Raw genomic sequence first — 118,278 nt, 5'->3', positions numbered from 1 at the left:
GGGAGAGAGAGGGAGAGAGGGAGGGAGGGAGGGAGGGAGGGAGAGAGAGGGAGAGAGAGAGAGAGAGAGAGAGAGGAGGAGAGAGAGAGAGGAGGAGAGAGAGAGAGGGAGAGAGAGAGAGGGAGAGAGAGAGGGAGAGAGAGAGGGAGGGAGAGAGAGAGGGAGAGAGAGAGGGAGAGAGAGAGAGAGGGAGAGAGAGAGGGAGAGAGAGAGAGGAGGAGAGAGAGAGGAGGAGAGAGAGAGAGGGAGAGAGAGAGAGGAGGAGAGAGAGAGAGAGGGAGAGAGAGAGGGAGGGCCCCTTTACACCTCCGCCCCCTCCCTGTTTTTTTCACTGCGTACCCACTCCCCCCCCATTTCTCTCTCTCCCTCACTCCCTCACACACCTCTCACTCTCTCTCTCTCTCTCTCTCTCTCTCTCTCCCCCTCTCTCACTCCCTCCTGTTTAGGGCCCCTCTGTCCTTCCCAGTACGGGAGCATTCAGTCTTTTCAACCGGGCCATAATGGAGCGAGGTCCGGAACAAGGCTGCGCTCCAAACACCAGAAGTTGGCCACAGCGCTACAAAGGCACTGTCATGTGTGTCCGTGGGAGAAGAGGGCACTGCCATGTTTCAACAGCAGTGAGGTGTGTGTGTGTGTGTGTGTGTGTGTGTGTGTGTGTAGAGAGAGAGGGAGAGAGAAAGAGAAGAATAAAGGAAGAAAGTCAAATAGTGAATATGATTGAGAAAAGGCAAAACAAATATTGTATTCATGTCTACACTGAACAGTGCCGTTTCCTACCACGGGATGTGTGTGTGTGTGTGTGTGTGTGTGTGTGCCTACCCCAAGGGCCCAAGCGTGGTACTCTACATTCATGCAGAGACATGGTAAATATTTACATTTTGGAGCCGGCTGCCTGAACCATAGCTGTCCAGACTTGAACCGCGAAGGTGACGCCACGTTCACCTCTGGTGCCGAACTCTGGAGCCAGGAGCGGAAGAAAGGCGTGGGCAGGGCTGGAAGGCAGAGGCCACGCCCCATTCCCCCCCCCCACCCCCACATGCAACTTGTGCTGAAATGCTGGCGATTCTAGAACAACGTAGTTCCGGAACATAATGGGCAGCTATTTCTGGAAGGGCCTACATTGTTACATCATAAATAGTACTGGGTCATGTGACATCCCCCCCCCCCCCCCCCCCCCCCCCGAGGCACTCAGAGGGCACGGGAGCCCGGGTTAGCAGGGTTAGCAGGGACACTGTGGACAGGCAGGCCTGCACTTAGTGTCTGAAGCTACCACTCTCAGATCCGTGTTTAAATCTTGGGCCGGCACAGAGAGCCTAAAAGACCCGGTCACTGCAGTCCGTAGGAACCTTTTTGGTTTGTGCTACAACAGAGACTGCCGATCAGCAAAAATAGTAAACAACGCTGTTTCCGAATCTGGAGTCACCCGAATAAAAATATGCGCAAGCATCGGGTTAGGTCCAGTACTCTGGGCAGACGAGTCGGTTCTGTTGGGCCGGTTATGGCTGTGGCATCCGGGAACCTTTGACTTAACCTAGCAGCTCAGTCTCAGCACGCTGCATGACACCAGACAGCACGAGCATCCCGGGAGGGCCCTTCAAACGAGTGTGGCACCGGGCCCACACACATCACTTTAAACCCGTGTGAAATACATTCAGTCCCGCTGTGAAAGTCCAAGATGAGAGCCAAAAAACACGTGTTTCTGGGAATGTTTTTGCTTTTACGTGATCAAGTACATCAGAGTTCATGAGAAAATAAAACGCTTCGCACATCACAAGTTCACGTGCTGCGAACAGCAAGTGTTTGGGAGTTGAACCCAAACCGGCAGGCATGCAGTCGGTACAGCAGAGCTCGGCGTGACGTTCCCGTCTCACGCCAACACGTGAGCAGCAAACTTTAAAGCGTTATGCGCGCGCATTCCGTTAAACTGGCTCGAGACAACGTTAACCAAACAAAGACCTGCAAAAACACCACCGTAACGTTTCATGGCGATCAACCACAAGCGTCCCGCCCTACCAGAACGTGCTTTTGTACCCACGTGAGCGGCCTCAACCATAATCAATTCATCACACCACGTGAGTTTACAGTGTCTCACAGGTGTGCAGCGTGTCACAGGTGTGCAGTGTCTCACAGGTGTGCAGTGTGTTACAGGTGTGTACCATATCACAGGTGTGCAACACAAGTGTTTTAATCGTCCTGATGCACGTGACGTTTCCTTACCTGAATAGAAGCGCAGGAGGGACCCGAGCTCCGTGTTCATGCCCTCCTCCTGCACGCGCCAAGGGTCCTTAAATCCCAGTTTAAAGAGAAAGTCGTTCTGGATCTGAAGCGGCCTCTCGTCCCGGCCCAGCCGCCGGGCCGCCTCGCCGTGCAGCTGCACGTAGAGCGCCGGTACCGAGTCGTCATCAGGTGGAGAACACGGTTCCGGAGGGCCCGGCAGACCGTCGGGTCGTGCGTCTGCGCCGGTCAAACCGGCTTTTGATAAGGCACTGGCGCTTTTACTCGGCGACACCGAGACCGGGCTCACGGGCTCGAGCACGGTACCGGTCCCGTTCTCGTCCGTGAACCGGCCAGTGGTGATGAGACCGTTACCGGTGATGTCGGTGGTGAAACCGCTCAGGTCCTGTGGGAGCGGGTCGACAGCGGTGCCGGACGAAGGACAGTCCAGGTCCAGCTCGTCGGAGGAACTACCGTACGTGTCTTGGCCGTCGGTGGCGCTGTCAAACGCCGGACTCAGGACGGACGCGTCGGTACCGAGGATCATGTCGTCGCTCAGCGAGTCCCGGTGCTCGCTCAACCGGGCCCCGGAGCTCACGTCGTCGAACGCGCCGCTTTCCACGTCCGAGCCCGAGGTCCGGCCACAGCTGTCCGCTCCCGTGAACCGTTTTACCGGGTCCTCGAGGTTCGGCGTGGCGAGATTCGTGTTTGAATTGAGGTCCGACAGCGAGTTGTCCAACACACCGACCACCGGGTCCGACGAGAACAGATCCACGTCGAAGTCCCGGTGGCGTCCGTCGTGATCTTTCTGGAGAAGTAAAAGTCTTAACGGGTCACCGGGTCCGTCCGCCGGGTCACCGTGCCCGGGACACCCGCCGCTGACTGCGCATGCGTGCTCGGCCCGTTCGAACCGCGCTCGGTTGAGGGTGAATTCCCCGCTGCAGTTTCCGTTCACGTCCGTGGCCGGGTACACCTTCCCGACCATGCGGACCACCGAGCCCGGTTTCCCGCCCGGCTGGCCCAGCCGCCGCGCCACGTCCCCCGCCGTGGTGTCCAGCGTGCACAGCACCGGCCTGGGCGACGGGGGCGCGCGCCGGTCGTGCACGTGCACGGATCCCCGGTGCAGGTCCGCGCGGATCCACTGCCGGTCGGACGGCTGGAGCTGGACGGGCTGCCGGTGTCGCAGCAGCGTCTTGCGGTCCAGGCTGCGCGTGTGCGGGGCCGGGGCGGCCGGGTTCGTGCTCGCACACCCGGCGGGCGCGGTGGCGGTGGCGGAGCCCGCGGACGCGGACAGGTTCCGTTTGAGGCGCCGACGCTTCAGGAGGAGCGAGTTGGAGCCGCCGGTTAAACTTCGGCCGCTTTTGGCGCTTTTGGCGGCGGTTCTGTGCGCGAGGTTGGACTCGGCGGCCGCCTGAGACTGCGGTGCCGCTTTAAGGGCGTCTACGCGGGGAGCTGTCAGCTGCCTTCCGCTCTCGGGCTTCGACTCACCGCCTCCTCCTCCACCACCACCATCACCATCTCCTCCACCACCATCTCCTCCACCTCCTCCATCAGCTCCTCTCCCCAGGGCGACACACAGCCCGCCGGGCTTCTTAAACTTGCCCACGCCGCTGGTCTCCAGGTTGCACTTCCACGCACCGGACGAGCCGCCGTCCGCCAGCCTGACGGCCGACACCACCGACCGCGCGCTCTCCATCCTGCGTGCAGAACCCCGCGAGCCTCTGCTGCCGCTGCTACTGCTGCTGCGCGCGCGTTCTACTCCGCGTCACGGGCGGCGGGCGTCGGCGCGCGCCCTCTCCGCGTGCGGCGCGCTCGCTCCGCCGGACATCCACTTACGTTCGTCCTTCCCCCTCCGGTAAACGTCTCGTCGTGTTCCCTGCTGCTGTCGCGGGAGACTTGGGGGGGACTCGGTGTTCGGTAGGGCGGAGACGCGCGCGTGTGTCCCGTTAAACGGCGGCGACGCCAGGGTCCAAAATGAACGTCGCCCGACCTCTTACGCAAATGCGCGGCTACATATTCATGAGATGACACCAAAATGGCGCCGCACGCCTGTGCGGGCATGCCGGGAAATGTAGTTCTTCCGGGCAAGACTCTGAGGAGTGGGGCACGATTGGGACTACACTTCCCAGGAAGCATTGCGCGACGATGGCGACTGCTTGTGAAACGTCGCAACCATCCATTTCATCAAACGAGAGAGAAATGTTTGTTTAAGTTGTTTTTGAAGATCTCGGCGGTGTCACGAGAACAACTACATGTAGCTGATACATTTATCACGAACTTACATTTATCACGCAAAGAACGACTAGTCGGAGCGAATAGGTTGTGAACTTTGTGAGTTTGATTTCTGTTTGTAAAAGTATAATCTTAATCTGAAGTTTGAAACATATCAGGGAATTGTTTCGGTCCTACGGACTAAGATTTCATTCGCCATCTTGAAGACTTGAAGTTATGGCGTCTGCCAAACACACGGGCGGTGATATATCGCCATCTAGTGGCGCATTTACCGACGAACAACCAAACTCTGGTGTGTGTATGTTTATTTGTATTTTTCATCTATGTGGTGAATAAAAAGGCTTCTGCGTTCAGTCATATTCTTACTTTTTAACGGAACAAAAAATGTTTGCATTGCCTATATTTTAAATATAATTAGCTACCAGTAGTTCTAGTGAACACAGTGAAGAAACTGTATAAAATCTGTATAGAAAAAAATCTTATTGAAATGTCAATATATATAAAACTAACAATATTGGTCTTCATTGCTGGTTATAATAATTTAGTTCACAATCAGAGCCGTTCACAACCGGAGACTCCAATCTTATAATGCCTAAAAGAAAAATGAATGTTGGTTTTCTAATCAAAATCCTTATTAAGTAAAGTTGGTGGTCACGTGGCCTACATTTACACGGAGAGAAGAAACAGACTTTCACGTTAAAAACACTCCAGTGTTTCTGAACATACTAACCGTGACTACTTTTTTTTCCAATAATCAAACTATTTATCCCTGCTGTAGAATTACAATTCTATATAATAATGTGTTTTTAAATGTACAAGGTCAACATGTGAATACAAGGATATAGGCTGCCAGGATTTTGGGAAATGAACTGTTTCTGTGCGCTTTTAGTTTGAGTTTGCTATCAGACTTATTGTTATCTAATTACCATACAGGTTTATTTTCTTTTTTGCTCATAGTGTCAGAACAAGTAGTTTTATAAACGAATTTACTTAAAACGTCGACAGAAGATCAAATACACTCAAAGCTACTGCTTGTAAGATGGTGTGCATTGTGAACATATCTGAATACTTTAAGTCTGCATAGACTGAAGACTTGAAAAGTGGGAGTTGGATGTTTAACTTAAATGTGCAGAATAAGCGAATATGCCACTTTAACACCACCTCAACCTCTTCCTCTTTCACATCCAATCCTTAAACACACATACTCGAGCATACACACATACGAAAGCCTTTGAAAAGCGTTTGGGCTGTTTTTTTCCTGATTATGCTGGTAAAAGATTCCAGTCGTTGGAGAATTGAATCCGATGCCAAAACAGTGACACCTGGTGGTGGTCTGAAAGTATAGCATCCACAGGTTCAAAACTGCGCAGCATTGCAATCTACAGGCCTACATTACACCAAATTAGCCGTAATGTTTAAAATAGTTGTTTTCCCCTTTTATGGGAAAATGTAATAGAATAAAAGGTTTCAAATAATACTGGGAGCTATCAGGTTGACGTTCTTAAATTTTAGAACAGTTTTTCACCCTTGTGGCTACTGTCTATATTTCACATTTCTAGTAAAACGATGTCTGGTCATTTTACACTCTCACAGCTAGCTTAGGTTATAGGACAGACGCATTGCCACACATCAAAAAGGTCCCAACCCCATCCAGTGCGTGAGTTTGAAGCTACACATGCCTCAGTATCAAACGTTCCATGACCACACACACACACACACACACACACACACACACACACACGTATGAAGAAGAGAGGGTTAAGTCAGGTGATATGGCGGCCTGGGTTGAGGGCTGCTTATGGAACATCATGGCCATGACAGGAACACGCCCCTCAGGCTCAGTCCTGTCAGCACCTGCCAGTCCTGGAGCTCTGATCTCACCACCTTCCTGTCAGTGTCTACAACTATAACACGGCTAACTAAAGGCTGAACATCTCAAATACCACCTGAAGAATTCAAGATCCCTCAAGCCATATTTATAACTGGACACTGAATGTCCCGACGAGCAGACCCCAGGGAATGAAATTGGGGTTAGGGTTCTCTTCCACACAGGAGTTCCCCAGGGTCATGTGCTCAGCCCCCTCCTCTTCTCCCTGTTTTCACACAGCCATGTAGCACCCATCAATCATCATCTTCATGTAGTCAGCAGTGCTCCTCATGTGCACCCCTCTGTGATGTTCTCACGTGGTTCCTCCACACACCAACACAGTGGTGAGGTCTGTGGTGTTCTCACGTGGTTCCTCCACACACCAACACAGTGGTGAGGTCTGTGATGTTCTCACCTTGTTCCTCCACACCAACACAGTGGTGAGGTCTGCCTGCCAGCTCCTTTTCTTTCTACGAAGGCCCAGGAACTTCCGTCTGCCTCATGACATCCTCAACACCTTCTACAGATGCACACCAGAGAGCATCTCCACACCACCACCGACCATAAGGTTCTCCAGAGAGGGGTGGGGTGTGTCCCATGGGGCCATCCAGTACATGGGCTGCTCACCCCCACGCACACCTGGTCACATCACCATTTTGAACACTCCCACGGTCACTAATTCACAGTACCACAATTCTCTCAGATAATCCTTAAATAACAGGACATTCTTCCTTAGGACTCTCCTATAGACGTTATATTGTGTCTATTCTTACTAGAATAGTCTATTCCATTTGCATATTTTGTATATCGTGTTAACGTGCATAACACAGGGTGCACTACCCTGCTAATGCAGGTGGATTACCTGGGCCTCACCACACTTCGCAATGCACAAATGTCCTTTATGTTGATGTTTATACATAAAATGATTAAATCAACCTTGTAAAATGATCTATTTCACAGTGGAGGAGATGCTGTCACTCTGAAGAGAAGTGTGTCACAGTCTCATCTCACTCAGGAAAGAAGGATCGACACACAAGTTTGGTCATGGCGTTTAATGAAGATAAAGCAATCTTTAGGACACTGGAAGTTCAATCCACTCCCAGCAAAGAAGAGTTCTCACACACGCACTCATGCACACACACGCACATACACACATTCCTTCCTGTGTTCTCTATACATGTATATGGAGGAGAGAAAAAACAAAAAAAAAAAAAAAACACTTTATTGCTGAATTCACATTCCTGAATCCACCGAATCCAACCGCACGACAGTTTCAGCTCCATACGTGAAACTTCTAAACCTCTTGCCTGTTAGCCAAGTGCTATTTCTATGAAGAGTTCACAAAGCTTTTGAGAAAAGACATTTAGTTCCTGGTCATGTTCGCACTCTTTTTGCTCGTCCAAGCAAAACAATTCAGTGATATAATGCAGGAAACAGAACAAAAGGGACTCTTCCGCCTCAACCTTCGGTTTACCCATCTCCAACGAGGAGTCATGGGAACGGGATCGCTCCCTTCCGAGTTGCCTAGATACAGCTTCACCAGCACTCGTCACCATGGACTCGTGGAATTTTGGCCAAGCGAGGCGGTTGCCATGGTGAAAGAGCTGGTCCCAAGAGTTCTCATGGCCGTGAGGGTCACAGGCCCGCTGGACAATCGCTCCTGTTTGCAACCGTCATTCACAGGAAACGGCAAGCAGTCAGCGTTCATCACACGTGTTTGAGCTTCACTAGCATACAAAAACCTGAAATGTACTAAAAAACATTCATTTACCATGTTTCTAACCCTCGAATAGATTGTGTTTCTCATCAGCAATCAAAGCATACGGATATGGCATTCATAAATTAATGGAAAAAGTGGAAAACTCTTAAGTTGGTGAGTTATGCATGCTAATTAGATGCTAAGGAGCGGAGCACAATTGGTGGGTGACCCTTCATTAAGAGTCAAAATGCCTACAACTCTCTTCCAGGGCATTACAGAGAACACCAGCGTTTCGGACACAAGTGATAGGTCATCGGCGGAGTGTGCCATCTGCAGTAACAGGATGTGGAAACATCACTAGTTGGTTGGGCGTGACAAAGGGAAGTGGACACAGAAGCCGCACTCCCATTGGTTCTTTCAAGAACAGGCATTCCGGACCATTCTGGACAAGACCAATCGATCACAGATGGTCAGAGCTCACTGCTGTTGTGGTGCTGAGGTTCGTACCGGCGGTACTGGAACACCAGAGCGTCCCGCGTGTGGGGGCAGAGTCTCGGCTAAACCTGGTGGCAGGACACGTTCTCGCCCTGTGACGAGACACTGCAGTTCTCACTTTCATGGACATTTCCAGATATCAGATAAAACCTCCCACTGGCCAGTGTGCCAATGGAAAATTATAATAATCAAAGAGAAAAATACAAAGCATCATAAAGACCTTCAAAATTTTGTCCGTATTATAGATTACAGCAAATTTAAAAAAAATATAGATTATTGTAGCCACAAAGGCAATAAGGAGTAAAAATATGACTAATATCCTCATTATGACATTTTACAACAGGCATTAAGAATATTGCTCAGTGTGACTAGGTTTAGAAACCAAAACTAGGGTGGTGGTGGTGTGAGTAGATTCAGGGTCCAGCGTACCAGAGTGGCTCCAAAATCTCTTAATCAGCGGAGTACAAACAGACGTACACTCCAGGATTAGAGCATTATACATCAACAAAACCCATGTATATAAAAAGCAACAGTAATAAATAATTCAGATTTTTAAAAATCCCTGGGTTTCGAGCACAGCCCCAGAAAGAGATTTGGCTCGAGCTAGATGATTTCAGATAGCCAATGAGGCTGAAGGTGACCTTACAAAAATAAACCAATACAAGAAAACAAATTGAAAGAAAGAAAAATTAGCAGCCTTAGAAAAAAAGATAAAGTGTAATTTAAACATTCTTAAAAAAGAAAGGAAACAAAAGAACAGACATAAACGGCAAAAGCGAAGCTGTCTGCACACACGGCCCACCCAAAGCTTTACTCCTGCAAGGCCTTCCTCATTTAAATAAACATCTTCCATGCCTCATTTGAATAATGCAAATGCACAATTAAAATATCCTATTTAAATAATCCGGTATAAACAGAATGTACATTTGGGAAGAACACAAACAAATGTCTGCACTCCACAATTCACAGTTTGCTGCAGAGGTCCATATCAGTCTGTACAGTTTGGATGTACTAGAGAGCGTTTCTAAGACGGCCAAAGGGTGCCAGCAGAGGGCGCTAGTGGGGTGAATTTCTAAATGAATATTGCACAAGGACCCTGTCTGGCTGTGCCATGTCAGCCTATGGTGCGAGTGCCACCTACTGGCCGTGGGAGGGAAAACACAGAGTGACTTTTGGGGCCGAGCCCTCACAAGAGATGGTGAGACGCTCTTCTTCAAATGGCATGTGTGATGTCCAGTGTAGCATTATAACAGGTTAAAGACCTTCTGTGCGAGCCTGGGGAGAGACGCCTCACCAGCAAAATCACCTCAGTCAACCTCACCAACCCTCACCACCAAAGACCTCACAATCACTTCACCACGCACCATCCCCTCAGCACCAAAGACGTGTAGCACTACAAAGAATAAGATGGACTCCCAGACCCAAAACAAACAAACAAACAAACAAACAAACTTTATTAACTCCAGGTGGTGCTCTTGCTACTATGATAACCTGCATTGGTGATGAGGTGGGGGTCAGTTCCAGAGTACTGGAGAGTGTGAGAAAGATACCCCTCCCCCGACTTCCCTACTACCCTCCCTCTTGTGGACACAGCGTCACCCACGGGCCAGTGTCTGTGGTGTGGAGAGGGGGCGTGGCCTGAGCCCACTGGCCAGTGTCTGTGGTGTAGAGAGGGGGCGTGGCCTGAGCCCACTGGCCAGTGTCTGTGGTGTAGAGAGGGGGCGTGGCCTGAGCCCACTGGCCAGTGTCTGTGGTGTAGAGAGGGGGCGTGGCCTGAGCCCACTGGCCAGTGTCTGTGGTGTGGAGAGGGGGCGTGGCCTGAGCCCACTGGCCAGTGTCTGTGGTGTGGAGAGGGGGCGTGGCCTGAGCCCACTGGCCAGTGTCTGTGGTGTGGAGAGGGGGCGTGGCCTGAGCTCAATGCACAGCGGCCGTCTACGGTCTGTGGAACCTGCACACAAACAAACAAACAAACAAACAAACACCACAGTGAGACGTCGCAGCCCAGCGAGCTCTGGCCACACAAAATGAACGCCATCGCCAGGTGCTCCTCTGTACCTGGTTAAATGACGACTGGATTCATGCACCTCCATCTCGTTGCTCTTGAAATCGTTGAGCTCCTTCCGTATGGCAGCCTGCAAGGGCCAAACCCCCCACCCCACCACACACACACACACACACACACACACACACACACACACACACACGGCTATGAGAAATCAATGCAAACGGTCCTGTTAACACAAGCAATTACATGTTTTTATCAAGTATGAAGGACTAAAGTCAGGAGTTACACACGCCTTTAGTATCACACACACGACCGTTACGTTTACATTTACGGTCTTTAGCAGAAACTCTTATTCAGAGCGAGTATGAGGCAGAAGTGTTAATATTCTATGACTAATATTCCAAACAAACAAAAGTGCAGAGAATAAACATTCATTTCGGTCCAAAAACAATCTAAAATGGATAGAAAGAGCATTCTGGGTAGGGAGGGGGCGGGAACACGTCGTATATCCCAGAGTTTGTCCTCTGACTACAGACGTGGACTCCATCTTTTGTGCGACCACGAAGTCATTACTGTAGCGACCACAGGTCATCGCCATAGTGACACGGCCTGAGGAGGCTGGACGGTTAATCCACAAACTGTGTGCCACACTGAGAGCCAAGATGAACTAGCAGGAGCGGATGGATGGACGGAGGGATGGATGGACGGAGGGATGGATAGATGGATGGATACAGAGGAGAGAGGAAGGGAGAGGGAGATTGAAAGGCTTGATCTGGGAGCTGAAGCTCAGATGTGCAGGTCTTCTGCAGGATCAGTGAGGATGTGGTCTTGGTTAGAGGGGAGGGCAGGTGGGGGGGGGGCAGGTGAAGGGGTTTGATTGACAGGTCAGACGTTCATGGTCAGGAGAGGAGGCGGTGTTTGCTCTCTCATCATGCCAGTGTAAACAAGCCAAGACTGAAAGTTCCCACAGGGCAGCAATCCTTCCCAGCATGCTCTGCCAAGAGCCGTACGCAAACAACGACCCCAAACACTCCGGTGGACACGAGGCATGAGACACGGGTTCAACCCCCCTCCCTCTGTGCTAGGGTCATCACATATACGCAAATATGTTCTACAGGTCTATAGTACATATTCATGAAGTTCTCAACCAATGAAAATCCTGATCTCAACAGCCTCTGGTGAAGAGCCTCTTGCTGTAGCCCTGGTGGGTCTGCTGAACTAGCCGTGGTGTGAATGATAAAAGATTTTCCCATGAACTCACATTCTCGTTTAATGTTATTCCACAGAATCACGTTCCCTTTATATGGAATGTTTTCCCAAATAAATACATTCCCTTTAAATATATAATGCATTCCTGATTTGGTATCAGTTACAACCAAGTTTTGCAATTACTACTGGTTGGCAAATGCAGGGTTCTTGCAGGTTTCAGTGAGTTAAATTTAAGACTTTTTTAAGACCTTTTAAGACCATTCTCAGTGAAATTTAAGACCAACACAACATATTACCACAAACAATCCAATGATCCCAGAAACTCTTAAAACATTTTATTTTGATTAATTTAGTTACAGGATTACATTAATTCAATATTTAAACAGATAATCAAAATAATAACATTCTCAACCCAAGCAACCTTACCAACACAACACTAGCATATCTACATACAACCTCACCCTACATATCTCTGACTTCTTCCTTTTCAGTACCAATCTCAGGGCATTTGACTTGGAAAGGAGCTGAGCCATCTTGGATCCAGCCTTGCCCTCAGCTTCTTCTGCAAGAGAATTTGCCACTCTAGCAAGACAAGTGGACACGTCTTCCAAGCTTTTCTTCCTTTTCTTAAGGTCCTCTAAAGACTGCTCAGTCAGCTCTCTTTTCTGGCTCTGGGATTCCTTTTCTTTCCTGATTCATTCCTGATCCAGAAAGAGTCAGTATTTTGACCGTGCTGCACCCACAGATGCTAAGAGTTCCTTGGTGAGGGGAACCTGTGACCCCTCCATGCATTGTGACAGTCACATATGAGTCTGTGTGTGCCAGTTGTGTCCTCTTGCATGTTTTCTGCCTCCACCTCCTTGTTGGAAAATAAGAAATAAAAAGAGAGACGTACACCATCAAATTAAATAATCATACACACATTATACATTTAACAACATGTAGACTCAGCCTATCTTCAAGTATGTCTAAGGCATGGTTTGACCAAAATCCTCACACCCTGCAGCTGATAAAATTTATTAAATGTTACATTTTGGTTAAATTACTGAAATAAATGAAATTATAAAATTAACTAATTAAATAAAGGCTCAGAATTTTCGTTCCCCAGGCCATCCGTATCTTAAAACACACAAAACTTTTTTAACCCCCTACCTTCTTTTCTATTTATTATCCCGATGAAACCAACTTACTTTGTCTAGCCATGCTGAATATGAATTTGAATGTTAACATTGAAAACGTTGGGACACACTACCTGTTTTTACCCTATGTATATATGCCCACTAAAAGGCAATACATCAGTACAATGTAAATAAAACCATGTGCAATCCATGAAACAGAGCATGGGACAGTGGAACATGTTTCAAAACATGACATAACCCATCTACAGGGCATAGTTGTTTTTTTTTACATTTTACATGATTTAACACAGTAAATATATTTTTATTTCCTCTAGCTGGGATTTAGCATGCATTGAAACATTTCTCTAACTCAATGCCATGGACAGTACATGGTTCTGAGATGTTTTTGTATTGTAGCCTAATTGTATAAAATGGTTAACACATTGAAAAGAAGACTGTGGAGCATAAGTAAGGATCACTTACTTTGATAAGTTTTGGTAGATCCTGCGCTGTTTCATGGCCCATGAAATGAGAGCCCATGTACCTCGATTGCACATATCCATTGCTCCAGAACCGAACATGAAGATCCAGCTGTTTGGATTTTGTGGTTGAATTAAAGCTTTCATCGAACATTAACACATACGGCCCGGTAAGAGCGTATCAACTCTCTCTTGATGAAGTCTGCCAAGCCAAATCTAGCTATATATGCGATTTGTTTAGTCCACACGAAAACTTTTTCGCGATATTCGAACCAGGGAACATTGCCGTCACTCTATCCTAATGTAGCCCGAATACCATTAGCCGAAGCACTAGTGATACTGCGGTGGAGTCCGGCGGGACCCGGCACTGACGATAGCGAAGACGGCGGGGATGAGGCACAAAATTGCGTGAAGGCTTTTCGTGACAAGGGCCGTTTCCTGCCTGCGGTTATTATGGGTTTTGTAGTTTAATTAATTAACACGTACCAACACCTGTAGCCCCGCACAAACACAGACAACACAGAACTGACTTCCGGACGTTTCGATTAAACTACACTTTTCTAAAATTAACTAAGGTAAAATTTTAAGACCTGACTAAATTAAATTTAAGACCTTGGATGAAAATCTGGCTGTTTTTTAAGTCTTTTAAGGCCTTAAATTTAAAGTTTTGAATTTCAGACATTTTAAGACTTTTTAAGACCCCGCGGGAACCCTGAAATGTCAGCCGGTTTTTGGCTTCTGGGCTGGATTAAATGTGGCAGCATAAAATGTGGCAGTGAAAACAGAGTTGAGGATTACATCTCGCCCCCCTGGCCCCTCCCCTCCCCGGCTGGCCCCTCCCCTCCCGGCTGGCCCCTCCCCTCCCCGGCTGGCCCCGCCCAGACTTGCCTTGTCTGCAGCGGTGAGGCGTGTCCAGGGCTTGTCGGCCCGCCGGTCGTAGTCCTGTGCGTCCGCCACCTCCACGTAGTCACTGAAGCGGATCAGGATCTTGGCCTCCCTCAGCTGCTCCACCGTGGGCCTCTGGCTGAGCTACGCACACAGGGACAGGGCGTGGTTACACCACCTCCACCTCCACCCACGGGCTTCTGACAGCGCACAAAGCGACTCGAGAGAAGAGGAAAAAAAAACCTACCAGTTATGCTACCAATCAGAGTACCGGGGATGAGTCATCATAATCACACGCTACTCTCTGATCGAACCTCCTCCCGTCCACCATTACTACCGGGTCACCTGTAGCACACCGCTGGGGTTTATGGGTAGTGTAATAACGAGGTGTATCCCCACTCCTCCTCCTCCATACATAATCAGTGTCTGACCACAGCATGGCCACTGAACACACACTGTTAGCTTGATAGTGGTTGTGGAGCTGAAACAGCACTGTTATGGCAGTGGGTGTGGCCTTGGTGCAGCAGTGGGTGTGGCCTTGGTGCAGCAGTGGGTGTGGTGCTAATGCTGGTGTTTTAGGCACAGCAGCGGTACTGGAGATTTTATAGATGACAGTCTAAACGTTTCCTGCCAGCAGTGATGCTGTGGTCATAATCTGTATACTAGTAAATACATGTACCAGTTCTGTACCAGTTCATCTAACAGTTCCTGACGGAGTTATTTCCTGTGCCTTGACCCTCCAGTGCAGTTCCTGACTGAGTTATTTCCTGTGCTTCACGCAGACGCCATTATACAGCGTTTAAATCATCACTGCTGGCCTTTCAGTGTGACGTTTTCCTTTAACCAAGAGGCCAAAAGGCAGACTGCGGTAGCAGCCAACAATCAAAGAATCCACATGGTACCGCACACGTCGTCTCCTGTTCTCCTGCGTTAAAGAACAGGACATTATCAGCTTTCAAATCTCTTTCAAAAAGCCCTTTGTGACAAGAAGCAGTAGCAGATCCCACATCTCGCTGCACTGAGATGAATCATTTAACACCACCAGTCCACACAGGACCCTCCGTGGTAAAGGACTCGTCAAAGCCGTAGCACAACTGGTTAGTGACAGAGACTGGTAACCATCCTGAGCGGATGTCCACACCTGTACAGACGGGTTCTCCAGTAGCTGCGCAGATATAAAACGGGACACGTTTCAGCGAGTGTGAGGCAGAACTGGTCGTACCTTACGGGTCAGTCTGCGTCTGATCTAAGAGAGAGAGCGAGGCAGAACCGGTCGTACCTTACGCGTCAGTCTGCGTCTGATCCAAGAGAGAGAGCGCGAGGCAGAACTGGTCGTACCTTACGGGTCAGTCTGCGTCTGATCTAAGAGAGAGCGTGCGAGGCAGAACTGGTCGTACCTTATGCGTTAGTCTGCGTCTGATCTAAGAGAGAGCGCGAGGCAGAACTGGTCGTACCTTACGCGTTAGTCTGCGTCTGATCTAAGAGAGAGAGCGCGAGGCAGAACTGGTCGTACCTTACGTGTTAGTCTGCGTCTGATCTAATAGAGAGAGCGTGAGACAGAACTGGTCGTACCTTACGGGTCAGTCTGCGTCTGATCTAAGAGAGAGAGCGCGAGGAAGAACTGGTCATACCTTACGTGTCAGTCTGCGTCTGATCTAATAGAGAGAGAGAGAGAGCGTGAGACAGAACTGGTCGTACCTTACGGGTCAGTCTGCGTCTGATCTAAGAGAGAGAGCGCGAGGCAGAACTGGTCGTACCTTATGCGTCAGTCTGCGTCTGATCTAAGAGAGAGAGCGAGGCAGAACCGGTCGTACCTTATGCGTTAGTCTGCGTCTGATCTAAGAGAGAGCGCGAGGCAGAACTGGTCGTACCTTATGCGTTAGTCTGCGTCTGATCTAAGAGAGAGCGCGAGGCAGAACTGGTCGTACCTTATGCGTCAGTCTGCGTCTGATCTAAGAGAGAGAGCGAGGCAGAACCGGTCGTACCTTATGCGTTAGTCTGCGTCTGATCTAAGAGAGAGCGCGAGGCAGAACTGGTCGTACCTTATGCGTTAGTCTGCGTCTGATCTAAGAGAGAGCGCGAGGCAGAACTGGTCGTACCTTATGCGTTAGTCTGCGTCTGATCTAAGAGAGAGAGCGCGAGGCAGAACTGGTCATACCTTACGCGTTAGTCTGCGTCTGATCTAAGAGAGAGAGAGAGAGAGCGTGAGACAGAACTGGTCGTACCTTATGGGTCAGTCTGCGTCTGATCTAAGAGAGAGAGCGCGAGGCAGAACCGGTCGTACCTTACGCGTCAGTCTGCGTCTGATCTAAGAGAGAGCGCGAGGCAGAACTGGTCGTACCTTACGCGTCAGTCTGCGTCTGAACTGGTCATACCTTACGGGTCAGTCTGCATCTGATCTAATAGAGAGAGAGAGAGAGCGTGAGACAGAACTGGTCGTACCTTACGTGTTAGTCTGCGTCTGATCTAAGAGAGAGCGCGAGGCAGAACTGGTCATACCTTACGCGTCAGTCTGCATCTGATCTAAGAGAGAGAGTGCGAGGCACAACTGGTCGTACCTTATGCGTTAGTCTGCGTCTGATCTAAGAGAGAGAGCGAGGCAGAACTGATCGTACCTTACGCGTCAGTCTGCGTCTGATCTCCCTCTTCTCCTCCAGCTCCTCCTGCTCATTCCGCGCTGTAAGAGATCAAGAGGTCAGAGGTTAATAGGTTTTCACCCCACATGAACACCGATTTCTGAAACGTGTACCTTAGGTGTAACATATAGAATGTGAAGTTCAAAAGGAATAATAATAATAATAAAACAACACAGACAGGAAGGCAGATATCTCTTTAGTTCCACCGCATCACACAATCCTTCTCCACATCATAACCAAGTTATCATAAGTTATCATCATAACAAACGATTATGTTGGCGTTCACGGTTCTACTTAAGAGAACCTGCCAGATCTGTGCCGGAATAAAAACATTTGAACGGGCTCATTTCCGTGTGTGTGTGTGTGTGTGTGTGTGTGTGTGTGTGTGCGCGCGCGCGCGCTTCCTTCAAAAGAATTCCAGCAGCTCAAAAACACAGAGAGCTGTTTGGACCACATCGCCCTGAGATGCTGCCTCTCTGCACACGAAAAAGGCTGGTGTTGAAGAAAAGCAGCACTATTACATATGACTAAAGGCTCGAGTTTGTCTAAAAATGTCTCTCTTTGTTTTTGGAGGCCAGGGAATCTAGACCACTACATAACCTACATGGAAACTAAACTGTCTAACATGCAATTCAGGGACACAGTTGACTGAAATGACAGAAATATCACAGCAAAACCTTAAACCTTCGACACCCCGGCAACTGTGGGTCTCTAGCCAGTTGTCTAGCCTTCATGGTCCCTGGGTAACTGCAGACATTTTGGTGATTGGCTGCTTGTGACCTGAAGCCTCAGAAATTCTCAATTCTCTCGTCCACAGAGGAGAAACTCTTTGTTCCTCTTAGAACCGACACTACGTCATTACATGCATAGATCATGCAAGAAATTACTTTGTATTTGTTTTTAAAGTTCATTTTGTCCCAAATAAATGTGTCCCTTATACTCACCTACAAGAGAAAAGTAAAAGTCATCCAAAATATTTGGAGAATACAGGGCCACCTTGAGAAAAGGAACTCACGTTTCAGAATGTTCCTCTGCTCCAGCTCTTCTGCTGTCGGCCTTTGGTTCAGTCTCCTGCACGCACGCACGCGCACGCACACGCACACACACACACACACACACACACACACACACACACACACACACACACGGTTATTCAGTAAACAGTCCACTGCTGCACAGCTAGTCTTCATATGAAATTCCTGAGAAGGTCTGTGGAATGAGGAGTTTGGCCAATGATGATCCGATCTGGATGAACCGTGCAAAGAGAGAAAAGAGCCAGGAACACAAGGGTCCAAATAGCAGCAGTTCTGCAGTGTGAAGCATGCTGTATTATGGGCTGAAGCATGCTGTATTATGGGCTGAAGCATGCTGTGTTAAGGGCTGAAGCATGCTGTATTATGGGCTGAAGCATGCTCTATTATGGGCTGAAGCATGCTCTATTATGGGCTGAAGCATGCTCTATTATGGGCTGAAGCATGCTCTATTATGGGCTGAAGCATGCTCTATTATGGGCTGAAGCATGCTCTATTATGGGCTGAAGCATGCTCTATTATGGGCTGAAGCATGCTCTGTTAAGGGCTGAAGCATGCTGTATTATGGGCTGAAGCATGCTCTGTTAAGGGCTGAAGCATGCTGTATTATGGGCTGAAGCATGCTGTATTATGGGCTGAAGCATGCTGTATTATGGGCTGAAGCATGCTGTATTATGGGCTGAAGCATGCTCTATTATGGGCTGAAGCATGCTCTATTATGGGCTGAAGCATGCTCTATTATGGGCTGAAGCATGCTCTATTATGGGCTGAAGCATGCTCTATTATGGGCTGAAGCATGCTCTATTATGGGCTGAAGCATGCTCTATTATGGGCTGAAGCATGCTCTATTATGGGCTGAAGCATGCTCTATTATGGGCTGAAACTGCAAGGATAGCAGTTATTCTCCCTCAGGCACATCTCAGACCAACACAGGGAACTGGTTGAGCGTTCGTGCTGGTGTAGGCCGTGATCGTGCGCACAACATTCCCGTGGTCCTAGCTTCACTCTTACACAGAGTATCGGATCTCAAAAAAGTGACTGATGCAAGACCTACCGCACACGCACGCACCCACACTCGCGTGCACACGTACGCACCCACACTCGCGTGCACACGTACGCACCCACACTCGCGTGCACACGTACGCACCCACACTCGCGTGCACACGTACGCACCCACACTCGCGTGCACACGTACGCACCCACACTCACGTGCACACGCACACACACTCACGTGCACACACCCAGCACGTGCATCACCAGCTCTGCTGTTGTGTTGGGACAGTTACACCCCAAGCCTCACACAGTGGGTTATTAACGCAGAGACACAGGCCCGTGTGCTCAGCCGTGGAGGGATTGGCTGCTCTGTTCTCAGAAAGTTCCGGAAGGCCGACAGCTGTCCCTATAGCAGGATGGGTGCCAGACCAACAGAAATCCCCCCTCTCCACTCCCCTCATCCTGACTGCTCTGTGTCTCACACCCTGATTGAGCCCTTGCACTGAAACATCCTTCATGTTCAACCCAGTTTGATCACTGTGATGAGCTTTAGTTCTGGGCTTTAGTTCTGGGCTTTAGCTCTAACTCAGTAGTTATTGTGCGTTACTGCAAGCCTCCATTAAAACTGTGTGAATTCCATTTTCAGCATTGTATAAAGTTTATGAAATCAAAAACAAAACTAACATTTCTCTCTCTATTTTTACAAACTGCAGCCTGATCTTGTCTGGCCGCTGGTCTGGCCTAGCCGCTGGTCTGGCCTAGCCGCTGGTCTGGCCTAGCCACAGCCGAGTCCACTACTCAATACCTTCAGCTCCCGGAAGCCTTTCAACAGGGAAACTGCACTAGAATGACTGAGTCTCCTTCAGCTGGCAACAGCCAAGCTGCACTGCTACCATGATGAGTCACCGAATATGAAAGGGAGAGTGTGTGTGTGTGTGTGTGTGTGTGTGTGTGTGTGTGTGTGTGTGAGAGAGAGAGAGAGAGAGGCAGAGAGTGTGTGTTTGAAGGTGGGAGAGAGTGTGTGAGACAGAGAGAGTGTGCCACTGCACCTCTAACTCAAAGACCCCTGCAAAGGATCTACATGCTTGCTACAGACATGGGGAGGAATCAGTGATGCACCACTCTATGCACACACACACACACACACACACACACACACACACACACACACACACGAGAGAGACTGACAAACCATGTTAGAGAGCATGGAATAGAGACAGAGAGAGTGCTGTGGAGTAAACAGACATTTACATTTATATAGAGACAGTCAGGGAGAAGGAGTGAAGGTTGTAGAGACAGACAGACGAGAGACAGATGGACGAGAGAGACAGACGGACGAGAGACAGACGGACGAGAGAGACAGACAGACGAGAGACAGACGGACGAGAGACAGACGGACGAGAGACAGACGGACGAGAGACAGACGGACGGACGCCATGCAGTGCTGCAGGTCCAGGGCCATCGGCGCTGACGGAGCTCCAGCTCTCGTTCACTGGGCTGCTGACTCACAGCTCAGAGATGGAGGCGGAAGTCACGCCCACAAACTAAACAGGTTCACGCCCACTACAGGCTGATCAGAACCTCACCCGTCTTTGTGGATTTGGGTGACTGAGCGGGTATGATACACGTGTGTGTGTGTGTGTGTGTGTGTGTGTGTGTACAGGTAACCGTACCGCGTGAGCTTGGTGCCGATCTGCTGTCTGGACTCGTGTCTCTCCTCGTCCGTCTGCATGGGCAGAATGTTCTTATCCTCCAGCTCCCTCTTAGACGGCCTGTTGCTCAGCTTCAGAGCCAAGGAGTCTTTCCTCAACACCTTCAGGGCTAAAGTACCTGCACACACACCACACTGAGTGAGCACCCATAATGCAGCTTGCACAGCACCACCCACAGGCAGGGTGATGAACTGCAACAGAAGAGCCAGCACACTCAGACCCAGCCATGCCTGAGAGAAGAGAACACACAGAACTTCTGCCTAACGTAATTATTAAAACATTCCACATGCTCAGTGTCTACTATAGCATTAAAGACCTGGGCATTGTGGGAAGGCCCTGGGGGTGTGGACCGTCAAACGTGGCTCACCTACACACTACCAGCTGATGAGCTTTTGCAGCCAGTGTGTGTCAGGAGCTGCTACTGACCACGGTTCATTACTTAATGCCCTCACTGGCTAAACCTAAAGCCATTAGAATGAATCCAGAGCCAGTTCTCTGTACCTCCTCCTCCTTCTTCTGGATCTTCTGCGTGGAGGTTCTGAGCACGGCTCATACAACCTCCCGCCCGGCCGGCTAGCGCGTCTCCAGCTGACGCAGACCGACGCGGCCGCTCCGTGTGTAGTGGGTGTTATTCCTACAGAGCGCACACACTAACTTGTGAAAAGAGAGTCGTCATCCTCTTCATCATCCTCATCCTCCTCCTCCAGCTCGTCTTTGTACATGCTGGGCAGATCCTCGTAGTCCGACTCACTGGGCAGGTTCTCCTTGTCGTCCTCGCAGTCAATCACCACTGTAGGAACCGTCCTGCCCTCCAGAAGACTACACTGCCCAGAATGCAGTGCAGAACTGCCATGAAAAGTAAGAGTGTTCATGAGTCAGAAAAGAAAGGTCACTCCTGATTGTCTGTTACACAGTTCCAACATTCTCTGTTCTAGTAACAGACAACAGTCCTTGGTTATGTGACATTCTACATATAGCACTGTTACTGTAACAGTACTGTAACACTCAGAAAGGCCCATTACTAATGCACGATCACATACTTTGAGTAAGTATATATTATTGACAAACACATCCAAACCTTCTCCACATACTAAGCACGCTTGGCGGATGACTGGAGTTACATCTGCAAGTTTGAGTGGACCCATAATGCAAAACAAAAATCATTCTAAAACGGGTAAACGGTCACTGCTAGAATAACCGGTACAAGTTAAAGTACACTAAACATCGTGACAATGTAAAAACCCAACACTAGCACAGGTGAACAGACAACCACAGCCTCGAAACTGACCAGGAACGCATGGACCCAAGGTAGCAGAGAGGATGTAGCGGATGACTGGTCATGTGATACGAGGGCATTTCACCACACCATGTTCACGCTTTGAAAATACTGGGTTTGAAGATCCTCAACAACTTCAGAGCTCAAGAGACCAAATCACAAACTTCCATTTCCAAAATATCCATCAAGAATGAGGTCTGTAAACATGGTCTCTACTGCTCAGGCTGAAGCGGATCTCTGGTGTGTTGCGTAACCGGCGTGAGCTGTGGACCGGCTAGCTTCAGAGGACACTGGCAGTGTTTGGGCTGTGGTACAACGCCAGCGTGTACCCAGCGGGACGAGAGAGCGCGCGAGCGAGAGACACACACACACACACACAGTGCCCAAATTCCATCTTTATGGCGGGTTAAGTAGGCCACAGAGTGCATGGTGGGTTCGCTAGCTGGGTCAGGCCTTAGAATGGCAAATGAGACCAGCGTGTAACTGCCGTGGCCTGCTCTCGTTCCAAAATCTAAAAAGAACAAAGCTAGCTGTTATCCGTCTCCTCCCATCGCTGTGAGACCTCATTCTGACATTACTAGCCATATCATTTTAGACATACAGTAGCTTATGCTAGTCTCTAGTAGTTCTAATGAAACACACACACACACAAACATGCACACGGACAAGGTTCCTATTAAAACCCTTTGTGAAAGCTGCAATTCCTGCATTAGCGCCCTTCATCAGATCAAGTGAGAACATTGTCTTTCAAACCCTGGTGCACACATCAGAAGGAGAGACCGTCTGACCAAGGCCGTCTCGATCCACTGCCAAACAAACTAATGGAAATGGTACTGATGTAAAAACCGGACAGCACTGGAGTATTGTTTTGAATGTTCAGTTGGTATTATCATAGTTTTTGCAACAAAATGTACATAATAAAAGCCGTCCAATCAGAATGTGGCCGCATCTATACAACATCTGCTTACATATTTTGGTTTGATGGTAAATCTGAAGCAAATAAGGACCCAAAAGCGTTTTTGTTATGCTTTGGTTCAAACCAAAGGTGCGGAATTACAAATGCAAAGAACACCTTTAATACATCAAGCAAAAGACCAATCCTTTGAGCTTTTGTGAAATGTAAAAATATACTGGATATAAAAAATTATTCACACACATGTAGTGAAATATCGTGGGGGTAAACACACATTAAAAACGTAGAACAACCTCTCTGAATACTGTGGGTTTACACATCAAGGTATGTGTTAAAATGAGGTAAATACAACCTTCAATCAGCAACAACAGAACAACAGATTCCACTGTATTTATTGAACAGAAAAGAAGCCAACACACAGAAGCCCTTTGTGAAAAGCAAAGAACCTTGTAGAACTTTCTTTAGCAGTGAGAACGTGAAGATCAGTTGTTTATAAGAGTCTCTCACATTTCTCTGGAGGGGTTCTGGCCCACTTTTCTTTACAACGTTGTTTCTGTTCATTGAGGTTTGCAGGCGTTTGATTATGCACGGCTGTCTTAAGGCCCCACGCCAATGTTTCAGTTGAACTTGAGGTCTGGACATTGACTAATTCATTGCAACACTTTGCTTTGTGTTGGGGGTTTATTGGCCATCCTGTTGTAGATTCACTGGAGTGTTGGGATTACGGTCCTGTTGTAGATTCACTGGTGTGTTGGGATTACGGTCCTGTTGTAGATTCACTGGAGTGTTGGGATTACGGTCCTGTTGTAGATTCACTGGAGTGTTGGGATTACGGTCCTGTTGTAGATTGACTGGTGTGTTGGGATTACGGTCCTGTTGTAGATTGACTGGAGTGTTGGGATTACGGTCCTGTTGTAGATTCACTGGAGTGTTGGGATTACGGTCCTGTTGTAGATTGACTGGTGTGTTGGGATTACGGTCCTGTCATGTTACAATTTCAGCAAAGCTTCAGCTGTCTGATAGATGTCCTAACCATAAACCTTCTCAGACTAATGGGCAGCAAGAACTGCTTCTGTGAGACTGATGTTGGTCTTTCCTTCTTGGTATGAAGTGGCCAAAAATGTCTGTTCTTACAGAGGGGGATCACCCTGGCCGTCCTTACAGAGGGGGATCACCCTGGCCGTCCTTACAGAGGGGGATCACCCTGGCCGTCCTTACAGAGGGGGATCACCCTGGCCGTCCTTACAGAGGGGGATCACCCTGGCCGTCCTTACAGAGGGGGATCACCCTGGCCGTCCCTACAGAGGGGGATCACCCTGGCCGTCCCTACAGAGGGGGATCACCCTGGCCGTCCCTACAGAGGGGGATCACCCTGGCCGTCCTTACAGAGGGGGATCACCCTGGCCGTCCTTACAGAGGGGGATCACCCTGGCCGTCCTTACAGAGGGGGATCACCCTGGCCGTCCTTACAGAGGGGGATCACCCTGGCCGTCCTTACAGAGGGGGATCACCCTGGCCGTCCTTACAGAGGGGGATCACCCTGGCCGTCCTTACAGAGGGGGATCACCCTGGCCGTCCTTACAGAGGGGGATCACCCTGGCCGTCCTTACAGAGGGGGATCACCCTGGCCGTCCTTACAGAGGGGGATCACCCTGGCCGTCCTTACAGAGGGGGATCACCCTGGCCGTCCTTACAGAGGGGGATCACCCTGGCCGTCCTTACAGAGGGGGATCACCCTGGCCGTCCTTACAGAGGGGGATCACCCTGGCCGTCCTTACAGAGGGGGATCACCCTGGCCGTCCTTACAGAGGGGGATCACCCTGGCCGTCCTTACAGAGGGGGGATCACCCTGGCCGTCCTTACAGAGGGGGATCACCCTGGCCGATGATCCCTTGATCAGGGGCATTTGATTAACAGCACCGGACTGCTATTTACCCTCTTAATCCCCATAGAAACAGTCAGGCTGTACTTAAACATTCACACACTGCTGCTGCACTCGGGCCTAGTTTGTTAAATAAATAATGACACAGTGTTATCGGTCATGTGTTGTGCTTTGTCTGAGGTGGGATTTACCTCATTTTAAGACCTGCTAACAACAGATTGATCATGTACCAATGCATAAAATAACAGAATACAAAAACTGTGACATCTTGCATGTCACTATAATTTTACCCAGAATACCTCTTTAGTCATCACTCTAGAATCAACGTGTGTTTACGCCTGCAAAATACAGACAAAATGACTATATTATATATTATATTATACGTTCAGTGGTGGTTCTGGACCATTTGAACTGGTGGGGCACCCACAGACTCCACCAATGCACCACCAACATTAAGTCAGTGTTCTGGATCATTCATATTATTCAGATAGCTTATTCGTTTATGCAGATTAGCCTACATGACTGTTAGAATAAAGGCAGATGCAACAGAGGAATGTTCACATCAAGCTCGATGCATTGTGTTTTATACACTTGTATTGCTTCATAAATGTGTGGGAGACTTTCACAGCTTAATGTCATAAATTCGACAAAAACAGACGAGCAGCTAGCCGGCTAGTTCGCAGCTCTTCCTGGGTTTGAAGAACCCAGTCAGGATCCCGACAGGATCCCCACAGGATCCCGACCGGATCCCGACAGATCTCGTCCTCCCTTCAGCTTCTGTACTGATATAGTACTGAGTCCAGATGGAGAGAAGGTGGAACTACACATCGTGGATTAATAAATGGGCCCAGAGACTAATGAAGGGGACATTTCACTAGTCCATCACCTGCCTGGCTGTGTGAGTCTATGGCTTGGGGCCAGATCACACCAGCCTCTCCCAGAAAATGTGCATTTTTCTGATTAACAATAGGTGGTGCTATTGTCCTCATGTACACCTCAAATCTCCAAAAAAATCTGCTACTTAAGATAAACAGACAATGTGGAGAGCAAAATGGATTATGGATTACACCTGATGTCTATTAGTTAAAAGACTAATAAAGACTATCACTAATATTACTACTACTATAACTCAGTACTATTGAGAGACAAGCTAATTTTTCCAGGGTTAGGAAGGCGGAGTTAGGAAGGCCCTCCCACTCACCTCTCCAGTCTCTGCATGTTCAGCGCTAGCGTCTTGTTCAGCTCCTCAATAATGCGACTGGGAACGCCACCGTACTGAAGCTGGTGGGGGTGGCCGTGGTGACCACCGCCATGGTGCATCATGGGAGTGCACTTCTGGGGGTAGACGGCCAGGGGGCTGGGCGAGGAGACGGGTGGCTCCAGCCCTCCGGAGGGGACGCAGATCATCACCTTCTTCGGAGGAAGAGGAGGAGAGGGCTTCCCCTGCAAGCATTGCAGCTTGAGGGCCTGACACGGCTCTGGGGGGGGGGGACACGGCCGGGGGGGGGGGGGATGAGAAATGAGAGCAGAGGTAGCGACTGGATGAATGTAATGACCACAGTGAAGAGTGAAGAGACTGAATAAAGCTTTGATTTGCACTCATTGATAGTCTACTAAATCTTGGGTGATTTTCTTCACAATCTGGCAACCCAGTCACTGAGGTAGCCATTTTGAAGTCACACTGCCCTCTCAGAAGAACGTCTTATGAAATGACTATTCATCACAGCCCGAGGTTAGGCACATACATAAACGCTTTCCCTCATCAATAACAAATCAGAACAAAGTGCATTTCAAAATTGTATCAGTACTTATTAATTTACAAATGATTGGGGTAGTGAGTTAGTGCAGGAAAAAACTACTTGTCAATTTTTTTTTGCCCCCCCCCTCCCTTTCCCAGCATGCATTGCTCAAACTCGATTTGGGTCTCGTGATGTACAGTACCAGACAAAAGCATCAGAAGTTCATGTGTTAACAAAACAAACCCTACTTGTCTTTGTAAATGCTCGAACGTCCTAGTTTTACACCTATTTTTATTGTCCTATTTTTACTTGTTTTTTTTATATAGGTGGTCTGCTCCCCATCTGTGTTTAATCCACACTGAAGTCATGCTGTGGAGCACAACGCACTTCTAAAATGGGCTCCCTAGGAGACTGATGGACCTCCGGATCCACAGCGTTCTCCTAACTGGACCAAGTGTCTCCAACAGCAGAAAATAGCAGGAAGCCATGATGTCACCCACAGAAAGCCATGTCATCAGAGCACTGAAGTCATTCACAGCAGTGCGGATATAAAACCCAGAACTCAAATTGACTTGGGAGATTTCTGACCGAAAAACAATCTACAACAAAAGCAGTGAAGGACAGACGAAAGGGGAATTTCACGGTTTAAATCAGGCAGATGATGAACAGCCTGTGTGGACGTAGCAGAGCTGTGTCCAGGAGCGGGGCTCCAAGCTCACCTGTGATGTGATTGGTCTGGCGGGAGAAGGGTTTGGGGGGGAGGGCGGGCGGTTGCTTGTGGAAGAGCGGGGGTTTGGCAGGGTTCTCCTGCATGTCAACTGGGAAGTTAACCGATTTCTTCACAGGCAGGACCAAAGACGACTTCATGGAGGGGTCCTGAGAACAGACCCCACCCTCCATGGAGGCCCGGAATTCAATCGTGGCTGCAGAGAACAAAATATACAGTGTGGGTAATTAAGTTCACATAATACAGACCATACCTTCAGAAGTTTTTTTCCTCAGTCATTGCACTTTACATATATTTATATAATTGATACAGGTTTCCAAAAAGCACAGGAAACTTTGAGAAGCTGCATGAAAACTCTGAGGATAAGAACGCTGGCCTCCAATAAACATGAAGATGTTTGATGAAGAACTAGCTCCTCCATCACTGCCTCCAATGTGAAAAATGCTTGTACATCAGTTCTGAGGAAAATATTGCACAAAGTACATCCCCTTGTGAATCCCCTGTTCTACAGCAACCAGTCAAGCAATGTCTTAGCACAGGCTATTGGGTATGGACCAACACCACAGGCTACAAAATGTAGAAAAAGTAAATGGATGACTGATTAATGTCTGATCAGACATATGAACTAAAAGCCCGTCTAAAAAAGCTTGGTTACGGATACGGCAGGCAGCAGAACTCAGCGCAGCGGGACACGTACGGGCGGGACACGTGCTAGCTCATGCTAGCATAAGTTAGCATACGTTTAGATCCTGAATGTTTAGAAATCTGATATATTGGTCCGTCTCCAGCCGATCTGTCTTAATTATGAGATTCACCATTAATGGTGTAGGATGTCCAAGAAGACCTGCAGGAAGGGGAGGGGCCAAAGTCCAGACGTGTAAAGGAGCGACGCGGTCTGGGCCTTGGACGCAGGCACCGAGCCCACACCCTTTCCACGATCCTTCCCAGCCTGCCAGAAACGCTCTCCTGCGGTCTCTCATGTCCACGATCGATCTCACCAAGCAAACCTCACACGATCACCTCCTCCAGAAAGCTCATCAGCTTTAACTACATCAAGGACATTTGGTTTACTGCTGATACCTTGTTGGCATTAAATGTTAAATGGTCAGCAGATGTGGCACAGGCCATAGTTCTGACTCGTCCCATAGTTCTGGGACTACGAACTAGGCTGGAGTTGCAGCTTTTAACCATCCGTTTGTGGAGGACGGAGCCTCCGTGCTGGCGGTGGCTAGGGAAGGGTGGTCAGCAGCGTGGGACGCGCTCGCTCACCGACTCCATGGGCGTCCGTGAGGCCCTGCAGGAGGAGATCTGACCTGCCGACCTCGAACACGCCCAGTTTGGCCACAGGAGGCAGGCCGTTCTCCAACCTCCCGTCCTGCTCGGCTACGGGCAGCCTGGGGTCTGTGGGAAACAAACAGCGTGAGGCATTACAAACGTGTGTGTGTGTGTGTTCCTGAAAACCAGTGGACATCTGTATGGGCACAGCAGTTTTGCAGACAGTGTCAGACGACATTGTGAATTATGCTAATTAACGAGCTCATCATTGGCTAGTGCAGTATTTGGTTAGAGCAGCATTTGGCCATTGCAGTACTTTTCCCTGCGTAACTGGAGGTAAACACACCAGTTTTATGCACATAAACACCTGTGATGTAGGACTGGAGAAGGTCTAGGACTCAAAAGTTTAAAATAAATAAATAGTCTACTGTTTAAATGTTGAATTAGTAGTACTGACCTGTATGCCATGTGCACTCTGTGACAAACACGTTTTCAGCTGTGTCTCTCTATCTGGGACATTATGGTGCAAACAATCTCTACAGAACAAGACCGCTCCATTTTTTAAGTGTGTTCAACACAGCGTTTTGGATTTTAGGATCCAGGTATGTTCTGTGTAATCCTGAGGCATAGCATACATCACTGATCAAGTTGTTGATTAGTTCTAATGTATGTAGTAAAAGTAGCGGTGCTACTGTAATGTTGGGCGGTGCTACTGTGATGTCTACTGTGATGTCGTTACACAGTGCTACTGTGAGGTCTACTGTGATGCCGTTGGGCGGTGCTACTGTGATGTCTACTGTGATGTCATTGGGTGGTGCTACTGTGATGTCATTACGCAGTGCTACTGTGATGCCGTTGCGCAGTGCTACTGTGATGTCTACTGTGATGTCATTGGGCGGTGCTACTGTGAGGTCTACAGTGATGTCGTTGGGCGGTGCTACTGTGATGTCGTTGCGCGGTGCTACTGTGATGTCATTGCGCGGTGCTACTGTGATGTCATTGCGCGGTGCTACTGTGATGTCGTTGCGCGGTGCTACTGTGATGTCGTTGCGCGGTGCTACTGTGATGTCTACTGTGATGCTGTTGGGCGGTGCTACTGTGATGCTGTTGGGCGGTGCTACTGTGATGCTGTTGGGCGGTGCTACTGTGATGCTGTTGCGCGGTGCTACTGTGATGCTGTTGCGCGGTGCTACTGTGATGCTGTTGCGCGGTGCTACTGTGATGTCGTTGCGCGGTGCTACTGTGATGTCGTTGCGCGGTGCTACTGTGATGTCGTTGCGCGGTGCTACTGTGATGTCGTTGGGCAGTGCTACTGTGAGGTCTACTGTGATGCTGTTGGGCGGTGCTACTGTGATGTCGTTGCGCGGTGCTACTGTGATGTCGTTGCGCAGTGCTACTTGCACATAGCACTGGTATTACTGAACCATGGTTCTCAACTCATGTTTCAAACCTGACCCAGTTATGCAGGTTTTCCTCCACAAAATATGATGGATTTGATTCTCTCTCACAGGAGGCCACCGAGACACTCGTTCAGTCTCTTGCCATTTCAAGGCTTTACTCCTGCAACACGCTACTCACTGGTGTTCCTCTACAGGCCATCAGACCTCTACAACTGAGCCAGAATGCAGCAGCATGGTTGATCTTCAGGTGTTTGAAGTTCACACGCCACTCCACTGCTGGGTTCCCTTCACTAGCTTTCAGTATCTTTTCAAACCCTGGTGCTCAGTTACAAAGCCAATAATGGACCAGCCCCTCCATACATGATAACAAAGGTCAAAGCCTGATCCGAATCTCAAGTGTGGCTCGACTTGAAAAACCATCCTTCAAGTCTCGCAGAAGATACACATCAATGTTTTTCTCTGTCCAGGATCCCAGATGGAAGAACACGCTTCCACTGGCTGTCCCTCGAGTCTTCAAACGTAGCTTGAAGACGTAGCTGTCTTTAAAATGAACACTGCAGTTATGGAAAAATCATATTTGATATATCATAAGATATATCAAACCCTTCTAGTACTTCTAGTTTGGTTTTTCAGTTCTGCTCATGTTTTAATTATTTCTCCAGATTGGCACAGACTCCTATATTCCAGTTCAACGGTATCCTGGACTCTAACCTCCTGCGCTGGTTAGGATACATTTCATGGGTAGATGACAAAGCACTTTTGTAAGTCGCTCTGTTATTGTGAGATGTTAATGTGATGTCATTTAGAGGAGTGCTATTGTTATGGAATTTTGGGAGGTGCCATTGTGATCTTGGCTGCGTCCACAATGACATACTTAAACAGAGCGCACACACACTGCTCCATCGGTAGAGCAGTAAAAAATGTCTTGAAAAATGTCTAAAAAAATGTCTTTTGCAATGCTTAAAATTGTTAACATAAAACACAGAAGCCGGCTGCATCGGCACATTGGACTTACAGCAGAGAGTGGGCATCAAATTAATGGTAAACTTGAACTTAATTGGGATTGTATATATTTTGTTCTGGTTGAATCTTACTTAAACTTGTGGATATAACTCCACAACTTTCCACCATTTACCCCCACACTGCAATACCAGTAGAATCACGAGAGCAGTGTGCTGCGCTTGCATACGTCACAACGTCTCCCGATGCAGTACACCATCCGAGCACTCTTCACGTACTGTTTAATAAATACTACATATTCAGGTACACAACCTGTTCTCACCTGTACTGTTGTTGTGTACTGTGTAGTATAGAAGTGCATGATTTCAGACATAGCCCTTGTTTTTGGGGAGGGTGCTATTGTGAGGTCATTGAGGGGTGCTATTGTGAGGTCATTGAGGGGTGCCATTGTGAGGTCATTGAGGGGTGTTATTGTGAGGTCATTGAGGGGTGCCATTGTGAGGTCATTGAGGGGTGCCATTGTGAGGTCATTGAGGGGTGTTATTGTAAGGATGTTAGTTGATATTGTGATACTGTAATGTGGATTAGTGCAGGGTCCCAAAGTCTCACAGGATCAGTCTGTCACCAGACTTCCACAGAATGCAGAAAACACACTCACAGACATGAAGGTGCGGGTCCCTTTGGTGCTGACGGTGTTATACTGATACTACACTATAAAAGTCCCTGTGTGCTTCTCTGCAGTAATTGTACAGTAATTGTACATAGCCTTCCTTCTCCGTGGCATTGCTATTCTACAAGAAACCTAAAAAGAAGGAAGAGAAAAGCGCCCCCTCTACCTCATATATCTGCCCTTCCCAGAAGAAAAGGGTACTTGAAGGCCAACCTCCTTTTACTGGTTTAAATGGGTTCCAGTATGCCATGTGCATGTTTGTACACAGTTCACAGAGTGTTGTGCATGCATGCTCTGAGCAAGCTATTATGGGATTGTGCATTCAGCTATTTCTAAAAATCACTGTACCTTTGCCAGTTTTATGATGAAGGGTTGGAATTGTACTGACTCACCAAGAACACAAGCAAACACACACACACACACGATTTAACATGAGCATGTGCGCGCGCGCGCGCACACACACACACACACACACACACACACACACACACACACACACACACACACACACACACACACACACACACACACACACACATATAAGCTGATTAAAACGAAGCGGCCAATGAGACTTTTTTTTTTTATAATAAAACATTCAATGACAGGAAAGGAAAAATATATGATGTCACTCTAGGAACCAAGCAGCCTGCCCTCTGGAGGCCATCAGGCGTCGGTACAGATCACAGGAGTTGGAGGGCGTGGTGGGATGATGGGCCTGTCAGAACTGGCCCTCCAACTCTCTGCACTTCACCTGCATGGCTCCACATCTGCATTTTGCTCAATGACTCCTTCATAACTCATAACTTCTGAGTAAGCCCTCACAAAGCATTGAATTAATTTCATACTTGTATCCATATCACTTCAACACATGGCATGTTTGGGCCAGTTATCATATGTTTGGAAAAGCTGGAAAAGGAGAAAGACTAAAGCAAATTGCTCGCCTCGCCACACCCCGCCCCGCCCTCGCCACACCCCGCCCCGCCCTCGCCACACCCCGCCCCGCCTCGCCACACCCCGCCCTCGCCACACCCCGCCCCGCCCTCGCCACACCCCGCCCCGCCCTCGCCACACCCCGCCCCGCCCTGCCCGATGTCCCAAACTATTTTTGGTGCCTTTTATCATGCAAACAATGGTTGTGCAGGAAAATCATCAATTATCATCATATCTATGACCTCTGGCCCAAAATTTTAAGCAAAGTGTCCTAGAATCTTTTAAGAGTATCTGCTACTTTGATAAAGAAGAAGCCTCTAGCTCTGCTGTATCCAAGCTCACTTTATTCAGTGTTAAAAACCCCTATGACTATTATGTAAACACACCATAAAGCCACTAAAAATACCTCCACAACACCACCACCGAGTGGAGGTCCTGCATACAGGATCCTAGATGATAGGTCCTCGACACGAGCCTGTATCCGCATGCAAAATGCTTCTGCTGAGCACACAGGCCGAGTCAAATTGAACCCAGCAAAGATGCAGTTCCGTCGTCGTGGTGACGACAGCAGCGATGCTAACGCCATCTGTTCCCGAGGAGCCTCGGTCGCCGTGCGCCACACACACACACACACACACACACACACACACACACACACACACACACACACACACACACTCTCACCTTTCTCAAAGGCCTCCTGCAGTATTCCACGCTTGAGCAGGTCCTCTCTGGCCTGCCGCATGCACACCTCCCGTTCCAGGGCTGTGGACAGAAAGAACCGCTCATTATCACGGCCGCCATGCCAGCACTGCATAACAGGACACGATCAAATTAATACTTTGTACCTGGTGTAATTTTTGTATTAAAAATCAAACTTGTGTAACGTTCATGTTAGATTGTTATAGGCCACGTTGCCTAATAAAACATGGTTAAAAACCAGCCCACAACAGTTTGGCTAAACATGCTTACATTTGTTAGATCGTGTCACCATGTGAAGGCCTAATTATCAGACCTAATTATCAGACCGTCTGCAGATTCACCAACCTGCCATCACCCCTGATCAGGGTGTTCATCAACCTGCCTGTAGCACTCATGAAGAGTGATTGAGGAGTGAACACCACACAGTTGAACAGAATAGTGCACTGATGCACTCACATGCACATCATTAAACCCTGAAATGTTTCAATGCCAGGCTCAAACGATCATTCCCACCTCAGGTTTATTATCTGCTTCAGTGACTGACACTTATCCTGACCACTCAGAATCCCTCCTCACCAACAACAAAGGCTGGATACAGATGACATGGACACTCTCTAAGAAGAGTGTGAAGTGGAGATTGTCCACATTTCAGGGTATTAAAGGACAAGTGAAGTGGCTAATGTGTCAGGCTAAGCCTGTTCACAACACGAACGTGATCACTAGAACTGTTATCATGATGCTGTCTGCTCACTGCCTCTGCTTAAAGGAATAATGTTAGCCTTTTCCAGTTCGCTAATAATGTTAGCCTTCCCCAGTTCTTCCCTTAAGACAACATTACAAACAATTTAAAAGACAAACATTTGTTTTTTAAAAGGCAGAGCTGCACTTAGTAACGGATGGTAACCATTCGCTAATGTTTAGCTAATGCTAAACTCTGGCTGTTTCAGAGACTAACCCCTCTGTGGGCATCCTCAGACTAACTAACCCCAACACTGGGGACTGTGTAGCAACAGCACTGGTCAATAGTGAGAAATAAAGGTCAGAATTCCAAGAAATAAAAGTTACAACTAAGGAAACTTGATGCTAATGCTTATGCTAATTAGGTACAACTGACACGTGTTCTCGATTAACAGCAAGACAGAGGGAACATGTCTGTGATTCTAAGACGTTGTGAGTCTGATATGGCCTTTTCCTGTAGAATGTGGCCCTACAATGATTTATTTTTTAATACTATACTGGCATGACCTTTGAAGCACACAGGAAGCCCTGAGGTTGTCGCCGAGTCACTGTACTCCATGTAGGCTATGTGCTATTCAGATTCCATAAGCACTCCATGGATGATGTGAGCTTAAATTATAGACTGATCGGTTGTATTTCTAATGAGTTCAACCACACACACATGCCAAACACACGTGAGGTGTACAGTTACAGGTACTGCACTGCAGGGAGGGTCACGCGTACAACGGTAGAGTTCCTGTACAAGGAGGTTCAACGAGAGACAGCCGTTCTCACACAGCACAGGTGAAGGAGCAGGGCAGCACACAGGCTGATCGCACTTCAGCTCCCCGTCAGGGGCCCCAGGGACACACACACACATATACACACACACACACACACACAGGTCTACACACAGAGCTCCTCGCAGACTGATCCCGACCCCAGACCCAGAGATGGGAACAGCTCGACCATCAGAGAACAGCGATTCGTCTCACGCCAAGCCGTGCGATTCCGTTTTGTTGCGTGGGCAAAAACCACCAAAACAAAAAGAGGAGGAGCAGCTCCGTTTGGCTTGGCCACACCTCCTCAGCCTGCAGCACGACGCCGTGCACAGATGACCATCTGGGCCTTGGCGGAGGGGCGGAGTCTCACGTTCCAGTCACGTGCTCAACTTCTCTTCCTCTGGGTCGTGTGCCAATGGGACATCCTGTACTTCAAAGCCGTCCTGTTTTGAAAAAAAAAACCCCTTCCCTGGTTGCCATGGGCCCCGGGGCAAACACGTGTGCCAGTGGGGTGGTTGGTGAACCACGTGTGCCGCCTCAATCCCCAACAGCTGGGGGCCTGGGGAAAGAGCCACGGAGGCTAAGGGGACCTGGATGGGTTGTGCTGCAGGTGATAGCAGGTTCAGAAAGATTCAGGGTTCATACACTTTTTTGACAATCAATTTCCATGACTTTTCCATGACTTTGAGGCAAATTTTAATGACTATACATTCTCTAAACATAGGCTATGTGTAGACATGAAAAATAAGAAAAAATCCAGGCCAAAATTCCACAGTATATCATAAATTAATGACAAGCCACGTGGTTTAATTGAAAAAATAAACATTTACCGTATTTTCAATATCAATATAAACCGGAGTTACGACCTACTTTTTTTTTATTTCGCGCGTGCACGGAGGAGCAGTGGCAGCACAGTGGAGTGTTGTGTACGATAAGCTGAGGCAGCACAGGCTCCACTGCAGCCCATCTCGGCAACACGATCGCTCTTTCTCGCGTTGTACGCACGAGGACATCGTTAGTTTTTTTTCTATACTGTGTTTACGATCAAAACGTATCTAAATCTTTTCAGTCTCTAACTCCATCGTTAACCGTGCACATTTTGCACGCCCCGTGTCCTTGTCTTTCACAAGCCATAGCTTGTATTTGTCCAACTGAAGCAGTCATTGTTTAATCGGCATTTACCAGCATTACGCTGATTTACATCAAAGTACAATCTACAGCTCCGCTTGGAGTCCGACGCTAACGCAGTGAACTAATGTGTGAAGTTACGTTAGCGGTCCGCACAATGAAAAAAAATGGCTATATTATATTTATTAATTTTTTCTTCCGGTTATCAGAACAACATACATTTATTGTGTCAAGCAAATTTCCATGACTTTTCCAAAACATTTGAGTATTTTTTATTTTTCCAAAACTTATCCAGGCCTGGAAATTGCTATTTTCAAATTCCATAACTTTTCCAGGTTTTTCATGACCGTACGAACCCTGAAGATTAGGCCCGTCCAGAATGTGGCAGCGTCAGCAATGATATAGGGATGGAGTTGTCTTTTTGGGAAGGCACTGGTAACCAGTAGTCAGTAGTGAGAGCCAGATTACTCGGGAGAGCAATAATGTTGGTCATGAAGCAAGAGGCACGCTGTTAGCTAACAGGAAAATGGCTTCGGCTAATTGCAGTGGTATTGAGAGATTTGCAGAGAACTGGGTCACGCACGCACGCGTGTGTGTGTGTGTGTGTGTGAGAGAGAGATAAGGAGAGGAGAAGAAATATATAAATAAAGAGAAACCCAAAGAAAAGATAAAACCCAAATATCTTGGTACTCTAGCCTGGTGTCTCTGCCTGAACTCTTAGACCCAGCACTTTGTCACCGGCCCTTTCCTCGTTTATTAATGCAGACACAGGCAGCTGGCCACACTCCGGTCCAGCACTGCAGAACTCGGCGCCTTTGACCACACGGCAGAAAGAGATCCAGGAGATCCCGATCCAGCTGTGTCTCAGATCACATCACACCTGCTTAGCCACTAAGTTCACCATCTTGACCAGTGAATCTCTCGGAGCCATTCAGCAAGGACAATGACCAGAACCGTAACTACCATGAGGTTTAAAACAGAACGGGACCAGCTAAGCCCTCAGATGGTGCATTATGAGATACTGCATAATCCCACAGCCTGCAGAGGGAACAGGCAACTGTTCTCCTGGGTCCGCACCTGAGCTCGGAGATGATACAGGATCCTTAAACTTTAAAGCTACAGAGGGACAACTGATCAATCACCTCCAATTTCACATCAGTGGCTTCAGTCTTACTCAAATACTCACTAGACAAATTCTTGAAGAGACACAGATCCCACATTTCTCCGCCTCTGCACCCACCTTACATATTCGTTGCCAGGTTTTACAGGCGATATGTAACACTGTTTAAACACACGGTAAAGAAGTGTGTGAAAAGAAACCGGAGTGATTCATCCCAGTTCACTCCTGTGGAATCACATTTCTTATAGAAGAGTCACAAGGTCAGAGCCTCCAGTGTGAATCTAAGAGAAGTTAGTTAAGAGCCATACTCTCTGATGGAGAAGTGACTCAGACTGGAACCAGAGATGATGTCTAGCAAACAGGGCAGTACCGATGATACACAGCACTCCGCTTTAGCACTTTGGCCTGTGTGCATTTGCACCAGCGCTCTGCACCTTCAGTGCGTTTCGTGGAGTGTTCCGCTTTACCTCATCATCATCATCACTAGTGAGATCTGAACCATTAGGCTAGGCGTAACCTAACCCGTAATCTGAAATACCGACAATATCAAATCGAATGGTCAAAATCAGCCTGTGTGAGTTGCATGGTGACGACTAGCGTTTATGAGACAATATTTCAGGCTGCGCTTGAAGACTGGACTTATATCTACAGAATGCAGTTATAAATTAAGACTCACGGTTCATGGGATTTGCAGTTTACGTCCTGCATGTGTGTTTATCTGATGTAAGCATGAATGTGAGGAGGGAACCTTGAGATCAAGAGCCAGACAATACACACACACACACACACACGCGCACACACGCGCACACACACACGCGCACACACACACGCGCACACACACACGCGCACACACAGCCCCCTGCTACTACCTGAGCGCTGCTGTTCTTGACTGTCTGAGATCCCGGTCAGGATTTCTGTACAGACATATTCCATTAACACTTGTGTTTGTGGGAGTCTGAGGGCAGACCAGCTAACTTCACTAACTGACAGGCAGTCTGACGCTACTCTACAGCACTACTGTCAATCATAACCACAGTGCAAACAGAAGACCTGCAAGAACTCGGGTGAGATCAGATCAGGACCACCTCAACCCAAACACCACCTATGGAGGTCTGCAGAGACACTAACTCTGATATCGCTAGGATTTTAAACACAAACAAAGCCAAAAACGCAGTAGCCATAAGTAGTGCATATGAAACGTCATGTACTTTGTTTTTAATATACTTGTAAAACTACTGTTCAAGTCTCTCGATTCACAACATACAGCATACAGGATGTGACAATTCATCCAATTAAAACAAGGAGGAGGCCAGTTCCAAACGTCTCACACGCACGCACACAATTTTCAACCAGCATAAAGCATGCAAAGCAGATTACTCAGGAAATCTACAGCCAACACAAACAAAAATCCCTCCGACTCCCACACTGAGGGCAGGCCCGACACCCTGGGGCAGGCCCGACACCCTGGGGCAGGCCTGGAGCCCCGGGTAAGGTTCTTTGAAAGGCCACAGAGACGATGCGTGCAGCTAGCTCAGAGTGCTAGCCATCTACATGGTGTTTCTGGTCACGTGTGATTAGAATGACTGAACTCGAGGTGATCAGAGACAGCGTGAGGTTCTAGTCATGTCTCTGCATCTCACAAAGTGAGGCTAACGGCAGGGACAGAAGCAGCATCATTCCTGCATCAACACTACCAGCCCAAGGAAAATCATTGGAGTTGTGCTTGAAGTCGGTGCACCAGAGACTATTTTGTGAACACAGATTATTTTGACACTGTTGTAAGCAGGTAATTGGTTTTTCTTTTTGATAACATGAAAAAAAGCAAACCCAAAGGAATAAGACTCTAGTGGAAAATCATTCTGGCAGGAGATTGAAGTGATTTCCTGTCTGAACGTGTGAACAGAATTAAAAGTCCTAATGCAGTGCGAGTTAAACCTCATTGAGCTGTGAGGAGTTGAACGGAGAAACGCTCACGCCCGGCTCACGCCCGGCTCACGCACGTCTCACGCACGGCTCACGCACGGCTCACGCACGGCTCACGCACGGCTCACGCACGGCTCACGCACGGCTAATCGCTCCTCTCGCTCAGGAGTCTGAGCACCTGGCTCGCATAAAGGAGCATGCGGTGAGCTCTCCTCATCCTGCCGTGTCTCAATCGATCGGGCAGCGTGTAAATAACCGCACGGCTTCCCACTGGTCAGTCAAGCTCCAACACCATACATCAAAGGTGGGTAAAAATAGCTCACGATGTCCCCAAATCGATTCTCCACCACCTCAATCATCCCACAGCAGAGCTGACTGCCTAACCCACATACCTCCTGCTGCCTCTGGCATGGGAAACGGCGTGGGACTGGGGTTAGGAGTGCAGACTACATGCAGCGCTAAACACGTCTCTCCTGGTTCACACAGCTCAACACATCTCCAAGTTCTCTGCACGCTATCGATCTGGCCAAGCTGGGCATTTCTGAACAGCACTGACGCCATTTAAGGTTAGCAAGGGCGATCAATGGCCCTAATTTGGGAGAATGGTGAGACGTAAATTTAAAACAGTCACCCCCCCTCAGCCCAACCAAACAAAAACACCAACAGCCTCTTCAATCATCTGTGTTCTGGTTTGGTTCCAAGTGTCACCAGCCAATGAATTTCTGTGAACCAGTAGAACAGCAGAACGATTAAACTTCTGTTGCGTCCAAGACGTCTGATGCAGAAAAGAAGGTGACTCTCCATTTGTAATGTCATGACAAATACACCACAAACCACAGCTAAGACAGACACAGATACCAGACACTTAATACCTTTTCTTCAAATCCACACGCTATTCTAGCAAATTAGCTCCTCGTTCCCCATAATCCCCCAGAGTGTTTCATCTGCGCTCCTCCGTCCAGCCAAGAGGAGACGGAGCAGGACCCCACAGCGCCCCCTACCTGTCGAGGTCTGTTTCAGCTTCTCACTCTTCTTCTTCCTCCATTTCCAGGGCTTGAAGAGGCGTCCGAGGGTGGAGAACCTGCTTCTCCTGCGGATGGGTGGTGTATGGGTGCCCGGCACCAGCGACTCCGACCGCATGGCCGCCAACCGCTCCACCTCCTCTGCTGGAAAGGAGAAGGAGAACCCAAGAGTGAAGAAACCACCATCATCATCTCAACAGAGGAGCTTTAGGAACACACCAGCTAAGGGACAACCACACCCGTGTTGGCTGTTCCTGGAACAGTCAACAGGGCCCTCAGTGTCAGTAATGCTTCTACCACGTCACTCTACCTGGCTGACTCAGGAACAGCACTGCCGTCACTACAATAACAGGAAGTTTCAATCAACACGTACACACGTTTCTCGTCCCACTTACCGCACCAATACCCAGGGTTGCCAACTCTCACGCATTGAGCGTGAGACACACGCATTTGACCGTTTTCACACGCTCTCACGCCACACTTCCGATATCTCAAGCCGAAAAAAAATATCCAGTTTATTTACCTCAGATCCACATATATGATTCAATACGTTACTAGTTCGCTAGCTCTGGCGCCATCCACCGGCGATATAACACTGAATCTGTGTCCATTTTACGTTCGCCCCCCCCCGCTCAACAACTTTCGTTCGCCACCCCCCCCCCCCCTTCACTTAAAATCTCACTCCAAGCGAACGTCAAAAGTTGGCAACCCTGAATACCTGTTTACAGATGGACACACACCAATCATGATTCTCAACCAGTAAGGCAACCAGCCATACTGGGACGGCCGAGCAGGCATCTACTGGGGTTCCGTCCCAACTGCTAACCTCTAATGACGTCGTGCCCTTGAGAAACTGCAGTAATGTTCCTCCTTCATGTTACTGGCCCTGCTGGGTGTCACCGAGCTAAAATAGGCTAAATAACCAAGATCACGTAAGAGAAACCAGGATTATAAACACAAGACAACACCCACCCGCTACCAGGGCTTCAGTTTACTCATCTTCCATTTATTTAAGATATAAAATATTGTTTTGATTAATGTCCTCTCAATGTGTGTGACATGCTGTGGTACCAAACCTTTATGGTGACCTGAATAAAGGTCACACACACACACACACACACACACACACACACACACACACACACACTTCATGGCGCAACAGAGAGACTTTAGTTTGTAATGTAATATTTGTGATATGTTTGAACCTCTTGGCTGGAAGCAATCACGTGACGGAGGCAACGCTTCTCAACCGTTTGAACCGAGAGGCAGTAAAAGTGAAAACAGGAGGGAGGGGGGGGGACTCAATAACATCTGCACTCGTTTGAAGTTCAAGCAGAATCCAGCAGCTGCGTCTCAGTATGTGTGAAACACGCGCCCTGGAAACACTGGACGGGGAGAGACAAACCGGGACAGAGCCACAGGACATAAATCGCTCGGGACATGCAGAGAAACTAGGCCAACAGCGACGTGTTCCTAGCAGAAAGGAAAAACACTAATATTTAGATTCACACCGCGTTCAGAAGCGTCCAAAAAAAAGTCTGCGAAAAGGAACTTGACAGAAACATCTGAGGACTCCTTATCCAAGCCCAGATCAAACGGGCTTCATATCTTCATCTCATCCCAGCAGACACCAGAGGAGCAGAACTCACAGCCACGTTTTCTGCAGATAGGTGTCAATACTCATTATAGTCCCGACTATGCTTCATTATACGGCCATTACAGCCTGTCTCGGTTCAGAGGGGGGGTGACTTCTGACTTAAACACGCTTCAGGCACTGGAGCAGATGCATTCACTATCATCATGTTGGTTCTTTTCCCCCCTACAAAGGCCACCGACTCGAAGCGTGAAGCTTTTCTACTCAATTGCACGTATTTGGCCTGCAGTCCAAACCATCGCAGCGTATCGCTCGGTTCTAACAAACACGGACGCCGACACCTGATGTTCGAGGACTATAACGTTATTTCCCTGTGAATACCGCTGTATACGACGCAGCGCTGCGTGTAACGGGGCGAGCGGCCGCGGTCGGTCTTTGCATTGCCGATCGGTACCGGACAGAACCTGCGCGCGCCTGCACGCGCCGCGGTATCAGCATCCCCGACTCCGGGCTGGTGGAGACGCCACTCACCTTCCTGCGGGTCGGTACCGCGGCTGCAGTTACTGCAAATGTGTTTGATCTCCTTCCCGATATGACAGTGGATCGCGAAGGGCGTGTTGTGCTGCTGGTGGGGACCGACGTTGTCTTTTCTGGGGTGGAGGGTCATCATCCGGACCAGGTAGAGCCCGTTTCTCTTGGGCTTGGCCGCCTCCTTGTGCGCGGGCGCGGTGCTGATGTATCCCGGGTTGAACCAGCCCCCGTGCACGAGTGTGGGAGCCATCGGGTAGCTCGCCGAGTCCAACATGGTGGGACGAATATCCGACGCTGCGTCCACGGAGCAGAGATGAGAGGTTTTAAAACGACGGCTCGGCTCGTCTCCTCCTCCTCCTCCTCCTCTCTGGTTCCGTCGCTTCGCTCCAATCCCGACGCTCGTTCTGCCCCAGACCCCCGACCGACTACGTCAGATCAGGAACCAGCTCCGCACCTGAGATCTCCGCAGGGCTGGAGATCAGACGCCACCACGCAGAAGGTCCGTACGCGAGAACTTCGCCGTCAGGAGGTGGAGACGCGCGGTCTGCACTGCGGAGCCGCCACACGGTTCTCGCCCTCACTGATCCCGGATCTGGTGGTGTGATGGGCTGCGCGACGCAATGGCGCAATACAGCGTTTGGAGAGGAGACGCTAAACCGTGCAGATCTCGTCGTGGTTTTGCGCCCGTGGCTGAACGTGGGATCTTCATCTCACCGCAGTGCCATGTCTCTCCATCGCGCGCGCGCTCACAAACACACAGCACGCGCTGCACAGCCTACATAGATCAGGAACGTGCACTGGCGTCTCGTGAAGAGACACGTACGTGCTACAGGAACGCCACGCGCGTGTGGACTGTTCTTATAAATCCTTGTTTAGCATAATTTATGCTAAATGCATCAGCAGTGCTCATATACAGAATTAAAATCTTATTCTCTTATGTCTGTTAGACACTTTTTCAGTGAGTTAAAATGGGGCCTTTCAGCAATACTGAGTCTAACAAACAAACACTACAACGGTCATGAGTCTGGATGAAGAAAGTGATATAATATGTGTGTCCATGAGTGTGAGTTACAACGACCTCAATCTCAGAAATGATTCGGAAGCTCACTCAGATATATGTATGTGAATGATTCCGATCAAAGAAGTTGGCTCCGTCCAAAACGGCGTACTTCCCTCCTATACAGTACACCAAAGCAGTATGTGACGAAGGGTAGTATGTCTGAATACATAGTATGCACTAAACAGTAAGCGAAAAGTACCCGGATGGCTTACTGACTCGGGAGCCATTTTGAAGCACGCGATTGCAGCACACTGTCCTATCCCATGATTCAACTGGAGTATTTAACTATGATCATGTGACCATGTTATATGACAGGTAAAATGGTGGATGTAGTGCGTCTGAGGTTGTAGCGTACTGCCCAGTCACCTACTGAAAGAACATAGGCCTACTACTTTAACGGATGAGCAGAACGTACTGCACTGAAATCTAGTGTGTACTGTTTAAGTATGCAGTTTCGGACTGTATCCTCGTAAGCTGTTCAGGAGTTTTGAATTTCCTGATCGCTGTTTAATTGGATAAGCTTGGAGGTAAGGGTATGATTGGCTAGCTGGTGTGTATCACCCTGGAGGCCTGAGGCAGGTGTAGTGGGCGTGATCTCTGGGTTGAAGATGTTGGCAAAATCAAAACAGGCCACAACAAATTGAGTTATCCTTCGTCTTCCTCTCTTCAACGTCTCTGTCACATGGATACAAAACTGTGTGGCTATAAGCAATCATATTTTACTTATTTGAATAGATAAAATTTAATGCAAGAAGAATTGTTTTTCAGCTAAATTCATTTGTTTAGGAAAAATCACATTACATCTCAATTCAAAAACATTCACATGAGTGTTCCTTTCCAACATCAATGTTATTAATGAATTTGTCTTTCATAATCTCTGACTGCCTGGGTGCCACTGAGGCCGAGTTCTGCGTCTTAAATAATAGCTTGTGCGTCCTGACGCATGACCTGAGTATAGCATGCCTGGAGCACCCCCCCCCCCCCTCCCCACAACACCCCACTGCCTCTCACCTGACCCCACGACACACACAGTTACGTACACCCCAGTGGCCATGCTGTGTTTGGACACACTGGACCACATTCTTTTATAAGGGTGTCTCTCTCAGCGTCTCTCACTGCCTCTCACTGCCTCTTCCCACAAGCCCTGTAGCTTGTTTTTCATAAATATGTATGTTTTTATAATGTGCGATCTTTTATTTTTGTTAAGTGATTTATGTAAGCTGAATGAAACCATGCTATCATCTTTTTTATTCTTTCTTTGGCTGCGATCCAGTCTGGGCATTTTAGGGTGTAAGAGTGACTACAGGTACAACACACCTTCAAAAATACGAACTACATCAAAAATAGGAACTGTGTGGTCTTTTATCAAAATGTTGTCAGCCCGTGTCTCTGAATAGCATCTTTCCCCCCTCAGCTACATGGACAAAGTGAGGTAAAACCATGTGGACCACAAACAGGAGGAATGGCTTCTGTTTCTGCACTCCAGTAGTTGTGGAGTGAGATGCCCAAGCTCACAGACTGGAGTGAATCCTCACCGATGCCACAGACAAGCTCGGGCGTCCCCGGGCGTCTTTGTGGAAGTCCAGTTCCTTTAACACTGAGGCCACACATGTTGCTCCTAAAGCCACAGCACTGCATTATGGGACACAGGTCCGAATCCCAACACTCTCAGCTCCCTGTGTCGGTGTCCGCAGCACAGAGATGACCGCACACCCTGGTCGTGTGCCGATACACAAACTACGGTCTCCAGGGACGCAGAGGGAAATGGGAATGTGATGGAGATCTTCTGAGCTGAGGCTGCCTGACGCTTCACTGATGCAATTGTGCTTCGTGGGTCTCGGCAGCCGTCATCTCAAGCCAAAGGGTCGAATCGCCGGGTGCCTCCACCGCCTGCCATAGATAACAATGTACAAAGTGGTGTCAGCGGTGCCGTTTGAGCTTGGTGAAAATGTTAATCAGATGCGGCGGGACCTTTGAGCCCGGCTGATGCAACGGCTCCGACACTTTGCCAGTTGGACCCTGAGGCTTCCAGCGTTACGCTCGCTTTATCGTGGAACGACGCAGACGCTTCCAGCAAACGGGGCAGAACGAGGAGAAACAGGCCCGGAGGAGACGACGCAGACACATCCTTCATCACGAGGCCGGGTTTAGCACGTACGACACGTAACGGCACGCACGGACTTCAGGAGATACCGCGACCATCTCCGCATCGATCTGGGTCGCGTCTCGGGACTGATCCTTGGAAGAGGTCCGCCCGGTTCTTCCTCTTCAGCCTCGGGCTGTGAGCAGGGCCCTGGGGAGCAGGTGCACGCGCTTCGCCTCGTTATGGCCGTGAGCGTGAGCAGGTGCGCTGGAGTAGGTAAAGGCGCTTAGCTGTGAACGGGAGCCCTGCAGGAACCGACACCAACCACACACAGCTGGTGCTTTCACACAGCTGCCTCTGCCTGTAATTCACGAAGACACATTTGTTTACATGTCAATATGTCATGTGTGCAACCCTAAAGGGGGGGGGGGGGGGGGGGGGGCTGACTGGCAGGACTGAGCTCCAACAATCGTCTGCTTCATCACCTCCTTCATCACCTTCTTCATCATCCTCTTCATCACCTGCTTCATCTTGAATATTCACTGTGCTCTAAATGAACATAACTTCAAAGACCGTCTCTCCTTTCATAGGGGGAAGACCATATGTGCCAGAAAACTCCCACACACACACACACACACACACACACACACACACACACACACACACACACACACACACACACGTGTGACCCAGACCTCTGACAATAACTCAACACCACCGCTCATGATATGACATTTCCAACCAAACAGAGCAGTTTTGTTAGGTGACTCATGTCCATCCCAAAGCTGCTGCCCTCTGCTGGCCAGACATGGCTATGACACTCTCCTTTATTTACTTCCATCTTTATTTAACCACTCTGACTCACAGATGACACTGACCCAGGACTACGTGAAGGAAGGTCGCACTGTGCCAGTTTCTCTTTTCTGCATGACTGCACGAGACCTTTACGAGACCTTTACGAGACCTTTACGAGACCTTTATGAGACCTTCATGAGAGCCAGGATCACTGACCTGATGGCACCAGGTGGTGTAATCCAGAGTAAGCAATTCCCAGGACACTCACACACACACCTTCATAAAAGTATTTAAAGTTGCCATTTTATCTAAGATGTATATTTTCATGTATGAGTCCTAAATGTTGATTACATGATTTAGGCATATAATCAGAGAGGATGGAAAAAGCACACACACACACACACACACACACACACCCCAATGGCTATTTCCAGCCGGAGCACCTGTGCTGTTAGCAGAGGTGTGGTAGGCACTGGACCGCAGCTCAATATGGGGCATCAATTCAATTAGCACACAGCCAGGGTCTGTGGGTCAGAGGACCAGCACACACCAGCAGCACTGCAGGACAGGGCGGAGGTCACAGCAAGGTCACACCCACACACCTCCACCCAGCTCCACAGACAGAGGCGGGGTCGGGGGGGGCCGAAGTTCACTCACCTGACCGATGAGACTCTGGCCTGGTTCTGAGATGTATAATAGTCCTGGAAATCAAAACGGGCCTTACACGTCTTCTCATCTGTTTTTGGTCAAAAGGGTGTTGAAGGTTTCATTCCATTTTCTAGGTTGATGTTTTGTAAGGAGATTTAAATAACAAGGAAGCTTTGAGGGGTGAAAGCAACTTCTGTTTCAACACTCAAATCTTTAAATTCTCACTGTGACCCCTGTGATCTCACTGTGACTCCTCTGATTTCACTGTGTGTGTATCAGTGTGTAGTCTGTCAGTACACACTGAGTGTGTAGAGTCTGTCAGTAGGTGACAGTGTAGGGTCTGTCAGTAGGTGAGTGTGTAGAGTCTGTCAGTAAGTGACAGTGTAGAGTCTGTCAGTAAGTGACAGTGTAGAGTCTGTCAGTAGGTGAGTGTGTAGAGTCTGTCAGTAAGTGACAGTGTAGAGTCTGTCAGTAAGTGACAGTGTAGAGTCTGTCAGTAGGTGAGTGTGTAGAGTCTGTCAGTAAGTGACAGTGTAGGGTCTGTCAGTAGGTGAGTGTGTAGAGTCTGTCAGTAGGTGACAGTGTAGAGTCTGTCAGTAGGTGACAGTGTAGAGTCTGTCAGTAAGTGACAGTGTAGAGTCTGTCAGTAGGTGAGTGTGTAGAGTCTGTCAGTAGGTGACAGTGTAGAGTCTGTCAGTAAGTGACAGTGTAGAGTCTGTCAGTAGGTGACAGTGTAGAGTCTGTCAGTAGGTGACTGTAGAGTCTGTCAGTAAGTGACAGTGTAGAGTCTGTCAGTAGGTGACAGTGTAGAGTCTGTCAGTAGGTGACAGTGTAGAGTCTGTCAGTAAGTGACAGTGTAGAGTCTGTCAGTAGGTGACAGTGTAGGGTCTGTCAGTAGGTGAGTGTGTAGAGTCTGTCAGTAAGTGACAGTGTAAGGTCTGTCCTAAGAACCTGTGGCTTCTTTGGCTTAAACAGAAAATTGTGCTGCTGTCTAGGAAGCTGGAACGTCCAGAGCACACAAACACCACCAGCAGGGGGCGACACGGTGGAATAACATTACCAGAATAACAGTAACTTTGACATTTAGAAACGCAGACAAAATTATCCATAAAACGCACTGGAGAACATACACTCAGGTTTCCTTTGCTCTTTAGATTCTATAATAAACATCTGTAACTGTAGATTAGACTGGACACAATTTTTATGCATCCCCCAAATAATTATCTGGAGCAGTTATAATCTTATCTATTATCTTGGCATTAATATATTCCTCCCATATTTGCATATGATCTGTAGCAGACGAGAGTTTCTGCTACAGAGTTTAACACTTGCCATGTTCATGCTGTTCATGTTGTTCTTACAATAAATCGACTGAGAGCAGCTTCACGTATGTAGTACGGCTGATCACATTCAAGAGCTGTCCGAAATATCGTATTTGAGTGGGTCATCATATCGCTTTGAGGCCCCGACGCCTCCTTTACTCTACCGCCATCTAGTGGCTCGGCTATAAAAATGCATCATAATACCAAATTCCAACGAAGCATAAACGAGAAAGCGAACATTGATTTACCTATGAGGCTGAAGTTCGTTACTTGCGAGCAGATTCATTTTTGGTCACGTATTCAGAGCTTCATATTCGGCGTCTGAATTTGGTTCCTTATTCGTAAAGGGAGCGTTCACGACGTATAGGACTATTTACTGCGCACTTTATGTTGTACAGACAGATGAACTTATGATGTGATCATACATTTATTAGAATTTGCTCCTATTTCCCATTCCTAAATATTAAATATAAAACATTTGATTAAAATCCTATTTAAATATTTGTTTTGTAAAATATTTAGTATTTAAATTCATTCCAAGTAAATAATGTCATTTGCAAACTTACATTTCTACCATAAAGAAAAGTCATTTTTAGTCTGGTGATTAAAATCACTAACACATTCGGGAACAGTGAACAAACTAATCAAGAGAAGAAATACCAGCTCAGGTTTGAGAGTTTAATCACCACAGGCCCAACATGTGAACATTGTTCGACAGGAACAAGTTTCTCTGTGTGAGGACAGTGTGCTTGTAGTCGGGCCCATGGTGATGTCACCCAACACACCCAACACACCACACTGGGCGCACAGGTAAAGGAGCACAATGGTAAAAGTTCAGAGACACATTGAATGCCCAGTTTCCTGTAATGAAGACCTAACCCCCTGTGAGAAACCCCTGGCTTTAGACTGGGCCTAACTCATCTTACACCTCAACACTAACTGGTAATATTGAACACAGAGCAGTGGTGAACATGGGGGGGAAAGGGATCAAATGGGGAATTCTGGAGACGTACTGATGGGCTTATTCACGCCGGACCGCAATGCGGAAATCATCACACAGAACTTGTCCCTCCCTGTAAGACACAGTAACTGGTTTTAGACTGTCAGAACATCATTTCACACCTCAGTCTAACTGGGAGCGTAGTACACTGAGCAATGGTGCACACAGGTAAATGGATTAAAGAAGAACTCTAAAACAGACAAAGAAGGCCTTATTTACGTCACGTCAGACAGACTTTGTTTAGTGTGGACCCAAGGTGATTTAAGTGATTTAACTGTGTCATCTGTATTATAACCACTGTTCTCTTGGTTACAAAGCCTATTTTAAAACTAAGATTTCTCTTACAATTTGTGTGTACTGATGATATTTGAAAGTTATGTGTATTGTTCTAGAATAGATACACTACTCAGAGCTCAGTCAAAGTGCTACAGATTCAGTAATGAAAGGGACAGTTTCATTTTTGTACATTTTTACATTCGAGTACTTGAGAGTACATGACGCACTCAACCCAACAGTGTTAGTCATTCAGGACAGATTAATAAAGTGGTGCTAATCATTCAGGATGGATAAATAAATAATTACAGTACGTCTTTATCTGGTCTAGACTTACAGTAGCTGCTGTAGCAAACTGCCACCACGAATCCAAGCAGCACAGACTGACGGTTAAATCCTTCTGGAACATCGTCACAACTCGTCACGGCTGTGAGCGTCGTCTGCTCAAGGCAGCAAAAGTGAACAGCAGAGGTGATTCGTTTTATCTTTAATTCCATTGAGGTTGCCGCTAACACCTGACATTTGGAGGTCAGGCTCCCAAAAAATGAAGAATCCCAAAAAATTGAGTGAGTCATGCAGTTTTTCAGAGGTAAAGGTGGGTGATCAAGATTACGGAGGTAATCTCCCGTAACCGCTGCGCTCAGGTAACCGTGAAATAAAACCAAGGTTACGGAGCTGTCTGAGCCAAACCAAGTCTTATTGAAAATTAAGATTCATTTAATATACTTGAATCATTCCCATAATACGCTGTAGTTTGTGTTAAGACATCATTTTCGCTGAACTGTAAAAAGTTTGACTTCCGAAATGATGCAGGGTCTCAATGTCAAGGGCTGTGTGCTGGGGATAGAAACGTGCAAGGCGTCATGCATTCAGTTCAGCTCATCCCCACGTCTCCATTCTCTTTAGGAAATCACAGCAAATCCATTGGATTTCTTATTTGTCTGGTCCGGCGTGAATAAGCCCATCAGTACGTCTCCAGAATTCCCCGTTTGAACCCTTTCCCCCCCATGTTCACCACTGCTCTGTGTTCCATATTACCAGTTAGTGTTGAGGTGTAAGATGACGTAGAGCCCAGTCTAAAGCCAGGGGTTTCTCACAGAGGGTCTCTCCTCACACAGAGAGATGTGTTCCTGTCGAACAATGTTCACATGTTGGGCCTGTGGTGATTAAACTCTCAAACCTGAGCTGGTATTGTTCAAATGAACGCATGGGTGAAATTCTTCCCAGTATAGTCCAGACCCATCTACCTGTGCAGGTTCTGAGTATACGCCACAACCTCCACTCGGACCTCCTCTAGTTTCTTATGATGAACATGACATTTATGATAAGTTAATAATATGAGGAACTAAACTGAAGCATTACAGCACAGTAAAACTGTAAAAATGGTCCTGGGATTTAAGTGTCTTTGTTTGAGTTTAACCTTCTGAGGTCTATGGGCCTTTTCTCCGTTTACACCAGTCTACATGCGGTATATCTTCCCCTGAAGTCGCCTGTTTTGCATTTAATATATAGGATCTGATAATGAGTTTTAGAGGTTAAGAAAATTGAGCTGGGAATTGGGCATCTCTTTATACACACACACACACACATTTTACACAGATTGTTTACACACACACACACACACACACACACACACACACACACACACACACACACACATTTTACACAGATTGTTTACACACACACACACACACACACACACACATACACACACACACACTCACACATTTTACACAGATTGTTTGCACACACACACACACACACACACACACACACACACACACACACACACACACACACACACACAAATTTGGGTTTAAACGTTTTTTCATGAAGTGATGATCCCAAGAATCAGAGGTCTATTATGTGTGGTCTAAATGAAGTCTGTGTGGTGTGCATGTTTCTGATAATGTTACTGTCTGCAACATCTCCTGCCTGAAGACCTTCATAACATCATCATTATCACCGAGACCTTCTTCATTGAGATCTTCACCACTGAGACCTTCACCACTGAGACCTTCACCACTGAGATCTTCACCACCGAGACCTGCATTACGAAGACCTTCACCACTGAGATCTTCACCACTGATACCTTCACCACTGAGATCTTCACCACCGAGACCTGCATTACCGAGACCTTCACCACTGAGATCTTCACCACTGAGACCTTCACCACTGAGCTCTTCACCACTGAGACCTTCACCACTGAGATCTTCACCACTGAGACCTTCACCACTGAGATCTTCACCACTGAGATCTTCACCACTGAGACCTTCACCACTGAGACCTTCACCACTGAGATCTTCACCACTGAGATCTTCACCACTGAGACCTTCACCACTGAGACCTTCACCACTGAGATCTTCACCACTGAGATCTTCACCACTGAGACCTTCACCACTGAGATCTTCACCACTGAGACCTTCACCACTGAGACCTTCACCACTGAGACCTTCACCACTGAGATCTTCACCACTGAGATCTTCACCACTGAGATCTTCACCACTGAGACCTTCACCACTGAGATCTTCACCACTGAGACCTTCACCACTGAGATCTTCACCACTGAGACCTTCACCACTGAGACCTTCACCACTGAGATCTTCACCACTGAGACCTTCACCACTGAGATCTTCACCACTGAGACCTTCACCACTGAGATCTTCACCACTGAGATCTTCACCACTGAGATCTTCACCACTAAGATCTTCACAACTGAGATCTTCACCACTGAGACCTTCACCACTGAGACCTTCACCACTGAGACCTTCACCACTGAGATCTTCACCACTGAGACCTTCACCACTGAGATCTTCACCACTGAGATCTTCACCACTAAGATCTTCACCACTGAGATCTTCACCACTGAGACCTTCACCACTGAGACCTTCACCACTGAGATCTTCACCACTGAGACCTTCACCACTGAGATCTTCACCACTGAGATCTTCACCACTGAGATCTTCACAACTGAGATCTTCACCACTGAGATCTTCACCACTGAGACCTTCACCACCGAGACCTTCACCACTGAGACCTTCACCACTGAGATCTTCACCACTGAGATCTTCACCACTGAGACCTTCACCACTGAGATCTTCACCACTGAGATCTTCACCACTGAGATCTTCACCACCGAGATCCAGTTTTTTGTGGATTTTTTGTTTTTGGATCCTGCAGCACTAACGCTGTATTGTGATCGCACAATAAAAATAAATAAATATAAATACACATCCACATACACATTTGTTATATTTTCAGTGTCATAAGCACAAATGTTGCTGAATAGGCTCACAGCAATAATTTTATCTTCATTTTATATTAAATGGCTCAATCACATTCCAATGTTATATTAAACCACTAATGGATCCTCCCACTTTATCCAGGGAAATATGTTTGTCTCCTCTCATGATGTATGTAATGGACTCGTGTCACTGAAGCACACACTCACAGGTGCAGAGCAAAACCACAGGGACAATACCACTCACACACCAGTAGAGGGCAGCAGTGGGTCAACTCTGTATTGCTCTAGCTCTGCAGCTTCAAAAACCATCCATGCGTGGACAACTCAGGGCTCCTGGAGGCTTCATGGTTCTCGCACTGCACTCGATCAGCTAATTACGAAGCCCTTGGTGAGCTGAAGTGGCTGTGTTGGAAACTAGACAGTACGGTGGCCCTTGAGGACCACACCCCACCCCCAGGGCCCTGGGTAGGAGTGAGCCATTACCGCAGGCTTTTAAACCTGCTTAGCAACAAGGCCCCTCCTCATCTACACGTCAGGAGTTTGGACACAGCTGTTGGGTTGTACAGCTCTGCTTACGCGTTTACCACCTCGCTGCTGAGACTCGGGCTGGCCAGACACAGGACAGCGATCAGACCCAGCCACGTGGCCCTGACGTGGGAGCTGAAATGGACCACTCAGATGCAGCAGGATGGTTTAAGCCGACGGGATGTTGTTGTCATGGCGAGGGAGGCCTGTCAAACCCCCACATCTGAGCCACTTGTGCGTGTAGTTCTGAGGGGGTGGAGAGTCTTCACGCGGAGGCCTAAAGGTGAGCACCTCGGCACTCTGGTTAAGGAGAACCTTCATCCAGGCTTCCCAAAACTGAGGTCACCAGCAGCGTGGGAGACACCGGCGAGAACACAACCATCCCCTAGTGGTTCTCTCCAGCCAGACGACAGGAGCTCTGATACACAAGAGCTCTCATAGAGAGGCGGGCCCAATGAGGTGAAGGTGATCAGAGAGGAGGGGCCAATGAGATGAAGGTGATCAGAGGGGAGGGGCCAATGAGGTGAAGGTGATCAGAGGGGAGGGGCCAATGAGATGAAGGTGATCAGAGGGGAGGGGCCAATGAGGTGAAGGTGATCAGAGGGGAGGGGCCAATGAGATGAAGGTGGTCAGAGGGGAGGGGCCAATGAGATGAAGGTGATCAGAGGGGAGGGGCCAATGAGGTGAAGGTGATCAGAGGGGAGGGGCCAATGAGATGAAGGGGAGGTCTACGTGGGAGTGCCACAGCATCTCTTGTGCGATCTGCTCCAGGAGAAGCTCGGCTGTGCGTTTGACTCGTGGTTCACATACTGCCTCATCTCCATCCTCCATGATCTTGAGATCTTTCTTCTAGGAGAAACGTTCTTCTGCAGGTCCAGCCTGACGGACGCCAACGCCCAGTAGCAGCAAAAAGCTCAAAACTACACGTTTCGCGTTAAAGCAACATTAAGCAAACGTTGACCAACCCTGCCGAACCGTATCATATATGTGCAAATGCATTCACTGTATTCGAGGATGTATTAGTCAGGCCTATTTTAAAAGAGCTGAGCTGTGTCTAATTCAAGACAGCTGCATGAAATTGAAAGAATCTTGGTGGGAAAAGTGTGAAACTGTCAACAGCTTTGAACTGAGACTAAGACCCAAGACTCAAAGGAGCGTGAGAAGAATTCTCAAACATTTTAACAAAGCAGGGAGACATAGCTCTCTCTCTCTCCCTCCCTCTCTCTCTCTCCCCCCCCCCCCTCTCTCTCTCTCTCTTTATATAAGGACATTTAGCATTTAAAATAACTAACAAAAATAATGAAACGCTCATGGATAATTGCAGTTTCTCTGCTGTCATTTCCGGTTCCTCTCGTCTCTCCCCACCTCACAGTGCCCCCTATCTGTCATGGTGGTTAGTGCATACAGCTCATCCCAAGCCTAGGCCACATGTCCAAACAGTCACACACGGGGCATCTGTACAGAATAAAGCATTCATGATACACATTGACAAGAGGGGCTGTCAGTCCTGGAACGCAATGAGGGTGTGTCGCATGCACAGAGGGCGCCACCATGTGGTGAAAAACAGGTATTTCACCGCAGCTCTGGTGAAAACTGCCATGATATTTCTCCAATGTTAAATAAGTCTAATGATCACAGGGGGAAAAGTCATGTTGGAATTAAAATGTCATGTTGACCACAAACGAGTGTCTCACGTCTGCTTTTTGAGATCTTTGCCCACTCCTCCTCGCAGAACTCCACCAGGTGATGGAGGTTGGAAGCCCATCTGGCATGTACCACCAGCTTCAGATCCAAACATGGTTCCTGTGATTGTTACCATATAATTCAATTTTGGATTAATCTATCCAGATAATGGACTTCCAGACAGCCTCTGGTTTGTCCAAGTGCTCTCTGGCAAAGTTTAAATGGGTAACTGTGTTCTTCCTTGAGAGAAGAAGCTTCCTTCTACCAATTCTCCCATGAACGCCATGTCTATAGATTTTTTTTACCTGATTGTAGATGTATGTACATTTATCCCAGATGCTGCCAGAGGAGTCTGCAACTCTCTGGAGGTGATGTGTGTGTGATGTGTGTGTGGTGTGTGGGTAGTTTATTATTATTATTATTTTAATTATAGTGTATACTGTATACATTGGTTTGGGGAAAATCATATGTAGGCCATAAACATTCACTATTTATATTTGTCTTAGAAGCAAATTTAAGCAGAAACCATTTGCTAAAAATGCCTTTAAGACTATGAAGAACATACATTCAACTTTTGGCTGGTAATGTGTGTGTACATATATATGTATCTTCTAATGCATACAACATAGATCTTATCTGTGTTTGTCCTGGATTCAGCAGAGCTGAAAGCACAAATCACAAAGAACCAAAGAACTCTCACCACCACCCAGAGCCCAGCTGGTAGAGGAGGAGTGTGTGTGTGTGTGTGTGTGTGACAGAGAGAAGCTGACACAGAGCTAATGCACCTCTAGAATTGTGTGTGTATGGAAGAAAGAGAGCGAGAATGTGACTGAGACGTGAGATAATGTGCCTCTTCAATAGTGACTGAGACGTGAGATAATGTGCCTCTTCAATAGTGACTGAGACGTGAGATAATGTGCCTCTTCAATAGTGACTGAGACGTGAGATAATGTGCCTCTTGAATAGTGCGTGAGTTTTTTTTGCTACATGAGACATTTGATTGGTCTTCACCTCTGCTGTAGTGGCAGATAAACATCTGAACGTCTTCACACACATACACGCTGCTCCCTTACAATCTCTGTGATACTCCTGATATTTAAAAGAACAGCATTAGTCCTTTGGCTTTTCATTCGTTGAACAGGCACACAAGCCCTGCTACACTGCATCAAACTGCGTGCACCACGGAACAGCCCGCGTGGGGCATCGCTGCTGACGAGCTGTGCAGGTGCACACAGGTGTGTGTGACGAGCTGTGCAGGTGCACACAGGTGTGTGTGACGAGCTGTGCAGGTGCACACAGGTGTAGACAGGTTAACCCAACAGGCAGCAGTGTAGGGTCCACGTTCCACAGGCTAACGTCAGAGAACAAGCAGTGGCCAAACACAGACAAGCACACCAGACACACTGAACAGGGAAGAGTCCGGAGCAGAGAAACCAACGACTCAGAACCCAAGAACCTCAGAACCCCAGAACCTCAGAACCCTAGAACCACAGAACCTCAGAACCCTAGAACCTCAGAACCCTAGAACCTCAGAACCACAGAACCTCAGAACCTCAGAACCCCAGGGGAAAGCACAACCCACAAGCAGCAAGGACTGAGCATACTGATCTGGGAACAGGCAACACTGCTTACAAAGGGACAAAACAGACAGTGGGTGTGGTCTGGGTAGGAGAATGATTGAACAAAATCAGGGTGGGTGTGGTCTGGGTAGAGGAATGCTGGGAACTGTAGTCTGGCTCTGTGCAAGATGTGACTGTTGAAAAAAGGGAGCCTTTCACTTTCAGAAGTGTAATAACCAGACAGCTTCATTAGGGTTGGTGCGTTATGTGTTACATATATATATATATATATATATATATATATATATATATATATATATATATATATATATATATATATATATATATATATATATATATATATATATATATGTATCTGTCTTTCACCCTCAGTAACCCATGACCAGCACTTGAAATGTTACACCCTCTGACCTAAAGCCACACCACGATACCAGGGTGAAGCAAAAGCCGCTCAGTCTCCACAATGCCTGTCAGCAGCCTCCCTCCCTCTCTCTCTCTCTCTCTCTCTCTCTCTCTCTCTCTCTCTCTCCCTCTCCCTTCATCTCTCTCTCTATCTTTCCCTCTCTCTCCCTCACTTCCTCTCTCTCTATCTATCTCTCCCTCTCCCTCTCTCTCTCTCTCTCTCTCTCTCTCTCTCTCTCACACACACACACACACACACACACACACACACACACACACACACACACACACACACACACACATATACACACTCTGAGCAGGGAGCACCCCTCATTTGTTTAGGTGCAGGCTTCTCCTGAGCCCCTCCCAGGGCTGAGAGGCGGGGCTCCCAGGGCTGAGAGGCGGGGCTCCCAGGGCTGTTGGGGTGCCTCTGCTGAACCTGCTATGAAGACTCCTTCGCCATCTCTCACATAACATGGAGGCAGCGCCCAGTACTGAAAACCCCACAGTGCAACACAGACCTAATGCTGACACAGCAGACCGCATGGGCCACAGAGAACAGCATGGGCATCTGTGTGTGAAATAAGAAGCAATGCATCATGGAATATGTAGGCTATAAGGTTATTGAAGAGAACATGCAAACTCGTCAGCTATTCCCCAAGTTGCCCTTTGATAATACACACGAGGCTATTAGTGAGCCCAGTCAATTAAATCAGTCCGACTGATCCTTGTGTGTATCTAAACAGTACTGACAGTTCCATAGTTCCATATTTCTAGAACACACTTTTAATCTAGAAGTCATTTTCGTTGTTACATCATAGACAGAATTTTGTGGTATTTCATTATTGCGGATACGCCCTGAATGTGAAGTTCAGCTGAGAAAAAACTCACATGTATGCGATACCCGATTCCTGATGCGAGAACTTGTGAGCCGTGTCCTGTCTTCAGGGTGGACAGAGAAGGTTCGGATGTGAGCGAGAGACACTGGGAACCGGAGAAGACAGCAGAAACGCAGCCACGAACGCGGCTCTTACCAGACCCACCCACACTCCTCCCCTCACACACACACCACACCTTCAGAGTCACTGGGGTGTGCAGTCATCGAACTCAAGTTCTCCGCAGCAGAGAAATCTCATGCAGTCCAGCCCTCGTGTCCGTTCTGTGGTGCCCTGATGAGCTGAGGTTCATATCACTGCTGTGCATTAGGGGTTTAACAGGATTCAGCACTATAACTACTGCAGCTGCACCTCTGAGCTGGGTGGATCTGAGATCAAGGGGAATGCAATGTGTGTGTTTGACAACAACATTACACTACAGACGATTGCAAATGGCTGTTTAGACAAGACTGCAAGCATCTCCGTAGTGCTGCAAAAAAAAAAAAAAACTCGTCGAGTACTGATTAATAGTCCCGAACTGCCGACATAAGCACTATTTCTAAATCCGTTCACGTGCACAGTTGACCAAGTAGAAGAGGCGGTAAGCGTTTCAGGACCACGGCGCAGTGGACAGCGCTCTACTGTCGGGCGCGTGTCAGTTGCGCGACGTTCACGGACCGAGAACCGTGTAGGAAAACCGGTCAGTGAGCTCAAACATAACTGTAGCACTGCAACTGCACACCCAATACGCAAAACACTTCATATTACGGATGTGTTCTGGATATAACCTCATTCGGTAGCCCTGTAGTACAGTTACAGTACCATTCATTCGCCGCGTGCTGATTTTAGTAGTACTGACTCAGCCATAAAATTATGCCAGGTCACCATGGCAACAAGGGATGCGATACGTTTGCTCGCTTGGCATCTCGCGTTTTGCGCGTCTGCAAACGGCAGGAAGCGAAATGCACGAGCATCACCGAAGACATCACCGTCCGTTACGCACGGGGGACGTCTAATGTAACCGTGCACGGTTTACACCCGAGTGAGGAACCGACACCCGTCAGTCTCGCTGAGACTATTCAACGATCAGCCACCCGGATTATGTAACTGAATTAGTCAGATATCCCGGTAATCCATCACATCTTAGGTAATCAAACATTTTCCAAATCGCTCTAATTCAATACAACGCAAGACTGACACTTTACATAACGAATTATAGGAACATGCTGTTTGTAGTTAGGCCAGTACATTACGACATTAATAAAACGATATAAAAAAAGAAATGTTGTAAAGTGTAGCATTTAGTGCCCAGATGTAAGCCTTGTGTTTCTTGTAAAATGTCAACAGCGTCAGGTTGTTGGGTCAGGCGTGATTACCCCCACAAACATCCCAGTTCTAATCCAACTGTATGTTCCCTGACTGGGAGTCACAGCACACTAAACCACTACACAATATTACTTCCTGGGAAAAAAACTATCTGCAAAATCTGCATTTCAACCGACGGACCGCAGAGAACAGACCAAAAGGTCTCAGGCGCGAGCGAGACACGTGCAGCGCGCGCGTCTTACCTGTTCTCAGGCTGAAGGAGACGCTCGCGTCCGCGAGGTACGGAGTGTCGCTGCTGGACCGAACTCTCCGGACGGGTCTGCGCTCGGCCTCGTCCTCCGGGGAGGCCGCCATAGACTCCAGCAGCGTCCAGTGGCAGCTGTTCCGCCCGGACAGACGCAGTGAGAGCGGCAGCGTACCGGTGGACGGACTTGTGTTTGGGGCAGGCGGAAAAAGAGGGAAGATGTAGAGAGAGAGAGAGAGAGGGAGCGCGCGGGTGTAGAGAGATCTTTGGTTAGATGGAGAACAGACGAGGGTAAAATCCCGCCCACAGATGAAAACGCCAAGTAGCCAATCAGTTTGATGTGGATTATAAATAGATTAGGCATTCGGTAATATGCGCCTACTTACAAAGTCCAATGAACAATTACAAAATCCCACAGAACCGTTTCATTCAATTTTATAGGCACAATGATCCTTGTTTGGGTACGTAAATAACCAGAAATATCCAAATAAACTAAAATATACTTTTGATTTGAAAGCAGCTGTATCTATTAATTTTCATTGAAGAATTTCATAGAAAAGACTTCCAACGAATATAATATTCGGAAATTATAGCACATATGCGCGCGCGCGCACACACACACACACACACACGCACAGAGAGAGAGAGAGAGAGAGAGAGAGAGAGAGAGAGAGAGAGAGAGAGAGAGAGAGAGAGAGAGAGAGCAGAGAGAGAGAGAGAGAGTGGAGAGAGAGAAGAGAGAGAAAGAAAGAGAGAGAGAGAGAGATGTAGTGAAGTACTGTTTTTCTGAATTAGTAGATGATGAACCAGTTTGCATGTGAGTGACTGCAGTGTACTTACACAACCTTTTACAAACTTTAGTGAAGGACAAGTTTCTCTGGACTACAACTTTTAAATATCTCTATATTATCTGTCCATAATCTCTCTCTCTCTCTCTCTCTCTCTCTCTCTCTCTATATATATATATATATATATATATATATATATATATATATATATATATATATATATATATATATATATATATATAAACCCAAGTGTGAGGGGTTAAGATATGACCACTCACTGGAATGATGAAGCAGGATTTTTTTTATTATTATTCAAACTGAAAACTATTTTCAAAGTGAAGGTTTAGTAGAGAGGGTCTGTCTGTGTCTGATAAATCTGGATATAAGCCGCACATCTAGGTGGTGAATATTAACTAAATGGATTGAAATGCTGTAAAAAAAATCACCATATTACGTATGTAATACGTATCAAGGTCTGACAGTGTATGAAGGATTTTTTTCAAGTAATCAGTGGAGTTCAAAAGGTCAGGTTCACATCGTCTGAGCCTTGTGAGTGCTTGGTAGAGGTGACCTGCCCATGTTAATGTAGCTTGAGTGGTGATTAGTCAGGCAGAGAGCCCCAATGAAGTGAAGTGGTAACCTGCAGAAACCTACTGAGTCAGTACTGAAGAGACACAGAAGAAACGAGGTGCTATAACAAAGTTGTTAGGTCATAATTCAAAAATTATATTCACCATTGTTAGGTCATAATTTAAGGACTACATTCACATATGTTAGGTCATAATTCAAAAATTACATTCACCATTGTTAGGTCATAATTTAAGGACTACATTCGACATTGATAGATCATAATTCAAAAATTATATTCACCATTGTTAGGTCATAATTCAAAAACTACATTCACCATTGATAGGTCATAATTTAAGGACTACAATCAAAGTTGTTAGGTCATAATTCAAAAATTATATTAACCATTGTTAGGTCATAATTTAAGGACTACATTCACATATGTTAGGTCATAATTCAAAAATTACATTCACCATTGATAGATCATAATTTAAGGACTACATTCACCATTGATAGGTCATAATTCAAAAATTCCACTCACCATTGTTAGGTCATAATTTAAGGACTATGTTCACCATCATTCTTAGGAAGTCCTAACAAGCAGGATATGTGATCACAGGAAACGTCACCATATGCTCATCTCAGTGTGCATCTCAAACAATTAGAGAATTGAAGAGTCTGTCCCATTACACACACTTAATCCACACTTGCACACTTGTGCACTTTACATGCGTACTCGTTTATTTTATAAGAAAAGCAGTGCGCGCTTGTTGCACACTTTATCCACACTTAGGATAGGACAGCCAAGAATGGACACGTAACGCAGACCCACTGACCCCACCACAGACCCACTGACCCAACCACAGACCCACTGACCCCACCACATACCCACTGAGCCCACTACAAACCCACTGAGCCCACTACAAACCCACTGACCCCACCACAGACCCATTGAGCCCCACCACAGACCCACTGACCCCACCACATACCCACTGAGCCCACTACAAACCGACTGACCCCACCACAGACCCACTGACCCAACCACAGACCCACTGACCCCACCACAAACCCATTGAGCCCCACCACAGACCCACTGACCCCACCACATACCCACTGAGCCCACTACAAACCCACTGACCCCACCACAGACCCACTGACCCCACCACAGACCCACTGACCCCACCACAGACCCACTGAGCCCCACCACAGACCCACTGACCCCACCACATACCCACTGAGCCCACTACAAACCCACTGACCCCACCACAGACCCACTGAGCCCCACTACAAACCCAAGCGCCAACCAAGATTAAGGCAGACTTGGGAGAAATAGATTTTAAATGATTAATAACCTGAATACTGTGTTGATCATCACACTACCTAGCCTACTTCAATCATGATGTTCAGTTACACTTTATCTGCTTTTGAAATGCTAATTTGTTAACTAATTTAACAAATTATTTAAATTGGTAATTAACTGATTACCACTAAAGGACGCCCATTTTTATTTTACAGGTCTAGTATAAATATGATTTTATATATTTTAATGTAATCGATAATAGATTGGTCTTACCATGGAATTACAAATGAATTTCAGTCTAGCTTTTGTCTCTTGAACTTTCGCAGGCAACTATACCGTTATAACCAGAACTAATTGAGCGCAATTACATCATTTTTTTACGAAAAGCATCAACGTTCCAGTTGTCAGAAAAGCACACCAAACAACCATGCAATTAAAAACAGCTACTTAAGGTGAACAATAGCTAATAAATTTCGTTTAAACCGATCTACCTCAGTAATTTGTTACTTCAGAGCACATACGATTATGTGACGCTGTGCCATGCCTTGTGTTAGAAACTGCATTTAGCTAGAAACGGGTCAACCAGCTTTGTAGATCAAATTAATTATATAGGTAATAGAGACACCCTTTAGAGACACCCTTTAAATTTTCTTTAAATAGCTTGTATTATGTGACAATGTCGTTATCTAAATAAATAAATAACTGAAAGGCTGATCAGGACTTTGTCGCTAAGTGGAGCTGTATCGCACTGGATGGGCTAGTTTTATGATGATCAACATTAACTATACTAATTCCAACGGTCATCATTTAACTCCAAATTATTATTTTGCAAGCATCCGCTAAGAAAAACAGTGCATCAAAACTGCGTCTAAGCTTTAGACTACCTGTAACGGCATCACTTCGGTGAGTTAGTCTTCAGAAATAACAGACCTGTAGTTCGGCAGGCAGGGGGCGATAACGAGCGTGTTAGTTCCGCTCTATGAACGCCAGGGGGCGAAAACGAGCGTGTTAGTTCCGCTCTATGAACGCCAGGGGGCGATAACGGGCGTGTTAATTCCGCTCTATGAACGGCAGGGGGCGAAAACGAGCGTGTTAGTTCCGCTCTATGAACGGGAGGGGGCGATAACGGGCGTGTTAGTTCCGCTCTATGAACGCCAGGGGGCGATAACGGGCGTGTTAGTTCCGCTCTATGAACGCCAGGGGGCGATAACGGGCGGTGTTAGTTGACAACCTTCCGTACTTCGAAGAAGAAGATCGTTCCTGCATCAGAAAAACAATCGAGTCGTTGTGGAGTCTTAACTTCAACGTCCGCGTGTAAGTACAACTTAAAATCATACTATACCCATTAAAATCACACTATTATTTATTAAAATAATACTATTACCTATTAAATGTATACTTTACCTGGTTTGTCCCCGTGTGAGTGTGTATAATCTGCACTTTTACCTCCACAAAACGTTTTTCGTTAGTTATATTCCTCCCTCCCCTTATAAACACACTGTGTATCTCTCATCTTAACGCCACAGATCGTTCGTAGTTATTTTAATCTGTAATGTTATGATAGAGTTGAACACGTTCATGAAGAAATGGTCCCTTGTTTCTCCTCGTCGTCTTAACTAGTAACGGCATTTAAACCCGAACTTAAACCCGATCTTATCTTAAACCCGATCTTAAACCCGACCCCAGGTGTTGTGTTTTTGCACGATTTGTCCTGCAGCTCGGTCCAGGTCCAAACACGGTGTGTAGTCCTGCATCTGTGTGGTCTTCATGGCCCAGCCCGTCCTTGCTGGGCAGCCCAGTGCAGAACTGCACGTAGACCCGGTCCAGCCTGGACCTGAGACCCAGCAGACGTGGGCATGAGTGAATGGAGGAGCTTGTGGGGTCTGTGTACGAGACACCACTCATACTGGGTGTTTAGATGAGTCATTAGACGGAGACATAAATGAGTCATGAGACAGAGCTGAGCTCACGGAACACGAGCCACTCGCTGAGACACCGAGCGGCTGTGTCCAGCAAATCTGTCAAGTTCAGCATTACTGGGCTTACATGCAAGCAAGAGGGTGTAAAACGTGTTCATGGAGCAGACTGCAGTCTGCAGACCATTCGCTATATGTAACGGTTCTGTTTTAATATCCCAAAGATAAACAAGAGACGGGGTTCGTTTTTGAAACTTTTTCCCCTTGAGATAACATTTGCAATCTTGTCCTACAGGTCAAAGCAGAGATGATCATTCGTCAGCTGTTACGGAGGGCGTGGCTTCCCCCGCTGGAGTTCGGGGGTCGTGCCGCAGGGGTGAAGGCTCTCTCAGTGGTCCCTCAGCCCACATCAGGTACACGCCCTGCTAACAGAACCACACACACACCTGCGGTCAGGTTAGTACGCAGGAACTGTGTCACATGGGTCAGTAGATTGCAGTTTAGCAGTTGATGGGATTCTGTGGACTGGTTTGTTGGACTTTTTTTGTTCGAGGTTGTATTGGAGGATAACGCCTGACCCAACATCATATCCTGGTGAGGTTCTAGACTAGGACTAGGTGTCTAAACTGGCTGTGACTAACGGTGTATATAACGGTGCTGTGGGGGGACCTTGTGCATTCCCTCAGATTTAGTAGTTTAATTTTCCTCTTTGTAATGGCGGGAGTTGCAGATATGGCCGAGTTCCGGGAGGTGTTTTCCAAGGCCAAGCACATCGCCATCATCACGGGGGCGGGAGTCAGCGCCGAGAGTGGCCTGCCCACCTTCCGAGCCGCCAGTGGCCACTGGAGGAAATGGAAAACCCAGGTGAGGGGGCGGAGTGTTGAGGATGGGGGCGGAGTGTTGGGGATGGGGGTGGTGCTGTTGAGCATGTGTATATGCAGATATGACTGGTCTGCTGAATTGGCCCAGGCTGCCTCTCGTCTCTCACACGCCCCGTCCCCACACTCCTGCGCTGGGTTCTGCAGGACCTGGCAACCGCACAGGCGTTTTCCCGCAACCCGTCCAGGGTGTGGGAGTTCTACCACTATTGGAGGGAGCTGGCGTTGAAGGCGGGGCCGAGCGCGGCCCACGAGGCTATAGCGGAGTGCGAGGCACGTCTCAGCAAGCAGGGCCGGTCTGTCGTCGTCATCACCCAGAACACGGACGAGCTGCACCGCCGGGCCGGGTCCAAACACGTGCTGGAGGTCCATGGTGAGAGATGGGCGGGGCTTAGCGTAATGGCATGCGTAGGAGGACAATGCTGTGGGCGGGGCTTAGCGTAATAGAATGCGTAGGAGGACAATGCTGTGGGTGGGGCTTAGCGTAATGGCATGCGTAGGAGGACAATGCTGTGGGTGGGGCTTAGCGTGATGGCATGCATAGGAGGACAATGCTGTGGGCGGGGCTTATACAATGCTGTGGGTGGGGCTTAGCGTAATGGAATGTGTAGGAGGACAATGCTGTGGGTGGGGCTTAGCGTAATGGCATGCGTAGGAGGACAATGCAGTGGGTGGGGCTTAGCGTGATGGCATGCGTAGGAGAACAATGCTGTGGGCGGGGCTTAGACAATGCTGTGGGTGGGGCTTAACGTAATGGAATGTGTAGGAGGACAATGCTGTGGGCGGGGCTTTGCGTAATGGAATGTGTAGGACAATGCTGAGGGCGGGGCTCGGACAATGCTGTGGGTGGGGCTTAGTGTAATGGAATGCGTAGGAGGACAATGCTGTGGGTGGGGCTTGGGGTAATTGCATGTGTAGGAGAACAATACTGTGGGCGGGGCTTAGCGTAATGGCATGTCTAGGAGGAGGACCATGGTGTGGGCGGGGCAGGGCAGGGCTTGGTGTAATGGTACATGTAGGAGGTTCACAGTGGACAGGTGTGTATGGATCAGTGTCTGTGCTCACAGGGAACCTGTTCAGAACCAGGTGTCTGAACTGTGGAGATGTGGACACCAGCCATCACAGTCCCATCTGTGCAGCACTGGAGGGCAAAGGGTAAACGCCAAGACTCCTCGCCTTCCTACCGCTCACTTCACTTGCATTAGTGCATGAAGTTCCCGCTGCCTGTCCTGTTCTCTGAGTGTGCTCCTTCTGTCCCGCTGTAGTGATCCCGACCCAAACTGCAGCGATGCTGACATTCCCGTCGCCGATTTGCCAAGGTACCCACGGAGCGTTCAATCACACTGGATCAGATCTGTGAGACTGCTGACCAGATCTGAATAGAGAAATGATCACTCTGGTTATGCAGGGCTCTGCTGATCAAACCTACACCTAGAATTAATTATAGCGGTAGTAAGTTGGTCCTCCACAAGAGGGCAGTGTAGTATCAAACATGACTGCTTCACAGGCGACGGTCTCTCACTCCCCACTTTTGCTCTACTTCTGTTGTGAGTCTGGCAGCAGGACGAGTGTATTTTTATTCCTCCAGTTCACTCTGTCCCTCGTGTTGTAGGTGTGATGTGTTTGTAAAGCCGGTGTGTCCTGCTGCAGGTGTGATGAAGGAGGCTGTGATGGCCTCTTGAGGCCTGACGTCATCTGGTTTGGGGAGACGCTGGACTCTCACGTGCTCACCAAGGTGGAGAAGGAGCTGGATGTTTGTGACCTCTGCCTGCTGGTGAGATGGAGAAAATCACCATCATCTCTTGATAGTGGTGTGAACACTGGTGCGTTAGGAAGAATAATGGTTCTGATCTCCGGGTCTTTCTCTCGGTGCTGCGTGGGTTAAACCGCAGGTGGGGACGGCGTCCGTCGTGTTTCCCGCCGCACTGTTCGCACCCCAGGTGGCGGCCCGCGGTGTCCCAGTGGCAGAGTTCAACATCCGGCCCAGAACCAGCACGTCTCCTTCCACGTGAGTCCTGCAGTCCTGTGTCTTCGTTTGTTCCTGCATTCTCAGTTTGTCCAGAAATGGCCTGAATTCATTATAACGTCCTCATCAGAAATGTACTTTTTATTAGGGTAAAACTAGAACAGCCTGTGTCTCTGTCCCATGATAACTAAAATAAAGGAGCTCTCGGTACACGTGATGACGTTTCCCTGTGATTGTGATGGTAGCAGGACTGACATTGTGACTGTGTGGGGTTGAAGGTTCTACTTCCAGGGACCATGTGCCACCACACTGCCCATGGCTCTGGCACGCCACCAGTCGGAGGAGATCTGAGGCTGTGCTCCCACGTCCTGCAGGATGGGGGCGCTGGAGAGCTGCTGCTCATTACCACCGAGTGTGCAGCAGATCTTGGAGACTGACGTCCCTGTGGAGGCTTTCATTTGTTTTACAGAGAGGCAGACAGAGGCGGACCTGTTTGGGCGTGTTCTGTCAGCCCAATGGGACGTATTACTGCTTATTTGGAAATGGGGAATAAAAACAAAATGTTGAATCTGAATAATTTTTTTAACTGGTGTAATTAAATCAGTCCCGGTGAGATGTAGAGCATGCTGTGGTATTGATGGAACGTGGTCGTCTGGTCGTTCTTTCCTTGTGTGCTCAGGTGGTCCGAGGATTTCAGTCTCTGCCTGGTCTGTCTGTGTTTGCGGACGAAAGTTTGCCATTATTGCTAGGCAGGCTGTTGGAGAGACTTTTGACTGGACTCTGCCCCAACGCCACCGTCTGCAGACAGGGTCGGCGCTGAGAAGGTCGTTTGTAGAGCAGTGGCGTTGTTGGGCTGTCTGAGTGCTACAGCACCATGTTGTCCACACAGTTAACAAAAGTCCTTGCAGGGACAACGGTCTCTGTTTCCAAACGACGTTTCACTCCACACACACTCCGCATGGTGGTGCAGTACTGCAAGAATGAACTCAAAACTGCACTTAGCTTAAAAAAAAGATAAAATAGTTCAACAGTGACCACATGCAATTAGAATCAATCCTCACATTACTACAGGTTACAGGGAGCAAGCTGTTTTTGACCTATTTTGTTTCCAGCCCGTGCAGGACTACCAGCAGTGTGTATCCTGAATACAGATCGCCTGCTCCAACCTGCTGTGTGTTCTTTTCCAGAGGAGGTGTTGAAAGACCTTAGGGAAGGAGAGAGAGTTTGAGAGACTTCTGTCAATGGTTGTTTGGAACTGGCCTTTTTGTTTGGGGTTGTTGTACGTGTGTGTCTGTGGGTGGGAGGGGTTACATGTGTACAAAGATAAATGAACTCTATGCTTACGTGCCTTTATGAAACAAAACAGCTCCAATAAATGATTGTGGAATCTTTTGTCTGTGTTTGTGTGTTTCTCTCACCTGTAAATGGAAAGTTTATGCTGGAACACTGTTACGGAAATGTATATCCAATACAACTGGACGTATTTCTAGTGTCATGTTTTCATGACACTGGCTTTTTTGAGCGTCCAGTTTTCCACAATTATGTGATGTTTTCATTCGGGGTTGTTCCTGCTCATTGAGGAGCTGCAGAAACACTGTAGACCTGCTGCTACTGTGTGACCTTCAGCCAACCCAGATGGAGGTGTGTGTGTGTGTGTGTGTGGGTGAGGGAGGGGGGGGTACTTTATAAACAGTGGGCTTGCACCATTGGAAAAGGAACTGGCCCTCCTGTAGCTGGGTGTCCTGATTGGTCGATGCACCCCTGCTCGTTCTCAAGATGGTTTCAGGTGATCCGACCACCTCTCACACTTTAGATTACCTCCCTGTCTGTCTCAGATTCTTATTGAGTGTTACTGAGTAATGATGGTCTTACTCAGTGTTATTGAATAATGATGATCTTACTCAGTATTATTGAGTAATGATGATCTCACTGAGTTTTATTTCCTCGAGAACAGGAGCAAACAAAGCATGTTTTTAGCAAACCATAATTTTCATCTTTAAGTAGCATTATTCCTATTGTATATATGTACAATATGTACTAGATGAACCTCCTACCTGACTAGTGTATTGGGTCAAAAGGGTAAGTGAACCTGCAGCATGTGTGACAGGTAGGCCTGGTACACACTAGACACGCTACACACACTCATTAGCGATTGAATATTAGAGTCAGGTGTGTTGGAGATGAACAAAACCACATTTGCACAGATGTACCTGAGCTAGAACCCACTGCTGCACACTGGATTATCAGATGGTAGACAGTGGCACATGGCTGGATGATCAGACGCTAAAGACAGTGGCACACAGCTGGATTATCAGATGGTAAAGACAGTGGCACATGGCTGGATGATCAGACGCTAAAGACAGTGGCACACAGCTGGATTATCAGATGGTAAAGACAGTGGCACATGGCTGGATGATCAGACGCTAAAGACAGTGGCACACAGCTGGATTATCAGATGGTAAAGACAGTGGCACATGGCTGGATGATCAGACGCTAAAGACTGGCACACAGCTGGATTATCAGATGGTAAAGACAGTGGCACATGGCTGGATGATCAGACGCTAAAGACAGTGGCACACAGCTGGATTATCAGATGGTAAAGACAGTGGCACATGGCTGGATGATCAGACGCTAAAATACGCACATGGCACACGGCTGGATTGTCAGACCCAAAAATACGCACATGGCACACTGCTGGATTATCAGACGCTAAAATACGCACATGGCACACAGCCGGATTATCAGACGCTAAAATACGCACATGACACACTGCTGGATTATCAGACGCTAAAATACGCACATGGCACACAGCCGGATTATCAGACGCTAAAATACGCACATGGCACACTGCTGGATTATCAGACGCTAAAATACGCACATGGCACACTGCTGGATTATCAGACGCTAAAATACGCACATGGCACACAGCCGGATTATCAGACCCAAAAATACGCACATGGCACACTGCTGGATTATCAGACGCTAAAATACGCACATGGCACACTGCTGGATTATCAGACGCTAAAATACGCACATGGCACACGGCTGGATTATCAGACGCTAAAATACGCACATGGCACACGGCTGGATTATCAGACGCTAAAATACGCACATGGCACACGGCTGGATTATCAGACGCTAAAATACGCACATGGCACACGGCTGGATTATCAGACGCTAAAATACGCACATGGCACACGGCTGGATTATCAGACGCTAAAATACGCACATGGCGCACGGCTGGATTATCAGAAGCTAAAATACGCACATGGCACACGGCTGGATTATCAGACGCTAAAATACGCACATGGCACACAGCTGTATTATCAGACGCTAAAATACGCACATGGCACACAGCTGGATTATCAGACGCTAAAATACGCACATGGCACACGGCTGGATTATCAGACGCTAAAATACGCACATGGCACACGGCTGGATTATCAGACGCTAAAATATGCACATGGCGCACGGCTGGATTATCAGAAGCTAAAATACGCACATGGCACACGGCTGGATTATCAGACGCTAAAATACGCACATGGCACACGGCTGGATTATCAGACGTTAAAATACACACATGGCACACAGCTGTATTATCAGACACTAAAATACGCACATGGCACACAGCTGGATTATCAGACGCTAAAATACGCACATGGCACACAGCTGGATTATCAGACGCTAAAATACGCACATGGCGCACGGCTGGATTATCAGACGCTAAAATACGCACATGGCGCACGGCTGGATTATCAGACGCTAAAATACGCACATGGCGCACGGCTGGATTATCAGACGCTAAAATACGCACATGGCACACAGCTGTATTATCAGACGCTAAAATACGCACATGGCACACAGCTGTATTATCAGACGCTAAAATACGCACATGGCACACAGCTGGATTATCAGACGCTAAAATACGCACATGGCACACAGCTGGATTATCAGACGCTAAAATACGCACATGGCACACGGCTGGATTATCAGACGCTAAAATACGCACATGGCGCACGGCTGGATTATCAGACGCTAAAATACGCACATGGCACACGGCTGGATTATCAGACGTTAAAATACACACATGGCACACAGCTGTATTATCAGACACTAAAATACGCACATGGCACACAGCTGGATTATCAGACGCTAAAATACGCACATGGCACACAGCTGGATTATCAGACGCTAAAATACGCACATGGTGCACGGCTGGATTATCAGACGCTAAAATACGCACATGGCGCACGGCTGGATTATCAGACGCTAAAATACGCACATGGCACACGGCTGGATTATCAGACGCTAAAATACGCACATGGCACACGGCTGGATTATCAGACGCTAAAATACGCACATGGCACACGGCTGGATTATCAGACGCTAAAATACGCACATGGCACACGGCTGGATTATCAGACGCTAAAATACGCACATGGCACACGGCTGGATTATCAGACGCTAAAATACGCACATGGCGCACGGCTGGATTATCAGAAGCTAAAATACGCACATGGCACACGGCTGGATTATCAGACGCTAAAATACGCACATGGCACACAGCTGTATTATCAGACGCTAAAATACGCACATGGCACACAGCTGTATTATCAGACGCTAAAATACGCACATGGCACACAGCTGGATTATCAGACGCTAAAATACGCACATGGCACACGGCTGGATTATCAGACGCTAAAATACGCACATGGCACACGGCTGGATTATCAGACGCTAAAATATGCACATGGCGCACGGCTGGATTATCAGAAGCTAAAATACGCACATGGCACACGGCTGGATTATCAGACGCTAAAATACGCACATGGCACACGGCTGGATTATCAGACGTTAAAATACACACATGGCACACAGCTGTATTATCAGACACTAAAATACGCACATGGCACACAGCTGGATTATCAGACGCTAAAATACGCACATGGCACACGGCTGGATTATCAGACGCTAAAATACGCACATGGCGCACGGCTGGATTATCAGACGCTAAAATACGCACATGGCGCACGGCTGGATTATCAGACGCTAAAATACGCACATGGCACATGGCTGGATTATCAGACGCTAAAATACGCACATGGCACACAGCTGTATTATCAGACGCTAAAATACGCACATGGCACACAGCTGTATTATCAGACGCTAAAATACGCACATGGCACACAGCTGGATTATCAGACGCTAAAATACGCACATGGCACACAGCTGGATTATCAGACGCTAAAATACGCACATGGCACACAGCTGGATTATCAGACGCTAAAATACGCACATGGCACACGGCTGGATTATCAGACGCTAAAATATGCACATGGCGCACGGCTGGATTATCAGAAGCTAAAATACGCACATGGCGCACGGCTGGATTATCAGACGCTAAAATACGCACATGGCACACGGCTGGATTATCAGACGTTAAAATACACACATGGCACACAGCTGTATTATCAGACGCTAAAATACGCACATGGCACACGGCTGGATTATCAGACGCTAAAATATGCACATGGCGCACGGCTGGATTATCAGAAGCTAAAATACGCACATGGCACACGGCTGGATTATCAGACGCTAAAATACGCACATGGCACACAGCTGGATTATCAGACGCTAAAATACGCACATGGCACACAGCTGTATTATCAGACGCTAAAATACGCACATGGCACACAGCTGGATTATCAGACGCTAAAATACGCACATGGCACACGGCTGGATTATCAGACGCTAAAATACGCACATGGCACACGGCTGGATTATCAGACGCTAAAATATGCACATGGCGCACGGCTGGATTATCAGAAGCTAAAATACGCACATGGCACACGGCTGGATTATCAGACGCTAAAATACGCACATGGCACACGGCTGGATTATCAGACGTTAAAATACACACATGGCACACAGCTGTATTATCAGACACTAAAATACGCACATGGCACACAGCTGGATTATCAGACGCTAAAATACGCACATGGCACACGGCTGGATTATCAGACGCTAAAATACGCACATGGCACACAGCTGTATTATCAGACGCTAAAATACGCACATGGCACACAGCTGTATTATCAGACGCTAAAATACGCACATGGCACACAGCTGGATTATCAGACGCTAAAATACGCACATGGCACACAGCTGGATTATCAGACGCTAAAATACGCACATGGCACACGGCTGGATTATCAGACGCTAAAATATGCACATGGCGCACGGCTGGATTATCAGAAGCTAAAATACGCACATGGCACACGGCTTGATTATCAGACGCTAAAATACGCACATGGCACACGGCTGGATTATCAGACGTTAAAATACGCACATGGCGCACGGCTGGATTATCAGACGCTAAAATACGCACATGGCGCACGGCTGGATTATCAGACGCTAAAATACGCACATGGCACACGGCTGGATTATCAGACGCTAAAATACGCACATGGCACACGGCTGGATTATCAGACGCTAAAATACGCACATGGCACACGGCTGGATTATCAGACGCTAAAATACGCACATGGCACACGGCTGGATTATCAGACGCTAAAATACGCACATGGCACACTGCTGGATTATCAGACGCTAAAATACGCACATGGCGCACGGCTGGATGATCAAACGCTAAAATACGCACATGGCGCACGGCTGGATTATCAGACGCTAAAATACGCACATGGCGCACGGCTGGATTATCAGACGCTAAAATACACACATGGCGCACGGCTGGTCCGTACATGGTGCTGCACAAGGGGACCAGCAGAGGTTCAACAGTTGTTGTCGGGGTTCCCACTGGTCAGGGAGGTTTAAAAAGTATTTTTAGTCAGTGAAAGGGTCAGAGACTCTGAACCTTGGCCAGTGCGGTTTGTGCCGTCGCTCCACACACTTCATCGTCGTGTAAGTTCTGTTGTGGTCGTTGCAGTTGTGCGGTGAGATGCCTCCAGTACGACTCCACACGTCTGTGAAACTGGCCTCCGATGATGGAGAACAGGGTTATCCAGGTACGTTTATAGCGACCATCAGTCCAGCACCTCTCAAAATCATTTTGTGCAGGCTGTGGGTGTTTACACACAGATACACACTCCTTAAATGTCTGTTGCTCTCTGTCACTCCTGATCTGTCTTTCCTGTTTCACTTTACCTTCCTGTGTGTGTGTGTGTGTGTGTGTGTGAGAGAGAGAGAGAGAGAGAGAGAGAGAGAGAGAGAGAGAGCGCATGCAGAAAGAGAAATCTGCGATCACTCTCTCCTAACCTCTCTCTGAACTGGTGTCTCTTCCAAAACCTCTGAACTGCTGTGCCTCTGTTTACCAAAGCCAGGCCACAATATCTTGGGTTCTCCGCTAATCTGTCACCATGGAAACCCTTTTTCATTTCAGGAGGCGAGACAGATCCTTGCAAACACACTTGTTCCTCATCACTTCCGTCTCACAACAGTGAAGTTCTAGACAGTTCCAGAGTCCTTTCTTCTAGTATCTTCTAGTAGTCATGATGATGTTCGTTGGTGGCCAATGCTCATTTGTTGATCTAATTTGACATTTCAAGACCACTAGAATCTAGAAATGGGACACATCAAGAGGACCAGATTGAGATTCTTTCCAAAATGTAATATTTTCTTAATAAAAACACACACACAAACGTGCAGTTCATCAGAATGCGTATGAGTGTGTGTTGTGCCTGTGTGGAGACATGAGTGTGTGTCGTGGGGGTTTTGTGGGGGAGCGTGCTGGTCCCTGATTGGCACGGCTGACAGGCGCGATGATAAATCGGGGGCGTGGCAAGGTCGTGCCAGCACGAGGGCATTACGGCGTCGCGTCGCCTTCCTTCCAGACGAGGCCGAGTGTGCGGGCCGGGTGGCACGTCTCGGCTGCCCCTCACTCTTCGGCAGATGGTGGTCTTCATCAGACGTCTTCATCAGCTGTGTGATCAGCGTGTCCTCTGGGAAGCAGCCCTCTGCCTCAGCGGCTACTGTGGGCTGTTCTAGCCTCTTCTGGTTTTAACCTTTATTCTGGTTTCATATTTTTCTCACTTTTTTCATTCCTCTGCTATATTTCTCAACCTTTCTAAATAGACTTCGCTTGGTTGTGTATATGAGTCAGAAATGTAAATAGCAGACTCATCTGTTTTCAAGGCAGTGTACAAAGCACTGAATCTCATAAGTATTATGGCTTCTTAGTACTGAGTGGATATTAAACCAGGTTTTTCCAATATGTAAAATATAGCACCTTTTTAAACTGGCCAGTAAATGTGTTTTTGTGTGTGTGTGTGTGTGTGTGTGTGTGTGTGTGTGTGTGTGTGTGTGTGTGTGTGTGTGTGTGTGTGTGTGTGTCAATCAATAGAATGGAGAGAGTGGCAGGATGAGGGTGATTCTAATTAAAAGAGCTATAGGAGAGATTATCTCCTATCTCAGCTTAGTCTCACAAACAAGGCCTGCACCATCAGCTCTACCCAGAATCCCTGGTGCTGGCCCGGTACATGGAAAACAGTGGGTGGGGTGGCAAGAAGAACACACACACACACACACACACACACACACACACACACACACAGCCCTTGTAATGGACTGCATTATGATATACCTACACGCTGGATATACAGACAGCAACAGTTTTGTCCACGAGTTCTACCCGTTGTCCTGTCCTAACCTCGGTTAGACATCAAACACACACATTCCCCATGTTTTTCAGTCTTGGGTCGGTTCCTGCCAGCCTCTCCTGTCCACACACAGTGTGCTTTGCACAGATAACGTGTGTCAGTAGTATGATGTTTAACAGGTGTAGCTATAACCAGTTTCTTGTCTTTCATCTCATATTTATTCAACTTCATCCTACTCTTGTGATTCAGGTTTTTTCTGATAAAGGGTCATGGCCTTTACCCTGACCCTAGATCAGTTTTACCATGTATCTGTATGAGGTTAAAGTAAGAGATCTGATCCTAGGCCTGTGGTGATGACCAGAACTCTTCTCTCTCTCTCTCTCTCTCTCTCTCCATCTCTCTCTCTCTCTCTCTCTCCCCTTCTCTCTCTCCCTCTCTCTTTCTCCCCCCTTCTCTCTCTACATCCCTCTCTCCCTGTCACTCTCTCCCCATCTCTCTCTCTGTCTCTCTCTTCCCTCTCTGCGTCTCTCGGTTGGGGCGGTTGGCCCAGCTAAAAGCCCCTCATGGGGGAGAGTGTCTATTAATAGCTCAGTCACAGCAGCAGGGAGTGCACATCTACCCTCTGATACCAGGTCCAGAATGCATACATCCCCCACTGTCTGTCTCCTGCTCCAGGTGTGTGTGTGTGTGTAAGAGAGAGAGAGAGAGAGAGAGAGAGAGAGAGAGAGAGAGAGAGAGAGAGAGGTAGGGAGGAAGAAAGGTAAAGCAATCACAATCTCTGCATCTTTGAGCTGTGGAGCGCGCAGGACGTGCCTTAGCCTGAGCGTGCACTTTGTGTCTGCATAGGCTCCAGTGCAGCAGGGCTGTGTGAGGTTCAGATCCTGGTTCAGAGCTGCTGGTCACGGGAGGAACCGCTCTAATGTCAGCCCCGCCCACCACGCCCCGCCCACCTGCCCCCATCCAATCACAGCCCGCCAGCTTCAGCGAAGGATGATGTTGAATTGACCGTTTACAACAGCCGCCTACCATTTGTTTCATAGAGCAGTTATTAATTTACGACATAATGTCATTGATAGATTATGCCATTATTTATGCTTTCATCATATTTTAGCGGATTATTCTTCATTCTGTTTTAGATGAGGTGTTGATGAAATATATGTAAAAGATGAAAGTTAGAGTGACGTGCCTTTTTACCTAAAGCACCTATCTTTTAACCTCTGTTTAACCTCAATTTAGAGTCTGATTTTCTCTCTCTCTCCCTCTGTGTGTGTGTGTGTATGTGTGTGTGCCACTTGCATGGAGGTGCAGTCTGTGCTGTAGCGTTTACCAGAGGTGGGGACTCGAGTCACATGACTTGGACTCGAGTCAGACTCGAGTCATTAATATTAAGACTTTTGACTTGACTTGAAAAAATATTCAGAGACTTAGACTTGACTTGGACTTTTACACCAATAACTTGGGACTTGAATTGGACTTGAACCTGTTTACTTGCAAAGACTTGATTTTTTTTTTACCCCAAATCTAAATTTTAAAACGCATATTAATATTTATAAAGTGCGCCCCATTAATTTCATTTCCGTCCTTCTGACGCAGACCAGTCCTCTGCTTTTCCACACTCTGTACGTGTGTGTGTGCATGGGCTGCAGCACAACCAATCAAATGGGGGGTTGGCGAACGTAAATTTTTACCGGGCGGGGTGTAAAATGGACACAAATTAAGTATTATATCGCGATCGATCGATCGCCAGTGGTTGGTGCCAGAGCGAACTAGTAACTCATTGAATCATAGATGTGGATCAGAGGTAAATAAACTAGATTTTTTTCCGGCGTGAGATATTCGGATGTGTGGCGTGAGAGCGTGTGAAGACGGTCAAATGCGTGTGTCTCACGCTCAATGCGTGAGAGTTGGCATCCCTGGGTTCTGTATCTGAACTCGGGGAAGAGAGCCTCTCTCTGTCACCATCATAATATCCAGTTCTATCCCAGCATGGATTGTGTATTTGAAGACATCTACGTCGAGAAAAAAATATATTGACAAAAGTGGAGCGAGTTTTCAGCTATGGGGACATCATTCATCGTGCACAAATGACATACATACTTTTGGCCAGCAAATGCAATGCAGAATAGTTTACTGAAATGTCTAAAGTTGCAGATTCCTGTTAATTGTTCAGTTCTTATATTTGTTTGTCTTGTGTCACTCACACATGTTCTCCAAGAAACCAGATAAGAGAAGAGAGGGAAAATGCTGTTATGGTTCTTTGTATTGTACTGTGAAAATATCAGCACTTTTTATTTGAACATGGAGTTCTACTTATGACTTTTTCACAGAATATTTATTTCTGGAAAATTGTAGTTTAAAGTATGAATATTTTTGCAGCTAAGTTTAACAAATTGAATTGTGCAATAAAGAGGTGTAATTTTAATTTTTTTTTATACTTCGTGTTTTCAGTTGCACATGTTTTATCAAGATTTGAGGAGAATACAGATTTTAAAAAGAACGCATGTCTATTATTTACATTAAAAATATACCTGCAACATTGGTAAAAAAAAAAAAAAAAGACTCGAAAGGACTTGAAATTCCAAGTTTCAGACTTGGGACTTGACTTGATTATTGCCTGTCTTGACTCGAGACTTGACTTGACTTGAGTGTCTTTGCTTGAGACTTGACTCGGGACTTGAGGTATAAAGACTTGGACTTACTTGAGACTTGCAAAACACTGACTTGGTCCCACCTCTGGCGTTTACCCTGTGGAAAAACCGCTACACACAATCCGATGATGACCGATAATGAACCAAATTAGCTGTAAACTGAATCGCTTCAAAACTGCTGTTTAAAAAGAGCCCATCAAATACCGGCCAAAGCTGAAGACGAGAGTAAACACGTCTTCTCTAAATCCCTAAACTCACAGACCAGGCTGATGTGTGTGTGGGGTGACGTGTATTATCAATGATTATGGTGAAAATAATGAATCGGTGCCTGGACAAAACCCGCTTAATAAAAACATTTACGATAAAACGTAGATAACACTCCCTCATATAAAAACACCCTTTCTGAAGCCCTTCGGAACACAAACACGGCCTACACAGCCTCACACACACAGTCGTTGAAATGCCCGTTTGTCAGAGTTTGCGGAGGACGTGGTGCACGTGAAGCTTTTCCCGTTTCCCACGCGCGTCGTTTGGCTGCAGGGCGCACGTGTGCGTGTCCGCGCGCCGCGTGGGCTGACGGTCGCGTGCGTCCACACCGGAATGTTCGGTTCAGGGCTCGAGGTCAGCGCGGTCACTGGGTCAGGTGCTTTGGTTTCACAGTAATGCTCCTAACTAGTTATGTGCGAAGTGGCAGAAGAAGGCAGTTGTTTATATAACCACGAATAAAAAAATAACCCCGAAACACTTAGACCCACCAAATATGAACTTAGTTTGATCATTTTCTATAGCCATTCGATTTTATACTGTAATTCAGTTTAGTGTACTGTTGTATTCTGAAGTGACTGTTAATCAGTTCCTTTACTGGAGATGTGCATATTTTTACAATCCCCACTGGCCGCATAAAGGCTTTGAAATGTAGTCACGCACGTTAGCACAACAATTGGGTTAATGCAAGTGCTTTCGTTGTAAACCCGAAAACCTCCACTGTTATAAGTAGACTATACAACAGGATCTATTTCTTTAAATATCCTTCCCAGGTCCAATTCTGCGGTCACTGGGATTTGCTTTGATCAGCATCTCAGTATTTTCTAATCTCACCAGCTCACGCGGGTATTAGATGAGAGACGCTCGTCTGTTTAATTAAACAAGCTTAGTTGGTCAGTGATCTGAACCATCTCAGCTGTTTTTCCTTTATGGGTTAAAATCCCTATAAATGGCTAAACCGTCTGCTCGGTTTAGGAAAACCAAAACAAACAACGGTCTCGTTCCGGTTTTCGCTGGCTGAAGCTATTTGGCGTGGCACTGTTTACATTGGCACTGGAGTCAAATAACATAACAAAGGTGATGCATCTGCTACAGATTCGTCCTCGTCCACCTGCTTATTGCGCTGTGATGCGATTATGTTGTGAAAACCCGGTTCTTAAAGTTGCAGGTAAGTGTTTCAGGACAGCTGTTGACCGCGGGGCCTTCTAAACCAGTGATGTAAGGTGTGATGGTACTTCATCCTGGCCTAAAATGAGCTCTGAATGCAAGAAGCTGCGATATTATACAAACGCATTTAAGGTTCTGATTCATTTATTTTTTAAGCTTGTGTTTGTCATTGTCAGAATCAAAATCATGGATACAAGTATGAACAGAATCATCTGGATGAAGACAGACACAGGTAAAGACTCAGACAAATGCTGACAGGTTACAGATGCATTTACACAAAGAAATGTGTTTACCAACATTTTCCTTCAGTTTTCAACATAGCACTGTCTGCAATTGTAAGTTAAACATGTGAGGTCTTGCACATTCAGGAAGCCTTCAAAATGTGTCACTGCAAGCCGCTAATTAATGACAACGACACTCTATCCTGACACAAACCCACAACAACATCAGTCTGGGATCTGTTCTGGGATCTGTTCTGGGATCTGTTCTGGGATCCTGTTCTGATCCTTCACCACTGTGTCTCTGACACTGCGGCTCTGATCTGTAGGTCAGCTTCACATTTTGGTGCTGAAAACCTCGTGCGTGTGTAACTCACCACGACAACTAGACTGCTGCTAATGATGCTGTGTTCCAGTCCACACACACACACACACACACACACACACACACACACACACACACACACACACACACACACACACACACACACACACACACACACACACACACACACGCTGCCATTACTGCTATATCCCTCCTCTCTTAGCTTATAATGCTCTTAATTACATCAGGTGCAGAGGAGGTTGGATGTCCCAACAACTCCAGGAACACCAGGATTTATTTTTTCTTTTTTTTGAACGTTGGTTGAAAATAGTTTAAGGATCTTCTGCACCATAACACAAAGATGATGGCAGTAGACCAGTAGAACAGTAGACCAGTAGAACGGCAGTGCAGGCCCTTCTGTGAGTAAATCAGACCCTTCTGCAGCTGTTCCTGAATCATAGATGGAATGAAGCTTTTGCATCTAACCGTGTGACTTGCTGAAGACAAGAACGCTCCCATGTCCGGCTCCATTATAATAGTATCTAAGGACCAGTGATAGATGCTTATTTTTAGATCTTTAGCAGAAAACACTCTTTTCACTTCCTTCACTCCAGTCCACGGTGTTACTTAAGCTGAGTCGTGTCCTCCTCCAGAGTGGCTCAAAGGTACTTGAGACCTATGCAATCCTGGATGATGGGTCAGAGCGCACAATTCTCCTAAACGATGCTGCAGTTCGCCTGGGCCTTCAAGGGAAGCCTGAAGACCTCACACTCTGTACCGTCCAACAAGAAGTCCGCACTGTTAAGGGAACTACTGTTTCCTTCTCAGTTGCTCCTGTCTCACAACCTGCCAATTCTTATCATATACACAAGGCCTTTACTGCCAAGGAGCTGAACCTAGTCTGCCATACCTACCCAGTCGAAGCTCTACAGGAGAAGTATCGCCACCTCCGGGATCTTCCTCTGCCAATTATGAAGGATGCACAGCCGTTATTGCTGATCGGGTCGGACTATCCCCATCTAATTACGCCAGTGGAACCAGTTCGTCTCGGCCCACCAGGTGGACCTGCGGCAGTTCATACCAGACTGGGATGGACATTACAAGGCCCTACAAGTCTCTTACGCCGACAAATGTCAGCACAGCAGTGTTTCTTCACTACCTGCTACAGTCCAGAAGCTGAGCTCCTAGGCCATGTGGCGAAGCTTTGGCAGTTAGATACATCAAAAATTGTATGGAGGACTGTGAACTAGTTAGGCTATGTTGTAATCGCTACAGAGGATCGGGTTAGGATCGCAATTGTATATATCTAGGTGAGTTGAGATGACGGGAGAGAGAGAGAGCTGGCCCAGTCTTGCACTTAACACTCCTTTATTCTCCAAATAGGAATTGGTGAATGTGGGTGTGTTGTACGTGTGGTTTTTATTCAATGAACGCACACGATTAATAAGTTAGAGATCGCATTACACCGTCGCCCCGATATGGTGGAAATGGCAGACTCCGTAACATATCGCTACTTCGTGGCTTTATATAAAATGCTAACTGGACATTGGTGCAGTAACACTGCCATCTAATGTCGAATATAAGAATGCAGGTGAAACTCCCACCAATAAATACAATAACTAAAGACTCAAAACAAATAAATAACAGTCTTTTGTACAGCCGCCCCCAAATTTGGCATGCAAATTTGACAACTAAGTGTCTGTATTGTCCTGAGGTAAGGCTGGCAACTTAATGAGATGAACAACTGGGCGAGTGTATGTCCGTTCCTTCACTTGGACCACAGCGGTTCGTACACGTCCGTCCGCTCCGGGTATGACACTCTTCACTGTTCCTACAAGCCATAGAGCTCTAGGTGCTTGCTGATCAACAATGAGCACTACATTGCCCACAGCAATATCGTCCCTTTCTGTGTACCATTTCTGTCGGGCTTGTAAGGTAGGCAGAAAGTAGTGGATGTAGCTCTTCCAGAACTGATTGGCTAAAACTTGAGAATGACGCCACCTTTTCTTACTTAACAGCTCAGACTCTGAATAAACTACTTGTGGAAGGGAAGAATCTGGCCGCCCCATCAACAAGCAGTTGGGCGTAACTGGGTCGGGGTCGGCAAGGTCAGAGGAGACATAACCCAAAGGTCTCGAGTTGAGTATGCCCTCTACTTCGATAAGGACGGTCCTTAACACCTCTTCCGACACTGTCTGAGCTCCGAGTGTGGTACGAAGGGCATTCTTAACGGATCTTATCTCTCGCTCCCATGATCCGCCAAAGTGTGGAGCATTGGGGGGATTGAAATGAAAGCGAATCCTTTGAGAAGCAAGCTGATCCTTGATTGCAGGTTCCATGGCACTGAAGGCTTCATGAAGCTCCTTACTTCCGCCTTTGAAATTGGTGCCCTGATCAGAGAGGATCTCGTGAGGCTTTCCTCTGCGAGTTATGAAACGTCTAAGTGACATTAGGAATGAGTCTGTGTCCATGTTGGGAAGCAAGTCAAGATGAACAGCTCGAGTTGTTAGGCACTTATACAGGATACCCCACCTTTTCTCAGTGCGTCGTCCCACCTTCACTAGCATAGGGCCAAAACAATCGACTCCTGTTGAATAGAAGGCGGGTCTGAAAAGCCGCAAGCTGGAGGGAGGTAAATCTGACATTCTTGGGACTTGAGGTTTGCCTCTCCATTTCCTACAATCCACACAGTTACGTTGGTGCTTCTTAACTGCTTCCCTGCCTCTCAATAACCAGTACTTCCTGCGCAGTTCTGCGAAAACACGCTCTGCTCCAGGGTGATGTAGCTGGTTGTCGTAATGCTGAATCAAGAGCCTGGATATTGGATGGTCGGAGGATAGGAGAATGGGATGCAGCACATCTGGGCTTAGATCGTCACATCTGCGGAGCCTACCTCCCACTCGGATCAAACCGGAAGTCTGATCATGTTCAGGGGCTAGTGTAAGTACTCTGCTGGTAGATGGGAGAGACTTACCAGCTTTGAGTAATGTCACCTCTTCAGGGAAGCTCTCCATCTGTGCATTTCTGAGGATTGCTAATTCAGCACTGTGATAGTCCTCTGCAGTTGGAGATGTGTCACCCACCACTCCATGGAGCGTTGTTGCAGTAGCTTCTAGGAGCTCAGAGAATGTGTTAAACTGCTGAACATCTGGGATAGCTGGATTCGTAGTACCAGTCGTCAAACCACAAAACACTGTGCCTTTCAGCTCCTCTGTTCCTTCTGTGGTTTGACCAAATGATGCCTTAGGTCACTGATCAGATGGCTGCAGAAGAAAGGGGGGTCCATTGCTCCAGCGACTCACTCCGGTGAGTTGGAACAGCGTTTTCCCTCTTGTGATGTCGTCTGCTGGGTTAGAGGATGAACAAACATAGTGCCAAGCTCTGATGTCTGATAATTCCTGTATCTCTGCGATTCTCGTACCTACAAATACTTTAAATCTGCAGGAGTCAGATTGGACCCAATGGAGCACAGTGGTGGAATCTGTCCAGTATACAACTTCTTGGATCTGGATGGTGAGTTCTTTGAGCAACACTGAGGCTAACTGTGCGCCAGTTAAAGCTCCACATAACTCGAGTCGGGGTATGGATAATTGCTTCTTTGGTGCAACTCTGGACCTAGCCGCTAGGAATGCCACCTGAACTCGCCCATTACCACTGTCAGTACGTAAGTACGCCACAGATCCATAAGCACGTTCAGAGGCATCACAGAACACATGGATGGTCCGACTGGTGGTGCTAGAATCTATGTTGTGATCAGTGTAGCATCTGGGTAGTGTGATCTGAGACAACTGAAGAAGCTCTCGTTCCCATGTCCTCCAAGCTTGAAGCACATCTTCTGGGAGATTGGGATCGTCCCAACCTCTCTTCTTGTCCCAGAGACGCTGCACTATGATCTTAGCGCTGGTTGTGTATGGAATTATATAACCCAGAGGATCATATTGTTGGGCGAGAACGCGATAGATGTTACGCATAGTCAGTTTGGGACATTCACTGTAGTGCTGCTTGTAGCGGAGTATGTCTGACTTACACTGCCACAACAGACCGAGCGTGCGCTCTTGAGGATCAGCTGACTGCTGCGTAAACCAGAGCGTACTGCTCTTGGACTTGGAGTCATTAGGCAGGTTCTCAACGACAGCAGGAACATTACTGGCCCACTCTCTCAGTTCAAATCCACCTTCTAAAAGTAATCTGTGCAGTCGACTCACCAACTGTTTGGCCTGATCTTCTGACTGGAGGCTCTGCAAACAGTTGTCTACGTAGAAGCAGCGTTCTACTGACAGGCGAACATCATCTTCCGGAGCGGTGTGCCTCTGTACATGAGTCTGTAGTGCGAAGGTAGCGCAACAGGGACTGCATGTGGTGCCAAATGGAAGCACTTGCCACTCGTAGATGCTAGGCTCCTGGTCTACGTTAATATCTCGCCACAGAAAGCGAAGGAAGGGTTTGTCTTCGTCTAGTAACCGAACCTGATGGAACATTCCCTTCACATCACTACTGATAGCTACTGGGTATTCTCGGAACCTGAGAAGGACTCCCAGAAGGCTGGCTCCGAGCGTAGGTCCAGGTAGGAGATGGTCATTGAGACTTTGTCCGTTGAGGTTGAATGAGCAATTGAAAACTATTCTGTGCTTCCCATTGTGCTCAACAATGTGGTGTGGAATGAACCATGAATAGGTGCTCTCTTTTGCCTCAGCTGGGGTTATAGCTTTAACGTAACCAGACTCAATGAGATTGTGAATTTCTTTGGAGTAGACGGCGGCCTTTTGTGAGTCTCTGACTTGCTGTCTCTCCATTCTACGTAGTTGTGGCAGGACTGCTTCTGTAGCAGCATGGAGAGGGGGGAGGTTGTCTTTCCATAGCAGTGGAGTGGCATACCTGTTCACATCATCAACCATTACTCTGGTGGTTTTCTCCTCTAATATACGAACTGCCTCTGCATCTTGCCTCGACCTGGTGATCAGTTTTTCACTCCTATACGGTAATGTATCTAACTGCCAAAGCTTCGCCACATGGCCTAGGAGCTCAGCTTCTGGACTGTAGCAGGTAGTGAAGAAACACTGCTGTGCTGACATTTGTCGGCGTAAGAGACTTGTAGGGCCTTGTAATGTCCATCCCAGTCTGGTATGAACTGCCGCAGGTCCACCTGGTGGGCCGAGACGAACTGGTTCCACTGGCGTAATTAGATGGGGATAGTCCGACCCGATCAGCAATAACGGCTGTGCATCCTTCATAATTGGCAGAGGAAGATCCCGGAGGTGGCGATACTTCTCCTGTAGAGCTTCGACTGGGTAGGTATGGCAGACTAGGTTCAGCTCCTTGGCAGTAAAGGCCTTGTGTATATGATAAGAATTGGCAGGTTGTGAGACAGGAGCAACTGAGAAGGAAACAGTAGTTCCCTTAACAGTGCGGACTTCTTGTTGGACGGTACAGAGTGTGAGGTCTTCAGGCTTCCCTTGAAGGCCCAGGCGAACTGCAGCATCGTTTAGGAGAATTGTGCGCTCTGACCCATCATCCAGGATTGCATAGGTCTCAAGTACCTTTGAGCCACTCTGGAGGAGGACACGACTCAGCTTAAGTAACACTTGGCGGCTGCTCGCTGGCCGGTTAATGTACAGAGCTTCTGGTACAGAACTCACAAGACATGTGCTGGGTTCTGATACTGTAGCATTTTGGCTGGTATTGACCTCATGCAGGACCTCTAGATGCTTCCTCTCGCATTGTTTACACTTAGCTTTGAGGTTGCACTTGGCTGCCTGATGGTCACGCCCGCATCGCCAGCATCTTTTGTTTACTTTAATCCACTCTGTTCTCTTTTCCACTGACAGGAGTTTGAAGTTGCTGCACTGATTCAAATAATGTTGCTCAGTATTGCAGAATGGGCAGTACTTCTTTGGCTTCTCTTGTGTGACCTCCTTTGTAGAAGGATCCTTATTCATTCTCGCCTGCAAGTGAGGTTCACTACCAAGCAGAACAGCGGTAGATCTTTGTGGTTTATAGTCAGGACGACGACTCTTGGGTGGAGCTTGTCTCTCTCTGGCGGATGTACTACTCTGCTGGTCACCACTAACCTGAACTCGTACTTCGTACTCAAGCCAGTCGGCCAGGTCAAGCAGGGTTGGAACTGGAGTATTGATGGGATTCACAAATCTGTGGAAGTGTGCTCTTAGGTCATGTGGCAACTTAGCTAAAAGGCGAGAGACATGAGAGCCACACCTCAGTTCGGTCCATCCTTGGCTTCCGAGGGGTTGCAGCATTCCCACTAATGCACGAACTTGAAGGGCAAATGATTTAAAAGCTCTAACGTCACCGTTCCGAATGTTAGGTCCATCCATTAGATCAGAAATTCTCTTCAGTGCTAGCTGTTGAGGTTGACCATACATCTCTGTGAGTGCTCGTATAGTATCTGTAAATGGGAATGGACTGTTAGTGTAGGAGTCTGCTATGAGCATTGCTTCCTCATACTTGAGATGATCGGTGAGTATTTGATACTTGAAGTGCTCTGGAGCATCATGTGGGAGTAAGTTGTCCAGAGCTAATTTCAGTCTAGCAAATTCACGTGGGTCCTCAGATTTAAAATCAGGGATAGTTGGTTTAGGACCATGATAGGAGTCTAGAATAAGAGCTTTGTTGTAGGGTGGATCATAGCGTGGCAAATAATACTGCTGGTCAGATGAGTATCTGCCTCCCCAACATCTCTCTCTGTCATATCCATGACGAGATGTACAAGGGTCATCAGTATGATCTCCGTCATCTGGGGAGTCTCCTCTCTCATGGCCATAGTAGCTGCTGTCACAGCGGGCTCTTGATCTACTTATGCGGTAGGATTTAGCGCGCTCATACTCATTATAATATGAGTGGCTTGCCTTAGGTGGAGGAATACTATAAGAGCGGTCATTCCTATTGTCGTGGCGATAGGGCTTGTCATAGCTATCGTAGTCATCCTCATATTGCGATTGATACTTGACATCAGAACGGGATGCTGCTTTGGGACGTGGCCGTTGGCTATCACCTGGTCCTACAGAAGCTTTAATGCGTAACGTACGGTCTTTGTGACATGTCAGCTCTGTCTCTGGACGCTCATCAATGTTTAGACCTTGAGGCCTTATCTGGGAACAGGGAGATGAGCTTCTAGAGGTTATTGGAGAAGTTGCATCTCTAGTTGTTAATCCTGCTTCCTGTAAGCGGCACTCAAGGTCTACCATGGTGTCATGGTGGTGATCTTGTGGGAAGGAAGGGGCATCACTGTTCACCGGCAGGGCACCTACTAGCGGACGTGGGTCGCTGTGACCTCTGAGTGGCGTCTGCTTACCGGTAGGGGTTGGTGTGTTAGATGTATTATCCTTTCCATTCTTGGACAGTGACTGAGATTGAGATGCTTGACCAGGAGATAGTTGGATCATGTCTGTGAGACGCTGGACATCTCAACGCAGTTGATTACTTTCTTCCCTCATGCTGAGGAGACATCTAAGCACTTCAGATGACGAGGCCTGTTCATCATCTGGAACGCGACAACTTGGGGTGTAGTCAACCTCATAGTCCTGAAGATGAGGTGGCGGATGCCTTGATCTCAATGGCCTGTCTGCACCTCTGACATCTCTCTCATGCGGCCTAGACATATTAACTGTAGTGGTTACTCTTATCCGGCTCGAAGGACCAAAATTTGTATGGAGGACTGTGAACTAGTTAGGCTATGTTGTAATCGCTACAGAGGATCGGGTTAGGATCGCAATTGTATATATCTAGGTGAGTTGAGATGACGGGAGAGAGAGAGAGCTGGCCCAGTCTTGCACTTAACACTCCTTTATTCTCCAAATAGGAATTGGTGAATGTGGGTGTGTTGTACGTGTGGTTTTTATTCAATGAACACACACGATTAATAAGTTAGAGATCGCATTACACCGTCGCCCCGATATGGTGGAAATGGCAGACTCCGTAACATATCGCTACTTCGTGGCTTTATATAAAATGCTAACTGGACATTGGTGCAGTAACACTGCCATCTAATGTCGAATATAAGAATGCAGGTGAAACTCCCACCAATAAATACAATAACTAAAGACTCAAAACAAATAAATAACAGTCTTTTGTACACACGGCATCCTAGAACTAAACCATGTGGAGATACATCTCCATTAATGTCTCTAATATCAGTTAATACTGAAACACATACTGTGTGAAAGTGTGTGTGTTTGTGTGTGTGTGTGTGTGTGTGTGTGTGTGTGTGTGTGTGTGTGTGTGTGTGAGCAGATGGGAGAGAGGGAATAGGAATGAGGGAGAGGGAGAGTGAGAGTGTAGAGTGGAGGTTGAGGTGTAGATGGGTGGAGGTGTGGAGATGTAGATGTGTGGAGGTGTAGAGTGGTGGAGGTGTGGAGGTGTAGAGTGGTGGAGGTGTGGAGGTGTAGAGTGGTGGAGGTGTAGAGTGGTGGAGGTGTGGAGGTGTAGAGGGGTGGAGGTGTAGAGGGGTGGAGGTGTAGAGTGATAGAAGTGTAGAGTGGTGGAGGTGTAGAGTGGTGGAGGTGTAGAGGTGTGGAGGTGTAGAGTGGTGGAGGTGTGGAGGTGTAGAGGTGTAGAGTGGTGGAGGTGTAGAGTGGTGGAGGTGTAGAGGTGTGGAGGTGTAGAGGTGTGGAGGTGTAGAGTGGTGGAGGTGTGGAGGTGTGGAGGTGTAGAGTGGTGGAGGTGTGGAGGTGTAGAGTGGTGGAGGTGTAGAGGGGTGGAGGTGTAGAGGTGTAGAGTGGTGGAGGTGTAGAGGGGTGGAGGTGTGGAGGTGTAGAGTGGTGGAGGTGTAGAGTGGTAGAGGTGTAGAGAGGTGGAGGTGTGGAGGTGTAGAGTGGTGGAGGTGTGGAGGTGTAGAGTGGTGGAGGTGTAGAGTGGTGGAGGTGTAGAGTGGTGGAGGTGTAGAGGTGTAGAGTGGTGGAGGTGTGGAGGTGTAGAGTGGTGGAGGTGTAGAGTGGTGGAGGTGTAGAGGTGTAGAGTGGTGGAGGTGTGGAGGTGTAGAGTGGTGGAGGTGTAGAGGGGTGGAGGTGTAGAGTGGTGGAGGTGTAGAGTGGTGGAGGTGTGGAGGTGTAGAGGGGTGGAGGTGTAGAGTGGTGGAGGTGTGGAGGTGTAGAGTGGTGGAGGTGTAGAGGGGTGGAGGTGTAGAGTGGTAGAGGTGTAGAGTGGTGGAGGTGTGGAGGTGTAGAGTGGTGGAGGTGTAGAGGGGTAGAGGTGTAGAGTGGTGGAGGTGTAGAGGGGTGGAGGTGTAGAGTGGTAGAGGTGTAGAGTGGTGGAGGTGTGGAGGTGTAGAGGAGTGCAGGAGTGTGTAGTGTGTACAGGAGTGTGTAGTGTGTGCAGGAGTGTGTACAGGAGTGTGTAGTGTGTGCAGGAGTGTGTAGTGTGTACAGGAGTGTGTACAGGAGTGTGTAGTGTGTACAGGAGTGTGTACAGGAGTGTGTAGTGTGTGCAGGAGTGTGTACAGGAGTGTGTAGTGTGTGCAGGAGTGTGTAGTGTGTACAGGAGTGTGTACAGGAGTGTTTAGTGTGTGCAGGAGTGTGTAGTGTGTACAGGAGTGTGTACAGGAGTGTGTAGTGTGTACAGGAGTGTGTACAGGAGTGTGTAGTGTGTACAGGAGTGTGTAGTGTGTGCAGGAGTGTGTACAGGAGTGTGTAGTGTGTACAGGAGTGTGTAGTGTGTGCAGGAGTGTGTACAGGAGTGTGTAGTGTGTACAGGAGTGTGTAGTGTGTGCAGGAGTGTGTACAGGAGTGTGTAGTGTGTACAGGAGTGTGTAGTGTGTGCAGGAGTGTGTACAGGAGTGTGTAGTGTGTACAGGAGTGTGTAGTGTGTGCAGGAATGTGTACAGGAGTGTGTAGTGTGTACAGGAGTGTGTAGTGTGTACAGGAGTGTGTAGTGTGTGCAGGAGTGTGTACAGGAGTGTGTAGTGTGTGCAGGAGTGTGTAGTGTGTGCAGGAGTGTGTACAGGAGTGTGTAGTGTGTGCAGGAGTGTGTACAGGAGTGTGTAGTGTGTGCAGGAGTGTGTACAGGAGTGTGTAGTGTGTACAGGAGTGTGTAGTGTGTGCAGGAGTGTGTAGTGTGTACAGGAGTGTGTACAGGAGTGTGTAGTGTGTACAGGAGTGTGTAGTGTGTGCAGGAGTGTGTAGTGTGTGCAGGAGTGTGTACAGGAGTGTGTAGTGTGTACAGGAGTGTGTACAGGAGTGTGTAGTGTGTGCAGGAGTGTGTACAGGAGTGTGTAGTGTGTACAGGAGTGTGTAGTGTGTGCAGGAGTGTGTAGTGTGTGCAGGAGTGTGTACAGGAGTGTGTAGTGTGTACAGAAGCAGTACTCTGTTGTTTGTAGCGCTGCTGACGGACAGATCGTGTTTAGGCAGTGCACGACACAGCTGTGCTCCCATGTGACTCACTGTCTGACTTACTGTGGGTGAGTTTACTTGTCAATAACAAATAAAAGAACTTTTTAAACAGAACAATATCGCCTGATTAAATGTTTCTTCCTTTTAGCCACATTATATCCTCCTGCAGATGCTTAAAACTCTGCCCTCCCACCCTCACTCTCCCCATCACTCCACTGAGGCTGTCTGGGCCGGCTGGAGCACCAGAACTGATCCTGGACCTGCCCAGCCCATCAGAACCGCAGCACGCATCCTAGATCAGAATAACGGAAATGATACACAAGGCAGAGCGATCGTACTGTATCATAATAGTACAGATCCTGGGTCAGCCTGAAAATGAGTCTCTGCGTCTGTATGTGGGTTTGTAGTTTGCTCACTAGTGATGCACTATGGCTGATGAGTTGTCCTGTCTGAACCAGCAAATGAGAGGAAAGACTAAAGTGCTCTGGTTTACATGTAACACCAGTAAGATCACTCCCCTCCTCTCTCCTCCTCTCTCCTCTCTCCTCTCCTGTTCACTCTTCTCTCATGTGTCTCTCTCACTCTTTCTCTTTGTACATGCCCAGCTCTGCGGCGTCTCAGTGTGCTGGCGTTCAGTGTCGTGTAGTGTGACTCATACTTGTATAAATGAGTGTGCAGCGTGGGAACGGTGAGCTGTGGGGGACTCTGGCTGGGACAGCAGCTACCCGCCGACCCCCCACACCTGCTGGAGCACAGAGCTGCTTCCCCAGCCAACGGTGCGGTTCCACCTCCGGGTCGGGCCCGGGTTTGTCTCCGCTGGCCCACCGAGCCACAAACCTCCACCCTGGGCTCCATGTGTACCCTCACTGGACCAGCCCCTTCTGATGCGTGCTACTTTTTCAAGGGTAATACCTTAGATACACATTAATCAGCATCCACCCATCCTATTAATATTACTGTACTATAATGAGGTGTAATTTAAAGCCCAGATACTTATTTATATAAATGGGAACTAAAAGGTTTTCAGTATTTTACTTCTTCACTATAGCAGAGATTTTGCAAAATATTTTTCAACATTTGCACTGAATTTCTGGTGGGATTTCCTGTGTTTACATATAACAGGCAGGAGGAACTCCACGTTATTGTGTTACCTAGCGTATGTTCAGCTAGCTCATATCATGGTAGCTAACAGATGCTAGTGAGCTCATAATGACCAAAACTGGAGTCTGATTCAGAACTGGAGTCTGATTTAGAACTGGAGTCTGATTTAGAACTGGAGTCTGATTTAGAACTGGAGTCTGATTCAGAACTGGAGACTGATTTAGCGTTGTGCAGTACGTCTGACCCTCTTGGCGTGTTTCACTCAAGAGCCCCTGCATAGCCAGCAAAGAAACGTCTGAGTCACACCACTTAGGACTGTGTTTCTGCAAGGTGTGTGCTAGGATGACCGAGGTTCAATCTCAGTACTTACAAAGAAAAAAGAATTCAACACCTAAGTCATTAATAGTTAATTAGTTCATTCCCAGTGGTGTTTAATTGGAACTGATCCTGTTCTGGTGCTCTAAAAAGACTGCTGTACCTCGTTATGTCTGTATTAGTATTGTACCTCGTTATGTCTGTATTAGTATTGTACCTCGTTATGTCTGTATTAGTATTGTATCTTGTTATGTCTGTATTAGTATTGTACCTCGATATGTCTGTATTAGTTGTCCAGATGAAACAAAAGATCTGAAGTGTATTTTGTGACCTGTAATTGTAGTAATACTGACATATATTGATACTGAAATCTTTTGAGGTCTAAGAAGAATCCACATCCCCTAAATGTTTGAGCATATTATACTGACAGAGCTATGTGTTTTGGGATGTAAACACAGAATACAACTTCAGATGGTTTTTGCTTATTCGTGATCACAATCTGAGCAGTTCTGTTGAACAGGACCATGCGGACTCCATTGGAAAAGCGCGGAGGTAGAGTTCTCCCTCAGAAGAAGTGACAGGAACAGAAACGTGTGTGGAGCAGACGCAATGCACAGATGGCATGGAACACAGATGGCATGGAACTCCACAGTCCTGGTGAGAACACTGCCCCCACAGCCCTGGTGAGGACATTGCAGGACACTTCACAGTCCTGGGGAGGACACTGCCCCCCACAGCCCTGGTGAGGACATTGCATGACACTTCACAGCCCTGGTGAGGACACTGCACAGACAGGCCAGGGAGATGTCTTGCTTATTGATATGGAGCTCGTGCATTTTTCTCCTATGTAGTTTTCACCTCACTACTCAGATGTTTAATTAGACTATTCTAAAGGAAACCACTGACTCTCCTGTGTGGCTGGTGTTGGTGTGCTGAAAGCATCGGTTCAATTTCTGGTAAATGATGAAAGGTCAAAAGAAGCACGTAGTGTTGCGTAAGACTGGCGTGTCCGTGTGACTGTGTGTGGACATAGACCCTGAAGATCCAGTTGGGTCGTGTTGATCTGTGTGAACGTGCGGCGTTTCAGACAAGACTCCTGTCACACACGTGTTGCCAGTACAGAGTCATCAAAGTGCTTAGACTGGATTATCGTGTATACCAAAAAGATGTGCATGACTGATAGCTTTATGCAATTATATTCTCCGTTGTAGCCATGACTGCTGTGTGTCTGTGAGCAAAAATAGAAACTTTCTCACTGAATCATGCACACACAGACACACACACATTCTCTCTGTCTCTGTTTCTCTCTCTCTCTCACCCTGTTTCTCTCTTTCTTTCTGTGTCTTCCAGTGCCCAAAGGAGAGAATTTAATATCTAAGTTTAAAACCTTCGACGAGCTGTAGGAGAAGGTTTGTAATGTCTAAAACACTAAGAGCTGCAAACAAGAAGCTTGGAATGACTCTATGAGGGTCAACCACTGCCACTGATCACTGTGACTGTGAATACATGAATTCACCTTATTTAATGACTCTTGTCCGGCCACTAGAAATGATGCTTTTGTTAGCGAAATGAGCAGCACGTTGTGAGTGGAATAACACCTCGATAACACACCATCTGCTGAGCCTTCCTAGCTCTGACCTTGGGCTCTTAAAGAAGTCATATCGCTTCAAGGAACTGCAGGTCATCGTGCTAGCTAATGACAGTTTAGTGTGTGAAATGTGTGTGCGTTTCAAGTGTGAAAGTATTATGTAATTAATATAGATATGTGTCCTGAAGGTCTCATTTAAGACGACTCTCCTTAGAAAATAATGAATGTTGTTTTATTTGTAAAGCAATGTATTGGGCCGGGATCACAAATGCAGACTAAACCCACCAGGTACATACAAAGCGTTAAAGATATCACAGAAAGGAATAATCAGTGGTTGGTTGGGTAAGGAAACAAGACCTGTGAAGAACCCTCCCACTAATTATCTCTTAACAGAGTCAGAGTCTTAACAGAGTCTTAACAGAGTCAGAGCCTTAACAGAGTCTTAACAGAGTCAGAGCCTTAACAGAGTCTTAACAGAGTCAGAGTCTTAACAGAGTCTTAACAGAGTCAGAGTCTTAACAGAGTCAGAGTCTTAACAGAGTCTTAACAGAGTCAGAGTCTTAACAGAGTCTTAACAGAGTCAGAGTCTTAACAGAGTCTTAACAGAGTCAGAGCTTAGCAGAGTCTTAACAGAGTCAGAGTCTTAACAGAGTCTTAACAGAGTCAGAGTCTTAACAGAGTCTTAACAGAGTCAGAGCTTAGCAGAGTCTTAACAGAGTCAGATTCTTAACAGTCTTAACAGAGTCAGAGCTTAGCAGAGTCTTAACAGAGTCAGAGCTAGCATTAACTAAACTGCTTCACCTTTGAACCTATGTACCACCCTAAGGAATTAGTATGGGTACCAAAATGGATCCATCTTATACAACCCTTGTTGAAGTTGTTTTACTGCCACATGCACATTTGGAAAGCTCTCACTGTCTGTCTTCTTCATGCTCCACCCAGCTCTTGAGTACACGTGGAATATGGCGCCCCCTGGCATGAGGAAGACCATAATACACGTGGAATATGGCGCCCCCTGGCATGAGGAAGACCATAATACACGTGGTATATGGCGCCCCCTGGCATGAGGAAGACCATAATACACGTGGAATATGGCGCCCCCTGGCATGAGGAAGACCATAATACACGTGGAATATGGCGCCCCCTGGCATGAGGAAGACCATAATACATGTGGAATATGGCGCCCCCTGGCATGAGGAAGACCATAATACACGTGGAATATGGCGCCCCCTGGCATGAGGAAGACCATAATACACGTGGAATATGGCGCCCCCTCGCATGAGGAAGACCATAATACACGTGGAATATGGCGCCCTCTGGCATGAGGAAGACCATAATACACGTGGAATATGGCGCCCCCTGGCATGAGGAAGACCATAATACACGTGGAATATGGCGCCCCCTGGCATGAGGAAGACCATAATACACGTGGAATATGGCGCCCCCTGGCATGAGGAAGACCATAATACACGTGGAATATGGTGCCCCCTGGCATGAGGAAGACCATTCTAGATGGCCTCAGTTAAGTCCTAATGTTCTGGTGATGAAGGCGGATGTTTATGTGGAATGTGACATGGACTTAGGTGACCAGGCATTGAGCACCATCATGCTGTCGTCACTATGTGCAAGATCACGTCAGCACTGTACACGGTGCTGTTTATTTTGATGATCTTAAGGTGGCTCTTAAGGTGGCTCTGATTGTTTCGTCCAACGGTGTGTGGTCCATGTGATCTGTCATTGCTCTCCGGTTGTGTGTCCCCTTAGACTTCTTTGAGTGCTTTTGGCTCATACATATTTGTCAATGGAAGCAGTGGGAGTGGCTTCACTGGTAGCAGTGGGAGTGGCTTCACTGGTACAGGCTTTATTGCAAGAGTTCAGCACAGAATCTGGTGCAGGTTGGAAGGCTTCAGAGGGTCATTTACTAAACCCAGCAGGGAGGCGGGTCAGGGCTACTCATTATACACCCACCTGGAATAGTCATCTTCCCCCTGATGTTGCATGACATGGTGTGTATGGTGGTCTATAGCTCCATCCTCACACTGAGCACATCTCCACCCAGAGCAAGTCTCTCTTCTCATGGGGGTATTCAGCTTGTTCAGTTCTGTCTGTCTGACGTGGTTACTCATCTGAAAACCTAGGTTAATTTTGGTTGGCTGATTCTTAAGTCATCTTGTTTCTTCACTGTCAATGAGGTAATACAGTATTTTTTTTAATCACCTCAGCTCCCAGGAACAAAACTTTCTCCTTCTCTCTCGGTCCTGGAGCTCAGTGGTTGGGTGTGAAACGAGATGTTCTGGGAATTTTCCGGAAAGGGATTTTTTCTGTGTTCTAGGCTGATGTTCACGGGTGACAGATTTTCTAGTGATGGCACATTCTACATTAGGATTAAACCTTTAGCTCATGTCTTTGGACCATAATGATGCCTCTTTGGTAAGATGACGAATGTTAGGTGTTTTTTCATTCACTTTTTTTCCCAATGTTCTTGCTTTTGCAGATGCCGCCCTTCATGATATAGCAGTGGCACGAGCAGGAAGAGCAGGCCCAGTGCAGGAAGAGCAGGCCCAGTGCAGGAAGAGCAGGCCCAGTGCAGGAAGAGCAGGTGCAGTGCTGGAAGAGCAGGCCCAGTGCAGGAAGAGCAGGCCCAGTGCAGGAAAAGCAGGCCCAGTGCAGGAAGAGCAGGTGCAGTGCAGGAAGAGCAGGTGCAGTGCAGGAAGAGCAGGTGCAGTGCAGGAAGAGCAGGCCCAGTGCAGGAAAAGCAGGCCCAGTGCAGGAAGAGCAGGTGCAGTGCAGGAAGAGCAGGTGCAGTGCAGGAAGAGCAGGTGCAGTGCAGGAAGAGCAGGTCCAGTGCAGGAAGAGCAGGTGCAGTGCAGGAAGAGCAGGCCCAGTGCAGGAAGAGCAGGTCCAGTGCAGGAAGAGCAGGCCCAGTGCAGGAAGAGCAGGCCCAGTGCAGGAAGAGCAGGCCCAGTGCAGGAAGAGCAGGTCCAGTGCAGGAAGAGCAGGTGCAGTGCAGGAAGAGCAGGCCCAGTGCAGGAAGAGCATGTGCAGTGCAGGAAGAGAGATTATTGGTGATTCATTGGGTTTTGACCTACTTGTCCCACAGTGACAGTGGAAAGAGGCTGTGGTTATTCTCACTACAGGTTCTGTTAGTCAGGAGAATGTTCCAGAGACATCTCTGGAGGGTTTAAAATGGGACTGACCAAACAGATAAGACTACAATTTTTATTGAGATTGTATCAAACTCTATATTGATATTTTACTTTGAATTCCTACTACAAATCCAAGCCTCCTAATGAATTAATATCCTAATGAATAGTCTAATATTCCTCTGTCTTTTTATGGCCATTTGTTAATTTCTGCTTGTACTTCCTTGAAGCACAGCTTTCCCTAACCATCTTCTTCCTCTACAAGTCTCTGCTCCCCAAAACAAACCTCTGTCCCCCATTACAGTACACTGTCCCCATTACAGTGCTCTGTCCCCCATTATGGTACACTGTCCCCATTACAGTGCTCTGTCCCCCATTATGGTACACTGTCCCCATCACAGTGCTCTGTCCCCCATTACAGTACACTGTCCTCATTACAGTGCTCTGTCCCCCATTAGAGTGCACTGTCCCCCATTATAGTGCACTGTCCCCATTACAGTACTTTGTCCCCCATTACAGTACACTGTCCCCATTACAGTGCTCTGTCCCCATTACAGTGCTCTGTCCCCCATTACAGTACACTGTCCCCATTACAGTGCTCTGTCCCCATTACAGTGCACTGTCCCCCATTACAGTACTTTGTCCCCATTACAGTGCACTGTCCCATTACAGTACTTTGTCCCCCATTACAGTACACTGTCCCCATTACAGTGCACTGTCCCATTACAGTACTTTGTCCCCCATTACAGTACACTGTCCCCATTACAGTGCACTGTCCCCATTACAGTACTTTGTCCCTCATTGCAGTGCTCTGTCCCCCATTACAGTACACTGTCCCTCATTGCAGTGCTCTGTCCCCCATTACAGTACACTGTCCCCATTACAGTGCTCTGTCCCCATTACAGTACGTTGTCCCTCATTGCAGTGCTCTGTCCCCCATTACAGTACACTGTCCCTCATTGCAGTGCTCTGTCCCCCATTACAGTACACTGTCCCCATTACAGTGCTCTGCCCCGTTACAGTACACTGTCCCCATTACAGTGCTCTGTCCCCCATTACAGTATTTCCTGAACTTGGATGTCATTTGTTACAGGACAGATGTGTCAAAGGCCACGCAATCTCTTTTTTTGGCTATTCCTAAATATGAATATATAATACAGAACTGTGATGTTAAGCTCTCTCTTCTCTCTCTTCCTTCACATAAACACATTCAGATTCTACATCTTCTCACTCTTTTGTTCTACATTTGAAATGTAAAGAAACACATTTTTAAATCCTTGTCTATATAACACTCCATATTTTCACACATTTTCAAGTATAGTGATTATTTATAAAATCCTTTCCAGCCTGAACCTGTCACATTAGATTCCAAAACTCAGAGCTCTAGTGAACCTGAAACAGCATTGCAGCTACACTTGTCAAGTACATTATTCTAACACCATTGCCTAATCTAACACCATTCCCTAATCTAACACTATTTACTAATCTTACACCATTCTCTAATCTAACACTATTCCCTAATCTAACACAATTTACTAATCTAACACCATTCTCTAATCTAACACCATTCCCTAATCTAACCCAATTTCCTAATCTAACACCATTCCTTAGTCTAACACCATTCCTTAGTCTAACACCATTTCTTAGTCTAACACCATTCCTTAGTCTAACACCATTTCTTATTCTAACACTACCTCTGTATTTCACAATGTTACCCATGCTGAGATTAATATGTTGTTTTAGGGGGACATAGTTGACATTTGATGTCTAGAACACATAACATATCTGAAGCTGATGCAAGCTGTCTTAATCTCTTAGGATATGAGATATCATGTATATTTCTGCCATATTCATTTCCTTTGGAATACAACTCTGAAACCTATTCAGGTTTTTAATAAATTAAATTTAAGTTAAATGAATAATCTCCATAAAATTGGAATACTTTTTTGAGGTAATGTGGTGACAGGTCGATCACTGTCAGGAAATCATTAATCCTTATAAACTGCCTTCTGTATGTGTATGTTGAATATATAATAATTGGGTTCTTAGTCTGGAAGAGAGGAAGAGGAAGAGGAAAAAGATAAATCAGACAATAACATTACATTATTAAAAGTGATTGAACGAGTTATTTCCCCTTACTAAAAGCAAAATTCCAAAATCACAACTCAAATTCTAAATACGTGGCTCGCAGGAACGCCGTTTGAAACCAGACTGGTTGACTAAAGTGCTTATTCCAAACACGAATCAGTTAATATTGCCTGGACAGTGATATTATTTTGTCTGAAGAACAAAATCGCAATTTTGAGGACGTGTGCGCGTATGTGTCTGCACGCGTCCACGTGTGTGTGTGTGTGTGTGTGTGTGTGTGTGTGTGTGCGTGCGCGTGGTTGTGGGTGTATGTGTGTATTTCATTGCTTGCCTTGTCAATCTGATGATTTACCGACACGCGCTTTTATCCCTAGCACATATTGCGCAGGCGTGATCCAATCTGAGCCGTGTGAATTGCTGTTAGATACAGAACTCGCTCGACGTGAGCTTCCGTTCGCTTTCTTTATTTTTCAAATGAAAGCAGGAAGAAAACTACTCACTGTGGACTTTTTTTAAAGACTCTTCTATCAGAGAGGCCGGGATATGCATGTCTCTGTTGTCAGTGTACCAAACGGCGAAAACAGGGGTTCAACCTGTAGATAGCGAGCGGCGCGCTCCGCAGATTGTGCGTGCATCTTCGCTCAGCTCCCCGAGACCGATCTGGGACACTCGCTCGTTAACCTGTCGGGCGTTTGACACCGCTCTCGCTCTCTCGGAGACAGTAGTAGTTACCAACCCGACGCTCGGCTTATGAATGGCACTGGCATGGAGGAAATTCCGTTTCAGAAAGTCAAGACCCGGCGAAAGAGAAGCCACTGCCCGCCCGGGGTGCCTGTGACCGCCATCGCGTGCGAAGATGAATTCGACTGCAAGGAGCTGGAATCGCTCTTTCAGAACTACAATCTGAAGTTGGAGCAGACGTCAACGCTCAAAGCGCTGGCGGTGCTCATCACGCTGTCGTCCACGCTGGCCGTGGTGGAGATACTCTCGGCGCCCAGCATCACTATCACCAAAGGGTCCCATCCGGTCCACTGTATCATCTTCGTCTCGCTCTTCATCGTCACCAACGTCAAGTACTTGCAGGTGACCCAGCTACAGCAGATCGTCAACCTGACCCTCCTCTTCGGGTTCACCTTCTGCTTCCTCTGCTGCCCGTTCCCGCATGTCACGCTGGGCTCGGGGACGCCGCCGGTGCCCGAGCAGGGCATGTGGCAGCTCATGCTCGTGATGTTCGTCGCCTACTCGCTCCTGCCCGTGCGAACTCTTCTGGCGTTGATCTTCGGGATTATGGTGGCCGTCTCCCACGTTATTGTCACGGCCACGTCGGTTACGGTGAAAACACAGAAATTGTGGAGAACGGTACGTGTCCGTGAATCCTTTCTGCGTCCGGAAGGTAGCATAATTATTTAGTTGAGGAAAGACTCTATCGTCGCATGCTGTAAATTGTGCGGTTAAATTTCTCTAGACTGTACAAATGTGCATGTATATGTGAATTTGTAGGTCACTGTTTGCGATTGCACGTTAAAGTGTTGAGTCCTGACGAGCGGGCAGGAGTCGTTAGCCTTATTTCAGAACTAGCGGAGTGGACAGCGCCACTGTCTCGCGTCCGGGTCACGTTATCCTCCCAAAACAAGCGATTAATAAGTTCCCATATACTGTTGTACCAACGCTGTGCTGGGTTATAAAGTAGTGTAAAGTATATGGACATATTGTTGACATAGCTCTAAAAAAGCAGGGAAATTTGAAACTTACGGTGACTTTTTTTTATTTGAAGACTTTTATTGTCTTTACAGGCACGCTCGTCTTTTTGCGTAAGACCTTATATAAGCCATTATATATTATTACTGTAGATATAGTTAAAATCGGATTTCTAACCTGAACTGAACAATAACGAGCATGAAGTCTATCTTAATAAACGGTGTCACATTCCTGAACTTTACACGAGCGATATCGACAACAACCCAACCCGAACCCCACCGAGAGGGTGGCGCGGTCATGTGGCGAGCAGTCCGCCATTGTGGGGCGCGTGGCCTCTTGGCCAGTCACGTTGACCTGTTTAACTGGGTCGTCTTATGAAGCTAGACGGATTTTCTTTGCTAAGTCCACATGGGTTTACTTGAATGATATATTAGTGTACATTATACTGCACGTAAACGCAGTGGAGACGCAGTGCAGTATTTCATTAGTTTATGTGCTTGGTTTTCTTGACATGTTTCTGTTCTTTCTGATATACATTAAATGCTTAATCCTAGAAAAGGGGGTTTTCAGTGACTTGGCTTCTTAAAATGATTTTTAAACACCACTGAATCATACAACGCATATTTCAACTGAATCTTACACATGCGATGAAAAGATAAAGCTGTTAACATTCACACAGCATAACCTTCCGGTCTGGTCCCTCAGAGAAATGGAGCGAATACTGTTCTCCATTTCACTTTTCAAGACCATCCTGACAGTCACAGCTGAGGAGAGAGGACTGGGGTTGGCCGAAACAGTGAGCTGTGTAGTCCTTGAAGGAGAACCAACAAATGGTTCTCAGCCGTACCTGTTAAGTAGGTCACGTTCCAGGGTGTGCACTGTGAAACCTGTACAGACACACTTCTCAAAGTTATTTTAGCCCTGAGAAGCTCTGATAAACTGGCTGCTTCAGTTTTGAATACATCTTCAGGTTAACTATATAAAAGTGTGAGTGAGTGTGCGTGTGTGTGTGTGTGCGTGTTTGTGTGTGTGCGTGTGTGTGTGTGTGTGGGTGTGTGTGTGTTGGCATTGGGACTGCTAGAGAATTGGCCTTGTTCAAGTTAGAAGTGTGAAGAAATGTGGCCTTCACCCTGGTCTAGATAAACAGAGATATCCCATCACTGCCCATTTCCTCTGTATCTATGTGTACTTGTGAGGTCGGTCCCTTTAAGAATCGACTCCTATGAAACACAAAATAAAAGGGATGTTATGTGTGAACGTCTCTCCCACCCATCTGGCAAGTTTCTAATTGGGAAGCGTCACGCTGGAGAAGGACTAGTGTGTTTGAGCCTCCGTTTGCCTCTTTCACTGTTACATAAGAAATTACTCATTAGTGCGCGTTCCACAACTAACACGTACAGACAACTCAAATGAGCCACAGAAATCGTTTGCCATAAACCGTTCGAGTGAACTTGATTGCGTTATATGGTGAGCCACTGTCTGAATATGGAGGATGCTTCCAAATGTTTATTAAAATTGATCGTTCATTCATTTATCTTCTAAACCACTCCAGCTCAGATTGGCAGAGCCCCACAGCCTGTCCCAGCAGGGGGGGGGGGTGTGGATGTGCAGGGCCATGTGGTCAGATGTCTGAGGGCGGTACCTGAACCACTGATGTGGGTGTTGGGGTCCCAGCACCATGCTGACTGACCTGACCTAACAGACATGCTTACAAAATCATGTTCAACCAGAAATATTAGAGTGAGCTTTTCTCTGTGTTTTAGTAAAACATGTTTCTTGCACCTACAACATTCACACATTTCTGCCCCACAATCATGCATCTATTTCTCACACACTTTATGCACAGTGCATGTACAGTTACAGTGCATCAGTACAACTGTACATCTCAAATTTCCTGCTGCATATATTGAGGCAGAGGAAAAAGGGCAAAAAGACAAACACACACACGCCACCCGCAACATTATTCATCATTGATTTACAACACACCAAAACAGTGAACGCTCACTTCTGGCAGAAGGCCTGTGGCCTGAATAGGCTTTGCTAATTGATGGATTGATTAACCAGGGAGCCCAGAGAATAAACAAGCACATTGTGTCCTTGCAGTGCAGGAGTCTCTCTTCACTGGCACTCCTCACCAGCTCCAAACATCCTTCCGTCTGGTAGTATGACGGCCAGGAACGTGCAGGCTGTTGCTTAAATAAGTGGCAGAAATATTTGCTTTTCTAAGTAAACAAATAAATTAAGCTGAAACTAGTGTATAGTGACTCTCTCTACCACCATCACTTCTCCGTGTGAATGAATCTGAGTCTGGTGGAGTGAAGGTCTCTCCAGGTGAATCACTAAAGTGGAAAAGAACAGAAGCTCTGAATGTCCAGGCTGCCGCTGGCATTGCAGAAACGAATGAGTCAAAAGCTCCAGACTACAGTTCTGTGATGGTCTGCTCATTACACACGTTTTCTGGGTCTGGGAGTTTTTGGAAAGACTTAACTAACTGTTCTCTTGCTGAAAGCTCACCTCAAAAAAAAAAAACCTTCTGGAGACCTTGACCCATATTTATCAAATGCCTATGGGATCAGGTCCTGCTTTGATATCTCCTAATGAATGCAGTTGGACTGTAAGGGAGTTAATATTTGACCTGAAATCTGTACTACTGCTCTGAGATGCTTGATTAATATAGACCCCCTGTCTTTATGACCCAAAAGCATAATGAACTTGACCTTATGCAGGTGTCGTTTTCTGTGTGTGTGTGTCTGACAGTTGGTGGCCAACATTGTCCTCTTCACCAGTGTGAATCTCTCCGGCCTCTTCGTGCGGATCCTTACTGAGCGTGTGCAGAGGAAGGCCTTCCTGCAGGCGCGGAACTGCATCGAAGAGAGACTGCGCATGGAGGATGAGAATGAGAAACAGGTAACCGTGCTGATCTTAGATCAGCTTTCTCTTTCATTCAGACAAAGTCAAAAGCAAAGAGTTTCACCAATGTGGAACCTGCTTGAGTGCAGGCTTCATCTCACGCTCTCTCCCACAATGTCTCACGAGGTTGGGCTCTGCACAGGTTTCTTGTGAGGTTGTGCTCTGCACAGATTTCTCATGAGGTTGTGTGCACAGGTACCTCACGAGGTTGTGCTCTGCACAGGTTCCTCACGAGGTTGTGCTCTGCACAGGTTCCTCACGAGGTTGTGCTCTGCACAGATATGTCATGAGGTTGTGTGCACAGGTTCCTCACGAGGTTGTGCTCTGCACAGGTTCCTCACGAGGTTGTGCTCTGCACAGGTTCCTCACGAGGTTGTGCTCTGCACAGATATGTCATGAGGTTGTGTGCACAGGTTCCTCACGAGGTTGTGCTCTGCACAGGTTCCTCACGAGGTTGTGCTCTGCACAGGTTCCTCATGAGGTTCCTCCTGCTGCCACTGGTAATGTGTTCCATGTTTCTGTGTTCCTCTTACCCATAATTTCATCCATGCTTTAATTTGAATTTCACTTCTCTCTCTCAAACATATCAGTGTCTAAATAAAGGAATAAATAAAATACATCACCATCTCTCTCTCTCTCTCCGTCACACACACACACACACACACACACACACACACACACACACACACACACACACACACACACACACACACACACACACACACACACACACACACACACACACACACACACCTGTAGGAGCGGTTGCTGATGAGCCTGTTGCCTAGAAACGTGGCTATGGAGATGAAGGAAGACTTCCTGAAACCTCCCGAACGCATATTCCACAAGATTTACATCCAGCGCCATGACAACGTCAGGTAAGGTACACTAGTCCTTCTGTAACCATGACAACGTCAGGTAAGGTACACTAGTCCTTCTGTAACCATGTTGCATCATGACGTCACTCGCTGATGGTAGAGAGAGTCATTACAGAAGCTTCTTCACGCTCGGATCACACACTCCACCGTACGCTGTAACAAGAGCTTCTCGGAGTGTTACCTGCTCTGGTTCCTGACTTCCTCTCTGCATCTCACACACAACTGTTCAACAGATTCGCCTTTGGCTCAAACTGAAATGTGGTCCTGATTTTACTGCAGTTTAGGAATATTATGCATGTTCCCTTTGTCTACTCACAGCTCTGATGTATCACAATACATCCTTGTTGGGGACCCGCTGTGTATTATATACACCCACATATTATGTTTAGCATCGCCAAAGCAGGGGTGTTTGAAACAGGACCATGGTACTCTTGTGCTGTGTATTGCAGTACTGAGCTAATTTATGGAATTTCCTGTGGATAAAGTCCAAAAAATGGGGGCTTTCTTGCACATTTAGGTTTGAGTTGTGTAGACAGTTAGAACAGAGCTTAAATGGCTGCAAAAAAAAGAGAAGAGAAATCAATGTTTGATTAGTGTCAACTGGAGATATTTGGAAGAGTTCTTGTGTGAGGTGTCAGTGTTTGCACATGTGTTCGTGCTGGGCTGTGCAGTATCTGGGGGAGGTTTCATAGCGCTGAGAAACCGTCCGTGTGCTGCGATTCATCACAGCTGCATTTGAAACTAGCGTGAGTGTGTTTTCACCTATCAGGCACACAGGAGCAGTGGTTTTATTGAGGTGAACAGAGAGTCAGTGTTCCTGGAGGTGCAGGGGCGGTCATGGTGTAGAATTTCATGGTGGGATGTTTAAGGCCAGCAAAGCACCATGTCCACCATAACAACCACCCCGGCGTTTCTGCCCCGTTGTTTTACCCCTGTGTTTCTATCACAGTGTCTCAGTGCTCAGGACCCCACACAAGGCACAGGTGCGTGTTCTTCGCTAATTACCAGCCCCTCCAGGAGCTGAATCTAGTGTCCCACTGTAGGAACATCAGGGGGCAGCCAGATACAGGAGGCGGAAAACCTTTTTGGATGGTGAATCTGTCAAAGCTGGTAAAATACATCTTAGACACTAGAAATGGCAGAGCGGTGAGTCAGATGTGGGCTTTCTGTTCTGATCGGTTTGTGGCTCTCGGCGCCTGTGGGAATCGGACTGCGGTTCCCAAGTACCTGGTCTTCACGTCCCAGGTGAAACAGCCACACGGCGGGTGTAGAGGAGGCCTGAGAACCGCAGGAAGGACACGGCGTGGTGGCCGCCTCGTTATCAGGGCTCGTCCTGAGAAATAGGCCATGGGTTTATGCTTTGCTAACGTGGTGTGTGTGTGTGTGTGTGTGTGTGTGTGTGTGTGTGTGTGTTTGAAATTGAAACTGATGATTTTGTAAGAAATAGCTTAACTGAGTGAAAAGCTGAAACTGCGTAAATATAAACCAATAACAGTTGTGAACAAATGTGTTTGTGTATTTCACACACTCGTGTTCAGTGGTGCTATGCCAGTCGTCTCATTTTGACCTCTTCTCATTCTCTTTCCTCCCTTTTTTCATCATTTTCTCGTTCCCCATTTCTGCGTGCACACAAACACTCTAATCTCTGGTTCAGCGGCAGTACTTCAGAGGTAATGACACAAATCGCCTAACTTTACTTTCCTGAACTAGACTGTCAAAACAACTTTCCACTTCCTATATCTCTGGACACATTACACTGAGGGTGTGCTGTGAGCCACCAGTACCAAAGAACCCATTACTAGCTGATAAATGCACTCTGGGGTAACAGAACCCCAATTTGTCAGTGAACTGAGGTGTTGAGAACACACTTCTGCTGTCTCTTCCTCCACCGCTGAGTATTTGAGCATCCAGAATGGTTAAATGGTGGTATTTACGCCCTGCGGCTATTGCTAGCTGGATGAATTGATTGTGTAGTGGTGCTCATGGCAGACTGAAATGGAAGACTTGGTGGGATCTTTTCATTAGAAGAGCAGTTAGAAACGACCTGTTTCTGTGGTTCTGTTTAAAGATTTAGTAGGTGTCCTGTGTAATTTGTAGAGTATCATGGACCTAACACCTGATTAGCTACAGATTAACTACAAAGTTACAGCCCTGACACCTGATTAGCTACAGATTAACTACAAAGTTACAGCCCTAACACCTGATTAGCTACAGATTAACTACAAAGTTACAGCCCTTACACCTGATTAGCTACAGATTAACTACAAAGTTACAGCCCTTACACCTGATTAACTACAGATTAACTACAAAGTTACAGCCCTGACACCTGATTAGCTACAGATTAACTACAAAGTTACAGCCCTGACACCTGATTAACTACAGATTAACTACAAAGTTACAGCCCTGACACCTGATTAACTACAGATTAACTACAAAGTTACAGCCCTTACACCTGATTAACTACAGATTAACTACAAAGTTACAGCCCTGACACCTGATTAGCTACAGATTAACTACAAAGTTACAGCCCTGACACCTGATTAACTACAGATTAACTACAAAGTTACAGCCCTGACACCGGACTTACTACAGTGTAAAATGGGATCAGACAGGCTAGAGATAAACCGACCAATCTCCTTACACAGATTTTCTGTGATATCAGTGATAGTAGCACAAAAAAAATCATACATTTGGAAATGGAAATTGTGAGATTATTTCAGAAGACCCGTTATTTTTGTTGCATTTGTTGGTCTTTTCTCTGCATACTTCCAGTGTTGTATGTTGAGGTCTCATCCTCTTGTATATAAGTTGTGTGAGATCCAGTGTTAGCTGTCCACCAGTACCAGTCACTCCAGTCAGTGTTTTGATGTGTACATTCCTGCCCATAACATCAGGTAGCCTGTTCTTGAGTCAGAACCTGCACACACCTGCACACACCTGCACACACTCCTGTGGCAGAAACACTCCATCTCACCCAGTCCACACGGGCAGACCTGCGATCACACCTCAGCAGGAGGCTCCTCCCTTCTGCAGATCCTGTGTTTCCAAAACCTTCTCCAAGTGACTCTGTTTGTTTGGCTTAACGGGCCAATCTGACCGGACCAAGTCAGACTCGGCACCGCGGTTCTGGTGCTGACAGCTCGGCTCAGGAGCCAACAGTGAGCCGTGGATGAGTTAGCGCCACTGCGTCTCCTGTTTCTCACACGCTCTTGTGCAGTGGGAAAATTGTTTGTCTAAACTTCATACATGCATCTTTCATATGCGGTTAATGAAGAGAGATAATAGTGACTTTGTTCATAGAGTCATTTTCAGTGTTTGGGATGGCAGATGCTGAAGGAAGATTTCTAGCTGGCTGAACCTTTCCTGTTTCGAGCACATGAAGTTCGTCTCATTATAGTCTCATTTTAGTCTTACTTCCATCTTAGCAAGCAGACCTGTACGTCTTTCCCATTTTAGCCTCAGTTCTTTGCATTCTTTGTATTGCTAGCTACTGTCAAAACGCTAACACAGATTACTGACATTAAATGTATTTGGCATCATTAAAACGCAATTGTGATGACTTTACAGTTATATCTGTGTAACGTTAGCTTTGATCCCATCTGAGTCTCCTGTGGTGGCTTCATGACAGCTTCATCCTCACATGGCGGAGTATCTGCTCACACTGCTGCTCCCTTCAGCCCTCCAGGCTCCTCTGCGCTTTTCTCCTTATCTCCTCTTCTCTCTGAAGCAGGATCTCAGCAGTCTTAGCGTCCTGGCTTACTTCACAGCTGTGCTACAGAAACACCAGGAACCTATAAGGAGGGGAGTCACTGCAGTGCAAACAAATTCTCTTGTGTGAGAATCTAGACCTGGTGCCTGGAATGTTTCAGGTCTCCCAATCTGCCCCACCAGTCTGTCCCACTAGTCTGCCCCACCAGTCTGCCCCACCAGTCTGTCCCACCAGTCTGCCCCACCAGTCTGCCCCACCAGTCTGTCCCACCAGTCTGCCCCACCAGTCTGCCTCACCAGTCTGTCCCACCAGTCTGCCCCACCAGTCTGTCCCACCAGTCTGCCCCACCAATCTGCCCCACCAGTCTGTCCCACCAGTCTGTCCCACCAATCTGCCCCACCAATCTGCCCCACCAATCTGCCCCACCAGTCTGCCCCACCAATCTGCCCCACCAGTCTGTCCCACCAGTCTGCCTCACCAGTCTGTCCCACCAGTCTGCCCCACCAATCTGCCCCACCAGTCTGTCCCACCAGTCTGTCCCACCAATCTGCCCCACCAGTCTGCCCCACCAGTCTGCCCCACCAGTCTGCCCCACCAATCTGCCCCACCAGTCTGTCCCACCAGTCTGCCTCACCAGTCTGCCCCACCAATCTGCCTCACCAGTCTGCCCCACCAATCTGCCCCACCAGTCTGTCCCACCAATCTGCCCTACCAGTCTGCCCCACCAATCTGCCTCACCAGTCTGCCCCACCAGTCTGCCCCACCAATCTGCCCCACCAGTCTGCCCCACCAATCTGCCCCACCAATCTGCCCCACCAATCTGCCCCACCAGTCTGCCCCACCAATCTGCCCCACCAGTCTGCCCCACCAATCTGCCCCACCAATCTACCCCACCAGTCTGTCCCACCAATCTGCCCCACCAGTCTGCCCCACCAATCTGCCCCACCAGTCTGCCCCACCAACCTGCCCCACCAACCTGCCCCACCAGTCTGCCCCACCAATCTGTCCCACCAATCTGCCCCACCAGTCTGCCCCACCAATCTGTCCCACCAATCTGCCCCACCAGTCTGCCCCACCAGTCTGTCCCACCAGTCTGCCCTACCAATCTGTCCCACCAATCTGCCCCACCAGTCTGCCCCACCAATCTGCCCCACCAGTCTGCCCCACCAGTCTGCCCCACCAGTCTGCCCCACCAATCTGCCCCACCAATCTGCCCCACCAGTCTGCCCCACCAGTCTGCCCCACCAATCTGCCCCACCAGTCTGCCCCACCAATCTGCCCCACCAGTCTGCCCCACCAGTCTGCCCCACCAATCTGCCCCACCAATCTGCCCCACCAATCTGCCCCACCAGTCTGCCCCACCAATCTGCCCCACCAGTCTGCCCCACCAGTCTGCCCCACCAATCTGCCCCACCAGTCTGTCCCACCAATCTGCCCTACCAGTCTGCCCCACCAATCTGCCTCACCAGTCTGCCCCACCAGTCTGCCCCACCAATCTGCCCCACCAGTCTGCCCCACCAATCTGCCCCACCAATCTGCCCCACCAATCTGCCCCACCAGTCTGCCCCACCAATCTGCCCCACCAGTCTGCCCCACCAATCTGCCCCACCAATCTACCCCACCAGTCTGTCCCACCAATCTGCCCCACCAGTCTGCCCCACCAATCTGCCCCACCAGTCTGCCCCACCAACCTGCCCCACCAACCTGCCCCACCAGTCTGCCCCACCAATCTGTCCCACCAATCTGCCCCACCAGTCTGCCCCACCAATCTGTCCCACCAATCTGCCCCACCAGTCTGCCCCACCAATCTGTCCCACCAGTCTGCCCCACCAATCTGTCCCACCAATCTGCCCCACCAGTCTGCCCCACCAATCTGCCCCACCAGTCTGCCCCACCAGTCTGCCCCACCAGTCTGCCCCACCAATCTGCCCCACCAGTCTGCCCCACCAGTCTGCCCCACCAATCTGCCCCACCAGTCTGCCCCACCAATCTGCCCCACCAGTCTGCCCCACCAGTCTGCCCCACCAATCTGCCCCACCAATCTGCCCCACCAATCTGCCCCACCAGTCTGCCCCACCAATCTGCCCCACCAGTCTGCCCCACCAGTCTGCCCCACCAGTCTGCCCCACCAGTCTGCCCCACCAATCTGCCCCACCAATCTGCCCCACCAGTCTGCCCCACCAGTCTGCCCCACCAGTCTGCCCCACCAACCTGCCCCACCAACCTGCCCCACCAGGCCTGATCCAGAAGTGGCTGTGTCAGCCCGGTTGCCTCCTGTCTCCTGGGTCCAGGGGCGTCTGTCTGCATGGATAAGTGTCTGTTATAATGAGGAATAATGAGGAGTCAGCCCTTCGGAAACTCTGATGCAATATACCATGGAACATAAATATATTAAAATACATTTCCATGGATTAAGAAAAAAAATACAATCGTAAATTTAAATTGTATGTTATGTTCCTAACTTCATTGGCAGAGCTTCATAAATCTGCCCGTGGCCTTAAATTGTACTGTACGTCTTTGCTTAGAATTTTTGTGGTTAAATGTAAGAGATTTTCATAAATGTGTAGCAGACATACCCTGAGGTCCACCAGTCAGCCCTGCTGCACGGCTCTGCTGTTTGCCTGGGTCTGGATCTTCAGGACCTCGTTTGCTAGACGCCTGCCAGGACTGTTGTGCTTGTGAGGCAGTGGCAGCTCAGACTCACACTTTCACAACCTCCTGAGAACATCGTAATTACTGCATCACTGTGCCATCGCTGCCTGCAAAGGTAAAATGGCTCATGAGCTGTTTATGCTCATATCATTCTATGCACATTTGTTTAGTACAGCAATAAAGCATGCTATTACCAAGATGAGCAAGTATTATGATTTGGGGGGTGATTATTAGACATATTATCCAGATGAGATTATGTGGTGATTTTAGACCCATTATCCAGATCAGATTAGATTAGGATGTGATTATTAAACCCATTATCCAGATCAGATCAGATTACGGGGTGATTATTAGACCCATGATCCAGATCAGATCAGTATTTGTGTACCTCTGTTGCAGAAATGGCAACAGCTTCATGAAAACAGTTACGGGGCTGTAGCCATGACTACAGGGCTGTAGCCATGGCTATGGGGCTGTTTTTTTTCTTTTTTTCATTAGTCCTATGTCTTTTTTAATTCAAATTCACATTATCAGACAACCTTTTAATACATAAAAACTTATAATACATAAAAGAAAACCATAGTGTCGTACAACCCCAACCAAATGTGATTACCAACTAAACTAGTCTGCCTTCCTTTCCAAAAAAGTGTTTCACTGTAGGTGGGGGTGTTTCACTGCACACGGGGTGTTTCACTGCTCACGGGGTGTTTCACTGCTCACGGGGTGTTTCACTGTAGGTGGGGTGTTTCACTGCACACGGGGTGTTTCACTGTAGGTGGGGGTGTTTCACTGCACATGGGGTGTTTCACTGCTCACAGCGTGTTTCACTGTAGGTGGGGTGTTTCACTGCACACGTGGTGTTTCACTGTAGGTGGGGGGTGTTTCACTGCACACGGGGTGTTTCACTGTAGGTGGGGTGTTTCACTGCACACGGGGTGTTTCACTGTAGGTGGGGGTGTTTCACTGCACACGGGGTGTTTCACTGTAGGTGGGGGTGTTTCACTGCACACGGGGTGTTTCACTGTAGGTGGGGTGTTTCACTGCACACGTGGTGTTTCACTGTAGGTGGGGGTGTTTCACTGCACACGGGGTGTTTCACTGCACACGGGGTGTTTCACTGTAGGTGGGGTGTTTCACTGCACACGGGGTGTTTCACTGTAGGTGGGGTGTTTCACTGCACACGGGGTGTTTCACTGTAGGTGGGGGTGTTTCACTGCACACGGGGTGTTTCACTGCTCACGGGGTGTTGCATTCGGTTCAGTTGCCCCTCAAATTCATTTCCCCTTTAAAGAAATCACTGAACAGTCGTGAGACTGAAAGGACATTGTTCACGAAAGGGTTCACGGCCCGTTTGTCAAGCCAGTTGGCACTGAAGAACACAAGAAGTGTCAGCCACGCTTTAAGATGCACGTGTACTACACGTTTTTCTGTTTGGATTAAAAATAATTTGCTTAATTTCATGAAATGTCAGTGGTGCTCTGTCTCCTATCTCAGCATAGTGTGATATAAATGACATATGAATTAAGTTGCTCTCACACTATAGTGCCTTTCTAAGAACCCAAGGACACTTTACAATCAGTGCACAGCTTTCACATCCAGTCAACACACCAGAGAGAAATGGCAGCCAATCACACGCGGCGTACTCTCCGGAAACCACACCTCCCTGGGGGACTGGATCAGGCACAGGAAGGAGAGGGAGGAGAACACCCAGGACAGAGCTCCATCCATCACTGGGCATGCAGACATACACACACACACACACACACACACACACACACACACACACACACACACACACACACACACACACACACACACACATGCATACACACGCGCACACGCGCACACGCGCACACACACACACACACACACACACACACACACACACACACACACACACACACACACACACACACACACACATTGGACCATAGCCAATTCTTATATATAAACACAGTATATATACTGCATATATATTCCTTCTTCTATTTATTTTTATTTTTTACTGACTGAGAGAAAGACTATTATTACTCATTATTTGATTATTATTATGGAATAAATGAATGGCTTGTATGTTTGTGTTGGGTTTTTAGCTGGCTGTACTGGTTAAATATGCCAGTTATGCAGCGTGGTGGTGATTTATGAAGTTTCAGTGGAAATGTACCAGTAGGGCTTTACAGTAAGACCTGATTTTATTCTTGTTAATATTTCATCTTCTTGTTCTGGTTTCAGTACATTTCATAAACATTTTATAAACATTTCATAAACATTTCATAGAACCTATCCGCTGGTCTTACTGCACTCTAGACATCGTATTGTTCAGTCAGTGTTAATCCAAGGATAATCATTATTATTATTCCAAGGGTCATTTGTTGGAATAACCATCTTAGTCTCTTAGTAGTGTTGTTAGCATGTTGGCTGAAATATCTTTGTCTTTTGTATTAGTGTGGAAATGTATTATAATGACATTGATTATGCATAATGAATGCATGAACAAATTAGCATTGAATATTGGATGTTCATTTTGCTTACAAACATGTTTTAACATGTCTGAACAGATTTCAAAGCCTAACCCACATTTTGAAAATCTTTATATATATTGCAAATGAAACATCAACTTTAAAGCCATGAATATTCTTTGCAAAATGAAATATTCACACTAAAATGAAACATTTTCCACACAAGGGGATAGAAAATGGCACTGACAAGAGCAGAGATAGAGCAACAATTAGAGTAGAAAGACGTGAAGTGAAGAGAGACGTGAAATGATCAGATTAGGAACAGATTAGGTGTAGTGCAGGTTGCATGCAAGAGAAAGTATATGTTTTGAAGTTGGACTTAAATGTATAAAGTGAGCCTGAGAGTCTGTTGTGGAGAGGGGAGGAGCAGTGTCCTACAACAGTCCTGATCACCGTAAAGGTGGAGGTTATGGAGGTTAGAGGATGAGCCAGCTAACAGGGTGGGCGTGGAGGTCCTGAGAACACAGTTGGGTGTAGAGGGGTGGAGAAGACCAGAGAGATAAGAAGGGGCAGGATTGAAATATTTAATGCAATGCAAATGAATGTGATGTTTCACCAGAATCCAGTGAAGATTCCCTAAGATGGGTCTGATGTGCTGATTAAACAAGTCAGCAAATTTAAACAGAGGCTCAAAATACTGACACTATTTTCTTTTCTAAAATGTGCGACATTAGAGGCGAGTCCTAACGCATCACGGCAGGACAACACCAGTTAACCCACCCGTGTAAGTCACGGCAGGGGCCATTTTCAACCAGTGTAGCCTGAGATATTTCTGTCTTTTGCAACATCGCCAGAAGCAAACGAAATCCAAACTTACATCACTGAGTCATGCCCATGTTCAATAACAGCGTATGCAGGTATAGAATTGGTGGATTTTGCTTTGAGGTTGAAGACCCACAAGGCTTTGCCAGACGCGAAGGGTGGTGAGATTCGGCAGATAACCCCTCACCCACAAATGCCAGGGTCTCATTACCGATCTCCCCTGCTGAACACTTCCAGACGCCATTATGGCCATCTGTCTCAGCATACAGCTCATGCCAATGGTCATTGAAAACTGGAAGAGACGGAGAAAAAAAAACGTATTTTACTAAAAATAAACCAGGACCAGAAAATAGGCTAAAAATGAAGCTGGAACATAAACAGGCTGTGAGTTGAAATGCCAGCAAGGCCAGGATGTGCTTAGTAAGGGTGCCGGCTGTCAGATGAATAATTTAATGTTTTTGGAACTTAATATTATACACACTTTTCATAAAGGATATTTGTTCACCTGATAACACAGACTATCCATCACTTCTAGAATATGAGTCTGACAAATAAGAAAGGAGAGAGAGAGAGTCATAGTGTTTATTTTTGTTTAAGGATGAGGTTAAAATAAGTGTAACAATTGGTGAACAGGTGTGTGTAAACATTGGTGAACAGGTGTGTGTGTTACCCAGATCCTCTTGTCAAGGGGATACTCATTTTGATAACAGTGTTAAACAAATATTTGAAGTCTGCACTTTCATAACCATAAGCTAGAGTGAAACTGAAGCGTTTTAGAGTGTCTTCAGTGTAAATGTAAGTGTCTTTGTCTGAAATAAGAAGTAAAGAATTGATCATTTCATGATGTGAAAACTAATGAAAGCAGATCTGACCAGCATGCAATACAAATATTTAAGTACGGATTTTTAAAGCAATAAAATGTTTTGGCTATAAATACATAGGAACTGGCATGTTCATACCAGCTTTTCCAACCGCTGTTTGTAGCAGTGTGTTAGTGTGTTGTGTTGTCAGGAAGTAGGGATGTGTATTCTTTTACTCTGTAGCAGTGTAAGGTTAGAGTTAGGGTTATAGCTTGTGTGCTGTGTGTGTGTGTGTGTGTGTGTGTGTGTGTGTGTGTGTGTGTGTGTGTGTGTGTGTGTGTGTGTGTGTGTGTGTGTGTGTGTGAGACAGAGTACACTGTCCCACTGCTCTGCAGATCACACTGATGCCCTCATAGACCTGTGGGTCAAATGCTAAAGCCCTATGAACTCAAGATAGACTGTACATTAAGACGTTTCTCATAGACCAACTTGTATGTATAAACAAACACACACCCTTTTATTAATATGACAAATATGACATAAGAATGCACGTTGGGGGGTGTGTCTACAATACATTCAAAACAAACTTGCCTCCAGGTCCCTAATCCCCAGTGTGTGTGTTTGTGTGTGCACTTCAGTGTGTGTGACCATCTGTGAACAGGGGAGTGTGTAAATCAGGTCATCTTGTCAAGGAGATGCTCATTGCATTCCCATCTCAAAGGTCCTCAGTGTTATCCTGTGATGTCAGCTACCTAGAAAGCTCACACACTCATACATATACAGGCTGAATTAACAACGATAAGGTCTTGACCGGACCTGAAGTCACTGGCTCGGTCCTGCAGTATCTGGACTGAAGGTGGTCTGGTGAACCCTGTTCTGGTGTTACAATGGGACATTATGAAGCCAGTGAAGCTCTCTCGCTAACACAGTATGTAATGGTGTACTACAGACTGGTGTAGAAGAACACAGATCAGTCTGGTCAGGATCCACAGGCATTGCTGGAGGCCCCGTTGCGTGATTGATGGGTACCTTTCACTTCCCTCACCGAGGTGATGTCAAGGACCATCGCCGCACGGTCAAAGCCAGCACTACCCCTGTGCGGCAGTCAACCAGCTTCCCATGACCTAATGTTGCAACCCAGTTCCATTCGATTTGGGTGGAGTTCTGACAGGTGCCACTCGGTGTCTATTACAGGCCTGGGAGCATGTTTGGGGTTGTGGTGTTCAGCGATGTGGTGTTCAGGGCCGTGGTGTTTGGGGTTAAGTTATTCATGGCCGTGGTACATGGAGCTGATGTGCTCATGGTGCTGGGAAGTGTTGATGGTGGTGATGTGTTGATGGTGGTGATGTGTTGATAGTGGTGGTGATGTGTTGATGGTGGTGGTGCTGTGTTGGTGGTGATGGTGATGTGTTGATAGTGGTGATGTGATGATGGTGGTGATGTGTTGATGATGGTGGTGATGTGTTGGTGGTGATGGTGATGTGTTGATAGTGGTGATGTGTTGATGGTGGTGATGTGTTGATGGTGGTGATGTATTGATGATGGTGGTGATGTGTTGATGATGGTGGTGATGTGTTGGTGGTGGTGGTGATGTGTTGATGGTGGTGGTGCTGTGTTGATGGTGGTGGTGATGTGTTGATGGTGTTGGAGATGTGTTGATGGTGATGTGTTGATGGTGGTGGTGATGTGTTGATGGTGGTGGTGATGTGTTGATGGTGGTGCTGATGTGTTGATGGTGGTGGTGCTGTGTTGATGGTGTTGGAGATGTGTTGATGGTGGTGGTGATGTGTTGATGGTGTTGGAGATGTGTTGATGGTGGTGGTGATGTGTTGATGGTGTTGATGTGTTGATGGTAGTGCTGATGTGTTGATGGTGGTGGTGCTGTGTTGATGGTGGTGGTGATGTGTTGATGGTGTTGGTGATGTGTTGATGGTGGTGCTGATGTGTTGATGGTGGTGGTGCTGTGTTGATGGTGGTGGTGATGTGTTGATGGTGGTGCTGATGTGTTGATGGTGGTGCTGATGTGTTGATGGTGGTGGTGCTGTGTTGATGGTGGTGGTGCTGAGTTGATGGTGGTGGTGATGTGTTGATGGTGGTGGTGATGTGTTGATGGTGGTGGTGCTGTGTTGATGGTGGTGGTGATGTGTTGATGGTGGTGGTGATGTGTTGATGGTGGTGCTGATGTGTTGATGGTGGTGGTGCTGAGTTGATGGTGGTGGTGATGTGTTGATGGTGTTGGTAATGTGTTGATGGTGGTGCTGATGTGTTGATGGTGGTGGTGCTGTGTTGATGGTGGTGATGTGTTGATGGTGGTGGTGATGTGTTGATGGTGTTGGTGATGTGTTGATGGAGATGTGTTGATGGTGGTGATGTGTTGATGGTGTTGGTGATGTGTTGATGGAGATGTGTTGATGGTGGTGATGTGTTGATGGTGGTGGTGATGTGTTGATGGTAATATGTTGATGGTGGTGATGTGTTGATGGTGGCGGTGCTGTGTTGATGGTGGTGGTGCCGTGTTGATGGTGGTGATGTGTTGATGTTGGTGGTGATGTGTTGATGATGGTGGTGATGTGTTGATGGTGGTGCTGTGTTGATGTTGGTGGTGATGTGTTGGTGGTGGTGATGTGTTGATGGTGGTGATGTGTTGATGGTGTTGGTAATATGTTGATGGTGGTGATGTGTTGATGGTGGTGGTGCTGTGTTGATGGTGGTGGTGCCGTGTTGATGGTGGTGATGTGATGTTGGTGGTGATGTGTTGATGGTGTTGGTGATGTGTTGATGGTGGTGCTGTGTTGATGGTGGTGGTGCCGTGTTGATGGTGGTGATGTGTTGATGATGGTGGTGATGTGTTGATGGTGGTGATGTGTTGATGGTGGTGGTGCTGTGTTGGTGGTGGTGATATGTTGATAGTGGTGATGTGATGATGGTGGTGATGTGTTGATGATGGTGGTGATGTATTGGTGGTGATGGTGATGTGTTGATAGTGGTGATGTGTTGATGGTGCTGATGTATTGATGGTGGTGGTGCTGTGTTGATGGTGGTGGTGATGTGTTGATGGTGGTGGTGATGTGTTGATGGTGTTGGTGATGTGTTGATGGTGTTGGTGATGTGTTGATGGTGGTGCTGATGTGTTGATGGTGGTGGTGCTGTGTTGATGGTGGTGGTGATGTGTTGATGGTGGTGCTGATGTGTTGATGGTGGTGGTGCTGTGTTGATGGTGGTGGTGCTGAGTTGATGGTGGTGGTGATGTGTTGATGGTGGTGGTGATGTGTTGATGGTGGTGGTGCTGTGTTGATGGTGGTGGTGATGTGTTGATGGTGGTGGTGATGTGTTGATGGTGGTGCTGATGTGTTGATGGTGGTGGTGCTGAGTTGATGGTGGTGGTGATGTGTTGATGGTGTTGGTAATGTGTTGATGGTGGTGCTGATGTGTTGATGGTGGTGGTGCTGTGTTGATGGTGGTGATGTGTTGATGGTGGTGGTGATGTGTTGATGGTGTTGGTGATGTGTTGATGGAGATGTGTTGATGGTGGTGATGTGTTGATGGTGTTGGTGATGTGTTGATGGAGATGTGTTGATGGTGGTGATGTGTTGATGGTGGTGGTGATGTGTTGATGGTAATATGTTGATGGTGGTGATGTGTTGATGGTGGCGGTGCTGTGTTGATGGTGGTGGTGCCGTGTTGATGGTGGTGATGTGTTGATGTTGGTGGTGATGTGTTGATGATGGTGGTGATGTGTTGATGGTGGTGCTGTGTTGATGTTGGTGGTGATGTGTTGGTGGTGGTGATGTGTTGATGGTGGTGATGTGTTGATGGTGTTGGTAATATGTTGATGGTGGTGATGTGTTGATGGTGGTGGTGCTGTGTTGATGGTGGTGGTGCCGTGTTGATGGTGGTGATGTGATGTTGGTGGTGATGTGTTGATGGTGTTGGTGATGTGTTGATGGTGGTGCTGTGTTGATGGTGGTGGTGCCGTGTTGATGGTGGTGATGTGTTGATGATGGTGGTGATGTGTTGATGGTGGTGATGTGTTGATGGTGGTGGTGCTGTGTTGGTGGTGGTGATATGTTGATAGTGGTGATGTGATGATGGTGGTGATGTGTTGATGATGGTGGTGATGTATTGGTGGTGATGGTGATGTGTTGATAGTGGTGATGTGTTGATGGTGCTGATGTATTGATGGTGGTGGTGCTGTGT

General features: G+C 47.4%; 4 protein-coding genes across 10 annotated transcripts in view; 2 read left to right on the top strand and 2 right to left on the bottom strand.

Moving 5' to 3' along the window:
* phlpp1 (PH domain and leucine rich repeat protein phosphatase 1) overlaps window positions 1–4,219 on the bottom strand; it is a 44,842-nt gene extending 40,623 nt beyond the window's left edge. The window contains exon 1 of the mRNA XM_076972035.1: window positions 2,218–4,219. Coding sequence (XP_076828150.1) covers window positions 2,218–3,910 — 1,693 coding nt within the window. The 5' untranslated portion in view covers window positions 3,911–4,219. The remainder of the gene's footprint in view (window positions 1–2,217) is intronic.
* A 3,131-nt stretch (window positions 4,220–7,350) lies between these two features.
* On the bottom strand, window positions 7,351–59,174 carry LOC143475180 (phosphatase and actin regulator 1-like). Of its 5 annotated transcripts, none has more exons than XM_076972940.1 (13): window positions 58,925–59,174; window positions 39,721–39,885; window positions 33,032–33,112; window positions 28,382–28,513; window positions 27,105–27,308; window positions 25,848–26,124; window positions 21,231–21,421; window positions 20,537–20,693; window positions 17,855–17,910; window positions 16,819–16,880; window positions 14,207–14,347; window positions 10,563–10,639; window positions 7,351–10,455 (listed from the first exon to the last, which is right to left on the bottom strand). In XM_076972940.1, exons 1-13 carry the CDS (start codon window positions 59,034–59,036, stop codon window positions 10,440–10,442), a joined length of 1,671 nt encoding a protein of 556 aa, XP_076829055.1. In that variant the 5' UTR covers window positions 59,037–59,174; the 3' UTR covers window positions 7,351–10,439. The 5 variants fall into 5 exon arrangements, with proteins under 5 accessions (XP_076829055.1, XP_076829056.1, XP_076829052.1 ...); XM_076972941.1 differs by lacking the exon at window positions 58,925–59,174 and adding an exon at window positions 57,373–57,468; XM_076972937.1 differs by lacking the exon at window positions 58,925–59,174 and adding an exon at window positions 41,867–42,678.
* A 3,613-nt stretch (window positions 59,175–62,787) lies between these two features.
* Window positions 62,788–67,733, top strand: LOC143475186 (NAD-dependent protein deacylase sirtuin-5, mitochondrial). The gene is made up of 9 exons (XM_076972946.1): window positions 62,788–62,895; window positions 63,793–63,910; window positions 64,228–64,361; window positions 64,523–64,748; window positions 65,443–65,530; window positions 65,641–65,694; window positions 66,026–66,149; window positions 66,268–66,383; window positions 66,620–67,733. The coding sequence occupies exons 2-9, from the start codon at window positions 63,805–63,807 to the stop codon at window positions 66,690–66,692; spliced, it is 921 nt and encodes a 306-aa protein (XP_076829061.1). The 5' UTR covers window positions 62,788–62,895; window positions 63,793–63,804; the 3' UTR covers window positions 66,693–67,733.
* A 30,671-nt stretch (window positions 67,734–98,404) lies between these two features.
* The window catches only part of adcy1b (adenylate cyclase 1b), a 68,628-nt gene continuing 48,754 nt past the window's right edge, over window positions 98,405–118,278 (top strand). For 2 of the 3 annotated variants that reach the window (XM_076972999.1, XM_076973001.1), the window contains exons 1-3: window positions 98,405–99,512; window positions 102,609–102,758; window positions 103,521–103,639. In XM_076972999.1, the coding sequence (XP_076829114.1) occupies window positions 98,904–99,512; window positions 102,609–102,758; window positions 103,521–103,639 (878 nt within the window). In that variant the 5' untranslated portion in view covers window positions 98,405–98,903. The remainder of the gene's footprint in view (window positions 99,513–102,608; window positions 102,759–103,520; window positions 103,640–118,278) is intronic. The other variant, XM_076973000.1, reaches the window with a different exon arrangement.

Source organism: Brachyhypopomus gauderio, chromosome 14, assembly GCF_052324685.1.
Source record: "Brachyhypopomus gauderio isolate BG-103 chromosome 14, BGAUD_0.2, whole genome shotgun sequence".
NCBI classification, from domain to species: domain Eukaryota; kingdom Metazoa; phylum Chordata; class Actinopteri; order Gymnotiformes; family Hypopomidae; genus Brachyhypopomus; species Brachyhypopomus gauderio.
The sequence above is the reverse complement of the archived record's forward strand: the minus strand, read 5'-3'. Positions and strand labels throughout refer to the sequence as shown.

What these genes read in the sequence shown, in the direction of transcription:
- LOC143475180 (XM_076972937.1), bottom strand. Translation starts at nt 42,140, where the DNA reads ATGTTGGACTCGGCGAGCTACCCGATGGCTCCCACACTCGTGCACGGG. An exon ending in CCAGACCAATCACATCACAG is followed by an intron (nt 26,125 to 27,104) that starts GTGAGCTTGGAG and finishes CCCCCCCCCCAG; the next exon opens with AGCCGTGTCAGGCCCTCAAG. An exon ending in ATCGGCACCAAGCTCACGCG is followed by an intron (nt 17,911 to 20,536) that starts GTACGGTTACCT and finishes GCGTGCGTGCAG; the next exon opens with GAGACTGAACCAAAGGCCGA.
- LOC143475186 (XM_076972946.1), top strand. Translation starts at nt 63,805, where the DNA reads ATGATCATTCGTCAGCTGTTACGGAGGGCGTGGCTTCCCCCGCTGGAG. An exon ending in GCAGCACTGGAGGGCAAAGG is followed by an intron (nt 65,531 to 65,640) that starts GTAAACGCCAAG and finishes GTCCCGCTGTAG; the next exon opens with TGATCCCGACCCAAACTGCA. An exon ending in CCCGTCGCCGATTTGCCAAG is followed by an intron (nt 65,695 to 66,025) that starts GTACCCACGGAG and finishes GTCCTGCTGCAG; the next exon opens with GTGTGATGAAGGAGGCTGTG.